Source organism: Alosa sapidissima, chromosome 6, assembly GCF_018492685.1.
Source record: "Alosa sapidissima isolate fAloSap1 chromosome 6, fAloSap1.pri, whole genome shotgun sequence".
In the NCBI taxonomy this organism is placed as follows: domain Eukaryota; kingdom Metazoa; phylum Chordata; class Actinopteri; order Clupeiformes; family Clupeidae; genus Alosa; species Alosa sapidissima.
The window spans coordinates 13,068,836-13,206,335 of NC_055962.1; the positions used below are offsets into that span (position 1 = coordinate 13,068,836).

General features: G+C 44.0%; 6 protein-coding genes across 17 annotated transcripts in view; 5 read left to right on the forward strand and 1 right to left on the reverse strand.

Annotated features, from left to right (window-relative positions):
- Positions 1-7,328: 7,328 nt before the first annotated feature.
- On the forward strand, positions 7,329-89,033 carry cdc42bpb (CDC42 binding protein kinase beta (DMPK-like)). Of its 7 annotated transcripts, XR_006032299.1 has the most exons (38): positions 7,331-8,138; positions 30,454-30,545; positions 37,343-37,426; positions 38,603-38,698; positions 39,911-40,059; positions 42,390-42,483; positions 46,146-46,346; positions 48,074-48,322; positions 49,049-49,286; positions 50,176-50,283; positions 50,936-51,069; positions 53,011-53,253; positions 55,080-55,190; positions 56,156-56,403; positions 56,880-56,985; positions 58,228-58,352; positions 59,321-59,426; positions 60,877-60,951; positions 62,601-62,749; positions 63,142-63,242; positions 63,409-63,494; positions 66,359-66,442; positions 66,913-66,990; positions 67,283-67,388; positions 67,769-67,905; positions 68,935-69,074; positions 69,421-69,502; positions 70,689-70,911; positions 71,227-71,289; positions 71,562-72,158; positions 73,123-73,220; positions 73,328-73,412; positions 74,652-74,772; positions 76,443-76,560; positions 79,321-79,429; positions 84,853-84,923; positions 86,775-87,236; positions 87,462-89,033. XR_006032299.1 is itself a non-coding variant. In XM_042094961.1 (37 exons), the coding sequence occupies exons 1-37, from the start codon at positions 7,964-7,966 to the stop codon at positions 86,901-86,903; spliced, it is 5,322 nt and encodes a 1,773-aa protein (XP_041950895.1). In that variant the 5' UTR covers positions 7,330-7,963; the 3' UTR covers positions 86,904-89,033. The 7 variants fall into 7 exon arrangements, 6 of the variants coding, with proteins under 6 accessions (XP_041950892.1, XP_041950895.1, XP_041950890.1 ...); XM_042094961.1 differs by lacking the exon at positions 60,877-60,951 and adding an exon at positions 77,392-77,586 and having other exon boundaries at positions 7,330-8,138; positions 63,142-63,239; positions 63,415-63,494; positions 86,775-89,033; XM_042094956.1 differs by having other exon boundaries at positions 86,775-89,033.
- A 322-nt stretch (positions 89,034-89,355) lies between these two features.
- LOC121711766 lies at positions 89,356-90,663 on the reverse strand. Its single transcript, XM_042095599.1, has 2 exons — positions 90,558-90,663; positions 89,356-90,397 (listed from the first exon to the last, which is right to left on the reverse strand). The coding sequence occupies exon 2, from the start codon at positions 90,376-90,378 to the stop codon at positions 89,722-89,724; it is 657 nt and encodes a 218-aa protein (XP_041951533.1). The 5' UTR covers positions 90,379-90,397; positions 90,558-90,663; the 3' UTR covers positions 89,356-89,721.
- Positions 90,664-90,909: 246 nt separating this feature from the next.
- Positions 90,910-101,074, forward strand: vipas39 (VPS33B interacting protein, apical-basolateral polarity regulator, spe-39 homolog). Of its 2 annotated transcripts, none has more exons than XM_042095806.1 (19): positions 90,910-91,273; positions 91,698-91,790; positions 91,972-92,077; positions 92,355-92,495; positions 93,037-93,075; positions 93,217-93,281; positions 93,668-93,724; positions 95,187-95,279; positions 95,597-95,630; positions 95,743-95,845; positions 96,144-96,171; positions 96,375-96,448; positions 96,688-96,763; positions 96,981-97,103; positions 97,361-97,402; positions 97,646-97,822; positions 98,401-98,490; positions 99,125-99,226; positions 100,669-101,074. In XM_042095806.1, the coding sequence occupies exons 2-19, from the start codon at positions 91,698-91,700 to the stop codon at positions 100,687-100,689; spliced, it is 1,464 nt and encodes a 487-aa protein (XP_041951740.1). In that variant the 5' UTR covers positions 90,910-91,273; the 3' UTR covers positions 100,690-101,074. The 2 variants fall into 2 exon arrangements, with proteins under 2 accessions (XP_041951740.1, XP_041951739.1); XM_042095805.1 differs by lacking the exon at positions 90,910-91,273 and adding an exon at positions 91,288-91,529.
- A 513-nt stretch (positions 101,075-101,587) lies between these two features.
- gpr132b (G protein-coupled receptor 132b) lies at positions 101,588-106,140 on the forward strand. 2 transcript variants are annotated; one of them, XM_042096448.1, is made up of 3 exons: positions 101,588-101,947; positions 102,873-103,005; positions 104,156-106,140. In XM_042096448.1, exon 3 carries the CDS (start codon positions 104,161-104,163, stop codon positions 105,304-105,306), a length of 1,146 nt encoding a protein of 381 aa, XP_041952382.1. In that variant the 5' UTR covers positions 101,588-101,947; positions 102,873-103,005; positions 104,156-104,160; the 3' UTR covers positions 105,307-106,140. The 2 variants fall into 2 exon arrangements, with proteins under 2 accessions (XP_041952382.1, XP_041952381.1); XM_042096447.1 differs by lacking the exon at positions 102,873-103,005.
- Positions 106,141-121,185: 15,045 nt separating this feature from the next.
- ubxn2a (UBX domain protein 2A) lies at positions 121,186-129,440 on the forward strand. Its single transcript, XM_042096281.1, has 7 exons — positions 121,186-121,321; positions 122,009-122,071; positions 122,527-122,644; positions 123,143-123,252; positions 124,963-125,100; positions 126,744-126,905; positions 128,466-129,440. The coding sequence occupies exons 2-7, from the start codon at positions 122,028-122,030 to the stop codon at positions 128,647-128,649; spliced, it is 756 nt and encodes a 251-aa protein (XP_041952215.1). The 5' UTR covers positions 121,186-121,321; positions 122,009-122,027; the 3' UTR covers positions 128,650-129,440.
- Positions 129,441-130,551: 1,111 nt separating this feature from the next.
- mfsd2b (major facilitator superfamily domain containing 2B) overlaps positions 130,552-137,500 on the forward strand; it is a 23,639-nt gene continuing 16,690 nt past the window's right edge. For 2 of the 4 annotated variants that reach the window (XM_042096261.1, XM_042096262.1), the window contains exon 1: positions 137,412-137,500. This exon is cut by the window's right edge. Coding sequence is in view for 1 of the 4 variants with exons in the window: in XM_042096260.1 (XP_041952194.1) it covers positions 131,247-131,468 (222 nt within the window). In the remaining 3 variants the exon portion in view is untranslated. The other 2 variants (XM_042096260.1, XM_042096263.1) reach the window with 2 other exon arrangements.

Consider the following 137,500-nt stretch of genomic DNA (forward strand, 5'->3'; position numbering starts at 1 on the left):
GCTGACTTGAATCATAGACTGCTCACAATGCATCTCTTTTCCATGGAGGAGAAACCAAGGCAAATAGGTCAAATGTCAAGGTCAACAGTTTCAAAGCACCTCTGGCCCTGCCCCTTATACATACCCATCAACTCCTGCTCCCATTGGCCAGGGCAGTTCTCTGATGTCACAGTGGGTAACCAGAGAGAGGAGATGGATCCATTCATCGGGACACTCCAGGTGATGGATCCACTTTCCACGTTTCCATAAAAAGACTTGACTCCTGCTCTTGGCAGGTGGATTTTTCCAAGGTCTCATTAGCTTGTCTTCTAATGGTGTCCATTTTGACATGCATGCCTGTAAATCATTGAACACAGACCTACTGTGTCCCTTACGCCTGTGTATTGATGACGCTCGTCATGAGCAGTGGAACAGGTGTCCTTTTTACTTAGTTTTGTCTTGCATAGGTCTACATGTTGTTTTACTCTAATACATTGACTGTGAAATATAAGGACTTATACAACTGTGTTTATGTTTTGTCATATGGTTGTCAAAAAATCCTCTGTCCAGTTATCTTATATATTCGAGTGTGTTCACTTAAAGTGTAAATGTCAGGTTAAATTTTTTTTTGGACAAATGAAGACATGAAGCAAGATAGTAGAGTAGTGATTTTTCTTGAAAAATCAACTTTAAATACAATAGAACAATATTTACAGATATTACACGGCTCTTCACAAGGCAAGTAGAACGCTCCATTGGCTTGAATGGGATTTCCCAAAGTTCTACGGTAAAATATTTTCATGTAATTACCGCTGCAAACAATAAGTCCCTTCAGGGCGGAACAAGACCCCTCTGCTGCGTGTCGGGGTCCGGTTCGTCCTGTCGGGACTTATTTTCCCAATAATGACCGGCGTTCTATACATTATCCCTTACTTATTATACGGCTCTTCACAATGCAAGTAGAATGCTCCATTGACTTGAATGGGATTTCCGAAAGTTCTAGCGGTCATTATTTCTTGGGAAAGGACCTCTGAAAACAAGAATGACCGCTGTCAATGGCAACGGAGTTTGTGCTTGGAACTTCATTCAAAAGTGAAAGCAGACGGTTGATCAGCTGTGTTCTAAAGAATGTTTGATTCAAGTTCAGCGTGTGTTGCGAACTATTTGTTTCTCAGCAAAAGCCACGACGAAACGGTAACAAATAAGTGTAAAGAGACATATCATGGAGTTTATTTTTTCGTTTTGGCAAGTAGCCGTATAATAAGCGGGATAATGTAGAACGCCGGTCATCATGGGAAAATAAGTCCCTTCAAGTCCGGTTCGCCCTGTCGGGACTTATTTTCCCCATAATGACCGGCGTTCTATACATTATCCCTTACTTATTTTTATAACTGAATTCATGAACATTCCAGGAAACATTCCAGACACAATGATGACCTCATAAGAGGGAGTCCAGCAAAGTTGGTCAAATAAAACACATGGGATAAGGGATCATACAGTAGGTTTTTTTACACTGATGAGGCCAACTAATGTTAGCTATAGATTAATTTGCTTAATTGATTCTATTTAACTTGTTGAACTGTATATGAAAGCCTATGTGATGGAAAATGACACAACTGCCATTTTGAAGCCATGATACATACTAATAGTGATCCGATCCTACTCACACCCCTAATCAATTTCTCACTGACTGCCATGATTTACTTAAATTTTGTAGCCTATTTGTCTTTACTTTGTCCCTGCCAGTCAGGCTCATTCTTATGAACCACTGGTAATGTCATAGAGGACATTTTTGGCCTTATCAGTGTAAAAGAAAATGCAGTTAAAACCTACTCTCCCCTATGCTCAACTTTGCTGGAGTCCCTCTTATGAGGTCATCCAGGGAAGGATTACTGCACGGGCCTACCGGGCCCAGGCCCAGGGACCCAAGGGGTCAGGGGGCCCTGAAGCCCAAGCTTTTGCATGGAATCATTGCCTCAAGGGGGCCCTTAATACATCTGGGCCCAGGGGCCCAAAAGTTCATAATCCATCCATGAGGTCATCACTGTGTAAATATTGTTCTATTGTAGGCTATTTAAAGTTGATTTTTCAAGAAAAATCACTACTCACTACTATCTCATCCCTTCATTTGTCAAAAATGTTTGATTGTCATAATTATAGTTGTGAGACTGCAACTTCTTCAAACAGCATATTATCAAGGCCCAGTGGGAAGTGGGTAAGAAGTTCAGCTATAATGTGAGAGAGAAATAGAATAAGTAAATGAGAGAGAGAGAGAGAGAGAGAGAGAGAGAGATTATGTTGGCTGTTAACCTTTCTGGAGCATTATGTTGCTGGTAAGCAGATTACAAGGATTGAAAAGGACAGGGGCAGGTCATTCAAAAAGGCTTTTATGATCATCAGATAATAAAAAGCTAAGCACAAGATTCACTGGCCTAGTCACCATGCTATATTCACTGGACTGGTCGCCAGGCTGTGCATGGTTCAGTTGGTGAAACCAAGATATACTTACTGAAGGTCAGACTGTTTTTGCATTCAAAAGACATTTTAACAGTAATTGAAGCAAATGCCACACTCATTTTGAAACACTTATTTGGGGAGTCTGATCCAGTGATATCGCAGACAGAGGGATCTGTGTTCACTGCCTAGGAAATTCATTTGGTCAAAACTCAGTAAGTAGAAAGTCTATGACCTTCACAGCACACATTTTGTTGGAATGTTGGCAAACAAACATTTCACTAAAGTGGTAGATGATGCTAATGGGAATATTGATTTTCAACCTTGACATAACTGTTCCACTGGGATTGTTTTCCATATGCAATACCAGTTTGTGCTGTAGCATTCATACACATCTGAGTATACCAACTCAGCTGTACCAAACTCAAGGTTTAGGTAAAATGGAGTGACCTCACCAACAAGGGTATATCTGTGGTGGAGGGTCTCAACTGATTGATGGGCACATTATAGACAGCTTGCACAGAATAACTCTTTAACACTAAAGGTAATGTAACTCATATTTTTTTCGGGATTTCTTCAGTTTTTACAATACGCGTTGGGGTCAGGAGCCAAAACTGAAGGTTCACTGCTCCCTCTGGTGTGTAAAGCAAGTATTGTGCTGAAATAATTATCCTGAGCATCTCTAAGTGCTTAGAAAATTGTTGTTATTTCTTGAAATAACCTGAGCAAACTCCACTAAACAGTCGATTGCCTGTATGAGCTGTAATGCTTAGTTTATGTTCAAAAGCAAATATTTATGCCAGTCCACGTGCAATGCCATCAGAGTGAAAGGTTCCTAGGTTTTGACAAGATAGTCAAAATGCTATGCATGTTGTCAATATAATGGTTTAATCTGCAAACATCTCTTTTGTAAATGCACAAGGCTACAGTTTTTTGTGTTTGGCATGCATGTTTCAATTTCAACAGTAAACAGTATTATGTGGGAGACTGTAGGAGATGAAACAGGATTTAAATTTACTGCATACTTTTACAGTACTGTTTAGTTTGTTGCCAGACCATTTCATTCATTGCCATAAAGGGTAAACCTTGTGTTTTACAGCAGTGTTATGTACAATATAATTGAAAGATTACAAATGTGAACTGGAACACTTCTGCATGCAATGACTCAAGCAATGAACTAGTGCCTACTTTTGGGGTAATATTCAACAGAGCACCTGAATTTCGACTGTGACATTAGCAATTATGTACACAATCAATTACATGATTTATGTACACAATCAATTACATGATTTGCTGTTTGTACACAATCAATTTGCTGTTTGTACACAATCAATTACATGATTTGTTGTTTGTTTGAAGTAATACGAAATTGGGTTTATGTGCACAAGTGACTAGATGATGTGCAGGTTGAACTTTTGAGAATTTCAACTCTGATCTGAGAAATGTACCAAAGTGCAAACTGTAAAACTGTAATTCTTAAACAATGTGATATTAGGTGTATTATTGTTACATAAATCATCCATTTGACTTGTGAATCATTTTCATTCTGCTTTTGAATTTCTCACATGAAACATTTAAATCCTGCAGGATGTCTTCTCTAGCCCAACAAAAGCCTCCTTCCTTATACCGTTTGAACAGCAACCTGATTTCTTATCACTTGGCAACAGAGGGAATGCCAGCACCTCATTGGAGGAGACGGGGGTGGGTGAGGCATGCCTCATGCCATGCAGCATCTAGCAAAAAAAGGCACAAAGTCCTCCACACACACCCGCCCAACCATCCCACCTCTCCAACCTGTCAATCATTTATTTATGCAAAGGGGGTTCATGCCAGGCCTCCTCCAGAGTAATACTGCTGTCTCCCACCCTTCCTCTCCTCTCAGACTGACACAGGCCAGGCAGCCCAAACATGGAAATTACAGATGAATCAATATATGAATTAATAAAGGAATAATAATAATAATAGTGATAATAAGCTTTATTTGTATAGCACCTTTCATACACAGAATGCAGCTCAAAGTGCTTTACATTTGAAGCATGTAACACAATAATAGTCAGTCAGTCATTATCAATCACTTTTCTTCATTGCTGGGGCCGTTTATGATTCTCTCAGCAACATATCAAAAATATAGAAAATGACATGTCATAAGACTGGCAGCCCTAACCCTCTTACCCCCCACAAGCACGCCATATGGCAACTGTGGCAAGGAAAAACTCCCATATTCCAGGAAGAAACCTTGAGCAGAACCTGACTTAATAGGGGGAGCCCATCTGCTTCTGGCTGGCTGCGCCCTCCAATAGCAGCAGATGTAGAATAATCTGAAAAAGTAGTCTACAGGATAAGATGAGTTAACTAAAAGCTTTCCTGTACAGGTATGTTTTCAGATCTTTTTTAAAAATATTTACTGAACTCGCCTGCTTGATGTACAGAAGCAGGGTGTTCCATAGTTTGGGGGCATAATGGATAAAAGCAGTTTCTCCACTTTGTTTGTGGAGCACTTTGGGTACGATTAAAAGATTAGAATTGGATGATCTAAGTTTCCTTTGTGGTTGATAAGATATTAAAAGCTCAGAGATATATGAAGGTGCTATGCCATTCATCCATGGTAGATGGAATGATATATATCTAGCCTAGAAATCTAGACGCACCCTAGCGGTGGCAAATTAATTTGCTCAGCCTGTACGTCTAGTATCAAACCATAGGGATTTCTGTTGGCTGACGCCGTGGACGTCATCCAATCACAGCGCTCTATTTTGTTAGAGTCTTAAAGTGGGCTTAACAGGATAACGACAGTCCTGCGACGGTGAACAACAAGGAAGGTGGCTATGGCGAACGAAGAGCAGTTGTTTGAATCGGCGTTGGCGTCAACTTTGGAGGAGTTGGACTTGTGCTTTTCTTTGAAAGTTGAGCAACACAATGCACTTAAGTCATTCCTTTCGAAGAAGGATGTTTTGCCGACCGGATACGGATATGGTCGTAGCACTGGCCTATTGCATGCCTAGGCAGTTTGAAAGACAATTCTCTGCCCGTCCCTTAGATTAAGCGAGGTGAATGGTTCGATTCCAGACTATACATTTCAATGATATAGGATGGCCCGCCAGGCTAATATATATCTACAGTATAGATTAATATGGTAGATGGGGTGATTAAGAAAATGTGATCTCTCTCCTTTTAAGCCTTCCTTCCACAGCTTCAGTCCAGACACATAGTCCTCCACAGGGACCAGACATCCCAGCCTCATGAAGAATGAAGGAGCCACTGACACACTTCCTCCTCATACCAGCTGTCTGCTAACCATCCGCAGCCTCCAGACAACGGGGTTGGGTGGGGTGCCATCCCCCATTCCTGTACCACGCGGCCTAATAAATGAATAAATAAAACAGTGTTTCACATTCACCAGCAGAGGTTGCTGTTTTCAAACATTTGGCTTAGATAGATAGAAAGCTAGATAAATAGATTGACAGTCAGATATTTAGTTTATCTGAAAGGAAATCCAGCAGCTTGACACACACATGCACACATGCAGAACACGAAAAACACTCACAACACTGGAAATACAATGTTAGATTCCAGAAAGGGAACTGACACTGTGATGCAGTATGCATAAGTGGAAGTGATGTGATGTTATGAGAGTGGGTACCATGGACTTATAGTACAAAAAGTGAACAGAGCAAAGATGTTACCAGTGCAAGAATAGAATTACTTTGTCTGATATAAAAGGTAAATGCCAAAAGAAATTAGCTGAAACCCTTAATACTAAAAAAACAGAAATACTAAAAATAACAAGCAATAAGATTGAAAGACAAATGAATGTGTGTGCAAGCTTACCACACTGTTTATTACTGGCGGCATTGATGAAGAATGCAGGCATTTTTTTTGTCAGATTATATGAAGGCTTTTATGATTTCCTTATTCTATAGGGCAGTGGTTTTCAAAGTGGGGGCCGCGAGGGAGTGCCAGGGGGCCCTCAGCAAGTTGGAAAGAAAAATGGTTGTTATACAATGCCATTAGAATAATTTGTCACATATCTGAACTTTATATGTCCCATGATAATAACTGGGAATAATTGTAGAGTGATAACTCTCATATAGCAGAAAGCCCCAAATGCAATTTTTACACACTGTATGCTCCATCGCGAAGTGCTTGTGGCTAAAATAATTATTAGGATTAGCTTAATATATTTTTACATTTGCCGTAGTATTGTCGATGGGTTTAATAACACCTTCACTCCTTGGCCAGAACCTAGTGGTATTTGGGGGCCTTGTAGTTTGGGAACCCCTAGGGAACTTGGCTGATTCATCGTAGCATTGGATACCATATGATCTTGAAAGACCACATGTTTCTGTATACAGCTACTACTATACCTCAAGCGGATTAAAATAGTAAAAAGCCATTATTTAATTGTAGAAGCAACTGCAGGCCTAATTACTCTGTTGCTTTGTCTCTATACTGTGAAGAAAATGTTACCAATGTTTCTATGTTATCATTTCAGTCCACTTGAGTGCCTAAATCCATTCCACAGGCTACGGTAACAGAGTTTGTATCATGCTGGAAGTTGTTTAGGTCTAGGGTGGCATATTTTGTTTAGACCTATCAGTTAGTCATAAATCATCACTCAATTTGGGAACTGGTGAGACCTTAGGCTAAAGAAAGCAATGGTCTTTTCATAACAAGTAGGCTAACAGTTGGAGCTTTCAGGACTGGCTTTTCAGATGTAAACGGAATCGGGAATGTAAACAATTACATTCCCAGAGGAGGGCCGAGAATGTGACGAGTGGCGATGAGTGTGTCAGTCCACTGGTGAGGTCAGTGCCAGCTTGCTCCCAGTATCTGTCAATCAAGCGATGACGTCACCAATCCATAGCGTTTCCGGTGTTGGTGGGCGGTGCTCCGTCGTTCCAGGTCTGGGATTCTTTGCAGCGAACGAGACAAGGCTGGACACGATTTCAGCCATATTCGGCTTCAGAGAGAACCACACCGGCTAGTTCAAACTAGCACAGAGGGGTTCACCTACGAAAAAACTGCCACTCCCAAATTTTTCGTGGACTCATTTCCTTAGTTTTAGACTATTTCTAGACTTATCCCTGGCATGCGAAGAGGTTGATGGTCTAGCAGATGAGAGAATGGGCGGCCGGTCAACCTGAGATTCGACGGGGGAAAACGACATCCCGTTTTCTAACGTTAAGTGGAAAGTACAGATTTGTCAGGATTAAAGCAAATGGGACCGACTGGGCCTCGAATCTGAGAGACGGGAGCAAAGTGGCGACGACAGCAACCACGGGCCGAGATTAAATAGTCCACTAACATAAGAAAAATATAATGTTGGGGTTATTTTGCTAGCTAGCTAGCTTTAGGCTAGCTAGCAAGTTGGAGTCTGGAACTTCAGTGCTCCACATCTGCCAAATTACTCTTTATTTTTTGGCTGCGCCGAAGGGGTGCAGGGAAACATTAATCTCCTCTATTACCAACACGGGGAGCATTTTTCGGACGCAGGGAGTGGTAGCCAACGTGCTAGCTAATTGTTAAGAAAATGTCTGCGAAGGTGCGCCTGAAGAAGTTGGAGCAGTTGCTGTTGGATGGTCACCAAAAGAATGCAAGTTCACTCAGCGTCGAAACCCTTCTGGATATTTTAATATGTTTGTACAACGAATGCACCAATTCCCCATTAAAACGGGAGAAGCACGTGACGGAATTCTTGGAATGGGGTAAGTTTATGAACAACTCCAGCTTTTATTTGCCATTATCCTCTGATGACACACTTATTCGCAAGTCATTTCCATCCCTGTGCTAGCCAGTTATCCTCTTATCATGGGAAATCTAGCATAGCCAGTAAGCTAATCGAAGGGAGCTAACTCACGCTCACGCTAGCGTGCGCTGAATAGAGCTGGCATACAACAATTGAGCAAAGCAATCAAGTTAGGTGGTCCACTTGATACTTTATTCAATGTGTTGGCACACATTAACCATTTAATCTCAAACACAAGGCCTGCTTTGGTGAAGTCGAGTGTAATAGATTTTGTGAATGTCCTTTTACTCCAATCAAGATGTTGATTTCTTAGAATGAAGTATTGTTACTGGTAGCCTATGACTGTTATGGCATACGTTGCCGAGTAGCTTTCAAAAACGTGTCCATTGCTGTCCTTGAAACTATTTCCTTGAGAATGCAAGATGCGTGTGTGGTTTAGTCAGTGCAGCGGGATAAGATCACGAACCCTGAGGTTTTGTTTGCCAGGTCAACGTTCAGTTCCCTGTTCCAGCATTAACGTCACTACTTTGCGAGTGTTTCACATATGGGTGTCCGATAAGGTGCAGGAATGTAGACAGATATGTTCATGATGATGATACGTTTTGGGTGATTAAGTGTGCGGAGAATGCATTTGCCCGTCACTCAACCAACAGCCCTAGTGTCCTAGAAGCTTAAATGTTCCCTCTATCTTCAAGTGGTGAGGTGGGGGAAGTGGCCTTGTTTGAATAAGACTACGTCTGAACACATAAATAGATTGTTCTTGTGCTCAAATGGTAAATGATTAACACACGCTTGAGTCTACTTTACACACATCTTTAGTACTGGCGGCACGTAGGAAAGGTTGGATGTTGAAGTGCACTGCTAAAAAAAATAAAAAAGGACAGCCAAGTCCTTTTTCCCCGAAGGCACTCCTTGCCATTCTGGCAACACGGTGGAACGTGGGCAGGACGGGTGGAATGGAATGTCCCAACAACCACATCCCTGTTCTTGAAGTGAGAGGAATTGACAGCTACCCTCTCACTCTAACATTTTCATTTGGTCTCGCCCCTGAGTGTTTTGGCCACACTCACACAACATAATGAGAGGATTCTCTTCCCTGGCTGTTTCTTTGACGTCAGTAATGAGATTACAACCCTGTGTGTCTGCAACCGAAAAGAGCGTCCCTGTCCTCAACGGACCCGTCGTAAGCAGGTGCCGCCTTGTCAAGGCGGTCGGTCTATCCGGCTCTCTCATAACCTGCGTCTTCATTTCGATTACCCCCCCCCCCCACACACACACACACACACACACGATGGATATGACCTGAGGATTGTTTCCCTTATCCTCAGATGAGAAAAATTACAGAGTATGTTGTCAGCTCATTAACTTGTTTTGTTGGTAATTGAATCATGGACATTACATCTTTTTACTAGTAGCATTTGACTGTGTTTATGTTTTTGTTTGCAGTTTTCACTATTATGTTATAGGCACAAAAAGTCAGGGATTTTTGCTTTTGGGTGAAATTTTAGGATGAACCTAAAATCCACTATAACCTTTACAGGTGAACTTAATGTGACCACCTCTAAACTTTTGAATGTGCATGTCGAACAGTTAAATGTTGCAGCACTTTCTGTACTGAAACATTTAAATTTCACCCGGAAGCCAGATATCCTTAACTTTTTGTGAGTAGTGTATGCACAACAACGATGTAACTTATATAACATTGTCAGGCATTGACATAAATTGCTCAATATAACCACACTGTCATTTGGTGAAGGAGATGTAGCCAGACGTGTTGCAAAACTTGTCACCCAAAATGGCTAAGGTGAGAATAATGTGAGAAGATGAGCTTCCCTTATGCCATAAAGATTAGGTCAGAGTGGTGGAGTCTCTTCACAACTGTTCCATCACCATCTGGAGAGGTATCGTTCCTTTTTTCTCACTAATACGTAATGAAGCTGGGAACGGCACACCACCCACATCCGTTAAAGCGATCACAGCAAATGTTATTCTACACTTTCTGAGCTGTGTGAGCGTGTGTATGTGTCAGTCGGTGCTCGTGCGCTATGAAAAAAAAACCCAGCAGTGAATCTCTCCTCATTATCTTTGACAGACATATTGACAGAGTCTCGCTCTCCGGTATTGAATAGTTCAGCAAGTTCAGTCAATCACTCCATGCTTGCATGCCTCTATGTCCTGTAATTACATGGGTTACCCCTGACTCGCAGCAGCTTTTTGAAGACACTGCAGTTTGTGAAACGTCTAAGGTTTCAACAGTTAGGGCTGGTTCATAGTCTACGATCATAGTCGGACACAGTTGACAACACCAGGCTCACACACATATTGAAGAGCCCATCTTGTCGTCTACTCAAGCTATGCGAATGATGTGCCCCCATTGGAAATGCATGATCTGGCATGCACATTGCATTGGAAAACGCATTCTACCTAAGCAGGAACACGCACAACTATACACTAGACTGTGAAACAACCCTAAGTGTTTACTCATTGTTTGAAACATTAGAAAACGAACAAGCAAAATGGGAGGAATCTTATGGGTTGGCATGCTGGCTCTGACAGCTGCCAACTAGGGCTGTCACTTTTGTCGAAAAAATCCTGTTTGATTTTTGAGACATAAGTGTTCATTGAATCAATTGTAAAATCGATTTTTCATGTCTAAAGACGTTTCCATTTTCAACGCCAAATATAGGCCAATCCACAAAAAAATAACAGGCATTAGGACGAACCTAAAGAGGGCGCTTGTAGATGCAAGCCAGCAATATTTCTGATGATTTATTGGCGTGAAGTTTCGTGCACAATGACAGGAGTGCAACATTCTCGAAAAACAATAAGCCGAGTATACTGCCATTACATCAGTGACAAACATTACTGCAGGCTTCAACGTAGCTGTGTTTACGATTAGAAATGTCAAACAAATTTCGCCTACATAAAGCTCGATTGCACAGTTTGCATAGCCTACCGCTTTGTTCTTCTCCATAGTTTGATATACCCAAAAATCCGAAGTACACATCACACCGAAGCCACATCAAACTCCTCAAGTTATTAGGGCCTATCACTAGTCTCTCTCATGTCGCACAGGTTGATCGCGTTGTCCTCCATTTTTGGCAAAACACGAGCAGCACAGTAGCTGATTGAAACAGCTGTTTCTGGTGCGTAAAATTGGTGGGAATTTTCTTTTTAGCTTCCGCAATGCTTTCCGCACTTTTTGAATTCTTTTATATTCTTGTTTGTGAATTTTGTTACATCTATTTTTTTATTTGTTTAATTCGTTTAAAATTAATAGTGTACATATTTGGTTAAAATCGATTCCCTATTTTAGTTTTTGAAACTTGTGTTGTTTGGTCCAATCGATTGGGCAATGTCTGTGTCTGTGTCTGTGTGTGTGTCCACCTCGACATAAGGGTGTGGCAATAGACCTCACAGAAGGGATTAGGCAGGCCCTACGCTGATGACTGGAAAACTTAGGCTCCCGTAAGAAGAGGTGTGTTTCGACTGTGTTACTGACTTGCTACATCTATCCCCCACATGGCGCCCACTCCCCAGCCAGCACACCCCCACCCTCTCTGTCCTCCTCCACCACCACCATCTTCCTGTTCAGATGGCATTGGCTGGAGGCCTTTCTGGTGTTAAAGCTGCACGAGGTCACGTTGTCGATGCTCGAGTAGATTAATTCACTGGCTACACGGAGCTTTAGCCCTCTAGCTCAGCTCAGCTTGGCTCTGTTCTGCTCTGCTCTACTCTACTATGCTGCGCAGTGCAGTGTAGTGTAGTGCATGTCATCAGCCAGGCAAACCACCCAGGCTGTGTGGTGCTTGCCAGGGTCCCCTTCCTTGTCGCTCCCCTTCCTTGTCGCTTGTGCTGACTGTTTGTGTGGTTCACAACAAAGGAAAGCAGCCTAGTGTTATGCTCCCTCTCCTGTGTGTGTGTGTGTAGAAGGAGAGAGCCTGCTGCTATACCAGTTTAAAACATGGTCTAGGTTGTGATTGTTTACCCATCAACAGGACCTTACATGGCCCAGGAGAGAGGGAGAGGTAGATAGAGAGACAGGGGTAGAGGGTAAGAGAGAGAGAGAGAAAGGGAATATGTTCCTGTCTCTATAACCCCACCCTGACCTGTCAAAAAAGGGAAGGAGGAGAGTGTAGATGTAGATGTTGCTAGGGAAGGAAAGAGAGAGAGAGAGAGTGTGTGTGTGTGTGTGTGTGAGAGAGAGAGAGAAAGAGAAAGAGGGATCAGGAGCAAAAGAGTGAGAGAGAGAAGGGGGAGGGAGGAAAGAAGGGAAAGGCTTAGAGAGAGAGAAAGAGAGAGAGTAGGATAGAGGGATGTAGGGAAAAATGGATGTTGCAGAGAAGGAAAAGAAATGCACGCACGATGAGAGAGTGAAGTTGTGAAGGCATGCAGGATGTTGCAAAGGAAGGACGACGCTAAAGAGGCAGTGGGAGCGGGAAGTGCTAGTTGTCTCTCTTTGGTGTGGTGGCGGCGGGGGGGCTTTGGTAAGTAGAACAGCAGCTCTCTGCTCTGCTCTGCCCTCCTCTCCTCTCCGCCAGGCGTGCGCCCTCGGGATCAGAGCTTGTTTATCTGTGCCAGTCTCGCCCACATCAAAGCCCCAGTGCTAGCAAGCCAGCCACCGCTGAGTGGCTCTACTAGGACCCCGACCCCACCAAACCCCCACTCCACGCCCAGCGCCATTCACTGAAGCCCGTCTTTAGAATGTAAAAAAGTCCTGCCACGTGTTTTTTCAAACCGCTCACTGAACCAGCTGATTTACTATTTTACTAATAATAGTAGTGGATCAGTTAATTGGTGAATTCACCCGTGTTTAGTGCACAAGTAGAACCAATACATGGTAGGTCACTCACCTCTGTTTTAACCTCTGTCCCCACCCAAAGTCCATACTTAGCATTCTTGGATTTGCACATAAAATAATGAATCTCGCTCTCCTGCAGTTTTCATGTTTTCATGCATGTGCATCTACACATTACCTCTCTAGCACACACACACACACACTGACTTAACAAAAGGTTTGTTGCTCCTTTATTTGCTCCATCTTGCTTAGCAGAAAAAAAATATGTTGTTTATGTAGTCTAAATACACAGCACAACCATACGCAAACAAGTTGGTGTTCTCTTGGAATTCCCTTCTTTCTCAAACAGCTGGACCAACGTGGGTTTACACACACCACAGTTTGAGCATGTTCTCTAGTGCTACTAGGAAGCTCAAGCAATTTCTGTTTAATTTGTAATGAAACATACCCAAGCTTACATGGGCTTATTATAATGTAGGTCAAGCTTATATTATCTTAGTTATTTATTAATTAATTAATTTATTTAATGTTTATATATTTACTTTTGATACATGGAGTCATTAATTGTATCACAATAACCCCTTTATCGGCCTGAGCTTTGTGTGCTTATGTGTTGAGATCTTATCACATGCTGTTTTAACAGCCTGCTCAAGCCTGTTCCCCGCCCTAAAATAACACGCTGCATATTGCTACCATCCTCATTAACGGAGAGATCCAGGGGAGAGGAGACGCTATTAAAACGTAACTTTTTTGAGAAGGTTGCTTACTCTTCAGAATGCTCTATTGTGCTGTGTGAAAGGAATGCCACCATTGTTCTCTGCATGGCAACAGCACACCACGTACCACATCTGCACAGGAACAGAAAAGCTTGGGGAAGCTCTGGCTTAGCGCAGCGTAGTGTAGCATACAGAGCGTTGTCATGATAACCAAAATTAGGTGTTATTGTAGCGTAGCATACAATAGTGTTGTCACAATAAACAAAATTATGAATTTGATGCGATGCCATGCCATACCTTGATGGCAGTACTGAAACAACACCGCGGCAAAGCTCCATTGTGTTGTGAAAGAATGCCTCCAGTGCAGGGACCAAAATTAGCACCAGCTACCAGCCAGTTGCTGGTGAAATATGAAAAAAGTGGCTGGTAGATTTCAGACATAAAATAATGACTAAACTGTTGAAATAATGACGTCATCATTTTTTTGTCTGTGGCTGATAGAAATTCACATTTGTCAAAAAGTTCATTTTGAACCCCGCTTTCGAGTTTTCTGCAGAAGCACAGTTTCCATGTGGTACATCTGTAGGGAAGCAGAAAGCACAGGCATAGCACAGCATAGCATAGTGTACCAGTATACCAGTAGAATAAACTGATAATTAGAGGGGCTGTTTTGAATTCGACACACCATGTTCACCCAGACATATGTTACGCAGTAGCATATTACTGACTGCTTCAGGCTATAAACATCAGGACTCAGAGAAAAAAATGGATACATCTCTCACACATGGATGGAGTTACTTCTGTTCTCCACAAACCAGAGGTGTGTTTCCCAAAACCATAGTTGCCAACCAACGAAGTTACTAACAGGTTAGCAACTATGGTTTTGGAAAATGCACCCCAGGGCAGTATACAGTTATTCATCTGAACTTTTTTTAATTTTTTTAATTTTTGGGAGCATTTATGAATAGACTTATCGAAAACCAACTGTTGTCTTGTTGTGTGTATTGTCTGCAAAGCTAATCACTGCTAACAGTGATTTTATGTCTTGGTTTTCTTCTCTGTCCATTCTGGAGGTAATGAATGACACTTTCTTCAACATAAATGACTAAAAGTACATACCTACTGTAGATCTGTGTGTTTGTGTGTGTGTTCGAGACTGTGTGTGTGTTCTGTTATAATTTGACAGGTAAATGATGCAGCCAGAATGCTACTTTCCCTTCCTCATCAGTATTGAGGTCTGTTCCTTTCAGTTGCTGACCGAAAATCTGCATATCCTGACAAATACGGCAAAGAATTTGACTGTGATGCTTTTGTATTGCTTGCACTTTATTAGAAAGCGCACAACATGAAATTCTTGAACATGAAGTACAATATATTCATATTGATATTCTAGCCTAATGATCAAACGTTCAAGAGTGCACACTGCACTACTGTCATTGGTAGGCCAGCGGAGTGTTAGTGTCAGCCCATACCCAGAAATGCCCGTTTGGAAATGTTTATATTTGTTTGGTGTGATCCACTTCGGCCACGGTCCAGGGCGAGAGTACATGGAATACTGGTACAACACGCGCTGTTTGCATATGTTTTGTGTAAACAAACTGCACAGTCGGCAAGAGAGAGCGAAAGCGCTCAGTTTTGTTACACGGAATGGGTGAGGAATGCCAGCAATGGACCAGCAGTAGGCTCGCCTCTTTCTCAAGGCCACACCTAAAGACCCACAGCGACACGAGTGTCACAAGCTAATTCAGTGCCCTGGAGATTTCTCTGGAGTGTATTTTTTTTCCCCCTATATCTCCCATAATTTGTTTTTAGGAAAAAAATATGTCCTTGGGCTGCTACGGGTTAAAACGAACCGATAGATCGTTGAGTAGTTGTGCCTTCCCTGAGTTGCTGTGTAACGGTTTACACACTCAGCCTCTCACATTACACGGGAGATGTCTGGCATGCCCCTCCAGTTATCATCCCCCCGCCACACACACTCTCTCTAGCACACTCATGCACACACACACACACACTCCCTCTCTATCACACTCACACACACACTCTCTCTCTTTCTCACACACACGCACACACACAAAAACACACTCTCTCACTGGTGTTTGTGCTCACCGTGTTAATGACGTGAGGCGGGCATCGTGCCCACCCCCACCTCCCAGGATCACGGCATACTCCAAGAACACACACACACACACACACACACACACACACACACACACACTTTCAGGAAGAACATGCACACACAGAGCAGATAGTCAGGACAGGGCTTGTGCTTGGAATGCCTTTTACTAAACGAATGGCTTCTATCAACACCGCTCTGGTGAAATGTGTGATGCTAGCCTGCCTCCATGTCAAAAGTGCCCTGCCTTCCCCTCCAGCCTTTTGTGTGGATATCATGGGCTTTATTTACGAAAATGGCGTTCAGTGTTCTTGGATGTGGACCAAGTTTTATTTTTGTTTTGATTTTTTTGGCCGTCGAGGGAGGACTCATTGTGTTCCGAGGTCCCCTGGGAGTCGGAGTCACCTGACTCACAGCAATGGCACGGCCGGAAAAAAATTCCAGCCATTCCTGCTAATATCCTCCATCCTCCCTCTCCCTCCCTCTCCTCCTTCTCTACAACCCAACCCGATTCACTATCCACCCCTGCAAACCCCCCCCCCCCCCACCTCAACAGCAGGCATGTGTGGGCGGTCCTCTCCTCTCCCCATGGCCACCCCCGTCCTCTCCTCCACTCATAGGCGCTAGGCCGCAGGCATGACACAGATTAGCTGTTTGGGCCTCTGGCGTTCTCCTCGTGGCTTTCCTCACAAGTGCCACCAACACTCTGGTAGCGGGTGTGTGACCATGAGCAATGGCACGGGCTTTGCGCCTGTGAGTGTGGATCTTTGTCGTACCTTGTGCCCCCGTGGCATTGTATGGTTGCGGTCCTGTGGCAGAAATGAAAATCCTTCCTATTTGGGCTGTGCCATATGACCAAACATTTCATAGCACAACAAAGATAATCTCATGACCCAATAGCTATATATATATCACCATATAGCACATTTTATGCAAATTCAATAAACAAATTGCATATGACTAAACTAACTACTAGACTGTTTCCTATTTCATGTGGAATAATGTATACTTCACAAACAGACATGAAGTGTGAAATGTAGGCCTATTTCACCAACCTACCAATGGAAACTGTCCTCATTTATGTTATCATTAAAACAGACTTTTGATAACTGCATATGCAAAAACATAATTATGAAGCACACTAATTAATATCATGATATGACAATATAGTTGAAATTCTTAGCGTGGGGAGGAATTATCGTGATAGTCGATTCTTCTGCCCATGTGCTTATAACTGCACCTAAAGGTGATTGGATGGATACTCTGGGACCACACATACTTAAAAAAAAAATGTCCTGCTCAATGTTTTAGGGTTATTTAAGGTGTGCTCACTTTGACAATGTCAAGTTTATACAGTCTTGTGGTGGTTCTTAGTTAAGTACTGGGTGGACCCCACCACACTTAGGTTTTCTCTTCCCTGTTAAGCCTTTTAAGTGGACTGTAAGCGCCATAGCTGCATATTTGTTATGTTTTTTTTTGTCTGATTCATATCAGTTTAGCCACCTCCACCCCGGAATAAGTTGGAAGTTTGACTAGAAGCCACCTTTTGTGGTTTAAATGTTTGTGTTGCTGCTTGCAACATGTAACCCGGGTCACTCTAAATGGTCAACCACCAAACAACCATGCCCCTGTCTGGCCTAGGGAGTTTTCCAGCTGGCTATCTATATTGTTAGTGTCATTTGGTGGAATGACGAGTGCTCCGAGAATGTGACCTTGACAAGGCCTGTTGAACAGGAGACTATCAATCTGGCCAGAGAGGAATTTCAACACTCAGCCATGTTTCCCCAAGGGTCTGGGTTTGTGTTTCTGTCTTGAATGGTCAGCGTGGCTGACCAGTGAGGGTTATCCATAAATATGGATAAGAGAAAAACATTTTAATAGGAGTATTGATTGAGTAAAGAGCGATTACATTGATGCATTGTTAACCCTCAGCAACTGTATTATTTGCATTTGCAAATAACCAATGTGTGAAAGATGAAGTAGTAACGTCATATCATTGTGTAAGCAACATTTTGATGAACACCTTGTATTATTTTTGCTGAACTAGGCCAGGCTAAAGGCTAAAACACATCATCAAAGCGCCTTCTAGGCCTTTTCTTTCTTTGACTGCCTGTTATGGTGCTTAGTTATTCAGGATTTAACTTAGTCCATGGTGGGCCCAAGTGAAAATAGACTTGACCATCAACACAATTTGTCCTCAGAACCTTAAGAAACAGAGGCTATCTGTCAAATTTCACACCCACCCCCTTCCCTGGAAACGGAATGCATTCATCAGAAGTAATATGTGAACATTCTTTAAACAGATGTGTCAGTCCTAATGCCATTTTCTTATTTCTGCCCACACATTGTTGAAATTGCTGGTTGTAAGACTGAGAGGCATCAAAACGTCACAGATCACCTAAATTAGGCCACTGTGCAATTCTCTACGAAGAACACCACACTCATGTAGAGCACATGAACCTCAGGACAGCAACTTGAACGAGTTCAGGTAATTTCTCAGTAAGACTTTACCATCATGCTCCCCATGCTCCCCAAGACCAGTCCAGTGCATTTTAATGATCATCTTGCTTATTATCATAAAGCTTATACCCACAGTAAAATGTCTCATGTCTGTGTCTCAGGTTTTACTGCTGTTAAGGAACGACTTCATGGTCATGTTCAGACCCAAGGAAGGTTGTGAAATTTCACTTCACGCTAACCGCAAACCACACTTTAACACACAAGACAAGAAACTGAAACTCACAACTCCCAGTTTAAGGAAGTTGTTCAAAATGAAGTTGAGGTTTTTTGTTGTTTTTTTTAGAAGAGGATTTGTTTGGAGCTTGTCTGTGTCAATTGAGACAGCCAAGTGAATATAGAGTTTCCAAATGCTAAAACACACACGTCACACACGCAGATTTGAAATCCCTGCGAGTCTATTTAATGCCTTTGACATTTGCTTCAGCAGGATGCAGCATGTCTGGCTTGTTTACGCAAAGCTGCACAAATAAGCTACTAGATCATGATGTCCTACAGGGCATTTAATATAATGCCGAATATTATATTTTATTATCTAGTAGTAGTTGTAGTTGTAGTAGTGGTGGTGGTGCAATTTCTCTGCCATCTATCTGTCTAATCAATTGCAGTGTCAGACTACAATGTCAATCAATGACACTGTCAGAGTTGTTAGTCAGCAAATTGGTCAGGTCATGGTTCACGATAAGGTAATGGCTCATTATATTAATTATTTAATAGCCATGGTGTCACTGATTATTGAATTAATCACCCCATTAATTAACCAGCATTGCATAATTAGACAGGAGACTGAATGTGGGTCTTCAGGGATTGTGTCATGGAGATTAAGCATTTGACATGCTCTATAGGAGTTATAGGCTTATGAGACCAACAGTCTACTCTGAGATTCAACAGTATTTGTAATAATATAATAAGGATAATTTTTGTGTATATAGTACTTTTCAGGCTGTACGCCAGTGTTTCTCAAACTTTTTCAGACCAAGGACCACTTAACCAATTAAAAAAATACCTCACGGACCACCTAGCTAAAAAAACAACAGTAGACCTACTTCAACTATTGCACAATAGGTCTACTCACTGAACAACCTTGCTTATATTGTCTTTGCACCTTGCTTATTGTGTCAGAAGATTCATACGATTTAAACTGGCGTAGCTTACATAGGCAGTGTGGCAGAACTGTTTGGATTTACATACAAGTTGGATTAATATTGCAAACAACTCCTCTACATTATATTTTAGCACATCTGCTCGCGGACCACTTGGGATAGCTTGCGGACCACCAGTGGTCCCCGGACCACACTTTGAGAAACACTGCTGTAGGCTGTACGAGGATCGGGAGGTCGAGTTTAACTCCAGTTTGTACAATATTCCTGGGAAAGACAACTGTCATGAGTCATGAGTCTCTTATTGGGTTATTACCTGAAGGAGGGGGACAGTGACCCAACCAGGCGTAACCTCCTCCCCCCATTCTCCTTCTATGGTGCCTTTTAACCCTTAAAGGAGTACCGTCACACCGGTGTGACAGGAATGTTGGGAAATTAACATTCTAAAGAATATCTGGGTTCATTGAATTCAACATAGAATTTTAGAACCTTCAATTGAACTTAGAATGTTCAAAAACCTACACCTTTAAGGGTTAATCTGGCTGTGTCTGTCTGCCTGGGACTAGGACATTACGCACGGAATATCATCCTCTTTACCCTCCTGGGATGAGCGACCAAGGCTCCCAGAGGAGGCCCTTTTTTGGAGCCGTCTCTGAGCCATGGTCCAGACAGCTGTGAGCACAGCGCTTACCTGTCTTGACTCCCTTACATGGAAGAGGGATCATCACAAGGTTTCCCTTGGTCTCTGAGAGGGGACTACTGGTGTGATTCATTCATTCACTCATTCATTCACTCATTCACTCACCACCTCGTGGTATGTGGTGCACCTGGTATGTGGTGAGCGTTCTGGTGCATAATGGCAGCCGTGCCACACATTGGTAGTGGCTAGTGAGCTTCCTCCTTCATTGTAAAGTGCTTTGAGTGCCTTGATAAAGTGCAAAGCGTTATGTAAAGGGAAGTTGTTGGTGTTCTGTCAATGAGAGATGAGCGAGCAAGCAAGCCTTAAGCCAAAACACATATTCACAGATTGCCAGAGCGGAACAGAGCTTACCATTCTGGCACACAGGCATCCTACCTAGCAGGGCTGCTAACATCTCACATCCAGGGTGCATGTGCTAAACTCACTTGCATAGGCTTGAAAGAGTGTGAACAGTGAGAAGTTCAGCACAGATTGCCTGATGTAGTGGATAGACAGTGAAGAGGTACAGGTTTCGTGTTGCTTCGTGCACTAGTGCCCACATATGTTTGCCCATGATGTGCCGTGTGTCGCCTGCCTCAGACAACTGTTCAGAGAGCAGCCGCCTCCACAGGGAAGCTTGGGCTGCTGGGAGATGCTGGTTGGTTTGAGTGGAGGTGGAGGAAGGGGTGGGGGTTGTGGATGGACACAGAGAGAGAGAGAGAGAGATGGATGGATGGATGGAGAGAGAGAGAGAGAGATGGAGAGAGAGAGAGAGAGAGAGATGGGCAGGGTGAGGGAGGGAAAGAGAGTAATGGATGGACGGTGGGAGATGCGTGGCAGCTGGTGCAGGATAATAGATTAAACCTGGGCGGGGCTCTAGATGCTTTTAGCTCCTGCTACCAGTCAGCTAGCCACTACAACCCACCCCTCCCCCTTCTACCAGCAGCATAGTATCGCTCTCAAATTCAATTAGTTTTATCGGCATGACTGTATTAGTTATAATATTGCCAAAGCAGTATGATGTGTATGCAATGCACAAAATGAAAAATATAAAGTAAAGAAAATTTGACCTGTAGTATATCTTTTTCTCACTCATATACACATGGTCACACACACACTCTCACTATCCTCCACACAGACACGTACACTTTCCCCAGCATCGCCTCTGCCACTGTCCTAACTGAGCACACACACACACACACACACACACACACACATGGACGCACACACTCAAGGCTCAGCTGCCTGCTAGTCCCAGCCCAGACCTCTGGGTCCCTCATCAATGTTTAATTGGCCACTTCATGCCTGTCAGGCCCATTTGTGAAGTAAGAGGTGGAGGATATTGGTCAGGGTCGCATCAGTCATCAAAGTTATCTTGGAAATAGAAAGTGGCTGTTTGAAGTCATGCTTGAATGCAAGGTTACCTGATTTCTCAGACTAACTTCTTCCTCTGCCAATTTGTCTTGTCGGTTTCAGGTTATCTGATTTCTCGCTTGATATTATTCGTCCCTTTGGGTTTTGTTCATTGGACCTAAGAACAGTCTGCTGAGTGTCATAGATAGGCCTGGTTCCAAATGGGAATTAAATTAGTTTGCAGGTTCCCTGAGCTGATGGTGGTTTATGTGGCTGTGGCAGACAGTAAACTGACTGTGACAAGTGGCGTTCATAGGCCAATTGTTTGTTTGTTTTGACTGTATAGACCACCCGCCTTGCGGCCTTTTCTGCCGATAGGGTGCGTCTAGATTTCTAGGCTAGTGGCGAAGGCTACTAGAGGTGTGTTAGCCTTCAAGATTATTAGGTTATACTTAAAAACAGAAAAAGCCACCAAAGCCACCCAAAATACTGAAAAACTGAAGAGGAGCCCGTCGCCACGCTAGCAACACTGCACCATCATTGATGCCCTGCAAGCATACATATAAATCTAGGCTACATCTGTACAACAAGTCCCTTGGATACATCTGTGGAGCATGTACTGTAAATCTGAGGAGCATCAAAGTTAAAGTGTGCAGGCAGACATTTAATGTGTAATATGTGTAACTGCACGGGCAGTGGAAGGTTTTGTGGCACATTGTCCTTCATCCGCTTATCTGAGCCCTTTGCTCAGTCTTGGATCGTCTGCCGACATCACCTCGGGCTGGCTGTTTCCTTGGCACAGGAAGGAGTGTCGGAGGGTAGGGGCACTCTGCCAACTTCTGCTCTGGGCGTTTTTTTTCCCTGCAGGAGGCTGGCAGCACAGATGCGACCCACTCTTCCTTTGAGAAGACCTTAAAGGACCTCTGGCAGCCTAGAGCTGTGTCTTTGTGTCTTCCCAATTGTGTTGAAAGAAGGCGTTTGAATGTAAATCCCATGAAAACCTTGTGAGCTCCCCAAGACTTGAAGTAGTGATTATGATTAGTGTCCCTCTTCATTTGGTGGCATAATGACCACTGTTCTGGTCACTGAATCGACTGTCCTGTGGTTAAGCTTGGTGTTCTGAATGTTTTATGACCAAAGCTTCCAGGAAAATAGAACACGCCTACGGCTCAGTGAACTACATTCAGTCTTGTCTGTTTGAGCACAGATTTTGGCCAAATAGCTTTTGCCTATAGAGGGGGAGATTCCAGTTGATATTGGCCTCAGGTACTGCTTTGGATCAGAACCTTTAATGGAAGCGTGGGATGATGTGTGGAGTCAAACCTCTCTTGAATTCCAACAATCTCTATCTCCATTTCCCTTTCAGCTGTCATGAAAATAAACTACATGACTAGAAGGATGGAAGGAACAGTTGTGCTTTGCTGTTGCTATTTGGGTATCCTAAAGCCCGGTGATCCCCTCCAAATACTTCGAGGGGGACTGCATTCCTATTTAGAGTAAACCATTAACATGATTGAAAGGCTAGTGTAGAGATATCTCCTACATCCTAAGGAAGGCATGTGTTGATGCTCCAAGTCTTCCACAGCTCCTGGGAAATAATCAACAGATTAATCGACTATGAAAATAATCATTCGTTGCAGCCCTACTCTTGGGTTTGTAAAGGTGAGCCTCCTTTCATCCAACTGTCTGGTCCTCTCTCTCTCTCTTGCTTTCTCTCGCTCTCTCTCACTACTCACTCACTCTCTCGCTCTCTCTCGCTCTCGCTCTCTCACAGCTCTTGTGTTTGTAATGTTGATCGCCCTTTTACCCACTGTCTGGTTCAACCCCCCCCCCCCCCCCCTCTATGAAGTCCTCGCTCCATCACTCACAGTGCTGGCATTCTTCCCTTGCGCTCCGCAAGAAGCTGGACGCCCTGCCAATCACCTACTCACTCCGAGGATTCCCATTCCAAACCCAACAATTGGGGGCTGATGACATTCCCAACCCGCGGCTGATAATTTGTTTGTTTGTTTACGGATAGCCTGCTGCAGGACTTTTCCATGTGCCCTGTCCGCCATGACCAGCATGGTTTTAGTAGAAGGGTGTATTTTTAACCCCACTGTATGTCCCCTGTGCTAGTTATTTTGCTTCTGATTGAAAAGTTCCTTTTCTTAGAGGTAGGGGAACTACAACTGAAGTACGTGAGTGATAAAGATCACATAGCACATAGGAACATAGGACTCATAATTGTCCAAATGAAAAGTAAATGCTCTTGACCCCTGTGTTTTCTTGTTATGTTAAAGTATATTTTTTGCTTTTTGGTCTTTTGACATCAGACAGTACAATAAAGAGAGTGACAAGAAGCAGCAGGGAGAGAGAGAGAGACACGGTGGGATAGGGAAACGCATTGTTCATATGAATTGAAAATGTTGGGATAAACACAATAAAATAAAATTGCACAGCAGCTAGAGGATATTTATAAGGCTGTTCACACTTTTTAGGCAGAAAGTTGTATTTTGACGGACAATCACCTATTTGATTTCCACGAGCTTTGCCTTTGCTTTACTTTGCATCTCGGCATATAAGGGATGTTGCAATAAAGGCATGCTGTGTGAAATGTTAAGCACTGCAAATGGCCCTTGTAATGCTTCCTGCCAAGCTAACTAATAAATAAAAGATTAGTCGCAGGCAGCCCCATTACTGCGGAGTATCGGCAGCCTGAGCGGCCTGCTTACTGCAGCCTTGTTTCCTTTCTGACATTTTTGCCAGATTCGTCTTTCTAAGGCTTTCTGCTCTGCCTTGATCTGTGTGTGGTGAGAAGAAAGAAAGATCCCCGAAAGGGTGTTGGGCTCTTAGTAAGTTTCCATTTAGTTAAAAGCAAGGCCTTTGCATTTGCGGCAGCTGCCCGCTGCTGTGTTGAAAAATGAAATGATCTCCGCCTGGTATGTCAGTGGCGCTTTGTGGGGATGGGTTGTCCCCCATAAACTGTGGGTTTTGGGCATTTTGCTTCTCCGTATTTCAACAGTCCCCTCTAAGAGGCGACTAATGTTGACATGGTACCAGATAGTACTCACTTTTCGTTTACTCATTTTCCCCAGTCTTTATTGGTTCATGTTTCTTTTTTGGGTCTCGTGGTGTGCTGCAGACTGTCAGCAATTTGCCAGGTTAAAAACACAGTTCCGGCCTCTTTGCCTTGGTTTTTGTTCCACTTGCTTGTGGCGGTGACCTAATGGGACCATCGGAACAGTGCGAACAGTGTTGGCCGGAGCGCGAACAACTGGTGGCCTTCTACTAGTGGCGAAGTCGAGACAAAAGGCTTTTTTTCTCATCTCATCCATGGGGAATGATATTCAGCTACTTGTGAATGTATGCCTTTTCCCTATTCAGACTGGGCATTAGGGGCATTTTTTTTTTTTTTCCCCTCTTCAAATGGCGTCTGTGAAACAGCATGGCTTATTCTGCCTGCTGCTATAGTCCCCAAGACACCCCACCCTAGTACCCCACACACTTCAATCTCTGAGCCTGTCCTATCTTAGCGTCCAGCTCCAAGGCCCTGGGAAACGGCTGTCATAGCAACACATTTTCATAACCAAGGCGTTTCAAAGAGAGAAGTGGCAACAGGGACACTCTGGACTGGAGATGAGTGCTTGTGGACAACAACCCGAGAATCAGAGGGGTGGATTTATGGGTTTATGCTTTTTATCAATTAATACTTGTAGCCATTGTGGCACCAACAATGCTACAGCCAGACATTTCCCATTTTAGTTTGCTTAGGAAAAGCAGGATGACCAGTCATGAAAAAATGTTAATTGTTATATGTTGTCAGCTGTTTGTTTATGGATAGCCTGCTGCAGGACTTTTCCATGTGTCCTCTCTGCCATGGCCAGTACAGTTTTAGTAGGAGGGTTTATTTTTAACCTCACTGTTTGGACTTGGACTTTTTTTTTTTCAACTAATCGAAAAATTCCTTTTCTTAGAGGGAGGGGAGTAATAAGTAAGGGATAATGTATAGAACGCCGGTCATTATGGGGAAAATAAGTCCCAAAAGGGCGAACCGGACCCCGACGCACCAGCGGAGGGGTCTTGTTTCGCCCTGAAGGTACTTATTTTCCCATGCTGACCGGCGTTCTATACATTATCCCGCTTATTATACGGCTACTTGCCAAAACGAAAAAATAAACTCCATGATATGTCTCTTTACACTTATTTGTTACCGTTTCGTCGTGGCTTTTGCTGAGAAACAAATAGTTCGCAACACACGCTGAACTTGAATCAAACATTCTTTAGAACAAAGCTGATCAACCGTCTGCTTTCACTTTTGAATGAAGTTCCAAGCACAAACTCCGTTGCCATTGACAGCGGTCGTTCTTGTTTTCAGAGGTCCTTTCCCAAGAAATAATGACCGCTAAAACTTTCGGAAATCCCATTCAAGTCAATGGAGCATTCTACTTGCATTGTGAAGAGCTGTATAATAAGGCTCATTAACTTGAGAAATGTTTATATTTTTAGTATTTCTGTAGACAGAAGTCTACATCCAAGTAAATTAAACCCATTTGGAATGTTGGGATGGGACATTTTATTTGAGTCCAACGATTACTCGTCGATGAAGTTTCTCAAATTATTGAACTGGATTGCTTCTTAATTCATGCCCCTCACTATTAGTGTTAAATATTTCAGTAGTAGCTATTGATTTGAAGATGTCCCTCAATGACATCTGGCCTTCCGCAAATGGCAGCAATACATCTCTTCCAAGACCTTGAGTCAGAACCCTGTGGTTTGTTCAAGGAGGCAGTCCTTCCACAGACACACACACACACACACACACACACACACACAAAAGAAAGAAAACTGCTCTCACAAGCTATTGTGTGGAACTATTTATGTAATTTATGGTTCATATCTGCTACCAATCATTATGACGAATAGCTGCTTGTGTAGGAGGATGGAAGAGGAGTTGGCCTGCTTGCCTAAGATGGTTAGATTCAGTTCAGCTTGCTTATCAGTCATCACTCAGCCTCATCGCCTTGTGCTGCCTGATGTCATCTGTTTAGGAGTAAAGTGGGGTAAGGTCAGAGTTTCCAGCTCTGATCAGTGGAATTGACTCTGGGACTCGGCAGTTCTCTAAAGCAATTTGTGGTTTGTGTTGTAGAATGTCGAGCCTCTGTAGTGACACGAGCCACTTTAATGTTTTTTCCTAATTTTTGTAAGTTGCTTGGGATAAAACCGCCTGCTAAATGAATAAATGTAATGTAAATGTTAGAAGTATGTATGAAATCTTCACTGATCTCCCGATTCGATTATGGTCATCATGTCAGGCGTGTCAGCATGTCAGTTATTCCATGAAACCGTTGAAGTGTTCACTGTGGATGCTTCTTAAGCATTTCGATTCTTGGCCACATTTTGTAATTCATGGACTGCCTACCCTCTGTTACAGTGTGACTAAGTGCATTGTAACATACTGTGTAAAGAACAGTGTACTTAGATACTATGTACATAAAGCTATGCCCAGGGTTTGGGTGCTGTTGCACACTGATAAGTGGCATTTTATATTGTGCTTAATGTAACCATGTAATTAATGGGTGACTTCACTACATAATCAAACTTACCTCGTTTCTTACAACAAGCAGTGGAGTGGAATCAGAAGGCAGACATGCTCACTGTTCCGGGTGACCAAAGGGGCAGTTTTGCCCCGTGAACAGGAGCAGCTGATTCTTCTGTCACTAAGATCTCCACGGTCCAGTTGGCACACCGCAGTTGCGCCAACTGGGCCCCAGCATGGGTGGGCCAGGCCTTTACGGGGAGCTCGGAACCATCTGCCAGAGCAGTGGGCATTCATTCATTCATTCAGCGCCCATCTTGGGTTACTGGAGACTTTGCTTATGAGGGAGTGCTGTTCAGCTCTGTCATAGAGACACATGTCCAAGCTTGAGTTAGTTGTCTAATTAAATGATATGGAACCGCGTCAGAGAGTGAGCCCACGCGATAATGGGCTCAAGTCAGTGGCTATGTGATATGTTAATGACCTAGTGATTTTATGTGAGCTGTAGGCTATGTAATATACGTGATATGGACTGAAGTTAATGCTTAAGTTATAAGGATGATAGTTAATGCACATGTGTGATGGGTTTGAATGTGTACTTGTATGACATGGCCAGGAGGTGTTTGAGGATTCTGTCTAAATACACAATGTGAATTGGTTCCATTCAGAAATCACCGATCACCCAAACGTCATCTGTTGGTTTGTAGGAAATAGTTATTGCATTCAGAGGCTTAATGGAAATGGAAAAAACGTTAATGGAAAACTCATTATCATCCGAAAATAGGCCCGAGGTTGATTTTAGAGCGGAGTTTTCCCTTTAACACTTGATTCATTAAGGTTTTCTATGTTTATGTTGTATAGCCTAGCTGCTTTAAGTCAATGTTATGTATGTTTGACATGCTGTACATGTTTAGATTGCAGTCTTGCCCTGTAGGCCTACCCCCATGTCCCAACTAATAGGATAAAATGTAGGCCTACCCCCATGTCCCAACTCATAGGGTAAAATGTAGGCCTGGCTATTTTTCCTCTCCTTTTTTATGAGCGTTAGTTGGCTTCATGTTAGACCTTTGTTCCAGCCGGCGTGTTAATAGAAAAGATGGTTGATCATTTTCCAGACAAAGCAGACACAGCTGGTGTTCTAATTTCAGGCCCCTTCTAAACACACACACACACACACATGAATCAGTCGAATGATTTTGGCCCCTGTGATGAGAGTTTGTAGTAATTGGGAAGACAAGGCCACGTATGAATCAGAGAAATGCCCATGTAATGCAGGGCTGAGAGGATTACCAGATTACATGCGTTTAAACCTCCCCCCAACACACACACACACACACACACTACAATGCATCTCAGGGGAATAGACTTTGCCTTTGTCTTGAGGGAGATTGGAATTAGAATTGTGTCAGCCTGAGTCTGGGGATAAGATTGAGACCTTAAAGGCGATGGCTGCTGGACCGGCAGGCTTTGATCAGGTGTGATGCTGACCAGAATGCACTGGCACCCAGCGCGAGTGAACGATGCACAGAGACTGCATGTGGTGTTTCTCTAAAAGGTCACCTTGAAATGTTGTTAGGAGAAGCAGAAGAGGGAGACGATCCAGGATTTGTGTGTGTGTGATGGCCTACATGAGAAGCCTATAGTTGGTCCTCTCCCTGGGTGGTCACTCCTTTGCACGGCATGAGCCCCTTGTCCACCCTCATCATCCTCCCTTGGCTACTCCTGTACACACACACACACACACACACACACCAGCCCGTCCCGCATATAACTACAGCTGTACATCACCCATAAACTGCTGTGTACACCACCCATAAACCACCTGTAAACTGCTGCGCACACCACCCAGTACCCGCCATTAGCCCGCTGACCTCCACAGGTGGCCCTGACGTAAAACCAGAGAGATAACTGTAAATACTCTTGTAAACGTTAGCGGTTAACCTTAGCACTGGTTAGCGCTTGGGGCCTGTGCACTGTCATGCTGTCATGTGAGCATCACGGGCCCCCCACCAGGCTACCCTAGCGTGGCCCCCAGCAAAGCAGCGCAGGTTGCTGGCTATAAAGCCTGTCAGACATGATGTAGGCACTGTGCTAAGGGGTGTGTGTGTGTGTGTGTGTGTGTGTGTGTGTGTGTGTGCGCTCCCCCTCCTCTCCCTCAGCACGGTGTCTCTACATGCAGTATAACTCGCCACCCATAAATCACTCTGTTCGTCTCACGCACTCTCTCCTTTCTCTTACCTCTGTTGACTCCATCTCTTACTCTCTCTCTTTCTTCTCGTCTCTCTCTGTCTACCTTCATCTCTCTCCCTCCCTCCATCTCTTTTTCTCTCTCCCCTCTCTCTTCTCTCTCTCTCCATCCATCTCTGTCTCTCTCTTCTCTCTCTCTCTCTCTCTCTCTCTCTCTCCCTCCCCCTTCATCTCTCCATCTCTGTCTCTCCCTCCATCTCTTTCTCCATCTCTCCCCTCTCTTCTCTCTCTCCCTCCATCTCTTTCTCCATCTCGCCCCTCTCTTCTCTCTCTCCCTCCATCTCTCTCTCTCTCTCTCCTTCTCATACTCCCCGCAGTGGAGCAGGTTCGCCGATCTTGTTTAAAGAGCTGGACACCCTCTAGTGATAAACGCTCTCATTCTTTCTTTGTGTGTGTGTGTGTGTGTGTGTGTGTGTGTGTGTGTGTGTGTGTGTGTGTGTGTGTGTGTTTACACACTGGCCCCCCTGAGACAGCATGTCCTCATATGGTGTTGTTCGCAGAACAAGGCTGCGGTCTGGGACCGGTCCAGGACCCCCTGCAGTGCCTCGCAAAGGGGAGGTGGGAGTTGCTTTTGTTGGGCCGGCGGGGCGGCTCGTGCTCCTCGGCCTCGGCTGGCCTGGGAGTGCTGCAGCTTGTGCCCTTCGTAGAGGAGCCCTATCCCCCCCCCCCAAGCAGCAGTTCTGTGCCCTGGACTCTTTCATAGAGGGCATTCTCTGAGTATCTCAATGACTGTACTGAGGCCAAGCTGGAGGCATTAAGCCATAACTCTGTGTGTGTGTGTAGTTGCCGCTTTGTTTTAGTAAATAAAACTGCCAAGTCTGCACTGCTTAAAAAAAATGAAGAAACATACCATCAGACTGTTATCTAGCCTGTCTTAATGTTTCTGTTGGATTATGCTATCAGAACTTTGAGAAGTTCTGTTAAGATCTTTTTCTGAGGTGGAACTGTTGCCATGAATGCATAGATAGAGGTAGTGTAAGCAGGCCAGCAGGAAGAGCACGAGTGTCCTTCATGTTAGGCCTCAGAAAAACAAACTCTCAAGCAGCATGTGAGATTTGTTTACAGATCAGCCATGATAACGGTCTCTCTCTCCCCCTCTCCTTCTCCCCCTTTCCCTCCCTCTCCTTCTCTCTGTCTCTGGTCTCTGTGCCTTTCTTCTGCTTTCTTTCTTTTCCATTATTCCTTCCCTCTCTTTCCTGTTTTCTCTCTCCTGTTCTTTCCATCCTCCAGTGAAGCCGTTCACCACCACAGTGAAGGAGATGCGTCTCCATCGAGACGACTTCGAGATGCTGAAGGTTATTGGACGTGGAGCCTTCGGAGAGGTGAGAAACGCACACACACACACACACACACACCACCTCGCCTGTATCTACCCCAAACAATGACACAGCTCCTGCCTGCTGCCTCATCTTGTTCAAATGGGGGAACTCCCAGAGTTCCATTATCACTGTGAAAACTATCCGCCGTTTTGAATGTCTGCCGAAGTGCGTCAGTCAAACCCAAGGAAAACTTTGGAGGGGGAACCGGCTCCCATCGCAGTTCCCATCAATCCCCCTCTGCCCTCCCCAGGAGCCTTATCCACCACCACAATACACACACACACACACACACACACACACACACACACACACACACACACACTCCTTCTTTCTCTCCCTGCCAGTTGCCCCTGGGCCTGAGCCTCCCCAGCTGACATGGTGCTGTTGTGCAGAGGCAGATCTGGGCGGCTAAGATGGATCATTTGTTTAACTGAGGAATGTGCTGTTCCAGTCCCTTTTACTTATGACCTGCTCAGCCCACACAATCACAATCTCATTCTCTCCCCCCCCCCCCCCCCCCCTTCTCATTCTCTCTTACACTCTTATTCTCTTTCTCTCTCTTTTTCTCTGTCTCACACAGACGCACCAAACACAGACACACACACACATCTCTCTCTCTCTCTCTCTCTCTCTCTCTCTCTCTCTCTCTCTCTCTCTCTGACACATGTACATCACACACCTCCTTTTTCTCCGACATACTCCCTGCACTCTCGCACTATCAGGTTCACCTTGAACTCACTTGCACCCACAGCAAAAGGTTCCCACCACAATTAGAAATGTTTTCTATGCCACACGCCCTCTTGGATGTATTTTTCCAATTAGATTTTGGATTTGCTTTGGCTGTCAGAGTCGAATCTCTCATCCAAACTAACCCTAAAGAGACCCCCCCCACACACACAGACACACACACATACATACACACACACACACACACACATCCTTGTAATGGGCCTTTCCTAGAAAAACCTAGTGTTTTTCCCCCGCGGGCCTTTATATGCTTTCAACGTGATCCCTCTTTAAACTCCAGATGTTAATGGAGAGGCCAAATTATCAAATGTCTGATAATCCCAATTGCAAGGTTAGAGCAACACTCTGGATTGTTCAGCAGTGTTGCTGTGTCATGCAGTGTGTGTGTAGGGACTCTTGACCGTGAGAGCCAAATTCTGTCCAGTACTCTTTCTGTTGTCAGTGTAGTCAGTCCTATCGGAAAGCCACAGACGTTTATCTGGCAGCAGTGTTTCACCGCACATGTCAGATCATCAAAGTGACTTTCCAAAGTCAAGAACACTGTTTACACTAGCTTCTCATTTCCTCTATGTTTGTGTGCTTGTTTGCTTAAAGACACAATATCTCTCTTTTGTTATTGTTTTTACTGTCATTATTATTTTATACTCAAAAACATTGGTTAATATGGAAATGAGCACTCATAACTTTCCTTCAACAAGTCTGAGTTTGGTGAGCCCCATTGAACCTCAGTCTTCAACAGTTTGTGGACAAATTTAAAGTCAGTGAATGAGTGTGAAGGAGAGGACGGGGAGAATATCACACTGAGGTTTTAACATTAGCTAGCGTTAACTTGACCGGCAGATATTTCAGATATTGTAGCTTAGACTCTGAGTCTAAGTAGCTGTGGCTGTCTAAAGTTTAATTGGCTGTGATCGCGGCACAAAATGTATAATCCATAACTCGCAATCAGAACTTTTTTTGGGGGGAGGGGGGGGTGTTAAAGCGGTATATCCTGGTTATTTCTTGCTTTTCAACCGCGGTAAGAAAAAATCCATACAGTCCTAGCCCTACTAGCAGCAGTGTTGGCACCAGCACTGTACCAGTACATAACGACTAGTCGACAGCTATCATGGAAAATGTGTCTACTAGTAAAAATGAGTAATGGTGAAACCCGTGGCTGTGGCTGTTCCTGCATACAGGAAGGAGGTCAGGACGGACAGAGCAGCTTCCAGGAAAGTGCTCAGGAAATGAGCAGCATCTCTGAGGAGCAACCGTGACGAAAATAGTGTCCCATCATCCTCCTCCCTACACACACACACACACACACCCACCATCCCAGACACACACACACACACACACACACACACACACACACACACCAACCATGTTAGACACACACGCACAAACACACACTTACTTCTACCTTCCCAGAGACTCACACACACTTCCCATACAGTACATCACATCCCAAACACACACCATATAGTATACACACACACACACACACACTCCCTCCCTCCCTCACTCCCCTCTATAAAGTAATGCACCATGTAACACATTCCCTGCACCACAGAGAGTGTTTCCCCCTGGCCCTCCTGTACTGTTTGGAGTGATCTGCTGACTTACACATAGAGCTGTTGGTGCTGCTGCTGGTTGTGGTGGTGGTGGTTGTGCTGCTGCTGGTGGTACTGCCGTCCAAAACGGTGTTGACTCATATTTATTTAGCACAGCTTCCGCACAGGGATTGTGTGGTGTGTGTCTGTGTGTCTGTGTGTCTGTGTCTGTGTGTGCTTGTGCTTGTGCTTGTGTCTGTACTTGTGTATTTGTGCGTGTGTTTCTAGACGTGCACATTTGCAAGTTGTTCTTTGACCCCCCCTTTCAGAAGGGTTTGTCCTGTTGCCGGCTTTTGGCGGCCGCCATGTCTCCTCCTCCTCCTCCTCCTCCGTCTACTGGCCTTTTCCTGTGGCGCTAACGTTACAGGATGCGTTTCCAGATAAGTGCACTCTGTGCATTTCCTGTTTATGAGTGATGGCAGCCACCATGTTGTAGAGCTATTGGGGGAAAGGGGCAGAGAGAGGAGGGATTGGGAGGAGGATCAGCAAGGGCTCTTTGGCACCGGCCCTTCCAGAGGTGGAGCGATACAACAGTGCCGCATCCGTCTCTATTGTTAATGTTTTTAAGTCACCCAGGTCGTGGATATAGTATTGTCAGAGTGTTTTGAATGGGATGAATAGGCTAGTGCTTTGAATTGTATTGTGTTTTGTATTAAGTGGTGTATGTGTTTATGACTATTTTATATATATAAATTATATATAGGCCTATTTTCTTTGGCGATGGAGAAATAAGCCCTTAATCATGTAGAGTTAAGGGGGAAACCGGAGTTGTTTTTTTTTAAATGCAACCAGTCACACCACATCCACTGATGCAGAATGAGAGGGAAAGAGTGAGATGGAGGTGAAGGACTGAAGGGCAGAGAGAGAGAGATGTGAGGGAAGAGAGAGAGAGGGATATGTGAGGGGAAAAAAGTTAGGGAAGTGGGAGGGTGTGGGGCTGATGGGTGGAGGAGTGGAACAGTCACCTGCTACTGTACAAAAAGAAGGGGAAAAAAACAGGGAGCAGTGTTCCTTCTGTGACAAGCATCTCCTGACGCCTGGTACTGACCGCCCTGGGATATGAGAGATAATAAAGGGGTGTGTGTGTGTGGGGGGGGGGGGGGAGCAGATAGACAGAGGAAGAGACAGAATGGTGTGTGTGTGGTGGAGGTGTTTGGGAAGATTGTGGGGTTTAATGCCTCACCTGCAGCCAGGCTTACCGAATTCATCAGACCCAGCATCAGATAAAGCAAATGTAACATTGTTAGGTGTGTGTGTGGGGATGGGGTGGGGTTCATGCATCACATTAGCTCCAGCGGTAGTAGTGATGTGGCACAGAGATGAAGGAACAGAAAAAGGGTCTGATCGCTCTAAAAAGGGTCTGATCTCTCTCATTACAGTGTAGATGTCTGTTGCCATGGTGAGTGAAGCACCAGAGGGTTGTTGCTAGCCGGTTCCCTTTCTGAAACGATTAGCGATTAGTCTGCCTCTGTCTCTGCCGCAGGAGCATGACTGGACTAAGCCTACATTTTATGAAGTGATACTAAACTATAAATTGGCCTTAAACCCTGTCATTAGGGCTGCACAAGTGATCCATTTCTACTCAAAACTTAGCAATCACACCTCAATCATAGACAATCTTGGTACATCTATGACTCCTTGTGTGACAGAATCTCACCAATCAGGAGCGCTGTGCTTCTTCTGCACCAGACGTCACATCACTCAGACCAAAGACCAGTCATGACTTGGTAGCTTGAGCTCCACCTGCTTCTCTGGCTTGTGGTTAATTGCATCATTGCATTGCTGCTCATGTGCATGAAGATAATTTCACTGGACTTCACTAGCTCATCCCTCCTCCCCACATCTGTTTGCCATAGTCTCTCTGTAAGCCCTCGGTGCTTACCTCAAATGAATTGCTTCCGGCCCATCCTTGTTTTGCAACACCTTTTGACAGTTGCTGTTTAACATTATTTATACTAGCAGTTACAATGACCTTTTCCCTCTGGTGCGATTCCTGCGTGTTTCTGAATGAGAGGCTCTCAGTCGGGGGCAGCAGATGCACTTTGCTCTTGGACCTGTCAGTGCTGGTGGTGAGAGTGTGGCGCTGGCCTTTCATCTCTGTTAGCCGCTGGCTGCTAGCTCGCACTTTTGCAATCACGGCAGGATTGAGTGAGCGTCTTTGCACGTGTATGTGCTTATCTGTGTGTGGGTGTCTGTTTGTTATATTGCTATATATACATTAGTTTGTGCGTGCTTAGGTCTGTTTAGATGTTTTGTGTATATGTCTGTAGACATGCATTTATTTGTGTGCGTGTGCGTGTGCGTGTGTGTGTGTGTGTGTGTGCGCGTGCGCGTGGGTGGGTGGGTGGGGGGACCTCTTGCTAGTCGCCGCTGTCCATGTATCTCCCGCCTCAAAATCAGGTCAGGCTGACTGTGACTGGCTGGCGAAGTCCGTGTCTAAAAAAGGAGAGGAGGAAAAGAGGACGACACGCGCACACACACACACACACACACACACACAGAGAGGGAGAATTCAGAAGATTCTGGGCTTGGTTTGTTTTTGTAATGAGGTCAGTTATCTGGTGTGGTTAGAAGCCTGCCTGATAAGGGGAGAATGTGTGTTTGTGTCTGTGTGAGCCCTGTTTCAACTTGTTCTAAATGTGTATTTAAGACAGGCTTGACTTGCAATAGCGCCCTTTTGCACTTGTTAGTGTGTGCGTGTGTGTGTATGTGTGTGTGTGTGCGTGCGCGCGCACGCTTGCACATGCCTGTGTGTTTCTGTGTTTTATTTTTACATGCCAGGTGAGCAAGTCATGTCCCTTGCTGGCATAACGTTGTTTGCCGAGACCGCACATAAGGCACCAGCCAGGTGTGTTTGTGTCGTTGTGTGTGGTTCATTGCTTACACTTGTGTGTGTGTGTGTGGTCAAGTAGGGTAAGATGGGGGATGCGGGCCTTTGCTGCTGATGGTTGCTTTGGGTAAACGCACATTATGTGACGTCTGGTGAGCAGAGCAAAGAGCAGGCTGCCCAAAGTGCAGTAGCCAACAGTGCAGCCAACACTGGAGACGCTTCACTGTGCTAAGTCAATAAGCACCGCAACAAGCCAGACGTCTCTCAAACAAAAGCACGCACACTGCTCAAGGGCCCGCTTAGCATTCTACCATATGAGACTATTGCAAAAGCACTCCAGACGTTTTGCCTGCTGGCTAGGCCATTGTGTTTGTGAAATGTTAATGAAATAGTTTGAATAGCTAAACATCCCAGAGCCTCCATTGCTACCCTATATGCCAGATGTTGTAAGACAAAATCAGTCTCAGGGTAAAGTCTACTTGGATGAGGATTTTTTTATTTGATTTTATTTAATATATATTTTTTGTTTTTGCAGCAACCTATTTGAACAGAATGTTTTTTGTGTGTCAAATTTGGAAAAGGAACTACATTTCGTGCGGGTGTTAGTGACTGGTATTATATCCATATTCAGCATAACCATAACAGTTGTAGTAGTCATCATCATTGAGGATCTTAGCAAATGAGGAACTTGTGAAGCGATAGAAGAAGAAGAAACAATAGTCCTCCTCTCCATTCTAGCCATAGTTTCTGGTAACAGGAACATCTATTACTCCTCTTTGCTATAGGGCTTAAGTGGCTTCCTTTTACTTTTTATTGCTGCAGTGATTAACCCAGAGATCACACAAGTTCCTTGTAACCAGACATATAGGGAAGGGAATGTGCTGTCACAATGCAGCCCCCCCACACAAACACACACCCCACCACCCGCCTCGCAATACTTGTCACATGGGTGTGGCTATACAGTCTCATAGGCTATAGGCTACATAGACTGTGTGTGTTTGTGTGCGTGAGAAGCAGCCAGCATTATTCCTGCTGCCCTTATTTCCACTGTCTACTGACTCATTGCTTCCTCAGGTCCCCCTACACACACACACACACACACACGCACACACACACACACACACACACACACACACACACACACACACACACAAACACAGAGCAAATGACTGATATTTTGTGACTAATCCAAGGACTGTTTGTTTTTATAGTCTTCACTAAGGAAAGATTTGATCCATCTCAAGCCTGCTTTGACTCCTTGGGCATCTCCCACTGACTCTTTGAATGACTATTCCAAGTAGTTAAATTTGCATGGTTTTTTTTTGGTCAATTTGGGAAACATTTTAACCATCTCCTTTGCCCTCTTTTGATTTTGTGGAGAGACATCAAAGATTAAAATGATGAATTAGTGAGAGACTTTCCCTCCTGGGGGAAAGGATTCAAAGTAGGGCAAGAGTAAACAAGATCAATAAATAAATGAAAGAATGAATGACTGAATGAATAAGAACCTAGTAGAAACGACATTTCTCAAATGCCTCTAATTAGCTGGATTTGCAGTTGCCTGTTTAAAAATGCATTCTTCAAACCTCCCTCATCACCAGGCCTCGCCAATCCGTTTGCTTGTTTTCCAGGTTGCTGTGGTAAAGATGAAAAACACAGAACGGGTCTACGCTATGAAAATCCTCAACAAGTGGGAGATGCTGAAAAGAGCTGAGGTAAAGACCTGCTGAACTTTCAGACCAGTGTCATTCCTGCACACCTGTCTGCCTCACCTCACCTCTGCCTCCCTCCTATGGTCCGTGTCACTCTTAGACCTATGTCACCCACACACCCGTTGTGTCACTTTAGTACAACCCCCTCAGACCTGTCTCAGTAGGGGTGTGCATACAAATAATTTAAAATATTTAAACAACTGACAGTGGTATTCGGTTAATGTTAATATTCGTGGAGTATTTCTTGAGCAGTTAACTGTTATCTGTGCACACCCCTAGTCTCAGCAGCACATACTGCCTCATAACTGTCTCACCATAGACTCCCACTGACATTGTGTTCCGGTGGCTGAACTGATTAACCAACTAGTTGTTACCCAGGAAGCCTGCCGACTGTATATGTGTATAGCACACAAAGATGTATGTTAATTTAATAAATGTAATGTAAATCAATACCGCCCAGACTAAATGTGAATCTATTTCATTACCAAGACGAGTATACATTCAGTAGGTACCTTGCACTGAGCCTAGTGGCACTCCACTTCTCCATGTTCGCCCAGGTAACCAATAAGCCTCTCTTGCACCCCAAAACCCCTTTACTACCCAAGCCAGTTCTCAGGAGGCTGTAGCTTTCCTCTGCAGGAGGCAAATGGAGTAAAGAGGGGAGGCCATTTTCTCCCCCCTCTTATGCTCGCCTCCCATCTTCTTGACCTACTTTCCGTACAATCACTTCTGACAGTGCCCCTAGGCCTCTCAGTGCTGTGTCAGGCGAGCTTTTGTCAGCCAGGGCTGGTCAGTAATCCCTCAATCCCACTTTGAACATAGCAAGGTCCCCAGATCCTCCTGCGCGTCTTCATAAGACATGCTATATTCTTCTGAAGTGTTGTTGTAGACGAAAAGCAGAGGCAAGTTCATTTAAAAAACCATGCACAGCTTACAAGATTGGTAATATTAGGAAATTATTTCATATTATTTAAAAAATATATTATTTTATAGTAAATACAATGATAAATATTATCAATAATTCAATGAAGGTTGGTTATAGTGCTGTTGTTGAGATTACCCCAGGTCAGAAACTATACATGCTGGGGAAAAACAAGCTAGCAGGATGCAGCCAGTGTGGGGAAATAGACTGTGTCACTCACTTCCTGGTCCCCCAACCCCACCCTTGTTCCCCTGTAGACGGCCTGTTTCCGGGAGGAGAGGGACGTCCTGGTTAACGGAGACTGCCAGTGGATCACCACCCTACACTATGCCTTCCAGGATGACAATTACCTGGTAAGAACAGACACACAGCCAAACACTGCAAACACCCCATTTTGCCTGTTTTTTTTATTATTATTTTTTTAAACAAACCACACATGAAATAATTACAGAAGAATACCAGTACTTTCCTTAAACGAACGTAGGCCGGCCCTGCCAAAATACAAACACTTCTCCATGCCTGATTTTTATATCTTTCGCAAAGACAACATGCAGGAAACAAATGTGCAAGAAATAACAGCGCTTTCCTGTAGAGAACGGACACAGCCAAGCTGCAAGTGCCTCAACATGCCTAGTTTAAGAAGTTAATACATCAGTGATTTTGGCTGTGTCTGCCGGTTGTGATGAAACAAATAGGGTTACTTAAGTTTAAAGCTCAAGCGTTAACAAACATCTGTTGCCATAGCCCATGTACACCACATGCTTATATCCATAGGTTTTCTTTTTGGAGAACACGGTGCCACAGCTTTAACTCTCTCTCTACTCCCCACCCCTAGTGCCTTCTGATGGACAATGGCATGCTACTAATAGGGAAAGTCTGGTGAACACATCCCGTTTATCATAGTAGCCCGCTCTCCCCAACATTATTTCAGTGTAAAGTAATATTACAGTTACACTACTTTCATTTGTACTATGCCCTGCTGAAGGCATGAGCCACTACGCGTGGGTGTTTTTATCAGTCCTGTTAAGACGTCATAAAGATAAAATTTATTTTACGGAAAGGAGTGCCTTTGCTGCCAGATATCTGTGCTCTCCTCTTCCTCAATTGATTCTTTTTTGTACTCTATTGTGCTGATTTCTTTAATTCTTGGAAGACATCTTGTGGTATCCCCAGTTGACTCTTGTGTGACTTGATGCCAAAGACCACCCAAAGCTTTTCGATTTAGAGCACACCAACAACCTTTTTTTTTTTTCAGATTGACCTCTTTCTCACTCCCTAGTGTCTGTTGATGGACTAATACATGCTACTGATGGTACACCCTGGTGAACATGTACTACTGATAGTACACCCTGGGCAACATAGGCGAACATTTGCAAGCGGTTCTCTGTCTGCCTTCGAGTTCTCTGCAAACATTTGCAAACACTCAAACACATACAGTGTGTGAGCTGGACGAAAGGTTACCGTTAAATTGATGTTCCATGGAGCACATCACAATATGAAGCTCAACCAAGCGGTGGTATAATGCCAAACGTTACCTTAATGTTCACCCCTCTCTCCACCCCCAGTACCTGGTCATGGACTACTACGTTGGGGGTGACCTGCTGACCCTGCTGAGTAAGTTTGAGGACCGCCTCCCGGAGGACATGTCCAAGTTCTACGTGGCAGAGATGGTGCTCGCCATCCACTCTATCCACCAGCAGAACTACGTGCACAGGTGAGACACACTGCACCATGGTAACCAGGCTCCTAGTAATACACCTGGCCAATAAGCAGCACAGGTTAGACACAAGGTGCCAGGGTAGGAGGCTACTATTAGCAGGGTTGAAAGTTCTCAGGCCATGTGCGGGAATTCACGCATGATCTTTGACGTTTATGCTGTGAAAATAGTCACAATTACGATAATTCAGGTGTCCTCTAGTAATCTGCCTTTAATCTCCAAGTTCAGGCATTTGTCATTTGATAAAAGGGCCAAAACCTCCATTCAGCATAACATTATTCATTGTGCCTTATCTATGTCTTATCCTTATGGGAAGTCACTTTGGCCTAAGTGTAGAGCTTTACTGTGAGCTGTGTGAACATTTACATTGAGGTGCACTGCCACTGATTGTGTGTGTGTGTGTGTGTGTGATAAAGCAAGAGAGACAGATAAGAAGCACACGTAGGTGTGTTGCCGTAGTCGTCTGGCCATGAGTAAGTATACCCTGGTCAGATGTGTTGACAGATGACTAAGATGTGGCTAAGATGGTCCCAGTAGTGTGGCTGCCTGTAGAAGGGGCCTCTTCCTGGACCCTCTGCCCAGCAGGGAGAGCATGTCCTGGGGAGCCATCCGGCACAGCTGGGCCTCTCTTCCTGCCTGCTATGCATCCAGGAAGCCTGCTCACTGCTGCTTCCCTCGGGTGCCAAAAACCACACACATACACACACTTACATGCGCACACACACTATTCTTGTCTCTCTCTCTCTCTCTATCTGTCTGTCTGTCTGTGTCCTGTACACCTCTCTTGCCATCTATTTCTTAGATTAGATTCTTTAATGTTATTGCACCGCTGAGGACAACACTACAATGAAATTACATAGCACCCCCTGAAATATTAAGAATAAACATACTTAAAAACTATAAACAAATACACTACTCACAAAAAGTCAGGGATATTTGGCTTTCGGGTGAAATTTTAGGATGAACCTAAAATCCACTATAACCTTTACAGGTAAACTTTATGCGACCTTCTCTAAACTTTTGAATGTGCATGTCCAACAATTCAATGTTTCGGTACTTTCAGCACACACACATGCGCACACGCACACGCACACACACACAGGATATCTGATTGAAGAGATCTCCCCAGCAAGTCTCAGCCCCCCAGTGGGCATAAGTCTCTAAACTGTATGTGTAAGCATTTGTCGTTCATTTATTTTCATTTATGCATTATATCCAAAGAGACTTACAGAGACCAATTACAGTGGCAGCAGGGAGTCTAACCTACACCTTTTGTTGCTACTGCTTGCTACTGTTTCTCAGCCAGGACACTACCACCACAGTTCGTAGTTCATTCATAGTCATCCACACATTCATGTAGAGGGCACCCTCCCTATTCCCCTTCAGTGCCCCCTTCTCCTCATGATCAAATAGAGGCCACGGCAGTGGTGTCCGAGGCCATATTATCCCCCTGACTGTCCAGCGTTAAAAACATGTGTTTGGGCCATTCATGTTGGTGAGTCCCACTCCTCATCGCCCATGACCCATCCCTCCCCCCCCCCCACTGTAGGCAGCCTGGGAGAGCAGGAGTGCAACCGAGCGAGAGGGCACTTAATGGGCCGGCTTGCTTGTGTGTGTTTGTGTGTTTGTAGGTGTGAATGGGCCTGATTGTGCGTGTGTGCCTCCTTGCGTGTGTGTGTGTGTATGTGGGTTTGTGTGTGTGTGTGAGAGGAAGCGAGAGAGAGTGAGTGTTTCTGTGTGTGTGAGTGAGTGTTTCTGTGTGTGTGTGTGTGTGAGTGAGTGTTTCTGTGTGTGTGTGTGTGTGTGTGTGTGTGAGTGAGTGTTTCTGTGTGTGTGTGTGTTCCTGTGTGAGTGTGACGGAGCGATGAGTCCTGCCTGCTGTGTTTACTTCGTGCCTGTGGTGCCCAGCGTGGTGCCAACCCTGTGGAACAGAGGCCACTCTGTGTGTGGCCCTTGCAAGGCCAGCCGGGCAGAGCCCTTACCCGCCACTCCGAGACCAGTGACACAGAGACATACAGATCAGAGAGAGAGAGAGAGAGAGAATGATGGAAAAAGGAGAGGGAGAGAGACATAGAGGGAGAGAGAAAGATGGAAAAAGGAGAGACAGAGAGAGCAAGTAAGATGGAAACAGAAAGAGAGAGCGCTTGATAAAAAAAAAGATGTGAGGAAGATTTGCCACGAAAGGTGTTTGTGACTCATTCTATCGAGTGATTTGCTAGAAAGAATCTTGCATTTCATGTTGTGTTTTGGTGCATGTTCTCAACATAGTCTCTCTTTCACTGTATCTTTTTATTTTATTTTATTTCTCTCTTTCTAATGGTTATCAGGGACATCAAGCCAGACAATGTTCTGCTGGACATGAATGGACACATCCGCCTGGCTGACTTCGGTTCCTGTCTTAGAATGATGCCCGATGGCACGGTAAGACCTCTCCCCTCGCCAGGCTATTGTGCGGGGATCACACTGACCAGCGGCAAGCGGCAGGTTTCCTATTATACTCTTTGGTTCGGCAGCGGAACGGTGGCAGCGCTGGCGTAACACTAGCACTAAACAAGCTGAGCGTTGAACTTGGTTCAACTTTCAAAACGCAACGCAAGCGTATTCAGGTGTCAGTTTAGGCACACCGTTTGTGTTACTTAAGAACGAGAGAGAACTTATTATGGTCTGAGCGCTGTGTTACGCTTGCCGCTGGCCTATGTGATCCCTGCCGTAAGGTGGCAATGTAGGGGGCTAACCACATGACCTGTTCCATGCGTTCTGATTGGATGCCCATGAAAATCTACCTACTGATGGTTAATGTACCCCAGGAAAAAGAACTTAAACATTTCTTATTGACATCGCTCAAAAAGTTGTCATGTCAAAAGTTGTATTATCAGCTGAAAACACCAAAAATTAATTAAATAATGAAGATTTGGGATAGTCGTAGGTGAACTGGTAGATCAAGGTACGAACAAGGTACGGTCTAAGGTTCCATACCCATGGTGCGCACAGGCTGATCCAAGAAAACAATGTATGCCTGTACTTGTACATTGCCTGTAATGATATGCTGTGAAGAAGGTGTCTGCTAGGCATAACAAACTCACAGGATGGCATATACTAGAGGCACAATGCCACCCCTACCCTACCCCGCTGCCCAGACACATGGCAAACAATAGCAAAATTCCACCTCCTCTCCTGATGTCGTCAGTGGTCATTGTGATGGCTGATTCTTACGGGTCAAGTTCACATCTGGCTAATGTTTCACCACCAGCCAGGTCCAGCCCAGACGAACCCAGCTGGGTACGACACACTGGGCACTGGAACTGGTTGTAGTTGGTAATGGGAGGGGATCGCGCTGGCTGATTGGGTAATCAGAAAGTGGCGTATGTGTGCTTGTGCCAAGTGGGCACACTGTGACGTTTAAGGGGGGGGGGGGGGGTGGCATTTGGGTGGTAAGTCGACCAAGAGCGCAGATGCCCCGGGAAATCCCAGGCGGACTGCTGACGAGAGCAGACGGCAGTCACGGAATGAGCAGCGCCTGTAATGCGGCCTGGTTCCTCACAAGGCAGGCTGATGCAAGGCTCACACTGCACAGTACTACACACAAAAAAACATACCGTATATGAAAATACAGTTTTTCACACACACACACACACACACACACACACACACACACACACACACACACACACACGCACACACAGGTAGCATATGCTCTGGAAGCCAGCTGGTTTCAGAGATTACACAAGATGTTTGAGCTTGTTAAAATGCCTCTGAGCATATTTACAATAAAATAAAAATAGCCTCAAATACTTTATGTAGTGATGTCAGTGGTGTCATAGTTAGAAAGTTAACAGGATAATGTGTATTTTTAACAGGAGAACGGTTATTTTCACTGCAGTAGCGACAATGGAATTGCTAATAAATGATCTACAAAATCTACAGACTCATATAACTGTCTTTTTTAATTATTTTAGAATTATTTAGATTTTTTTTTTTCAAGAATAGCGTATGCCTGCCACTTCAGTCAGCATTACTGTTTAGACCGAGATCACGGACCCTCCCGTCAGCCAGGGTTGAGTCAGGTTCTTTAGTCCAAAGCGGGGATTAGATCATGTTTATCGGACTGCTCTGTTTGTTTGAGTAGTCCCTGTCACTGACTCAGACTGTCCATGAGTCACTAGTCTGCAGTCTCATCCCAGCACAATGATGTCGTTCCCTTAATGGCTAAAAGTAGCCTCTGTGCAGTGCCTCATGCGAGTTTGTCAATGACTGTGTGAGTGTTTAAGAGGATCCTGTCAAGCATTCGCTGGGCAGTGAAACCCCATGGCAGTCACAAGGAGAGAATGTGTGGTTGGGGAGGGAGGGATGGCAGTCAGTGGGTACGTGTGTGATTCTGCATGTTGCTCTCCTCTCTGTGTGTGTGTGTTTCTCTGTGTGTGTGTGTTCGGCAGAAGGGAGGAAGGTGTGCTTGTGTGTGTTCGTTTGTGTGTTGGGCAGGCAGGAGGGACGTGTGTGTTGGGCAAGAGTAAGGGAGGTGTGTGTGAGTGCATGCACTCTCGTGCTTGTTCGCTCTGTTCAGCACTGCCTTGGTTAGTAGCGTGACTTACATAATACTGGGGCTGGTGACAAGTCTTCAAGCAATTCTAGACAGCGAAATGGGACCTGACCGGTCCACTGGCCAAGCAGCACACAGTGCGAGCACTTACACACACACTCACACCTACACACACTCACACCTACACACACTCACACCTACACACTCTCACACAGACACGCATTCAGTCTCTCCATATCTCTCTCAAGACATAAACACACCATTAAGACACGGCACATTTTGACGTCATGTGGAGGAGCGGTACTATGGTCAGCTCATCTCAGCTCTGCCCCAGTGACCTACACCTGACAGGGCCTTAACAAGCTATATAGTCAGACACACATCTACACACAGATGGTGTGGACATACTAGCGGTCCTGTCATCTTGATGTAGACTCTGTTGTCACTCAGCCCCATCAGACCAAAAGCTGTAGTAAGTGATTTGGAGGTCACTGTGCTCTCTTAAGTCTGTAGAGGTTTTGAGTAGATCATTGATGGAACCATTCAGCAGTTGTGCATAGAACTGCATAGAACTGCATAGAACTGCATAGAGGTTCTGTTTAAACCAAGTAGAGAAATGTACAAAGATTGATGTACAGTACAGACATATTCTAAATGATGTTTCAAATGGTACAGATGGTTGTGTTTAGATCCTGTACAAAACCATACAGCTCTAACTGCTCTGTAATCAGCTGTTCTCTCCCAGCGCATCGCTGTTCCCAGTCTCTGCGCTGGAAGTCTAAATCTGAACGAGCTCGACTAGCTCAGGGGCAAGCTGCATTCAGGCTAATTTATGGGTCTGGGTTAATGTTCTGTTCTTTCATGCTAATTTTATTGCCTGAGCTGTGGGACGCGTCTTCATCCAGTTTCCAGTCTCCCTCCTCAGCGCACGGAGGAATTAATAATAACCTCAGGTTAAGAAGACGCCGATATGAGAGAGCGAGTCTTTGTGCTATTTTTTCCTTTGAAGCTATTGACAGAGTGTGTTCTTTTTTGCATGCAGTGTGTTTAGAATTCCCCAGAGGTCTCCCCCTTTTCCCCCGCCTCTGAGGCTAAAGGCTTTGTGAACCGTTTTAATGTTCTATCTCAGAATGGAGGGGGGGGGCTGAAAGTGTGTTCTCTCATTAACACCATGCCACATCCTCAGCTTTGGATGTTGTATGTATTTATGGGTATGTCTGTCTGTGAGTGTTGCTCCTGCCATCTGCATGCAATTGCCATTTTGGTGAGCCATGAAATTTATGTCCGACATTTTTGGAATGGGCGCATGCGTAGTGTGAGCCATTCAATTTATGTCCGTCATTGTGGGAATCGGGGCATGCGGGGACAGATCTAGGCCTCGGCCTCAGGGCTGACATCTCGAACTTTACTCTCGAAACACCACAGCCTGTTTTTGTGAGCTTTAAATGTGAAAACGGCGTGGTGAAAACTGCCTGAGAGAAGCGACTGCTAAGAACATTCGCTGGTCAACGCCATAATTCTATTGGTCCCTTTGCCCGTTTCCCAGGTCCAGTCGTCGGTTGCCGTGGGAACCCCGGACTACATCTCTCCGGAGATCCTGCAGGCAATGGAGGACGGAATGGGGAAGTATGGGCCAGAGTGCGACTGGTGGTCCCTGGGCGTCTGCATGTACGAGATGCTCTACGGAGAGACCCCCTTCTACGCAGAGTCACTTGTGGAGACCTACGGCAAGATCATGAACCACGAGGTGAGAGCAGTTAGCCATCTGGTGTCATCATTTACTACTTTCTTTCTTTCTTTCTTTCTTTCTGATCTCTGTCTGTCTGTCTGTCTGTCTGTCTGTGGAACCCTTGCCAAATCAGGCTCATTTGGATGTTGTGGTCTAGGCTACATTCATTTAGCATATTTTATTTGCATGAAGGCAACAAACTGAATCTCATTCATGACATATTCAGGCTTGAAATGTAGACTGGAACTGTTGGGCACAATTACCTTATTCCTGTTCTCAGAAGCATCCACACTCCACCTCCTCTCCTCTCCTCTCCCCACCTCTCCTCTCTCCTCTCCCCACCTCTCTTCCCCTCACCTCTCCTCTCCCTCTCTCTTCCCCTCACCTCTCCTCTCTCCTCTCCACACCTCTCCTCTCCTCTTCTCATCTCCCCACCCTGTACCCTGTCATCCCCCACCCTTGTCGCTGCCCTGCTGTTAACCGGCTCTGTAACCCAGAAAATAGGGTAGAGAGTATGCAGCAGTCAAGGGTGGTGTGTGTGGAGGCTTTTGAGAGAGGTGTGTGTGTGTGTGTGTGTAGAGGAGGGGTTAGGGATTTGTATGGAATTTGCATGAGTGTGGAGCGCCGCCGACACATCAAAGAGGCATCCCAGTGGCGTCCTCTGCACCGCTAAGGCAAGGAGGGGCCGTGTCTGTGTATGTGCGCGTGCTTGTGTCTGTGCGTGCGTGTGTGTATGTCTGTGTGCGTGTGTGTGTCTGTGTGTGCGTGCATGTGTCTGCCTGGGTGACTTAGGTTGAGGATATAACCACTCCACGGCCAATTGATTCCACACACACACTGCTTTTTCTCCTTACAGTAGACCCCTTAGTGATGCAGCGCAGATGATATTTCAAGGCTGGTCTACATTTACGAGAAAGAAGGAATATATCTCGGGGCTATCCACAGTGTCTAGGGGCCTGTGTTGCTGCCAGATTTTCAAAACAGACCTTCAGATATTGATCATGACTTGGATGGAGGTCTTGTTGTTATATGGCTCACAGATGATTTGTTTGTGTGTGTTGGCCCCCCACCTCAGCAGTAGGAAAACACAGTTTAATTATGTTTATTGAAAATCATTCTAAAACCAGAGAAAAGCAGTTCTGTCGAGCTTTAAGATATTGCTGACTGTCTCCAGATCCAATCCAGCGTGATTAATACAAGATGGAACGTGGTTCAGTCTGCGTAGGAACGTCACATGGAAATCGTTTCATGTAAAGCTACGCTAGAGAAAAGCCACCGACGTCTCAGTCCTTCAGAACGAGGACAGAAATTGGATTTATTTCACACCCCATCATCTCCTCCTTACTTGTTTGGGTCTCACTCTGTCTGCGTGTGTGTGTGTGTGCCTGTGCTGTGTTTAGGAAATGTGATTCATAGAAGCTGGCCCTTATTTCCATTTTTCGGGAAAAACAAACACAGAGACATATCATGTTTGATGAAAGCTGCTAAAAATCCTTGTCCGTTGTGAAAGTAAAAATGATTACAAATTAAATATCTGATAGCTCTCCCTATCACCCTTCTAGATCCTTCATTATCTTTCTGTCTGTCTGTCTGTCTGTCTGTCCGTCTGTCTCTCTCCCTCTCGCTCTCTGTCTCTGGGAGATTGGCTAAAACTCATTTTAAATATGATTAAAAATGTTAATTCTGACACTACTTGATCCCCATTCTCACCCGTCTGGAACCTTCTGTCTCTCTCTGGTCTGTAGGAGCGTTTCCAGTTCCCCTCCCACATCACGGACGTGTCGGAGGACGCCAAGGACCTGATCCAGCGGCTCATCTGCAGTCGAGAGCGCCGCCTGGGCCAGAACGGCATCGAGGAATTCCGTCGGCACCCCTTCTTCGCTGGCATAGACTGGGAGAACATCCGCAACACCGAGGCGCCGTACATCCCCGATGTCAGCTCGCCCTCCGACACATCCAACTTCGACGTAGACGACGACGTCCTGAAAAACCCTGTAAGTTCACGGGTCACCTCTTGTCCCGCCCTGCTTGCTTTGGGGATGTCGGGGATGGTCGGTCAGATGAGAATGATGAAAGAATTCATAACTAGAACATAAAGATAGTGTAATAACTCTTTTCACAGAGATAATGATTTACAGCAATAGTTTTTTTTTTAATCGGTAAACAAACAAACAAATAGTGTTTATTTATTTTTATATAGTTTATTAGCTCATGCACTCCTTAACTGTCAAACATATCCCTTCACCAATGAATTCAATTAATTTCAGTGGAAACTCTTTAGCAGAGCCCAGAACCTGAACCCCATGACCCATTTACCATATTTTTGGTTGCCCCTTAAAGAAAAACTCCTACTTCTGTTTCTCAAGGTCCCCGAGTACTGTCAGTACGATAAAATTGACAGTGCTCTGTGTCCTCGAGAAACGGAGATCTATGTGAAAAATTGCCGGAATTCTCCTTTAATCTACAAGTTGAACTATAGGAACTAATATCATAAATAATTAATTATTTAATAATGTAAGTAATTTTGAGCTTTAGCATCTTCAGGCTAATTTCAGTAGCTATATATGCCTGCAGTGATTGGTGTTTTAAAGCTCTCTCTCTCTCTCTCTCTCTCTCTCTCTCTCTCTCTCTCTCTCTCTCTCTCTCTCTCTCTCTCTCTCTCTCTCTCTCTCTCTCTCTCTCTCTCTCTCTCTCTCTCTCTCTTTCTCTCTCTCTCGTAGGACATTGCACCGCCCATGTCCCACACGGGCTTCACCGGTCAGCACCTGCCCTTCGTGGGCTTCACCTACACCACAGACAGCTGCTTCTCGGACTGCGGCACGGTGCGCCTGTCTGCGCTGCCCGGTACAGGGGGCTCGGCGACAGTGGAGGCGGACGGTGGCCTGCAGGTGGAGGCCTTCGAAAGGAGGATCCGCAGCCTGGAGAAGGAGAACCAGGAGCTGAACCGCAAGCTGCAGGGTAGGAACCCAAACACACAGAACACACACATAAACACATACATGCATGCTTACACACACACGCATGCACATAACAGGGGAGGGACAGAAACACACTCACACATACCGGTACATGCATACACATACATCAACAGGGTAGGGACAGAAATGCACATAAACATACACACACTCACACACACTCACACACACAGTGTCTGTGTCTGTCTGTCTACGGGTGTACACAGATTTTAGCACAACCAGCTGTTGGCTCTCTGAAAACATGGCCTTCAGACACAAAGCAAACCTAACCCCCAGTCTGCATAGATTGTTCAGCCTTTGAGTTTGTACTTTTACCTCTGCCTGTCTCAAGCAGTGTCTTTTTAGTTACTTTTTTTTCATGATCCACACCTACCTTTCTCTGGGTTCAATGTTTAATGAGGGATTTTATACATCACAGATGTGCACACACACACACACACACACACACACACACAGGATCATCCCCCCTCAGTCTCTGGTGACTCACACTAGCGTGTCCTTGTCATCTGGTGTGGGAAATTCTGTCTAACTTCTTTATTTCCTGCGCTTTCTCAGAATAGGAAATAGGATTATTTGTCAAGGTTATCTGGAGGCTAACAATAGTGTCTAGACATCCAAGTTTCAACCAGACCTTTTCATATTGATCATGACATGGATGGAGGACTTGATCAATATCAGTCAACATTGGTCATACACAATTTTCATGTGTGTGTGTGTTTGTGTGTGTTGGCCACTTATCTCTGCAGTAGGGCCTTGGTCACTTGTGGCACACACTGTAGTACTCACTTCACCTCGCGTGTTGGGTTTTCTAACCAACATCCTGGTTCCGTCTGCTCTCTCTCTCTCTCTCTCTCTCTCTCTCTCTCTCTCAGAATCAGCACAGGCTGGCGGGTCAGGTCGCGGGACCAGCACCTTGGGCCGAGACAAGGAGATCAAGAAGCTCAACGAGGAGATTGACCGTCTGAAGAAGAAACTAGCCGGTGAGGTGGCACACACACACACACACACTTCTGGGTTCCATTAAGGACTGAGTCCATGAACTGTAACGGTCACATGAACCGTTATATCTACACCAGTCAGCAGACTCCACAGATGTGGTTTATGATTAATTTAATAGAATTGAACTTTCATGAGTTACTCTGCCCTTTCATGTTAGAGGACAGTGTCTGAAGGCCAGCATGGCCTATAATTAGTCTCCATTTTAGACTCAATCATGTTTGCTTTGGCATGAAATAGTTTCCAGACATTTGTTCTAGTGTAAAGTGCAACCAGCACGCAGAAAAGCAAATCAGATATGGGTCATAGCATCAGTGCCTTTCATGTAAAGGACTGATTACAACAGCTAGTATGCCTCAAAGTAACCACAGCTAATTTTTAGGCTTTTTGATGAGTTTTAATCATGTAGCAGGTGCTAAATGTGATAATAATTGTTATATTTTGAAATTAACAACCAGTTATCAGAAAAGAGAAAATATTAGGACGGAAAAGATGTGGTGTTCTTGCAGGTTCTTAGAAAGTAACTAGGCTTCTGCAAACACCCAATGGCACATACATGAATGAATAAATAGATGGATGGATGGATGGATGAATTGATGAATTTTACGCTCACTGTAGTGGTTGTCTTTTCTTCAGACTCTGACAGGCTGGAGCACCAGCTGGAGGAGGCGGTGACCCTGCGCCAGGACTACGAGAGCTCCTCCACCAAGCTCAAGGCCCTGGACAAGCAGGTCAAGGCCCTGCGGCAGGAGAAGGAGGAGATCCACAAGGTACGATGCTGGCCCTCGTGGCCCAGAAAAGTGGCTGTCTGCTGGGCAGCGGGCTTGGGCCAGTGCCCCCTGGGCTCCATGGTTGGTCAAAGTGAAGCCACTAATGACGCCATGTAAAGTGTGGAGATTTGATTCCGTCCCTGTTAAAGACGGTGGACATGGATATCCTTGAGGTCTGTGACTCAAAGTGTGAATGAGTAGGAGAGGCTTTGTTTCTTTCCTGGCAAGAAACACATGATCACAAAGAAGACTTGCATCACATGAATAATGCTCTTTGTAATCCCTGGGTAATGACACTACAAATATAACCCAGCAGATCAGTAGTCCCATATCTGTCCATGAGACATTTGTCATTCTGAATAGTCAGCCAGCAAACAAACCCTTTATGTAGTGTCTGATAGTGTCCGTGAACAGGAAGTGTGTGTGTGTAAGTAAGGATACGGGCTGTGGACATAGGGCGGATAGTAAATATGTTTTTGAGGAGGACGTTCAGCTCATACATTGCAGTGTCATTGTGAGTCTTTGATGCCTGCTGAGAAGCCATTACTAGGCATTATGTGGACGGAGTAGCCATTAGCAGCACTGTTTGACGCAAATGGCTTGATGACCGCTGTGCAGCTGCCGAACCCACACACAAACCCACACACACAAAGGTTCACATACATCCATGTTCTAACACACACACTTATACACGCTCTCTGTCGTGCTCTGTCTCAAACACATACACACACAGTGATTTGGTTTGAGTAACCAGTCCCACCAAACACATCCCCTCTCAGCTTTGCCCCACCCCCCTCTTAACTCAATATCCTTGGGCTGTACTTGATTATGTGGACTTCATAAACACTAGGCCTCCTCTCTCCTGATGAATGTCATCATTCTGTTACTCAGGCCAGGGTCAAACCCCTCTACTGTGCCTTCCCCTAATCTGATTCAGCCTGGCATTCTGTCCCCACTGTGTTGGAGCCGCATAGATGTCCAGAAAAGGAATGTTGGCGGAATGGCAGTGCTAAAGATAGACTGGTCACTATCTGTCTTATTGGGATAAATATTCAGTTATTTGTTTATTTGTTTGTTTCTTGTTTGTTTCTCTGGTTTGTCCAGAAGAGGACTGTTGACTACATGGCTGCGCTAGAGGAGGATACATGTAGAGTGTTGTTTTGTTGGTTGATTGATTAGTTGGTTGGTTAGTTAATTGGTTACTTGGTTAGTTGTTGTAGTGCTTTTAGACAGACAGTATAGAATGCCTGAGGAATGGCTGGACTGATTTGGTGCATAAGCGAAAATAGATTCCAGCAAATGAAGAAATGAGTGTGCTGCATGTGGATAGCCACGGTCCTCTAGTTTATTTCCTCCAATGGACCCTTTCAACAATAAAAACAAAAACAATGCTTGAACGTTCTATTTGGGCCCCAATCTACTTCCTCTGCATTAAGATAACATATGGAATGTTAAAAAGGAAGTCTTGTGGGGCCAGCTATGATGCTGATAATGGAACTCTCTTGAAAGGGTCCAATACCGGTCAGCCATAATGGTCTTGTGTTTTTCTACAGAAACCTCTAGCATTTCTCGCTGCCTCTGTCTGTCCCTCGTTCACATCTGTCATTTTTGTTGTCTTCCTCTATACTCTCTTTCTCTCTCACTCTCTCTGCGCTATGACCTCCTTCTGTTTCTTTATCTCTGTCAAAACTATCTATATCTTTCTGGTGCGCTCTCCCTCTCTCTCTCTCTTGTTCTCTTGTGATTGACATGTAGGCTATGTGCATATTCTACCTCTTCCTTCATTCTTCCTTCTCCCTGTCTCTCTTCTCCTGCTTATAGGTGCATACAAGCCCGTTAATATTTTGTGTGCTTTCTTTCTCTCTCTTTCTATATCTCCCCCTCCATCTCTTTCTTCCTTGCTCTCTCCCTCCACCCCCCCCTTTCTTCCTGTCCTCCCAGCAACTGGTGGAGTCTCTGGAGCGCCTGAAGTCCCAGACGAAGGAGCTGAAGGACGCGCACCAGCAGCGCAAGCTGGCCATGCAGGAGTTCTCCGATCTGAACGAGCGCATGGCCGAGCTGCGCTCGCAGAAGCAGCGGCTCTCGCGCCAGCTCCGCGACAAGGAGGAGGAGATGGACGTGGTCATGCAGAAGCTGGACACCATGCGCCAGGACATCCGCAAGACCGACAAGGCCCGCAAGGAGGTGAGGGGCGGGGGGAACCTGTGTGTGTCTGTGTCTGTGTCTGTGTCTGTGTGTGTGTGCTCTGGTGTGTCATTGTGAAAATGACACTGCATGGTAGATAATGCTCAGAGGGTGGGAGGAGGCCTTTGGTGTGTGTGTGTGCATGCACTGGTGTGTCATTGTGAAAATGAAAGTGTGTGTGTGAGAGGGTGTTAAAACTGATCTGCTTCATGATGGTGACAAAGAGGGCGGTGTGGGTGTGTTTCTGTGTTGTAATGGAAATCAAATTGACAGGTGTGAGACAATGCTTGCAGGGAGGTGTGTGCTGATAAGTCAAAAGATGTTGAGGCTCATTATGGAAACTACCTGACTGGCTGTCTGTGTTTGTTAGAGAGAAGCTGGAGAATCCTTTGTTGACTCTGGCATTCCTGTCACCATAGTAACCTTTCTCTTGGCACGTGTTGGCTTTATTACCGCCACCCGTCAGAATCATTACCCACAATGCCATTGGCCACCCATGGTCACGGCAACACTTGTCTATCCACTACACACACACACACACCACATATTTCCCCTATGACTGTTAGGGTGTGCGGTATGGAGACAGCCATAGGGAGTTGGCATGCCTTGCTGAGCGCTTGCTTAGCCACAGCTTGAATGGGGCCTGAGTCTCCACGGCTGACAGCAGGAATGTGTTCCCTGGGGACAGCCACACCTCCCGCCCACACCCCCCACCCTCTGGAGGCCTGGAGCTAACAGGGGACAGATGGACAGCACTGACCCCCCCCCCCCCCCCGACTGCTGGGGCTGGTGGCTGGGGTGAACGCACCAGCGCATTGGGCCCTTTTGTTGAGCAGCGAAGCCCAACCTGCTTCTGGAACGTTCTGTAGCAGCTCCATTACAACTCATGAGCAGGCTGTCCGGTACACACATACTGATGTAGATCCACTGTGTCCTGGTATTTATGTCTAACAGAATACAGGCAATCCCATGGATTGAAAAGGTGGAGGGTGTGTGTGTATATGCATGTGTGTATGCATGTGTGTGTGCATAAGTTGCTGTGTGTGTGTGTGTGTTGGGTGGGGGAGGCCATTCCTGGGTGTGAGCTTACTCAGTGTTTAGTCTGCAGTCAGGCACGCTCGGCTGGCTGAATGACGGACGTTAGCTCCCTTTTTAAAGTGCTCCGTGGCCTCCATGGGATCAATACCCAGCAGACAGGGCAGAGGCCCTCGGACGGGTCAGGTTTCCACACCCAGCCCATCGGCGCGGCGACCAGCAGGACTTGTGTGTCAGCACATGTTAGAGGAAGTGTGTGCACGCATGCATATGATGATGATGGTGATTAGGACAAAGCATATGTTTACATTTCGGTGTGTGTGTATGCCTGCAGGCTTATGTGTGAAGCCTGCAATGGCTGGCTGTGTGTGTGTTTGTGTGTGAGAATGGCCAAAGGTGTGCTTATAGATAGATAGATAGATAGATAGATAGATAGATAGATAGATAGATAGATACATACTTTATTGATCCTCACGGGGAAATTCAAGAGTTCATGTGAGTTATGTGAGTTCAACCTCCTGTAGGCATGAGTGACAAAGAGGATGACTGCATTTGTGTTTGTGTGTGAGAGAGATGGTAGTATTGTGTGTGTGTGAGAGAGAGAGGGGATAAGTGTGTCTGTGAGGGTAATTGTGTGTGTGAGGGTGTGTGTGTGTGTGTGTGTGTGTGTGTGAGTAATTGTGTGTGTGTGTCTGTGTGTGAGGGTAATTGTGTGTGTGTCTGTGTGTGAGGGTAATTGTGTGTGTGTGTGGGTAATTGCATGCGCTAATCTCTGTGCTCTCTCCCATTAGCTGGAGGGTCAGCTGGAGGATGCCAAGGCGGACGCCTCCAAGGAGCGCAAGCTGCGTGAGCACAGCGAGGTCTACTCCAAACAGCTGGAGAGTGAGCTGGAGAGCCTAAAGGTCAGAGGTCACGCTTGGTGGACCCCCCTTCCTACTCTGGTCATCGGTCATCATCTGTCCTCTCATCTTACCTCTCCTTGCCTCCCACTCCATTATATTGGCTTTGTACTGGTCATCTGTATTCATAATTATCTCTACACGCATAGGCTATTGGTCATCTACATTCATAATTATCTTAACACAAATAGGCTAATGGTCATCTAGGCATCAATTATGACTAGAGACTAGCCTATACTACATAGACCTATTTCTTTATAGCGCGTTCACTCACAATGTGACTTATTTTCAGATAAGACAAAATAACACACAAAAAGGATTTGTACGTCCCACTAGCCCTAGCCCCAAACTTTACTCCATTCTTCTCCCTTTGCTCCTGTTAGTCATCAGTTTTGACTACTTATTCTCACCGTCCTCCTGTCTTCCTTTACACACACACACACACACACACACACACACACACACACACACACACACACGACTGCTCCAGACTCCGGCGGGATGTCCTATGTGTATTTTTAGCCCCTGCGCTCTGCCTGTTTTGATACGTGTTGTTGCCGTTGGCATGGCACAGGGAGAACAGCTGGCCCAGACACCTCCATCCTCCCCACCCCCCACAGAACCCCTCTCTACCCCCCCCCCCCCCCTTCTATGAATAATAGTAGTAATAGTATCAAGCACAGTATTCATGTTAAGATCATAATAATTGTAGTAGTAGTAGTAGTAGTAGCAGTAGCAGCTTTAATTGTAGCAGTAGTATTTGTTTTTGGTGGTGGTGGTAGTAGTGGTAGCAGCAATGGTGGTAGTAGTAGCAGTAGTATGACTTAGTGTGACCAGAGAGCACCACCATGCTGCTCTCCACAGCCCCCTAAATCCTTGAATTGACAGGCTGCTACTTTTGCATAAGAAATAGCCATGAAGTCCTAAGTTCATCAAGTCACCCCCCACTACTTGCTGTCTTCCCCCAGATGAAGCAGGGCACTGGCCGTGCCTCCGGCCTGAGCGCGGACGCGCAACAGGAGCTGTCCAAGCTGAAGTCGGAGCTGGACAAGAAGGTGCTGTTCTACGAGGAGGAGCTGGTCCGGCGCGAGGCCTCGCACACCAGCGAGATGAAGAACCTGCGCAAGGAGCTGCACGACTCCGAGGGACAGCAGCTGTCGCTGCACAAGGAGCTGCTCATGCTCAAGGACAAGCTGGAGAAGGCCAAGCGCGAGAGGTACGCACACACACACACACACACACACACACACACACACGGATGCACATATATGTACACATACACACATATATATGCACATACACATGAATACACATGCATACAGCCCTAAACATATACACACATGTTTCTGGCTTGGTGCACTTGACAGTAGAACTTGGAAGAAGCCTATGAACAAACACAGGTGATGTTTTGTTATTGTTCTGCATATTTAGGGTGGTTATGCCAAATTGAAAGCACAAGTTGGTTGCCACCCAAGTAGACAGGCCTCATAGTCTGTTGTGAATGTCAGGAAAAGTGGTGGAGATCTTAACATGCCTATGGGTCCACCAGATTTCCGTTCAGGCCAAAACACAGGAGTAGAGTTACAGGAGTAGTGTTTTTTTGGGGGTCAGTCTGGCCTCCATGTACCACAGACGTTCTTTAGAAACGTTCCCCTCATGTCCCCCCTCTCTCTCTCTACACCTGCTGTTCAGGCAAACCGAGATGGACGAGACTGTGGGCGCGCTGAAGGTGAAGGGCGAGCGCGACCGCAACCTGCTGACCGAGGAGAACCGCAAGCTGACGTCCGAGAACGACAGGGTGAGTTACCCCCCCAGAGTGCCGGCCGGTTGTTTTAGGAACCACAGGCACACGGAGACTGACCCTCTCTCATTGTGTGTGTGTGTGGGTTCTACATATGTGTGAGAATTTATACCTCTGTGTGTGTGAATTTTCTGCATGTGTGGATTTTACATGTATATGAGCGTCTGTTCATGCTGTGTGTGTGTGTGTGTGTGTGTCTTTGTGGCTGCCTGTTTGTGGTTTTGTATGTACTGAGTGAGAGTGTGTCCAGAGGCGGACAGAGTACACAGCTTCATTACTTGAGTAAATGTACAGATACCCTTTGCTAAATTTTACTCAAGTACAAGTAAAAGTACAACAGTCAGATGTCTACTTAAAGGAGAATTCCGGTGTGATATTGACCTAAAGTGTGCTGAAACATGATACCGAGTGTGAACGTATGTCTCATAGCCCATCTCGGCTTGTCCCCTGCACTCCAAAATCTGGCGCTAGTGCTTCGGCATCGGGCTAGCCATGCAAATAAATCACTGTTTTACACTACCAATGAAGTGTGCATCTCCACACTTCATTGGTAGACTTCCGAGGACCCTGACATTTATTTCCGTTGTTTATTATACATTCCGTGGAAATGCATGGATTGCAGTTGCTGCTACTGGAAGAAACTGGAATCCATGCATTTCCACTGAATTATTTTTGGAATCTGATCCCTTATCATACCTGTTCATTCTTACTTGTCGCTCGACTTATCGTGACTAAATTCAAGATGGCTGCAAACGCTAAACTTCGTGAAGATACTGTCTGCATAAATTGTCTTGTAAGTAAACTACCAGTGCTTTTTCAAAGTTCTCAATGTCTCGTTTTAAATGTCAGGGCCCTCGGAAGTCTACCAATGAAGTGTGGAGATGCATTGAGCCTCGTAAATGGTGTAAAACAGTGATTTATTTGCATGGCTAGCCCGATCTCGAAGCTAGGGTTAGTACTCCGTTACTGTCCGGCTCTGAGTGTCTATGTATGTTCATGTACCTGTGGTTTCTACTTGTGGTTTTTACCTGAGCGTTTCTTCAAGCTGTGTGTGTGTGTGTGTGTCTGTGGCTGCCTGTCTTTGGCTGTGTGTGTGTGTGAGCGAGAGAGAGAGAATGGTTTCTGTGTGTACTACTTTCGTTTGTGCACTACTTATGTATCTCTCTTGTGTGTGTGTGTTCCTTGTGCACACGTGTTTGTGTGTCTTTACATGGTGTGTGTGTGTATTCTCCCCTGCAGCTGTGCACGTTTGTGGACAAGCTGACTACCCAGAACCGTCAGCTGGAGGATGAGCTGCAGGACCTGGCCTCCAAGAAGGAGAGTGTTGCTCACTGGGAAGCTCAGATTGCTGAGATCATCCAGTGGTGAGAGGACTCCCACAACTCACACACTCTTTGACACACGCGCGCACACACACACACTCACATTAAAGTGTACACACACACACTCACACACACACTCGCATTAAAGTGTACACACACACACACTCACACACATTAAAGTGTACACACACACACTCACACACATTAAAGTGTACACACACACACACACACACTCACATTAAAGTATACACACACACACTCACATTAAAGTGTACACACACACACACACTAGGCCTCTTTGTTAAGAAGCATCTCCAACAAACAGCCACGCCGTATTATCATGACAGTATTTCCCCTGGCAGTCATACTTCCATACAGTTCAGTTCATCTCACTACTCTTGTGGCGATAAGAAAACCTTAAAACCAGTAACGCAACATGTATTACTACACAAAGCATTATGCCCCTGCTGCCCTTCCCACAGCAACAACAGTGTGGTCCACGCGTAATAACACTGTGTGTCCACCACAGCTCTGGCTGTAGCTAACTGTGCTCTTGGCACCAGCGTAGCTTTGACTCAGGGCTGGACCCTCGGTGCACCCCACCCAGTATATTGTCTATGGCACATTTAATGCTGAATACCACATGTCCAAGGCAGGAAGAGGTGGCCCCGTGCAACATACCACACCCCAGCCCCTCTGTGTGTGTGTGTGTGTGTGTGTGTGTGTCTCGTCCCCCCTCCTCTTCTTTTTTTATTGCTGAGTCGGCCGCTCCCAAACGCACTGGCTATCACATTCCACACTCTCAGGAACAACCTGTCACTCCAGGGTACTTACCGTGTGCTGGGTGCCTCGGATCCTGTGAGCTAGGATGTGACTGTGAAATATATATATATATATATATATATATATATATATATATATATATATATATATTATTTTTTTGGTCCTCAACTGAAAGACAAGACTGATTGTGGTGTGTGTGTGTGTGTGTGTGTACTGTGTACCCAAAGGGTGAGTGATGAGAAGGACGCTCGTGGCTACCTGCAGGCCTTGGCCTCCAAGATGACCGAGGAGCTGGAGTCTCTACGCAGCTCCAGCCTCGGATCCCGACCTCTGGTGAGACCCCTTCACCTGCAAACACACACACACTCCTCCCTCCTCACCTTCAAACACACACACACACACCTACCTCCATGTCCCTCCATAACCTGCCCTCTCTCCCTCAGAAGAGGCCTGTACCTTCAGTTTGTGGTCTGTCTGTTTTTCTGTCAAATCAGTTTTCTGTCTTCTCTAGTAAGCACCACAACAGCGGTTACTTTAGTGTTGAACCACCAACAGTGTCAACATCCCATACGTATATTTGCCTTCTCTCCTAAATGAAAAACACTGTGTGTGCATGTTACAGAGCCTTTCACAGATGTTACAGAGGGCAGCGTGCCCTCCCACCTACTGGCGTCTCAGCACTTGTGGTGTGACTGCTGAGCTTGTGCTGCTTGTGTTTGTTTGTGGACACGGACCCTCTGACCTGCTTACATGTGCAGATAAAGGCCAAACGATAAAGGCCCCCCCCCCCCATTCTCACACACTTGCACATATTCATACACATGAATCACACATAAACATGAACACACACACACACACACACACACACATACACATACACACACACACATATATATATATGTGTGTGTGTGTATGTACATGTGTATGTACATATACACATAACTTTACACATAACTTTACACATCCGTATGTGCGCAGACACACTTTCACAAAGACATGCGCGTGCACACACACACACAGACAGACAGACAGACAGACAGACTCATCCGCTGCAGCACACCGACGGCCACGTCGTGGCCACTGATGTAATTAAGAGCGCATTAAGTACGTTCCGCCTGCCGCCCCTAAAATAGCTGACCTATTGAAAGCTGATTGAGGAGGAGTGACATTGGCATCGGCCGAGGTGAGCAAGGAGGTCACTTTTGATTTGATATCCTGCCCGTGAAATCGGGATTAGGCCGGAGACAAGAGCCAGAGAGAGAGAGAGAGAGAGCGAGAGAGAGAGACTGTCCAGTTATCTGACGGTAGGGAAAGAAAGAGAGAGGTTCAGAAAGAGTGTGAAGAGCTCAGGACTTCAGGATTAATGTTACACATATACCTTGATGAATTAAAAAATGATGATCCAAGTGATTGCAGATGTAAGCAAAATATTCTCTTGAAAGTTTTGTTCGCCCATAAACATGTATTTTTTATATTTTTAACTGTCTTGGACTGCAGTTATCTATAATCTATTTCATGCAAAGTGCTTGACATGCATAACACAGGATTCTAGTTCTATGGTGAAGTGAGAAGTAGAACAGTTATCTGCAACCTGTGTTTAGGGTGTATAACGCAGGATTGTACCTGAATGAGGGTTAGAGTGTTTGAAACCAGACGTGTCTGAAATTGGATAATGGTACTTTATACCAGACAAAATGGGAGTGCCAGCGTCCTTGCTAAGCGTGATAAGTGTGTGTGGTACGTACATGTGTGTGAAGTGCTGCTCTCTCCACTGCTGCCTCAGCCTGCGTCTGGAGGCACCACTCCCACCCCCAGTCCTACCCAGAAGCCCTTGGTCGTCCTCAGGGGCACCAAGCGGGTAAGTGCCGCCTGGCGACCTCCAATCAGGGCCTCTGCGCCATGGGCGGGACATCAGAAGGGGGTTTTCACAGCGATTGGCTCATCATCTTGTCATTCATCTTTGCCCACTCTTCCTGATCATTGCCATATTAATTTGGTGTTAAATGTTACTTCTGTTTGGTGTTAAATGTTACTACTCCTAAATGTTAGGTCTGTGAGGACCTTTACTCAAAAAAAAAAAAAAGAAGAAGAAGCTAGGCTTTATCCATATCTGGGAAACTGAGGCATTAAATGTTGAGTCACACTTTGTGAAATTTCTTGGAAGGTGGCAAAGATTTATGAACACAAAAAGGAATGTCTCGGTTTGTCCCATTGCTAATCACAAGTCTCTTGTTGAGGAGAGATGGATTTTGATGGTTTTGCATGACTGGCTGCTTCTTGATCAGTGTTGGGTAAGGACACTGCAGCAGTTTTTACTGAGTCCATACCAACTCCTAAGCGAAGGCTCATTCATCCCACAAAACAGGATGGTCATGTCATCCAGATAAATACACCGCATATAGCCCTAAAAGAGTACTTTTAAGAAATAAGTTGCTTATAAGGAAGTTAGAGGAGTTTCTCTGGCTTTTTCCGCAGCCCTGTTATCCTGCCATGTCACATCTTGCTTGTGAAATGCCACACCTAGCCACGATTCATTAGCTTTTTTACCTCTGGGGTATATCTTCACTATGAGAGAGGACGAGCCCTATAGGAACTGTCTCCTTTCCTGTAATCCGAGGCGGAGTAAATCTGTCAGTAAAGCTGAGTCCACTGCTTCATCATTTCCTGGACATGGGGATGTGATGTCATGCTATCCGGTACAGCCTGCATGCGTAATGTCACTCCCTCTCCTCTCCTCTCTCCCTCACCCCCTCTCGCCCTCTGTAATTTTCTCTCACCTTTCTCTTGTTTCTACTCTCTCTCTCTCTCCCTCTCCCTCTCCCTCTCCCTCTCTCTCTCTCTCCCTCTCTCTCTCTCTCCCTCTCTCTCTCTCTCTCTCTCTCTCTCTCTCTCTCTCTCTCTCTGTTCTCTCTGGTTTTTACGACCTCTCTCTCCATCCATCCACCCCCTTAGCTAATTGCATTATCCTCACAGCTCTCAAAGCAATGCTGAAGACTAACCCCCGGAATGCAAAGTCATTGTTAGAGCACGAGCACCTCCAACCAATTGTCTGTGCATCATGGTTGACATGTGTCACTGTAAGCTTGACCTGTGTACAGTGTCACCTGTAGATGTGTGTGGTCCTGCGCACATAAAGATGTAATGGGTGCATTGATGTTTCAGATAAGTCAGTGTAACTGTCTTCATGTGAAATGAAACCTCTATCTTAAATATTGGTTGCTGGTATAATTTTTATGATGCTAATTGTCATTCAGTCCGAACCACAGCTATAATCTACAAATAGTTGCCTGGAGCAGATGGCTTGTAAGGTGCAAATAGCAGATTCTATTTTCAACTAATGAGACTTGCCGTTGTCAACCATTGAGCATCTCTATGGTGGTCTCTGCGGAGATGTTGAGAGCATCTCTGCCTGACCCATTACTCCCCGTTGAGCATCTCTGGTGGTCTCTGCGGAGATGTTGAGGGTATCTCTGCCTGACCCATAACTCCCCGTTGTTATTGGCGCAGGACCCCTTGTGGAAGGTGCGTCGCAGTCAGAAGCTGGACATGTCGGCCCGTCTGGAGCTGCAGTCGGCGCTGGACGCAGAGATCCGGGCCAAGCAGCTGGTCCAGGAGGAGCTCCGCAAAGTCAAGGCGTCCAACATCGCCCTGGAGAGGTCAGGAGGCGACCCACAAACAGTCGAAATTTAAATTTCAGATTTTTAAACTAACAAAAGCCTCAAGATCAAATTCCCAACAAAAATACAATATCATTTTCTTACAAAACTACAAAAGTAGATGTCCTTAAGGGAAAAAAAAAACATTTCAGCAATCAAGTTGATCCTGTCCTGACTGGTAGCACAAGAGTGCTAATAACAATCCTCAGGTTCACATACTAATAAGAACTGTATGTATAGATTGCACTCTGCTTTGCTCTAGGCTAAATGAATATGTGTAAATGGTAAAATGTCTGTTCTATTCTCCTTGATTCCGTTTTTATACTACAAGACATGCAGGATAGTCTGAGAAAGGTCTCTGGTGACCTTTAAACCTTTGTCTTGTCTCACAGCAAGCAGAAGGAGCTGGAGGCCAAGACCAAGGAAATGGAGGAGCAGTTGGACAACCTGAAAAAAGACTTGGAGGAGAGCCGCTCACGCTCCGACAAAGGTGCGTGCAACAACTGGAAGAATTACATTACCTCGTTTTTTTTTTTTTTTTTGTCTGGTTCTTTTCACTTGTTGGATATAGAGTGTCTACTCCAGTATCAATACATTAGCTTTACATGAAACTGCTTCTTTGGGCCAAATCTATATGTAATACTCCTATACACCATGACTCTTAGGCTTAAAGCTGCCTGACTTCCAGGACTCCATCTTTGAGTACTTCAACACTTCCCCTCTGGCCCATGACTTGACCTTCAGGGTAAGCGTGCCTCTCTCCTCCTTAGCTTCTCATATCTCATTCAGAGCTAACCAGCTTTGTTTAATACGGGAATCCATTGCTCACACTTAAAGCAGCTATGCCAAGGCTGACATCTTCACAACTATTTAGTCAGACAAGAGAGAGCCAATGCCACAGGGAAAAAACCCATTCGATAATATAAGGTCATTAGCAATCTTTTGCGAGCATCGTGAACCTTACAGTCAGCTCTGAATACAGAGAATGCGTGCTCATTGACACTGAGTGTCAGCAATACTAATCCATCTGCAGTTAATGCTGTATACAAAAACAAATACCCTCTCAAATAATGAACTTTCAGTGTGTGTCAGGGATCAAAATACAAGAGGTTAAGTCCAAAAGGTCCCTGAGGCCTGTACAGTCAGAGCCATAGACAAAGCAAGTGCCAAATCAAAGAATGGAGGCTGAACGTCTCCGATGTATCAAACTGCATGAGGTTAAGCCCCAAAGGTCCCTACAGCCAGAGCAATATACAAATCAGTGCCCGCTCAGAGAAGAATGCTTGCTCCATGTCATAGAGGGATCAAACTGCACAAGGATAAGCCCGCAAGGTCACTGATCCTCTCTCCGTCACCTTACTGCCACTGAGACTTCAAAGCCATCAGACTGGATGGGAGTGACGAGAGCCTTCCTGCCCTCCCCGTCCGAATAAATCTGGCTCGGGTTACCCCCCAGCCTCTTGGTAACACGATATCGCGGGCTTAGTCACAGCCAGGATCTGTGGGTAATAACCTCGGATTGAATTGAATCCCCTCCGGCAACAAGGGAGAGGAATGACACTCGACCGTGACCTAATAAGGTGTTTACCTCTTGTTGAACTATAGTGAACAGGTGAAAAGGCTGGAGGAGGAGTTAAAGTTTGGTGAAGTCTGAAGCTGATGTCAATCTGCCGAAAGTCTCCTTAGATGTTTTGAGACTTTGATTGACCCTCTTTTTCTTCTGTTAGAGTTGTAGAAGCAAAAATAGGGTTTGAAGAACTTTAGAATCAGGGAGCTTGAGAGCCAAAAAAGGGGAAAACATTTGAGAAAGTGTGATGCTTATTTATTTTTGTCCTCCCATCTGTCATCCAAAAAAAGGATTCAGTCTCGTCCTCATCTGCATCCTCTCTGCTAGCATTTTGGGAAGAAGTAAGTTCTGCTGTTCCAAGAGTCCCCTTCCCTGACTCTCTCCCTTTAACCCTGAAAGAGGCTGGTCTAAGCAGACAAAAAGGCCCGCCAGATGACTCCCTTGCAGTTTCCCTCAAAGTTCATCCTTGCTCTCATTTTTCCTTGGCTTTTTTTTTTTCCAGATGTAGCCTCAAGGCCAAATAAACAGACCTGCCGTGTCTGATTTTATTTAGCCCCAAAATTGGCAATTTTGAACCTTAGTTGCTTTACGGTAGCTGCTCCAAAATAGACACAGTGCTTTTTTTACATCAAAGATATTGCAGTATTTGATTGTTCACTTCCACTCTTGAGGGACCCTTCTTAAGCTCCCTGAACCTTTTTGTCTGCTGGCTGCCTTTTTCGTTTTTAATACACCCTATCCTCTCCTGATTCCTGCACCGCTAATGGTATGTGCTCAAGAGTTAGTGTAGGCCCCTCGTACCATCCGCTAGAGTCGTGCTCTCAGGATTAGCATACAATTAACTGCCAGCTCTGCCTTGCTAACCCCCCACGACAAAAAAAAAAAGGCTAACGTCAATCATGTCATGCCTTAATCGTCTAGACCAGCGACGCACCAAGTCATGCTAGCTTTTAGAGATTAGCTGGAAAGCACTTGTCGCTAATGACTAATTAATTGAGAGAGCTATGCAGTCAGTCAATGAATTAGGGATTATGAAAAACCGACAGAGTCGATCAGAATATTGATGACCTCGACTGCTAAACCAGAAAGTGGCTCAGCGATGAATATGCAGCAGGCGCTCCAACAGAGATGATTAGCATAGTTTGACATTTCACAGTTCGGTCATGAAAATGCCTTTTGGATTTAACGTCCAAAAAATATTCTTTATGTGTGCTAACTTACCATACTTTTTTCCCCTTTTCTGATTGAAAAGTGATGGTAGGTTCCATCACAGGGGATGTGTACCAATTATTACTTATAATCAGTAGGGTTGAAGCCAAAGCAACTTTGCCTCCTACTAAAAAGCACTTCTGATTCAGCTGCAAGAAAGCTGCTATAAGATGCTTTATTTAAAAAAATGAACGCGTTTGTTTCATTGGCTTCAAGTGATCATAAGAGTCATAATCAGAGTCTCTATATTGAATGAATGAATGAATGAATTAATGTATTAATGAATGGATAAATGGATGATTGAATGGATATTAGCTGACTGCTGGAATGTGTTTCAAAGATGCAGGGGATAAAGAAATACAGTCGTTTTCACAAGATTAGTAAAAGATTTTCAGCTGATGTGTGTTCATGTATTGGCAACATCTTGTACATTAATGAGAGATCCGACTCTGAAAGTTGTAAACTGGGTTCGATTTGATTTTGGTAAGTATATTGCAGTAGAATTTCAAGCTCACCAACAGACCCCAATTTCTTTCTCCTACATCTGACGTGTGTGAAGTGTGTGTTTAAACGTGTGTGTGATTGTCAGAGTGTCATATGGTTTCATGTTGGTTTCTAGCGCCATCTGCTGGTATGTAGTCAAACTTGATGCACCACACCTTGGAGACATTGTGTGGTTGGTGCTAGCTGAAGGATTATTGGTAACAACCTTGATCCATCTATCCATCCATCCATCCATCCACCCACCCACACACACTCTCAGCCAGCGCTCAATCAGTCTGTGTTCCTGTGCTGTGCTGGTTTCATACTCTTTCCCCTAACCCTCCCTCCAGACCAGCTCAGTCAGCGAGGTCGACGCCACACCCCAGAAGTCGGACGTTCCCTCCTCCTCCCCTTCGGTCTCCTCGGAGCAGGAAGTGAGTGTCCGCCATCAACCTTCCTGCCCTCCATTCAATACTTCCTGTTTCTCCCCCAACCTCCCCCCTCTCCCCCATCGTGCTATTTCCACATCACATTCTTTGGGTTCCAAGGATGGCTTTGGGAAGTGTCAACTCACTTAGCGGTTGTATACTGTACATCCCTGCTCCAGAGTAGAAATGTGGCCTGCTTCCTGGGGATGAATGAAAGCTTGCACAATCACATCTTCAATAGAGAGGAGAACATACCTTAGAACCAAATCACATCCTCCCCTTAAGGGTCTAGAACGCAAGACAAGCTTTCACAATATTTACTACTCCCAGTGAATTGAACCTAACCCAGAGCCATACTTGTTTTCACGCAGTTAATGATTTGATGTTTTGATCACTGACCGGACATGTTGCGTTCGGTGTGTGTTTTTTTTTTTTTTTTCCTAATTCGTGCTAAAAATCAGGTGTGTCCCTTTCAGGAGCCTCCCAAGCTCCCGGCCGCCACCCCCCCTGCTCCGTCTCCTGCTTATCAGTCCTCTCTGCTGACCACACCAAAGGTATGACCACACACCACATACAGAATCAAGTTGGTGTTGTACTGTAATTATAGTACATGTTCAATATTTAATATATCTTGATTTGATCAGGATTTCTTGTACTGTTGCCATGTGTTACATTTGTCTGTTGCACTGCAAATAAATGTGTTCTGTTGTCAGACTGTGTAATATTCGGACATGTTGTTAGCATGTTTTGTTGTTAGCGCACTATAAATGTGTGATGTATTGGTTTGTTGTCTGTTAGCATGTGTGCTACTGCTAACCCACCGAGCTGTGTCTTCCATCTCCTCAGCCCAAAGCTCACCAGCTGAGCATCAAGACCTTCTCCAGCCCCACCCAGTGTACCCACTGCACCTCCCTGATGGTGGGCCTGATCCGACAGGGCTACGCCTGTGAGGGTGAGTACCGCGGCTGAGTTTCTGGCTACAGCTAATCTGCTTTAATATACAGTGAAAGTTGACTGGTATTTAGCAGACACTTTTATCCAAAGCGACACAGCCTCGCAATGGCGGATTCGGGAAACAAAGGGTTGGCTAATTGTTAGGCAGTGATGTTGCTGCTGCTCCACCATGACATATAAGCTACAGAGAGGAAACAAATTGAGAGATTGCCTGAAAGAGCCAGATTTGTAACTCCTCTCTATAGCTGCAGCTTAGGTGTAGATATTCTGGAGATATATATATATATATACCTGTGTGTGTGTGTGTGTGTGTGTGTGTGTGTATATATAACCCATCACCAATTCACCATATAATGCATCCATCTCTCTGTTCTGCAGTGTGCTCCTTCATCTGCCATGTGTCGTGTAAGGATAACGCCCCGCTGGTCTGCCCCATACCCCCAGAGCAGGCCAAGAGGCCCCTGGGCATCGATGTCCAGAGGGGCATTGGAACAGCCTACAAGGGCTTCGTCAGGGTAAGAGAGACATCACGTTGGCAGGAAGAAAATGTCATTGCACTCCTAAAATAGGCTTTCCTTCATGTATCTTTTATCTTAGTGTATAATTGATTAGTTAATCTTAGTTTGGTGGTGTGTTTTTGCGGTTCTTATATTGTAAAACCTAATTTTAAAAGTAATTTTTCCTCTTGGTTGTCTAGGCAGTGGAATAGAAGTATAACTCTATGTTCTGGTTGAAGCCAGTTGGATTGTGTTTCTGATTCCTGATGCAGATTCCTTAAGTGATGTAGATGGAAAGAGAACCGTGTGTATAGTAGAACCACACATCATGGAAAGAGAACCATGTGTATAGTAGAACCACACATCATGGTTATTGACGTGGTTATTGATTCTAGCCCTTGTTGCAGAAAACCAGTCTGGTTTTCTGGTCTTCTCAGCTGGGCCCGTCCACTGAGGAAAAGTGCTATCGATTGGTCACTGAACCTTGCCATATGACACCAAAGTGAAATTGAGTGTTGAAGGACAGTAACTACACCTCAAGGTCATATCAGGGCACTCAAAATGATACTGGTCGAGTATGATTCACTGTCTTAGGGTCAACAGGTAGAGCAAAGGTCATGGGTTTAATTGAGGAACTCTCCTTCTAAGAGAGAGAGAACTTCGACTTTTACAACCTGATAAACCTGTACTGAAATTTACAAAGGACATGTTTGCTAATGGACGTGTTCGCTAGATAAGTACATGCTAACCTGACCTGATGGTCTATACTGTAAAGGATAATCTATACTGAAAAGGTCTGATCATCTATACTGAGAACGACTGAAGGCAATCATGTTTGCCAAATGATTCAGTTGCAGTGTCCACACATGTGAATAAGAGAGTGCACCTCTTTTGCGTAGGACTCTGGACCGTTTGTCAGATGATGGAGTCTTGTGTGTGTGTGTGTGTGTCTGTTTAATTTAAGTGGGTGTGTTGACGCTGTGTGTGTGTGTGTGTGTGTGTGTGTGTGTGTGTGTGTGGGTGCGGGTGTGTGTTTGTGTTCCCCAGATCCCCAAACCCACTGGAGTGAAGAAGGGTTGGCAGCGGGCCTACGCTGTGGTGTGTGATTGCAAGCTCTTCCTGTACGAGGTGCCCGAGGGGAAGTCCACCCAGCCCGGCGTGATGGCCAGCCAGGTCCTCGACCTGAGGTCAGCTCAGGACATGGCACACTCGCGCTCACTCACTCCACACACGCACACATGCTCACAATTACACACTCACCCACCCACCACATACACACACTCACAGTCACACTTTCTAACACACTTACTAACATACTCAATCTGACACACACGCACAGTGCAGCCACACTCATACTTTCATTCACACTCCGTCACACACAAACCCGCACACAATGCACATTGTACAAATGCAGCTGTTGTTTAGTCTAATATGTTTGGTGACTTGGAAAACACCATAGTGGGAATCCACGTGCCAAGTCTTGGTCTCAGTCACTGTGTGCTAATTGTTTTTGTGTCTGTCTTTGTTTACCAGAGATGAGGAGTTCTCTGTGAGCTCAGTCCTGGCCTCTGATGTGATTCATGCCACACGCAAAGATGTCCCCTGCATATTTCGGGTAAGCTCTCAAGCATTTCCTGTCTCGACAGAGCTCGTCTGTGACTACCAAGACCTCACATGATCTAAAAATGGCAATCTCTCTCGCTCTCTCCCTCCCCTCTCTCTCTCTTCCTTTCTTCCCTCTCATTCCCCCCCCCATCTCTCTTACCCATTCTCTCTATCTCTATCTTTTTGCCCTCTGTTTCCTGTTTTCCCTCCTTTCACATCCTTTCATTCCCTCCCTCCCTTCCTTTCGCTCCCCCTTTCTCCCCATCCCTTCCCCCACTTCTTCTCCCTTTTGTCCCCCTTTCGTCCCCTTCTCTCCCCCTCGTCTCATTCCCTCTCTCTTCCCCTCGTCTCATTCTCTCTCTCTTCCCCTCGTCTCATTCTCTCTCTCTTCCCCTCGTCTCATTCCCTCTCTCTCCCCCTCGTCTCATTCCCTCTCTTCCCCTCGCTCACCTTGTCACCTTCTCTCCCCCTTTCCTCCTGCTCCTCATCTCATTCACTCACTCTGGCTTCATACATGTCTCCTTCTCTCCCTTCCTTTGCTCTCCCTCTAACCCCCCTTCTCTCTCTCTCTCTCTCTCTCTCTCTCTCTCTCTCTCTCTCTCTCTCTCTCTCTCTCTCTCTCTCTCTCTCTCTCTCTCTCTCTCAATCTGTCTATATATATCTTTCCCTCTGCTTCCTGTTTCCCTCCTTTCACATTCTTCATTCCTTACCTCCCTCCCTTTTGTTCATTATATTTCTCTCTTCTCCCTCCCTCCATTTCTTCCACTCTCCGTCATCACCTTTACTCCCTTCCCTCCTTTTTTTCTCCTTCTACCCCTTTTTCCTCCTCCTCCTCCTCCCCCTCTCTGTCCTTCACTCCTTCACTCTGTATTCCTCTCACTTCTCTCTCTACCCCCTCCCTCCACCTATCTACCTCACCATCTTTCACTCCTTTCCCACCTTCAATCTGTACCATCTCTCCTCTCCCTGCCTCCCTCCTCCTAACCCCCCCTCCACTCACTCTCCTCTCCTCTCCCTACCTCCCTCCTCTCCTCTCCTCTCCCTACCTCCCTCCTCTCCTTCACCCACCCATCATTATTTCTCCTCTCCCTCCCTCTCTAACTTTCTCCCTCCATCTCTTCCTCCTCTCTCCTCCTCTTCCTCCCTCTCCTCCTCTTCCTCCTCTCTTCCTCCTCCCTCCTCCCCCCCTCCTCCAGGTGACGTCGTCTCTGCTGAGTTCCCCGGCGGGGGTGCGGGCCGTGTCGCTGCTGGTGCTGGCTGAGAGCGAGGCGGAGAAGAGGAAGTGGGTGGGCATCCTGGAGGGCCTGCAGAGCATCCTGGCCAAGAACCGCCTGCGCAACCGCGTGGTACACGAGCTGCTCGAGGCCTACGACAGCAACCTGCCCGCCATCAAGACCATGCTTTCCGCCGCCGTTGTCGGTACGCATCGACCGCACCACGTTGTTTATGTCACGGAGCGACTTTCAACATAGAACAACAATAAACATTAAAAGGAACTGTCAGCATAGCAGCATTACTGTGAGGGGCGTATGAGTAGAAGGTGTTTATACTTGCTTTTATATTTGAGCAGCTCTAGCGACTGCACAGCACAGCGTGTTGTTTATTTAGTGTACTTTGCAGACACTGATAGATGTGTTTATGTCTGTAGGTGAAGTAGGGTTGTAATAATGATGTTTGTGCGCGCGCAAATGAAAGAGTGTCTCCCCTCACCTCTCACCTCTCTTTCTTCCTCAGATCGAGAGCGCATCGCCCTGGGCACAGAGGAAGGCCTGGTTGTGGTGGAGGTGACCAGAGATGGTGTGTACATCATGTTTGTGCCCTTGCTAATGCCTCATAAGCTTTCATATATCTGTACATGTTCTTGGTTACTAAACACTAAAACATATATAAAAACATATATAAAACTTGTCTATAGTAAGTACGAAGGCTAACTCTCTAACCCCTCCTCTTCTCCAATTTTTCTTCCCTTTCCTCCTCCTCTTCTTCCTCTGTTTCTCCCTCCTTTTCCTCTTTCTACTCCTCCGTCATTTTCTCCTCCTCGCAATCCTCCTCTTCCTCCTGGTCTGCAGTGATCGTGCGCGCGGCCGACTGTAAGAGGGTCCAGCAGATCGAGCTCATCCCCAAAGAGAAGATGTTGGCCCTCCTGTGCGGCCGCAACCGCCACGTGCACCTGCACCCGTGGGGGGCGCTGGAGGGCACCGAGGGCACCTTCGACATCAAGCTGACCGAGACCAAGGGGTGCCAGGCGCTGGTGACCGGCACTCTCCGCCCCGGCGGCCCCGCCTGCCTGCTGGCGGCGGTCAAGCGCCAGGTGCTGTGCTACGAGATCACGCGCGCCAAGCCGCACCACCGCAAGCTGTGGGAGGTGCAGGCGCCCGGCACCGTCCAGTGGCTGGGCATGGTGCGCGAGCGGCTGTGCGTGGGCTACCCGTCGGGCTTCGCGCTGCTGGCGCTGCAGGGCGAGTCGTCGCCCGTGAGCCTGGTGAGCCCCGGCGACCCGTCGCTGGCCTTCCTGGCGCAGCAGCCGCTGGACGCGCTCCACGCCATGGAGGTGGGCGCCAACGAACTGCTGCTCTGCTTCAGCCAGCTGGGCATCTACGTGGACGCGCAGGGCCGGCGCTCGCGCACACAGGAGCTCATGTGGCCCGCCACACCACTAGCCTGCAGTAAGTACACGCACACACACACACACACACACACACACACACACACACACACACACACACACACACACACAGACAAGCACTTACGCAGACTGTTTACACTTGTACACTAGCCTGCAGTGTGTGCACTCTTGCACACACACTAATTTACACACAACCTACTTACACACAGGAGGAGTTTATGTCACCCGCCACACACAGGCACCCACACATGCAGTACACACCACACACACACACACACTCACACTCACACTCACACATGAACAAATACACATACTGTATGTCTATGTAGCGATACATGTTTTGTACCTGTGTGTTATAGTACTCAAGTGTGTGTGTGTGTGTGTGTTTTGTGCAACGGTTAGTGGGGAGGTCCTGTCCATTGTTTTAATTTGCCCAGGTGAAGCATGAAGAGACCCGTGTTGGTCTTCACCGGTGAAGAACGAGGAAAGATGGAGGGATGTGAAGAAAGGCAGAATGGAGGAAAGATGGAAGGATGTGAAGAAAGGCAGAGTGGAGAGAAAGAATAGTGAGAGAGGGGCACAGTCAGGAAGTAGCGAGAGCTCAAAGAATGAACATGCACTTCCAGAGCCGGCTTCCCATACAAGAATTAAGCCTAGTCCTAGTCCCAGACTAAACGCTTTTTCTCATTGGAGATGGCCACTAAAGTTCTGTTTTAGTCCAGGGCTAAACTTAATCCATGTACTGAGGACACTGGCCCATAGTGTTCAAAGTGCTTTATTCTTAGAAGATGCACACAAGAATGTAAAATGCCAGGTTGAGATGTGTGCTATGCCTTGTAATTGAAGTGACAGATTTCATTCTGTGACTATCAGTCGTGTGTGTGTGTGTGCGTGTGTGTGTGTGTGCGTGTGTGTGTGTGTGTGTGTGTGTCTCTCTGTGCGCCCTGCTGAGAACCAGAATGGTTTTTGTGCGGTTCCCCGACTGCCTGTTCTCCCTGTTCCAGGTTCCAACTCCACCTACCTGACCGTGTACAGTGACTACGGAGTGGACGTGTTTGATGTCCACACCATGGAGTGGGTCCAGACCATCTCCCTGAGGAAGGTGAGCGTCAGCCGACAACGTCTGCAATCATATTGTGTCATTATTGTCATCATTTGTGTGTGTGTGGGTCTACTGATGGGTATACTGACGGTGGTGTCTCTCTCTAGATCCGACCTCTGAATGTGGAGGGCAGTCTGAACCTGCTTGGCACTGAGCAACCACACCTCATCTACTTCAGCAACAACTCACCAGGTACAGTACACACACACACACACACACACACACACACACACACACACACACACACACACACTCACATGCACACACATACTCCGACACCAGTTACAGTACACACATGCACACACATACTCCGACACCATTCGCATGCTTGCATTGCTCACTTGTACTCCCGTCATACATACATGCCATATTCACATAGCACACATATCCTGGCATTATACAGCGTTTTAGTGGAAAAGGAAGTCCCTGATCAGCCACAGTAACACACTCCTCAGTAGTGTTGTACTCTCTATACCAGAAGCACACCAGCTGCACACATGTGGTCTTAATGGGCATAATCCGTCTCAGTTCTATTGCCTGTTAGTATTCTCATCCAGTCCATATTTAAGCCAACATCCCCAATGCACAAGTCCAGCCAACCCAGCCAGCCTTCCCTTTTAATTGTGTCCTACTCAAGTCCCAACTCTGCCATTAGTAAGCACTCAAGACGGCCTCTCCTCTCCTCTCCACCCCACCCACCCCACTTCACTATGGCTGCAGTGTAGTCTGGTCCAGATCTCTGGTTTGGCCCTTCAGACACACACGGCTACCAGCCAGTTGCCAGTAGCCTCTCTCTCTCTCTCTCTCTCTCTCTCTCTCTCTCTCCCTCTCCCTCTCCCTCTCCCTCTCCCTCTCCCTCTCCTGACTGGCGGCTGGCTGGCTGTTTTCGCTGGCTGGCTGTTTGTCTCTCCTCCTCCTCCTCCTCCTCATCCTTACCCAACACATTTCCTCTTGGCCGATGGCCCTGCAGATAAAGGTGCCTCTGTTTGGTTTAAACCCAAATGACCTCATTCATCAACTGTGTGTGTTTGTGGTGTGTGTGCGTAGCCAAGAAGGGTCTAGGAGTGTGCGTACACACAGACACAAACACACAAAACACACAAGTGACACCTACACACCCACACAGACATACACATACTCACACAGAATGAGTTGAATTAGACCACTGTACATTCTGGACTGATCTTTAATTTTCCCTTGTGTTTCCTGCTCTCTTTCCTGCTCGTCTCCCTTTCTCTGTCTTTCCTTACTCCTCTCTTACTCTTTCTCTTTTTCTCTGTTCCTTCCCACTGTTGCTCCTCTCCTTTCTTCTGTGCCTCTCACCATATCTCTCTTTCTTCCACTCACTTTTCTCTCTCTGCCTTTTCCACTCTCTCATTCCCACTCGTCCTCCTCCTCATCCCTCCATCTCTTTCCCCTCCCGGGGCGCAGAGGGCTGTGAGTTGTCCATCCCTGAGACGTCGGAGAACAGCAAGAAGCTGATGGTGCGCACGCGCAGCAAGAGGAAGTTCCTCTTCAAGGTGCCCGAGGAGGAGCGGCTACAGCAGAGGAGGTGAGAGGGCGTCGCCGCGGCAACACCACGCCTCCCGGAGGGTCACAAAGCAACACAGTGTAGTTCTTTGCGAAATTGAGTTACTAAAACAAGTTTTTATTATTAATTCACATTGACCATACCCAACAACAGAGAATGAGGGACGTGTTCTAGACCAATGTCCAGCGCTAACGAGACAGCTGCTGCCCTGCTGGCATCCATGTTCTTCCCAAAAAGACTACAAACCCCAGCGTTCGCGCTAGCAACTAATTCGTAGCTGTTGTACGGGTGGGCGTACGAGATTTACGAGAGAAATGGAAAATGCCATTATTCCTTTGTTTTCATGTTGTGTCAGTTCTATTTACATTGTAAGTGCAGTCTCCGCAGGCAGATAGAAAAATATAAAAGTTTGCTTAGGATACGTCAAGCAATAAGCGCTTTCAGATATAACCACCGGAGTATATGCGGAGGTTTGTCAAACGGAGGTCCTACCCTTCGGATGATTCAGATATGATGCTAACCTGCGGACCTTATACTGACCTTATACGGACGTATGTGTGAACGACATACACGCACATTACAGAATCTCCGTGTGTTTGTCGAGTGAGGGGTGGGGGCTTGTAGAGTTCACAAGATGCGAGATATGACACAGAATATATACGGCCGCTGCCTGTCACAGCTGCTTTTTGTTTACAAAGTGTAGCCTATGCATTATGTAGGCTAAAGAAGAGAAATCTATTGTGCGTAGGCTAATACTTAAAGTAGTTTAGTCACGTAAGTGCGCACTTGAAATTGACCTACAGTATTTGTATGTGTGCTTCGAATAAACACATTTATCTGTTTTCAACGTTGTACCAGAATCTGGTTTGCGTTGGAGAGAGAGAGCATGCACAAACTTTATGGTAGGCTACCAGCCAATTCAATAGGCTAACTCAAGACTTCAAGGCCATCATACAACGTTTTTAAGCAACAACTTTTTCATAGTTTATTTTTTTCCAAAAGCATCCCCTCCCCATGTGTCTATTGCATTTACGTAAGGAGCTTGGAACAAAGTTGGGTTTTCTTCGTTTTCATTTTCTCTAGGCATATATGCTCAACAAATATCAGCTAGCTCAGCAGGCCATGAGAAGGCTATCAATGAAAACCATGTTGGCTAACAATTTATTACACATTTACATAATGTCTGGAGGAAATACTAGGGGGGGAGTAGTAGAACAACCGGCTAAATTCGGACTTCCATATGACCGGTTATGTCGTTCAGATATACGGCCCCACTGTTTAACATCGGCAGAACCTCCGGTCTTACACGTATGTCTGAAAGCGCTTACTGTCTACCACCACATTAAAGTCAATACAACGCAGCTTCGGCCGAAAATAGAAAAACATATTTCTGAATAGAGTTGTCATAGGGACGCCCATTGTTCACTGGAGAATACCGTACATAGGCAAAAACAGTGCTTGTAGTACCTCCAAAATAATTGGAATAAAAAAATAACTTTTGACCATGCTTTAGCTATTTATAGGGCTCTGCTTGAAAGGAGCTAACTCCAAGGACCGTTCCACTGGGCTCACAACCATCTGGTGTTCTATGTGGAAGATAAGATCCTTGACCACTGGCACCTCCACCTCCTAATAGCAGTTTTAATTGGTCTGTTGTTACACAATTGTGTTTGTTTTGCTTTGTATTTCAGAGAGATGCTCCGAGACCCCGAGCTGAGGTCCAAGATGATCTCCAACCCGACCAACTTCAACCACGTGGCGCACATGGGACCAGGGGACGGCATGCAGGCCCTCATGGACCTGCCTCTGGTAATGGATTCCTCTTATTCCTATTCCCTGTTGAGAAACTGGCACCAGCCAGGTGCTGTTGCTTTGAGCCATAATGGCCACTTCAAATGACAACCCCCAAGCAAGAGCCAAAATGGCTGACAGCTGCACCCCTCTGAAAAATGATGCACTCAGCTGGGTTGTAATGGTATACACATAGACCTCCACCCTCACCTCCTTTGAACCTTCTCAGCATGACTTTCCTCCTTTTTTTGGATGCCATTTTCCCACTCCCTTTGATTATTACCCTTCTCCCACCTCTCCTGCAAGACACACAGACCTTCTTTCCTCACACTCTCCTCCCACAATCTCTCCTTTTCTCCTCTTCAACCCCTTTCTCTTCTTCATTTCCCTTTCCCTCCACCTTCCGTCTCTTCCTCCTCCTTTTTCTCTTTCTCTCTTCTTTCTCTTCCTCCTTTTCTTTATCTCCCCCTCTTTCTCTCTGCCCCCTCTTCTTTTTCTCTTCTTCCTTTCTCTCTCTCTTCCTTTTCTCCTTCCCTTCTCTCTGCCCTCTCTTCCTTTTCTCCTTCCCTTCTCTCTGCCCTCTTTCCTATTGTACACCATATTTCTCTCCCCCTCTTCCTCTCTGTGCCTCTACCTCTTTTTTGCTCTTCCCTTTTTCTCTCCTTTCTCACTCCTCCTCCTCCTCCTCTCTGTGCCTCTACCCTCTCCTACACTCCTTTTCTTCTCTGCCCCCCCCCCCCGCCCCCCACACACACTTTCCACTCTCCGTCCGTCCGGCTCTTCGCCTCTCTCTCTCTCTCTCTCTCTCTCTCTCTCTCTCTCTCTCTCTCTCTCTCTCTGGGGCTGCAGCAGCCGAGTGAGTCTCCCTCCCCCTCCTCCTCCCGCCACCACGCCCTGATCTCCCCGCCGACCAACTTTGAGCACGTCTACCACCTGAGCTGTGCCTCGGCCGGGCTCTACCTGCAGAAGGAGCCGTCCTCGCAGACGAGCCTGCCGCAACTCTCCTCCTCTTCCTCCTCTCCCTCCACCTCCTCCCTGGGAAGGGTAGGCCCGCATACCCTCCACCCCAAAGCGCCCCACTTTTGAACCCTCAAACCTCAACAACTCCCCTCCCCTCAATGGGGCCCTCAGATACAACGCCTCAACAGCACAACTGGGCTCTGATGACCATTATTTCCAAAACTAAATATCTTCAGTGAATGGACAAAACGATAACTGATATGTCCTCGATCAAACAGCTAAATGATTAGTCGAGAAAATCAATCAACAGATTAATTCGACTTTGAAAATAATCGTTAGTTGCAGCCCAAGCTGCTTTGTATCTGAAAGGGCCTCTACACTACTGCCTATAGGCCTACCTCTTTACTTCCCTTTCTATCTGTCACTTTTTCCCCATCAGTCTCAAGTCTCTTCTATCCCTCCTTCCCACCAGTCCCACCCTCTTTGTCATACCGTTACAGCTTTCCCTATGTGTGTGGGTTGTCGGTAGGTAATCTGTGTCTCCCCCCAGAGTGTTTGGTTATTGCTGCTCAGCTTATGCTCTGTGTTAAGCAATCATACACCTCCCATGGACGCAGCGTGTCTCGGTTTAAATTGTCTGTTTGTGCCCATAGATTAACAATTACGACAGGTGGACTTCATGAGTCTAATAATGGGAGTGTTTATACTTCTTGGATAATCTGACCACAACTGGACAGCACTAAATACAGTACAAGTATAAGCGACCACCAAGACACAATGTGATTTGATCACTCAAACCATTTGAGGTGGTCTGGTCCACTTTTGACCACATATCTTTTGAAACATGTAACACTAATATGTACTGATGCATCTCCAATAACGCTAATGAATATGCCGTAGACAGTAATGAAATCTAAACGCAAGCTTGGCAGTAACATCTCTGACTATACACCTTGGATACATGTGTAAACCTTGATGTGTCTCGACTGTCCATTTGAGATCAAATCGCCACAGGCGCATTTTAAACAAGAGTATGAACATGCTCTCAGTCTTTCTGATTCTTCTATAGAGCAGGGTTCCCACTGGTCATGGAATATCATGGAAGTCTATTCCAGACATGGAAAGTCAGGGAATTTTAGCTTTTTTGGGGCTAAGTCTTGGACTATCAGGGAATTTTGTTGTGGCAGTTTAAAATGGCCTGTACTTGCCAACATACATTAATACAAATATATTTTCATGCAGAATTGGTATATATCTGGTTATTACTGCTTGCTTGAGTAGATGTGGTTAGCTCAACTTTATTCATCTCCTGCTCTAAACAAAGTAAAAGATTCTTGAACGCTATGTGACTGCTCTGAAATATTTGGTCTATATATTATACCATTCATTATATTGTAGGTCATGGAAATTCATTTTTTTGTCAAGGAAAAGTCATGGAATTTTACATTTCACTTAAAGTGGGAACCATGAAACAGATTTCTCTATCATGTGTGGTAGCATAGCTCCAATGCATCGGTGCTGGGGAGGACCAGGTGGGTTTCAGCCAGCTTTAGGGGGATCCAGCACAACCCTGCCAAATCTGCAGCGCTGTCCAGTCAACAAGAGAGAGCAGCAAGAGTAAATGTCCAGTCATGTGTTGTTACATCCTCTGTGGGCCAATTTGCTATTTGTTTGTCTATATGTCTATGTTTATGTTGTCTTTCAGATGTTTGTAAATAGCTTGAGTTGTACTGTACGGATCACACTGTGCTGCTGTGTGTGTGTGTGTGTCTGTGTCTCACTTACTATACTGTTGCGTATATCTGTGTATCGGTACAGAGTGTGATGCACTCTTCCCAGGACGACGCAGCCAAGGATAAGCCCCGTCCACTCTCCACCATCTCCCGACAGCAGAGGAGCAAGACCCACATCACACGCACCGCTTCTGGTGAGACAAACACGCGCACACACACCCACATACAGACACACACAGACATTCAAGTGTACACATGTCAGGGCTTAAATTTCACTGCGGGATTGCGGGTATTGCGCATAATTTGTTCAAGTCCCGCAACTCTAGCCATCATAATGCGAGAAATTCCCGCATACACTTTTACAGCCTGTCTGATGACGTTAATATAGCCAATCATTAAGTGGCGTGAATGCGGTGCTATTGACCGGACTGATCAACTACCGAGTTGAATTGAACATAGCCTCATGCAGACGCACACACACACGGAGAGAGAGAGAGAGAGAACCACTTTGCGCTTACGCAAATAGGCTACGCTACCATGGCAAACTTTTACATCTGGAAAGAGCTCCTTGGTAACTATCCTGCTAGCTCAGGTCACGTCAACACTTGATCCCAGAAAGATTGTCTTCGACATGTTAGTTTTTTGAACATTTATTGTATCTAATGACATAGAAAACATAATGATTTGCATACACATACCGCACTATGCACAACTTTGATTTACTAGCGACTATAGCCTAAAACCGTCAGGTTGAAGGGGGGCTAATTACACCATAAAAATACTCTCACGTATTTTCTTAAAGTGACAGGCACTCAATTACACCTACTCATCAGCAATGTGCACTCAATTGGACCTACAGTGGGTCCCAGTTAAAAATTGACACTTCATTCACGATCATGGTGAATGGTGAAATGTAAGTACAACTGCAGCCGCTTGGGGGCAGCATAGTCCGCTGTGGAGTTCCACGGTCGAACCAGACGGCGCATTCGACAGCAAGGGCTGTGATTGGCCGAGTTTTCAGTGCGTTTCTCTGTGTTTTTAGCAGCCCCTGCAACATGCTAGTCCACTGTAGCCTAAGCCTTGTACATAATGTTAAACATAGTTTTGGATTCAGTGGCAAGATTTCTTGATTGTACAGTGTCTGTCTCTCAGTAATGTTTTAAAATGAGAGCTTCGTCAGCTGGCAGTAGGCTACTTTGTCGGTAGTCATGAGAAGTTGGCTTGCTAACAGAACATAAATATGCTGCCCAGAAACCTTGTGAATAGTTCTGATTTTTTTACTACACTAACGAGGTTGAAATATAGACTTTGCCTACAGCATCTCCTTAACAGTAATGTTAACAAAATGACAGCATTCATATGACAAAGAAAAACGAATTCGGTCACTCAAGACTGTGCCACAGCAACCAGTGTAGGCTACAGTCCTACCCAATAGGCCTACTCGAAGCAGATAGCGTTGTCTGACGGTCGAGTGGGTTAATGCACGTATTTCCAGAACAGGTCTGCAACTTTCAGGTAGTTCTGAGTTCGAATCTAGGCAGGAGCAGAGCCATATAAAGGCCTAGGCCTATTGTTATAATTTTTTGCAAGGTGTTGCTCCTGGCAATACTTGTTTATAATACGTTTGGTGATTAATTGATAGCTGTTTTTGGGACACGTTAAACGTTCTTTATAATGAGCGCATCCGGGGAGTAAAACGACTGTTACGCGCTGTTACAACTGTAGGCTACAATGATTGCAATACAAAAATATGCGCGTGTTAGTTTAGTTAGTTTTGTGATGTTTTGCACTTTTGCCTCATGTGTTTTCAGGTTTGAGAGCTTTTTTGGCAAGATTGACCTTGGTTAGACTCTGCATATGTTATTTCTCCGTATGGAAAATAAAGTCAATTTTCGACACACGTCTGTTATTAGTTCAATAACAAGTGTTGCTTGTTAAAACATGTGACTAGTGAAACTCAAATGATTTTAGAAATATTTAGCCAAAGCCAAAAAGAGAAGGAGAGACGCCGGTGCAGCTCAGATGTCTTCTTAATTTTCTTTATTCTTTAGTAAAAGGTGCAGAACATTATTAAACTTTGACTAACGTTTCGATGTTCGTTAGTCAAAAACATCGACACATCGAAATGTTAGTCAAAGTTTAATAATGTTCTGCAGCTTTTACTGAAGAATAAAGAAAATTAAGAAGACATCTGAGCTGCACCGGCGTCTCTCCTCTCTAAAATATCTGTCCTGGCCTGGTTGCAACGGATTGTGGCCAAACGACAGAAGCGCGGAGAACCCTCCTTTGTCTTCCAAAAAGTGTTACTTTGTGCCCCGCGCTCCCCCACTGCTTGTGAAAGAAGGGGATGGGGGAGGGGGGCTTAACGTGAAAAAGCTTAATGTCACAAAACGGCAACGAGTCGTTTTAGGCTACAGGCCTTCATAATGGTAGGCTACAGGAAGTGGGGGGAGGGTATGGGATGACCAGAGCCGTCATCTATCGTCTTTCCAGGCACACAGCTCGTTATAAAGCCTATCGACTGCCTTAACAGATAGGCTTTGCTCTTGGGTTTGGCCTTACAGCGAACTCAATGCTCTTGTTGCTTGCAGTTTGTTAAATAAAGCGATGCAGATTACATGATTTATTTCTGATTAATTGCGTCTTTTGATGTATTTTGCAACATTTGCTTGTTAGGCTGGGCTACTGTCAATGTCCTGTACAGGTCAATGTTCAACAATTGCTGGTGTAGGCCTAGGCTATTAATCAATTAGGGACTGTTCGTTATTTATTTAATTAAGGGGCTACCGGAGGAGTTTTGGGAGCGTTAGTCAAAAAAGACGTGACCCTCCCTCGCCAGCAAGAATTTTTTCTATGACCCTCCAAAGTGATTGAGAAAAAACGCATGATCCTCCCCAGTCCCAACAATGTATTGATGCCTTAGGCTACTGGGTCAATTTGGGAGCTTGCATGCTACGACTCCTTCCTTGAAATGCCTTGAAAAGGCTGTCGTTTGCACAATTTCACAAATAATCACCGGGACCGAAACAAACCTGTCAACTTTTCCCGGGTTTATCGCGTATTTTAACTTTTTCCTCGCTGTCTTAGGAGGAGCTGCAGGGCCGTCGCAAGGGGATGCGAGGCCCTGTGCGAACTTGACAGATGCAAGGCCCTTTTCACTTACGTGCATGAAATCATGCGATGGCTTACTTTACACATAGCCAAGGCTACCGTCGGTGTATTTTAATAGTACCCTAGTCTAATAAGCTACACCAGCTTGCCTTTAAGAGGGGAAATTCAATTGTATAGCCTATAACATTAGCTGAGTCACAAATTTGGCCATATGGTGTTTATCATAGGCTACATCACGAAACCAAATAGTGTAACAAAGGCGAACACTTTAACAGGGGGAATTCATTGGGCATGAATCATTGTGCTGAACGGTATTTGTCAATGTGCAGAAACACACACGACATTCAAACTATTGATAAGATGTACTGGTCTGTATCTATAGGCTAACATTGGACAAATAAATGACACTGACTCGCCATATCCTGACTCAGGAAAAAAAACATTTTCTTGCTTTGCCGCAAACTCAGCAATGAAATCATAGGCCAGTTTGCAGGTAGCCTAACGTCTTTTTCATAGAAGGGAGAGCCCAGTCTCTCCTGTGACATGGAGGTGCGTAAATAGTTTTTAATAGCCTGTTCAACTTCGAAAAGCTTCGTTCACCCGATGCCAGTCACTGATCGCAATTTCAAAGTTCGGAAAGCTTCATCTTTTTAAGTTTTAAGTGCAGTGGCCCATATCTGCCCCCTTTGGAATTATATCTCGAGCCTATTATAAGGTCCAGTGCGTTATGTCCTGGGATTCGGATGTGCTCAAAAAGAAAAGAAAAAACACTTTTTATAGATGGTTATGAGGAGCAATGTGAGAGAGAAATTTGATGATCATTGATCGTTGTTTTGGGACGTTAAGCCTTTTCCATAGGCGTCAGTGAAGGAGATTGAAGAATGACCATTTTTTTTATACGAAAATATTTCTTAACTACAAAAACTCAGTGTCTAAAAACTCAGTGTCATTCAGACTCAACCCTCTTGTTGTTTTATTATCTTTTTCGTTGTCGTTTGAACGTTGGCAAGCAGGCATGTTGCGGTTGCAATTTAAGTGAAATTTCTACAGTAGGCCTACAACATGCTGTTAGGCTGGGCTACTGTCAATGTACTTGTACAGGTAAATGTTCAACAATTGCTGGTGTACAGGTTATATAATCAATTAGCTAAATCATTTGTCCAGCTGTTTAAACATTTTTTCGTGCTACATTCAAACGCAAAAGGTGCTTTGATATATTTTTCGTTTGAACGTCGGCAAGCAGTCATGCTTTGGTTGCAATGAATGAGGATAATTGCTTTTTTTTTGCATTATTTTGAATATGACTCGCTCCAGTCTCAACAGCACGTACTTTTTCCACACGCTTAGTTCTAACACACATAGGCCTATCCCCTCTCGCTTTCTCTCTCTCCATCCCTGCACACGGTGCTTTCTTAAAGGAGCTGCACCATTTTACAACAATTGCATCTACTTTTTCATATAGAATGTTTTGTCAAGTGTAAGCTTAAACTACCGTGATCAATTTAAGTTCCCGTGCCCCCGCTGCATCATGGAAGCAGTAAGTCAGTCGCATCAAAAATAGTAGTGGCACCCAAGTGACACCTTGTGGTTGTTTGTGTCAACTGCAGTTTGTGCCATTTCTGCTGAGAAAATGGGGATCGTGATTCATGAAGGAACCCGTCCAAACTTAACGGGGACCCACTGTACACACCACATTAAAGATATGCCTAAGTGTTATAGGTTAAACGTCAATATGAGGCATTCAAATTACTAAATATGTTTAGCTACTAGTAATTACTAGTAAAATGCTATACTTTAAAAAAAATGCATTATTAAATAAATACACTCTATATGAATTCAAAAATATATGATAGAAACATATCACATAAGCTATCATTTTCAGTGTGTGTTTGTGTGTGTGGAGAGAGTCAAGCAGAATCTAGGATGTCCACTGTTGTGAATGATCCCACTACAGTATATATTACTGATGACGTCAGGGTGGTGGGGGCCCCAAAATCAAACACTTTTTTAAAAAAAGTATCGAAGTATTGAAATCGCAATTCTTGACTTGGTATCAGAATCGACCCCCCCCCCCCCCCCAAATTGTGTAAATCCCCCCCTACATGAATAACCTAAGGGGGGAATTCCCCCCCATTTTGAAAAATGAATTTTAAGCCCTGCATGTAGAGTGTTCAGAACTCAAGCCTTATAAGACCGCTTCGGCTAAGACATACACACATTCACTCGCACCACACCACACTCCACACACACACACACACACACACACACACCACACCACACACTCTCACACCACACACGCTCACATGCACCACACACACTGCCTTTGGTGAGACGCTCAGCACACGCACATCCACATTCTCAAACCTTGAGACCTAAAAGACTGCATTTGAGAATATATTTAAGGTGTAAGTGTGGCTATATGATTTGTTTGTGTGTGTGCGCGCGCACATTTGAGAATATATCAAACGTGTATATATGTGTGTGTGTTTTTGTGATTGCTCTGCAGGAGGAGGTGACTTTGTAGGCGCTGGCTCGTCCCGTAATATATCTGACCCAGACGCTGACTTTGATAGAGAGGTGAGTGTGTAATTCTCCCCAGTCCCACTGGGTGGCACTGTCTCAGCCAGTGTTTGTATATACGCCCTCAAAACACCCACTCCCTCGTTTGAGAGCATTGTTGCATGGAGTCATTTAGCAGATACTTTTATCTAAGGCAACTGAATAATTGCCTGTCTGAATATTCATTCCTAATGTGTAACAAACCCATGACCAGCAACAGGAACTCTGATAGGACAAACAGAGCTCAGAGAGGTTTGGGCAGAGGAGAGATTTTGTCCCACTTCTAAGAGTGAGAGCCAGTACACGGAGTGGCCTAGTCATGTCAGTGGGCCCCAAGTGATCCAGCAGGAGCAGGGATCAGTTTTAAATGCCCTAGAAGTGACAAGTTGTTTTTTTTTTTTTTTTCCTTCTCATCTCCTCCTGAAGCCTTTTTTGCGTCTGCTCTAACTTTTCCTCCTATTCTGTCCCCTTCCCCATATAGTTTCTCTCTGTCTGTGTGTCTGTATGTTGCTCTTCTTTTTTCTGTCCATCATTGTCGTTCCCTGGCTCCCATTCTTCTTCATCCCCTCTTTCTCTCCCCCTCTCATGTTTTCTTTCGCATTTTCTGTCTGTCTCTCTTATCATTCTCTTCTTCTCCTTGGCGCTCTCTCTCTCACATACTTCTCTTGGTCTCCCTTTTGCGATTTCATATTTGAATTTTCAAATTCGGTTGCTTTATTGCCATGACTGTTAACAATATTGCCAAAGAAATGTGACGTCTATACAATGCAACAAAGTATAGAACATAAGGAAAATAAAAATATTTGCCGTGGAGTGCTGTAGGTATTAAGGTGAGACACGGCAGGTGAAAACATCGTTTTTTCATGCACTGGTCAATTTCGAGATTTTGAGCTAGTATGTTACCTTAGCATGTATTCTATCACACTACTACAACAAAAAAGTCCGATTTACACATTTAGGTGTTTATTTCATTATATTGTGTATACTCGCGCCTGTATATTTCTCCTAAATTCAGCAAAAGTTAGCATTCTAACCTTGCATGCACTCCCGCGACCGTGGTCCAAAACATAACATGTGTACTACCGTTGGAAAGCTCTGTTTTTCCTGTATCACGCTATGTGATCCATATATGGACACTTCCTTTGTATCAGTAACCAATCGCGAAAGTTCAAAGGCGAGTCTAGGCTGAGAACGGAATCTCATTGGCTGTCTTTCAAGGCTGTTTTCTCAAAATGAGTTTCCGCTCACACTCTGAGCTCAAAAACTCCACTTCAGAAGCACGTACATACACCAAACTTTCTAGACTTATGCCTAACTATATGTCGAAGATTTCTACAGAGGGGTTTGTTGATATATTATTCCTAGCCTGACTTACATGACATTTTATGCCTAAAAACATGGAAAAAAGCGATTTTTTTAGGGCTAGTGACATAATTTTCTGATTTACAGGATAACAAAAGTAGATATTCATAAATCCCTCTGTAAATGTTTTCCCATCTAATATCTGAACACAATGAAAACATAATTTTGAACTTGGCTGTATCCAATGCTCAGGTTTCGTGCCTTAAAATGTATGCAAATTAGCGCATATTTAATTAGATAATGCCTAATTTGCATATGTAAACATTAAATTACAGCAAACTTGTAATACATTTTTTTCTCATATTAATGTAAGTAATCAACTGGGGAAGTTTCATAGTGATATGTGCTTGTTAAAAATGTTACCCTATTCACCTGTAGTGTCTCGCCTTAAGATAGGGGGCACTGTGGTGCAAACTGCTGCAGTGTCCATACCACGGTCAGGTCCAAGGCTAAAAAAGAAAATACATTCATGTGAATGATGAAGACTCTCTCTCTCTCTCTCGACAGCCTGACTCGGACTCCACCAAACACTCCACCCCTTCCAACTCCTCGAACCCCAGCAGCCCCCCGAGCCCCAACTCACCCCACCGCAGTCAGCTCACCCTTGACGGGCTCGACCACGCCCTGGATGGCTGAGGATCTCTGGCCCACACACACTCACAGAAACACGCAATCACTCACACACACACACACACGCAGTCACACGCTCAAACCTATCCCATGCAACTAGGAACATTACAAGTGCCAAGAGCAGACTCAGACTCCCACACTACCACAAAACTATAAAACAAAAAAGAAAACACACACTCAAACATGCATTGTTTTATTTTATTTTTATTTTTATTTGTTTGAGGACCTCACCACCACATCAGCAAGGCTGAAAGAAAAACGACAAAACATAGAAAACCAAGTCCTGTCTGTCACTTGGATCCAATGATATTAATGCTGGTGGTTGGGCTTGAGTGCAGGGTGGGTATATATGTGTAATGATATATTTTACCGTGCTGCAAACTTAAGGCAGCCATTTTGGAATTGTCAGCAGAAAAAAAAGACTGTCCTTCATTTGAGGAGCAGGTTGTATTTTAGCCTACAGGGTCAAATAACTGATGTTAGACTTTTAAAAGAGAAAATAATTCCATGCCATTTTCCTGTGACATTTTGTTTTTCTTTTTTTCTTTTTTTTTTTTTATTTAGTAAAATTGCAAATATTTAGAGAAATACTGCAGAGAGCTGTATATGCATCAGGATGTTGAGGTTGGCGACTCCCAGAGAGAGAAGTCCTGGTCTGTCCCTACCACTGCCTGATCACAGCAACAGCTCAAAGAAAACAGAAAAAAAGAGGGCGAGATGGGGAATGAGAGACTTGAGTTTGTTTTTAAACTTTTCTCCTGCGGCGGTGAACTTCTCCGATGGTGAGGAAAGGAGAGAGTGGTCCGTCACGGAACTACGGAAGCCGAGCCTGCATCAGCGGTTCTGGAATCTGTTTCAGGATCTTTCTTCCGTATATCTGGACTCTGGAGTGAAAGCAGTACAGAAGAGAATGAACAGCTAAATGATCGATGTTTACCAGACTCTGGGAGTCTGTGGCGTTCATTCACCAGACTGGAGGTTTTTAGCCAAACCCAGTGGGCACTTTTATTGCATTTTTGTTCTCTCTCAATTATACAGTTTCACACAGCCTTTGTAACATTCATGTTTTAACCTTAGGTAAATTTGCCACAATATATCAAGCCGCATCATGTGAATAAGAGGGAAAAAATGGGGGTAAAAGAAATTAAAGAAAAAAAGACTTTTAAAAAAAAAAGTCGGACTTAATAGATGATGCAACTTGTTTTAAGAAAAAAAAAAAGAATAAAGAGAGAATGGAACACACACACACACAAAACCCATAGGATTAAACTGCTACACTCTTCAGCTGCTGCTGCTGCTTAAATCTATGTGCTACATTTAAGGCTGGTGCGACCCCCCCCCCCCCCCCCCCCACACACACACACACACACACACACACACACCGCCCCGCCCAACCCTACCCTCTCAGAACCTGCTCACTACCAACTTTGTTGAGCTCCATGAACTTCACATGGCGTCCAATAATGTAGAGGCAACATGGGATGGACTCTCACCTCTATACGTATATATATATATATATATATGAATATACACTTAACCCACTACACAAACCACCCACCCTTACCTACATTGTCTGATGTTCACTTTGCTTTTGAATTTAAGAAGAGAAAAAAAATGACAATATTTCTAATATGTTGGGTTTCTTCTTTTTTTTTTTTTTAATCACACACACACACACCCACATTCACGTTATTGTGTGCCTTCACGGCCCTACCACGTTACAAACAGACTGCAAACAGACTGTCCCCTTAAGCATTTCAAGTTGTCTTTGTATGACGTATGATGATGGCAATGTTTTTCAGTTGAGTTATCGTTCATTCCCCCTCTCCTCCCCAGACTTTCAGAAACACTGTATGAAACTTGCACATGTTTTAGTCCAAGGAAATTCTCTTGATTGTTTTTTTTTTTGTGTGTGTATTGGCGTTTGTGTGAGTGTGTGTGTGAGTGTGAGTGAGTGTACTTAATGCCCTACCCTACTCAACCCAGCTGCTCTTACCCAAGAGAACAGGACTGACTTCCTCCGTACACTACTGCTTTTTTTTCCTTTAAAAAAAAAAAATCACAAGTTGGAATCTTTGTAATTATTGAATTGTTAGCCTCATAAATTTGAACAAACAATAAAGAGTATCTGTTGTGCTTCTGGTGTGTGGGCTGACTTACTGCTGGTTTATGACCTTGCATGACCTTGTCTCAGCACAGCTGTTGCCCACATTTGGAGGTGTTGCCACTTACTTTTTAGTGCAAATAAGTATAAAGTATAAGTAACACACTGTTCCCTCACTGTGTGTGAACCACTTAATATTTTATGACCTGATTTCTACCAGCCCACCTATAACCAGCCCTGGACAGGAACCTGCTCATCTGTCTAACCTCTGACGACTACCCTTAACAATTTGGATTACACCCATAAATACGTATCGTCATGTGTGTAATACAATGGATAAAAGACTGCAATGGGTAATTTTCAAATGCATGTCTTTATTGGGAAAGGTATAAAGGCATTAAGATGGGAAGGCAGCCTTTATTGGGGGGGAAAAAATAGTTAGTATTAACCCGACTGGGCCTGGATGGCGGATCCCTGATGGGGCAGCAGGCCACTCAAAGAGAAGGCCAGCGCTCGCCATCAGGACCTTGGCCATGGTGTCACCTCATCCATGGTGGCCACTTTACGGGGCAGCAGATCGTCAGAGCGGTCCGCGCTCGCCGTCAGGGCCAGGTTGTCCTCCATGGTGGCCTAGTAATGGGGCAGCAGATCTCCAGAAGGGTCCGCGCCTGCAGTACACTCGCCATCCGGACCGGGGCTATTTAGGGCACTGGCGCCCTTTTATGTTCGTTTTTTGATCCTGCGATGCTGACCAACAGTCTTCCTCGCAGGTGGAGTGGACGGAGGCTTGGGATCCTTGTTCCTCATGGTCATATCGCAAGGGGCGTCCGGGCTGATGACGGTCGGAAGGCCAGAAGGCGTGGGCAGTCTGTGGCTTGCCTCAGTGGCCAGGATGTACCTCACCGACTTCCTCTTAAGGAACGGGCGCTTGAGATTGCTCTTTGTCACGGTCAAATCGTCAATCTCTTCCATGTCAAGGTCGTCAGGGCTGATGCGGCTTGCTGACCACTTGTGGAAGTTCCTCACAGGTGGAGTGGATGGAGGCTTAGGATTCCTGTTCAGGGTCATATCGTAAATCTCGTCCGTGTCATGGTCGTCAGGGATGATGTGGATTGTCTCCGGGTCCCTCAGGGGAGGGAGGATGGTCATCATGTTTGGACTTTTAGGTTTGTTTCGCTGGATAGGCACCAGTGGTCCAGGCTTTCTATTCAGCAGGGGGCACTTGATGGGCTCAGGGGAATGGACTACTGGCCAGCGGATGGTCTTACTCTTTTCCTCAATTACAACCATCCCGGGCATGGAGGACGGGCATGGTCGTCTTTCCCGGCGTGGCAACATCTTGGGCCTAGTTGCCTGGCCATAAGGTGGCTTACTCATATCAGCAAGGTGCCAAAGTCTGTATAGAGTGTATAGAGCATTTATGTTATCTTATGTAGTACTCCATAAGTCGTCGTCCCCCCCCACCACCATTATTGGGGACATACTCAGAGCATATTCATTTTTAAGAGGTTACCTTGCTCTAGTAATGTGGTTATTTTTTGGACATGAAGACTTACCCTTTTTGTGAAGACTTAATGGAGTTCTTGATGGTCTTTGAAAATAAAAAATAAAAAACTCTAGGCCTTAGCCTAGCACCGTTAGGGAAAAATGTGTTCACTCTCAGTCAGATTAACCTATTTATACCGCTACCCCTTTTGTGACGTAATAGAATGTACGGCGCCATTACGTCATTTTCAAAGAACGGTCGCGTGTTTGTGTTGATAATCCGAGAAAATAATTTTGGCCTAGGCCTACCACTTTTAGATAGCCTATTAGTATATATATGAGCGATTATGTGAAATTGAAATAATAAAGTGATATCCACTGTGTAGAGCTGCACATGTTTAAATGAACGGAAGAATGAAAACTATAGGCCTCACATCACCTAAAATAGCTGGGTTGAATGTAATCTCCTTTATTCCCCCTATTTTCAGAATCATCATATAGCCTAGGCCTACATTTGTTTCTCCAATTGGATTTGTGTAGGCACAAATATCATTCACGAGAGAATGGGACAACATTCCCGAGTAGTCTTTTTATACGTTTTTTAAGAAACTGTACTTTCCTCTATCGACTCTCCTCTTGAGAACAAGCAGAGACCGTTGATAAACTAAAGTAGCCTATCATTGGAACAAGGTAGTGGTGGAAAAAGGGACTACATCTCCCAGCAACCCCTACGCAGCTATGTTGTGTTGGGTTCGTCCCTGTCTCTGACCGTAAAAGATTTCGAAAGGTAACGAGATTGCTTGCAAACATTTGATTTTAGGCTGTAATTGCTTTTGTGTGGTAGTCACCAGTTGTTGTTAGTACCAACTGCCAATTGAATCCATCCTTAACGTTTGGAGATTCCAACAATTCAGCCAGGTTTTGTGGTGATTGGTAGTAAAGTCTCAGCTAGCAAGCTAATGCACGTCAGCATAGCAAAGGAGCAGGTTAGCAGTCAGAACAGCTTCATCACGTTAATAAATTACCGTTGGGTTGACTGCATGGTAAGAAATTGATCTTTTGTTTAAAGAGCAGTAATGTGATTGGTAAAATATGGATCTCGGTATTTTGTTATTGAAGGTATGAGCAGCTGTCACCATGTTCCTGTATGTGTTCATTAGCTTGTAATTATGTGTCAAATCTGAGTTGGCTACATAATAATGACGTTTTAGATGAGCAGAGGCAAACCAGATGAAGACGACTACTGGAACAGTTCGAAATTCAAAGCATTTACATTTGATGATGAAGATGATGACTTTACGAAGGTAAACATCGTAGCGTAAATTACATTTCATTCAAAAGGGGTGGGAACATGTATGTTGCATATATCCGTGATGATGTAGGCTAACTTTGTGGAACTGCGCTAACTTATTTGTATTCTTGGAACATTGGACTTCATGCTGTTGCCGGTCATGTGATAAGGCTACTTGTTATTTTTGGTCACAGCTAAAGGAGTCCAAAAAGGCTGTGAATAGCATCCGCCTGCTAGATGAAGATGATGATGACGATGATGATGTAGAAAAGGTTAGCTGGAGCGGAGAACCTATTGGAAGTACGTCACCATTGTGAGCCATCCACAGTTGTTTGGTTGTCATTCTGTGTAAAACCATTACATTTTGAAAGTAGATATTAACACTGCTTTTTAGTCTGTTGTATACAGATATTGTTTGTATGCTTGCTGTAAACATCTGAATGATTATTCCTGTCTGTGACTCATTGTATACTATGCGTACCATAGAGGCAAAGCAAAGAGAGCTCTAAAACATGCAATATGCTTGGTCTTTATAGTTTTTTGTTGATGGGTTTCTTTGCGTGGTTATGACTTTCAGGCATATCATGGTCCGTCAAAGAGACAGCATCCAGCATCCGTTCCACAGGGGAGGTGCGGGACCAAGGATTCCCAAAGATCGACACAGCCCCTTCGCTTCCAAAACAGGGCTCTAGCTACTCCCTGAGCTCATTATTCAAAGGTAGTGTGAGCTGTCTGTACCAGGCATGGAGTCAACCTGGGTCCGTGTAACGCTTTGCAGTGCTATGTTCTCTTTGCAGAATTCACATGAAAAAATATAAAAATAGGCTTAAAAATCCGTTACCCATTCTTTAGGACGGCACAGTAAATGGGTTATTGTTGCTTATTTTGATTTTCAATTGAGCACAGTTACGGTTTTCTGTTAAGAAGATTTTTCTGATTTTTTTTCTTTTTTGCCCGTTTTTTATTTGGATCAGATGGATGGAACAAATAGAACAAAGCACTGCAAAGCGTTACACGGACCCGGTCAACCTGATGAGAGGGACTTAAGATGTTTTCATTTTTTGTCCTGTTGTTGTTGATAGCTGCTTGTATTTGAAATTGGCATTTTATTGGTGCTCTATTGGTGAAAAGCTTAAATGCAGTATTGCATGTAGCCGTTTTCTCTATCTACACTTTTATGCTTATCTTTATTTTTTGGTTGGAAGAAATCTTTTTATCAGAACCTGATGTAATTTTTCCTTGGTATATCTTGTCTTCAGCAAAGAGCCGGACTGCTGGATTCTCATCGTTCTCAGAATGTGAGTCTTATGTCCTTTTGTCCCTATGAGCTTGCTTGAACAAGGATAGTCCACAGTGACTTTTTTAAAAGTTGCAAGGCATGGTTAATAACTACAATAACACGATGTGTATTGTATGATGTATGTGTTATTTCATCCCAGCTGTCTCTGATACATCCACAAGGGTCTATGCCCCAGAGCTAAGAAAGCCCAAGGCAGAGTATAAGGTATGTAAAACAAGACTTATATGATAAATAAGGTGGTGTTTACTGTAGCTACAGTTACAGTTGAATTCATTTGAATATGATCTCTAAACTGCTTTATGGTCACAAATAAATACTCAAATGGACCAAGGTTAAGGGTAATACCTGGTGTATGGATTTACCCTTGACCCCCAGTATGGAGGAAGAACATATTGTAATGGGGTCTGTCCATCTGTGTGCGTCTGCTATTGGTCCTATGTACTTATGTACCTATGTACAGCTCAGAAAGCAGATGGTGGAATGTACTTTCACATTAGTTCAAATGACCTAATAGGGGCAGGAGTTTGAATTGACCTGATTGCTCTTGTTTTGTGCTGTTGACGGATTTCCTGTTCTTGTTGTGCTCACAGGACTATGTCAGTGACTGGAACCCCGAGGAGACTGTGCGGAGGATGCAGCGAGGGAAGGTAAGGCCCATCAAAAAACAGCCTCTGTCCACTCCGACACCATTACTCTAGCTTAGCGGAATTCACTGGAAGTGAGTTAGACCATTTAGTAGGGGTGGGCGATATATATCGTCTGCGATAATATCGTGATTGTTGTTTTAACGATGTGCAAATTTAAATTATCGAGTATTTAAATTAGGCCTACTTATGGGGAAAACACACTCGAAAACACACATTGAAACCCCATACATTCACTAAATCCAGGAGGTGTAGCCTATGCAGAGAAACCCCTGGCTGCAGCAAGTGCAGCAAGTGTCACATGATCACTACTAGTGGGTCCACATTGTCACACACACGCCTAATGTTTATTTTGTGCAGCGAGAGGTAGGCTAGGCTACTTGGGATTTTGTGCGGCTACTTCTGTTCAAGTAGGCCTAGCATTGATGAGTCACATTTTTCCCTATATGGTATTATATGGAGAGAAAACATTAGCCTTTGAGTATTTCAATAGTCAGTTGTAAACAAAGAACTCTTCTCACGTAGGCCTAACCTAACCCTTTTGTAAATGGACTGAAGTTCGCTCTAATATCGATTATGCTACCCGTTAGCATCTCTATGGGATTTCTCATATACATTAGCCATAAGCTAACACATTTTCTATTTTTTCTATTCTGTAACTTGGAATGTTAGCCTACATGACTTCTCTTAAATAAAACCTCGAAGGAAATGACTGAGATGTACTCTGTTGGTCTGCTTAGTTTTACAGTAAATCCTAAGTAAAGGTTTTTGAAGGGAACTTCAGCTTCAGACTTTCTCTTGGGAAACGGTTAGGGCTATTCATCTTCTCTAATGTAGCTGGCTAGACCATGTCATTGCCACACACACAAGTGGGGGCAGAATTGGAAATGTGTCATAGAGTGACATTGCATTGGTTGATTTGGTTAAAAAGTCACAGGTTAGGTTATTTGTTATTATTGTATTGATGCTATTCATAAATAATGAGCTGTAAAGTAACTCAAACTTTTACAAATTTCTTTTAAAGGATATCGACTAATTATCGTTATCGTCAAAATCACAAAAAATATCGAGATATTATTTTTTGTCCATATCGCCCACCCCTACCATTTAGCCTACAGCTCTCTTTTAGCTGTAGGCTAACTGGTCTAACCCACCTTCAGTCAAAAGCACATAAAAAAAAAAACAATCAGATGCTCTGTCCATATAGAACATCCTTCTAGAATATTCTTTTTTAAGCGGGTAATTTATCCTCACAAGTTTGTATGTCATTGTTTCATAGTTAGCCGAGAAAATAATGTAACGAGAAGATCAAGTGAGCAGTTGCTGACAGTGATATTAAGCAAGTTTTGAAAAAGTCATTCTATTGCTTCTGTGGGAGACAAAGATGGAGGTGGATTTTTGTCGGCACGAGAGAGGTCTAGAAAGAAGCTGAAAGTAATGTGGAAATGTTGTATCTCTCTTTCAGGTCTACTCACTCGAGAGATTCCGTTCCCTCCAGGACAAAATGCTGCTGCTTGATGAGGCTGTGAGCGCCCATGATGGCAACGTTATAACAGCCGTATGTCATCCCACTCATTTACAGAATTGGGAAAAAGAGCTACACACTTGTGGGATGTCTGATAGGGCATCTGCCGGTTCCTGTGTCGCGCAAGCCATTGAAAAAAATGGGTTTCAGAGCGCAGTGGCGCCGTTGATGTATCCTATGTCTAAGGCACTTTATGCATATTTTGTCCAGTGATCATCACCTCACAATGATCCTTGGTGTGCATCACTTTTCGATTAATTCCTCTCATTTACATAATTTCATGTCAGTTATCAGTCTGTGTGCGATGTGGTGCTTGTGTATTTTTCCTCACGTAGTGTTTGCTTTTACAGGTCTTAATATTCTTGAAACGGTCATTAAGTAAAGGTCAGTTCTTTGAAGCTTGTTATCACTGGTTTGCACACCCACCTTTCTTGATCGCAGGCATACAATCTTGAAGTGTCGTAAGTAACCAGCAGATTTGCTGCTACCTTTACAGAGATTCTCTTCCGTGAGTTAACGGACAGGGAGATAGCGTTGAGGCACTACGTGCACTACCTGAAAGAGATGGGCGAGCAACGACTGCTGGTTGATCTACTCAAGTAGGTCATTTCATTGCTGTGATTAATGCTAATTAATAGATTAATAATTACTGATAAAAACATCTGTTACTAATAATTGACATGTGTTGTACAAGGATGCACTCTGTGTTGTTATGAACAGGTTATAACATTAGTTTGGATGCATTTACAATTAATTGGACCAAAAATATGATGTTTTATCCCTAGATGTGGTTTTGTTAATATCAGATATTCAGTTGTTAAATGAGGATGGAAATATTCAATGTTTAATGTGGTCAAGAAAACTAATGTCCTGGTCTGGTGTCTGCTCTTCTTCAAGGTCCCTTGGCAGAACAGAGGACATGGCTGTAAGTTCTCACCAGTCATATCTCGCTTTAATCACATTACAGTTATAGGCTGTCTATGTTTTTACATTTCGATTTTAGCATGCTTCTCCCACTTCAGGGTTTAAATTCACAAGAAAACACTTTATCACTTTATGTGATTTTTACTTTTGTATTTATTGATTTGTGTTGTAGTTTCACTTACTGTGTTTATGGTTTGTCCCCAGCTTATGCAATACAAGGAACACCTCAACATCAAAGATGAGAACCGGAGGAGAGACTTCCTGAAAAACTGCCTTAGGTAAGGCTACTGAGAACATGCTGTCTCACCTTCTCTTTATAGTCAAGTCATACTAACCTGACCCATAGTCTCTCAGACACTGTACATACATTCAAAGGTTTTCACAACAGTGGAGATTTCCGTGTGTGTGTGTGTGTGTTTGTGTGTGGTGATTGGCGTCCATACCTTTAATGTATCTTGGTAGTGTGACAATGCTGCTTACTCTCCCTTCTAACTTTTTTTATTCCCTCTGTGAACAGTCTTCCTTTCTCTCCAGACGATTCCACTCATGTACAAGACCACTACACTCTCCTGGAGAGGCAGATCATTATAGAGGTGAGATATGATCCCTTCATGTCACAGGATGCCGGTTTTCATTCCTGATCATGAAAAAGGATGCTCTGAATGTAGTCATATAGGTTTGCTAGCAACTTAGTTGGAAATTCATGGCAATGCTGGATTTGCCTAGGAGGGTTAACAATAGTTGAAGTAGTTAACAATAATGGTTTGACACTTCATATGTGACATACTTAATTTGTTTTTTTTCCCTCAGGCAAATGACAAAAAGGGAGATTCTGATATATTTAGGAAGTACCCCAGAAAAGCCTCCATTTTGAATATGCCCATCATTACCACATTGTACTATTCCTGTTTTTATCACTACGGAGAATCGGAGGTAAGTCACATTACATAAACAAACACCCGCAAAATCCAGACACACATACAGCTTTACTGTATTTCATTACATCTATTCAATCTACTACATTTATATTACCACTAGGGGGAGTTCTTGCTCCTGAACTCACTTCCTGGCTTCCTTTGTCCCAAACATGTCTGTTTTTGTGCCATATTTCTACTGTGGAACATGTGGCATTGCTATGACCTCGAGACCACCGGCATACAGTAACAATACTTCCCCTGTTTCATTCCTAGGGCACCTACAGCAGTCCAGCCAACATTAGGAAGACATTCAGGGTAACGTGTCAACATACCAGTCCCTTACATAATTTACACCTTCACATATGTGTGTTCATATTGCTCCATATAATATTAAATAGGTTCAATGTAGGTTTGCGTTGCCCCAGTAAGATAATGAAGACTGTCCCACTTCTTCCCTCATTTAAGCACTATAATATGTAGGTCTATGTGTATGTGTACTCAAGTGGTATCAGATTGTGAAAGTAGTCTGTGTAGTAATTCTGCATTGATGTCTTCCAGATCTCTGACAAGCAGTACATCCTAACTGCACTTGGTGCCCGGGCAAAACTTAAGTCGTGGCTCGACGTTGACAGTTTGTTTAACTCCAAAAACTGGCTCGGCTACACCAAGAAAAGGTCTCCCATCGGCTTTCACAGAGTGGTGGACATCTTACACAAGAACAATGCGCCAGTACAGGTACCTTAGCCAACATGCCGCTAGGCTAGCATCACTCCATCTGCCCTATGCTCTGTATTCATATCTCACACTACAAACACCAATATCAGAGCTAAAGCTAATCTGAAGCCATAGCTAACCATTCATGCCATTACCACAAAATGTACTCTTACTGCCCTGGGGCCGGTTGTGTTGCACCAACAGGGCTTATGTCTGTCTGCAGCGAAGTCATTCTGAGTCCATTCTAAAGATTAGTTTTATTGACAAAGATCACCTCAGCAGTCAGGTGGACCAGGCTTGTTAAACACCAGCTGGTGCAACCTGGTCATGATTTTCAACAGTACCCCAGTACTGGCAATGAAATTTATGCCATGAAGTTATTGAGAGTTGATAGTAAGCGTATTTAGAGTTTTGTTTGTTAATGAATTTTAGTGTGACTACTTGGATGAAGTGGGACGATAACACGGCTGTAATTAAAATTAGGAGGCTCCGTCGTCTCATGCTGAGTGTCAATGTGAGTGTGAGACTCTCGCGTCTGTGAGTGTGAGACTCTCGCGTCTGTGTTTTCAGACATCAGCGTGTCTCTCTGTGTGTCATAGGTCCTGCAGGAGTATCTGTGTCTGGTCGATGACACCGAGCAGAAGATCAGCCTCGCTCAGAAGTACAAGTGCCACAACGTCATCATCAACGTATGTCCAGCCGCAGAATCTTTTTATTTTCGCCTAATAGAAAATGCTTGCCATGCTGCACTATTTATAACAGTCAGACAAACATAACAGCACACAGGTGTTAATGCACACACTGTGTGGTGATAGTTGATGGTGTTTTAGTTTCTCTGGCCTGCTTAATTGTTTCAGTAGTTCAGTGTTTCCCACAGAATTTAATTCCATTTGTGGTGGTTGGTTTGCAGAATTAACTTGAAACAGTTTTTAACAAATTAGCACAGCGTGGTTATGATGCTATCCAGATTTAAGCACAATTTAGTACAACCTGGAAAATCATTGTGTGATGGTCAATGTTGATATTGTGGTGGGCCGCCACAAATAAGTCAATGTATGGGAAACACTGGTAGTTCACAGCAGTGTGTGCACATGTGGCCCTAATTTAATAGAGTTGGATAGTTAGTCATCTTGTCCTCTATTTCTTGATGCATTAGTTATCTTAAAGCAGTCCACTGAAGAAAAACGCTAAGTGCTATTGTATTCCTTAACGTTTTTCTATTATTTTACGTACTTGAGACCTGTATTGCTTTACTTAAAAAATATTAGAAATAGGTGAAATTATGCTTGTGTCTGTGTGTGTGTGTGTCTGTCTTTCCCACAGACGTATAAGGATCTGAAGGACCGTCAGCAGCTGATTGCGTACAGGGGGAAGGTGGAGAGAGGCTCTCCAGAAGACCGCCTCATCGAGGAGCTCCTCAACTCGGTAAGGAGGAGAGGAAGGGCTCTGGGACGGGAGGATGGGAGGACTGAAAGAGGGGAAACGGGAGGATAAGAGAAAGAGGGAAGTGAATGTAGGGCTGGAATGAGAAGAGAGTTCTGAAGGTAGAGGAGGGAAGGGGTCGGATATGAGATGGTCCAGACAAGACAGAAGAACGTGGACAGGAGCAGGTGAAGTTAGTTTAGCTTAGTGTAACAATGTAGGAATGGGCCATGTAGACTTAAAGCCAACTGCCCACTGGTGACGACAATCGCGTCTATGGATTTGATTAGAACACTTTTCTAAACTTTGCCGTCGACATGCATCAGACGCCGCCAATGGGCTTTGCTCTGTTAAAAATAATGGAGTTCTAGAATTCACAATATTTCATGGTATTTTTGCCGATAACCATATACTGTGAGTGACGATATGAAAATAGTACTATTCACCACTATTCTCAGTCACAAGTCATGTCCGCTGTCTTTCCCACAGACGTATAAGCTCATAGTCTTCAGGGCCGTGCAAACACAAAAAACTATCGTCAGCAGTTGACTCCTCTTCCTTGTCCATGTGCTCCTTGTTGGTGCTCCTTGTTGGTGCCCTCCACCCAATCCCAATCCTCCCCCACCTTTTTTATGCAGCCCTTGCCACTTAATCTACTAAACCCCTCTTCTACTGCACTTTTTACCCCCCCCCCCCATTAATGCACAAATAGGCTGACACCAGACATAATTTCACTGCATTTCTTACTTCCAGTAACTATATGCATGTGACAATAAACTTCCTTGTATCCTTGTATCCTTGTATGTTATCAACTATATCATTAATATCACGATTTGACTTTCTCATCATGGGAAGGTATATCAATATGGCCCGTCTCTAGTGATGAGGCGCACTGAAACCAAGATGCACGGCCGGGGATGTATTGGAAACAATGGAATCTAATGTAATCGAACGGCACGGCACTCATGTCAAGGCGTGTGGAGGCCGTGAGACTGTTTAATGTACTCCTCACCATTCAGGCCCACTGTCTCTGTCATAAAGTTCCCACAGTCTACTCTGGGGAAGAGAAAGTCAATTGGTCAGTCGGTTAAATAAGTTGCTAAAAATAAACTGGATCAAGTGAGGACAGTCTGCTAAACTAAGTGGTGGTGAATAGCCACAAAACTGCAGTGGTCTCCTTGGTTTACATCTGTTATTACATGCAGTGCAATATTTACAATGTTGGATCATATTCAGGAAGTGAGGATTTGGTTAATATAATGAGTATTTGTATTGTTCTAGTAGAACTATGTGTTTTATCACCACCTTGGATAAAAGCATCCATCTACCATGACTACTATGAATAATTGACTTCAAACTGAATGAGAAGAGGGTTGAAATGTTTGTATTGTACCACTGTATAATGTGTTAGTTATTTATTTATTTATTTATTTATTTTTCTTCAGCAAATTCGGTGGAAAAACTGAGGCCCTTGGGGGAAGTCCTGAGACACTAGTGTGCAGAGGGTTCATTTCAAAAAGACTGCATCTAGAATTCCCTCTTGCAGGGGAAGCCAAGGCAGTGACCAATTCCAGTGAGCGCGTGCAAATTGAGTTCAGCCTTTATGTCCATGCTGTGTATGAGCCAAATGCTTTATTTTTTGTATTTATTTTCATTTTGAACATTTTCTGATGTTTATTTGTTTGGCTGCTTCTATCATGTGTAATCAGCATGGCTTCTGGCCAATCTGCAGTGTGAGCAGGAGGTGCTAACTGTTGTCATTCCTCACAATCAAACCCTTTTTCCCTCTTCCTGGTCTGTCTGCTTTTTTTTTTACTGTATATAAATAAAAAACAATAATGATTCAGTGGACAATGGTGAGTTGGTCCTTGCTCTCTGCACTCGCCGTATTCACTAGAACTGTGGTTAATCATTACCAAGGAGGAGAGAGGTGGAATATTCATGAAGCATAGTCAACTGAAATATGCAAATAACATTTTACACCTGGACCGATAGGAAGCAATGAGCTGTCTGTATCTTTTGTTGGGAGTCGGCAATATAGATTGCAGTCCAAGCCTCAGCCATGCTTCCATAGCTGGGAATGGGATCATTTTGGGAGAATCATAATAGTAATGCATTTTTGAGTACGCTCTACCTACATTTACTATAATTAATCTCTGAAGTCATAGTCCTCCACCCTGCCTTTTGTATGAAGAGGCACAAAAGGAAAACATGGCATTTGTGTTGCCTTTATCTGTTATATTGTGAGTGAACAACCTCTTTTTGTAAATCAAATGTAAATTTAAATGTTTCTGTACCATTTGATTCCAAATGTCCCTCAATGTTGCCTTTGATCAAAGAAAGAGTTATCTTCAAAGTAGCCCTAGCTTGATAATTCTAGTAACCTTAATCATTAACACCCTGTCTTAAGTTCACATAATGGTCTATGGCACCCGAAAATACCACGATACATTATGGATCTAAATTATTCACAGAATCACTGGCGTAGGCTACAAGAAATAATGGGCGTGCACACTTGCACTCTGTTCATTCATCTCTCCGGTTAGAATGCTTCTGTCCCCCTGACACTTCGACCACGTGACAGCGGTGAAAGTCATTTACAATCTCTGTGCTCTATGAAATTATTCGCCGTACAGTACGCGTGGAGGAAGCATGGACAGTCACAACAACCAGAATGAACGGATATCTCACAAGGACATAGATTAGCTGAGGGTTTTTTTTTTGGTGAGTAACCTGCATTCTTTACACTCTGATAACGTCTCTGTACTTCTCTACTTAAACTTGTGTGCGCTGATTTTCTCTGGTGATTGGATTTCAGTAGCCTTTTAGCTATATTGTTGTTATGCTACTTCATCTCATATTATTACAGGCTACTACATTGTACATTACACGTTCTTTTATGAATGTTTCTGGATGAAACATGGGTTAGATAGGATGGTTAGTTTGCTTTGCGGTTTTGCGATAATGGTGACTGCACTTGGTCAGAGCATGTAAGCGTAGTAGGCTACACAAAAACATCTTCAAAGTAGGCTACTACAGCTCAACATTTCACTCTTTGTAAATGTTATTGAAAATCTCACAGACTGGAATGACAGACTGGTCGCATTGTTTTGGAAGTGACTGAAATATTGGGAAAACAATAAATAATTCATATTTAAACAACAAAGCTAGCTGCAGCCTCCTACCGTGTCTGATGTGGGGATAGTCATCGCAATCATCTATAAATTCCTCAGTGTAAAGATGTTTTTAATTTTTAAATAACAGTTCATAAAATAATATAGGATAACAATGTATATAAAATAACAGTGTATAAAATAATATAGGCCTATAATATACTGTGTATGAAATAGTTAATTTAGTTGAAAACATTCAATTAAATTAGGTAGGCGTACTTAAGGTATTTAGTTCAAGTTAGGCTATATATTATACTACTATATTATACCATAGCCTATATATTATACTACTTTGAACTAGGGGGAGCGCAGAGTGTTTAGCCCACAGAGAAGCCCTTTGGGGTTGCCTGGAGCGGCAAGAGCAGTGGTGTGAAAATGGGTCTTGAGCGGGTATCGTCATTGACCCAAATGAGAGGCGACAAGTTGTGAAAAGGTTTTTATTTGATCTGAAAGTCATCTTGTCTCGGTTATCACAGCCAGTGTGCGTCTGTGTCCGGAAGGAGGACACGGCAGACAATGAAGACAATAGCACCCCTTGAAGCATGAGTGGTTTGGACTCCTTGTGTGTGCCTGTAACGACATTTACCCAGTCATCCAGTGCTTGATAAGGTTTGGCTCGGTTCCCTTATCACATGTTCTACAACGCCGTGTGTGACACGAAATTAGAGAGCGGGGCAGTCGCATCCCATTTGCTAAGAATCTGACAAAACCCGTCACAAGTAGCCCACAGCAACAGACTAATTTCTTGAACCGGCGTCTTGGTCACCCAAGTGCAATGGGCAAATGGATGAATCAGTGTTGTTTCTTCACCCATGACAAATCTGCTTCAGGGGTCAAGTTTTTTTTTCTTGCCCTGCACACGTCATTATGCTCAGATTGCTAAACGGTGTGGTTGTTTTTCCCTTCGCCTTGCTCCTTGCTTTGCCCTGACTCTTAGGGGATGGGTGCTGAATATTTCAGGAGATGTCTAGTTGAACTACAGGGCTGGGGGGGGGGGTCACTGTGGCTTCTGAGTAGGAGGGATGTTTCTTTTGCAACCACTAAACGGGACTGTCCTGGGTTGACACTATATGAATCACACCCCGTCTTGGAACTGACTTAATTTGTTAATTTGCAAAGAGAGGAGAGAGGGAACTCTAAAAAGTCCAGTGCGTAACTGCTGTAGTAGAGTGAGTAAAGGGGTATCAGAAGAAAGTACCTAAACATTTTGTGGCTTAACACAAACGGTAAAAAAACCACACACACTAAGTGCTGAGCTAAAAGAGGAAGTGGTTTGGTTAAACTGCCTCAGTAAGTCAAACTGGGTAGGCCTACTCTTCACATGAATGTAACAACACCATGATTTGCCACACAACAGGACAGAATATGCAGAGTTGAGAGAATCACATGGCTGTTCAGCATGATTACTCATTGTTACAGCAAGACCATGCCATTTAGCTGACCTTACTATTTCAGCACAGGTGCTTTTTGGGAATCTGATCACCATCACCTTGCTGTTTTATGCTTTTACTTTACCAGTCGTGCAAGTAGCACATGACCTTGCCGTACCCGCTCCAGGCCATCCATCACAACCTTGATTACTTTCTGTATCCCTGGTTGAAGCTTTTTTTTATTATTAGAAATAGACATACTTTGAACCATAATAAATGCCAATATCACTTTTCATTATTATTTGTATTCATATGCCTCCATGTGGTCGTATTTTTTTATCTATTCTCTTTCTCTCTCTCTCTCTCTCTCTCTCTCTTGTCCTGGATAGGTATCATGCATTTGTCCACAGTGACCCAGGATGTGACGGCCGGCTTCAATGAGAGTGCCGGGCCGTTGTGCAAGGCGCCATACTCCCAGGATCGCATCCCCCTGGTGGCGCTCTACAGCGCGGTCCTGGTGGTGGGCCTGCCGGCCAACCTGGCCACCGTCTACCTCACCTTCCTGCAGGTGCGCCGCAAGAACGTGCTGGGCATCTACCTGCTGAGCCTGTCGCTGTGCGACCTCACCTACCTGCTGACGCTGCCGCTGTGGACTGTGTACGTCAACAGCGGTCACCAGTGGCCCTTCAGCTCGCTGGCGTGCAAGGTGACCGGCTACGTCTTCTTCAACAACATGTACATCAGCATCTTCCTGCTCTGCTGCATCTCAGCTGACCGCTACGTGGCCGTGGTCTATGCCGTGGAGTCCCGGGGCCTGCGACGGCAACGGCTGGCGGCAGCTGTGTGCGTGGCCGTGTGGCTGGTTGTGGCACTGGGCCACATGCCCGTCTTCACCATGCGCGAGGGCGATGCAGGCAGAGGCGAGCACCACTGCTTCGAGCCGGGCCAGAGCACGGCCAGCGTCACAGGCTTCAACTTTGCCCGCTTTGGCGTGGGCTTTGCCGCGCCGCTCGCCGTGCTCGCCGGCACCAACCGCGCCATCCTGGTCAACGTGCAGGCCAGCACGGGCCTGCACCAATGCCAGAAGGAGAAGGTGCGCTACCTGGCGGTCGCCGTGGTGCTCCTCTTCCTGGTTTGCTTTGGGCCGTACCACATCATCCTGCTGATGCGCGCCATCACCTACCACTTCCCGTATCAGGAGACGTGTCACTTTGAGAACCGTGTCTACACACCCTACACCATCTCGCTGGGCCTGTCCACCGTCAACAGCGCCGTCAACCCCATCCTCTACGTGCTGTCCAGCGACAACATCCGCCGCGAGATCGCCCGTGGCCTGGCCAGCCTGCGCGACCGCACCGTCTTCCGACAGCGCTCCACCGACAGCTGCCAGCACAAGATGAACTCCTCGGACGCGGTCATCATCGCCGCCCAAGATGGCGCCAGCAAGCCCTGCACTCCACCGCTCGGCCACTGTGGCTCAGAGCGAACATTCAGCGCGACCCTGAAGACAGACCAAAAGGGGATGAGCCGACAGATTTAACAGCCTTGCTGAATCACGGTGTTGATGCTATGAAAAAGACCCTTACTGTATGGCTGACTGTTATGGAAAAGATTAATTTCATGACTGGCTGTTAAGGCTTACCAAAATCAGGGTGACGGAACTCTTTACGATCACTCTGTTGTTTCAAATACACAATCAGGGGGCTGTTTTTCATTGCCTCAAGCCAAAATGCATCTTTTCTATGTTTGGACTTAATGTTTTTTTTACCCCTCTCATCTAGACAAGGTCCAGTTCACAGTTATTGTGTTGAGTGGCTTTTCAGGGGTTCTTGCTAAGAGGCTAAATATGCTAATAGGCCTTCATTGCCTAAAATCAAAAGCGCACATTTTGTGTCACGTCTGTTTTTGTTCACACGATGAAGGAAATGCAAAACAGTTGTAGAGAAAACTGCCTGTATTGAAATGTAATTGTAATAAGCACAATTTGTTCTCAACATACCATGATATGAAAAGGCAATAAAGGGATTATGTGCATTAATTGGGTTATTCTGCAACATATGTAGCCTAAATAATGCACAGTGAGCAGATGCTACAGTATGTGCATTAATGGACAATTACTTGTATTAGTAGACCAAATGACTAATACTGAATATTTTGTAATAGGTTTGTATATTTGTCATTTTATATCTTTTTGTATATTATGATATTATTGTTGATATTGTGTTATAGTGTGTGGATAGGTGAAACAAGTTTTTCAGATGCATGCTCGCATAGCTTTTTATACCTCACACCGTTAGCTGTCACCAGGTAGGTTTTACAAAAACAAACTGCACCAGCAATTGAAGTTAAATATGTTGTTTGTTTTTTGTAATAAAGTTACTGTGTTAAATAATATCACGGTTGTCCTGGCATGTGTGTCAATCCAAGCTTCCATCTGACATATCTAGTTTCACACACATACATCATTCTCTACAATATCACACTGAGGCATCTTTGACAATTACAGCAAGGTTTTGTCCACTGAGGGGTCCGTGTGTGACTACTATAAGGTTAGTACAGACAGGGCCAAGGTGCACATTATACATTCAGTCCAAAACTAGCAGTAGATAGATGTGCCTGCAGGTGTGAAGTTGAATAGAGGAGGGTGAAGGTGTCTGATTATTCTGTGTTCAACACAGTAACAGTAACCATTAAATAGTGTAGAATTTAGTGCAAGGGCACTTTGTAGTTTCACCATAGCCACAGGAGCTATGATCACTGCAAGGTATGTGTGTGTGTGTGTGAGTGTTTTAGATGACCCCACCAACCAGCCTTATAGTATCCAACTTGAGTGTTGAAGAATTGACTAGGAGTGAACCTGAAATAAACTGATTTATTTATTTCTGATTTATTACTGATAGCTACAAGATGTACAGTATATTCTAAAGGATCAAGTTTTTGTTTGTCCACCAGAGCCGTGTTTTTCAACCTTTTTTGTGCCACGGCACACTTTTGACACTAACATCCTGTGTGAAGAAAAAATAAACATAACATAGCCTAAAATTTCAAATAATACACAGATATGGCCTTATTATGGCTTCTATGCAAGACCTGCTCAATAAAACATTTGTTTCATTTGTAGGTGACTATAGACCCTTTCAAAAATAAAAACAAAAACAATGAATGAACGTTCTATTTGGTTCCCAATGTACTTCCTCTGCATTAAGATAACATGTGGAATGTTAAAACGGAAGCCTTGTGGGGCCAACTATGATGCTGATAATGGAACTCTCTTGAAAGGCCTATATCTAATTTAATTGATGTTATGAACTGGATATGTGATGATTCTGTGAATACTGGATATGGGGCCCCCGTTGTACAATGCCTGCATACCACAAATAGTGCAATCATACAATCAATGAGAGTATGTGGTTATAAATTCTTTGATGCAACAGTTGCTTTTCTGGACCAGTGAGTGACATTTGGGTAATTTTCTGCGGCACACCTGATGATCTCTCACGGCACACTAGTGTGCCCCGGCACAGTGGTTGAAAAACACTGCACCAGAGCATTAATCCATAAACCTTCTACTGACAATAACTGTAAACATTGAAAAAAGTGTGCTCAGTCAAGGGCCAAAGCCACTGGAAGGACATAGGATGTTCTGGCACCAAGAACAACAGATTGCCATAGACTCGGGCTTCACCGAAGTGCATAACACCATGCTGTCAGTTTTATATAGTCATGTTGAATTTTCAGAACAGGAGTGTTCCCTCAGAACTCCATCACGTGAGTTCATGTGCTCTCCCTGTGGGAGTGTTTCAGTTCTCTCAGTGCAGCGATCTGGTACGCTTATGTTCCTCTTTTTAATGTAGGCCTACTTCTCAAAATCAAAATAATATAACCAAGATTACTATGGGCACAGCAATTTTAAAGGTAATTTCTTCAAAAAATGTTGGCCTCAGTCCAGGGCCTCGCGTCTTATGGGCCTTGCACCTACATGGCCAAAGATGACATTGAGCGTTTATTCCTCATTAACACCTATTGTAAACCCAAAGCTTAATGTAGCTTCAAAGGACTAATGTCTGACTTATCTGGTTAAAACGTGTCATAGCTTAGTCAAGGGTGCAATTGTTTTGGTTTGAATAGGTCTAATAATTGATGATTGTTTGGATTGTTTGTTTGATTATTGAATGATCACAAGTTAACAGTATTTAGTAGCTAGTTAAGTACCCTAGTTCAACTTAAGAGCACTGATCAAATGCTAGGAGAGGAAGGGCGGAGAGAGAAGGCAGAGCGTAATTTCTCAATTTATAGGCTATTTGCTTTTAGAATCCTATTCTGCAACTTCCAGTAAGCGATGGTGCAAAAGGGGATTGTTGTGCAAGTCAAGACTGTGTTCTCAGGCTTACCTTCTGAGATCATACTGAGATCATATCACCTTTGCACATCCTTTCTCTGTCAGATATGTGCGACGGAAAAAAATATATTTTTGCCATAACGAGAATAAACTCGACATGTCGACATTAAACTCAAACTTTCAAGAATAAAATAGAAATATCATGTCGACTTTAATCTCGACATTTCGCCTTTATTCTCGACATTTAAAACTAGTTAGCCTATAGTTGTTGCTAAACCCAATTCTGAAGTACAATTTCACCAAATCATCTTGGCAAGTGCAACACAAGGCATTTTGTTGAGTCTTCGGCCAAGCCAACTGATTGAGTCTGAGACTGATTTTCAGGATTCAGTGGCACCCACTTTGAAGCGGAACTAGCAATGGCCGGTTAACATTTTCTGGGGGCGCCACTGACAAGCAACGCCTACAATATCAGTCCCCGCAGACTGTTTTTATAATTAGCAATATAATCTGCAATATTGCGAGAGTGAAAACTAATGGCATGATGTCCCTGAAGCCCTTTTGAGGTGTGAAATATGCTCTATGCACGCACATTAGGTCTTCCTACAACCCTGGGGGCTAAGCCCCCCTTGTCTTTCAACCAGTGACGTCCCTGGCGTTCAGTGCAATGATTCATGCGATTTTGTGATGAAACGAAACGACTTATGGCCAAATATTTATGTGACTCTTATTGCACAATTTCCCCTCTTAAAGACCAGCTGGTGTAGCCTATCAGCCTATTAAACATGCACCGACAGTAGGCTACGTGTAAAGTAGGCTATTGCATGATTTCATGCACCTAAGTGACAAGGGCCTCGCATCCGTCAAGTTCGCACAGGGCCTTGCCCCACCCCCCTTCACCATCATGTGTGAGTAGATACTGTCGATCACCATAGCTGCTGTGAAAATACAGCACTCAGAAATAGCATACAGGAAGCACAGTTATCAGGGGCGTAGCACTACTATCTAATCACACATTGAATTAATCTAACAACTCTTATATGTAGGCCTACTGTATAACAGAAAATAATCTTATTACCCAAGACTTCACTGAATTTCTGTTTTATTTGAAGAATGTTTAAAAGCTAGAACATGAAATGAATGAAAACACTTTTGGCTGAGAGAACAGCTATCTATACAAATTGAACACTTTTGGCTGAGAGAACAGCTATCTATACAAATTGAACACTTTTGACTGAGAGAACAGCTATCTATACAAATTGAACACTTTTGGCTGAAGAGAACAGCTATCTATCAAGGAGCATATTAAAGAAAAATGCCACATTAACAAAATGCTTCATTTCAATGAAAGAAAAAAAACATTTTCATTAAAAAAACAGACTTCCACAAAGTGCTAAACACTGAAATTTACACTCCAGTTAGTGCCCACTGACGGGTCTTTTTGGTGGCAAAATCCTTGATGAGGTCCTTAAAGTCCAGTTTTCTTGCCAACTGACTTTCAATGGAGAGAAGGGCAAGGCTGTTCAATCTATCCTGACTCATTGTTGATCTCACTGAAACTGAGTGTGATGCGTTTCACAAGTTAGCTTTGCTACTAATTTGACAGCCTTTCCTCATGAACCTATATAACATTGAGCCTACTAAGTTAAGCTAGCTCATAATAATTTTCGAATTAGTAGGCTATTGAAATGTTGTGGTAGGCTATAAATCAGGCATCATGTTATTTCTAATTTTGTGTTAATGCTGTTTTAGCACTGATAATCGCGGATTCGCGGTGGTATTGAAGTGTTTTGTAACCTTCAGGAGTTCATTTCATTTGTAGACTATTGCTTTCAATAGTCTTGGTGCTACGCCCCTGGCCCTGACGTCTACAGTGATAAAGTGTTTTGAGAAGCTTGTGAAAAACATTATCTGCTCATCCCTCCCTGCCTCCTTCGACCCCCTCCAATTTGCTTACAGAGCCAACAGGTCTACAGAGGATGCCATCTCAAACCTCATGCACACCACCTTAACTCACCTGGAGGAGGGGAATGGGAATTATGTGAGGATGCTGTTCATTGACTTTAGTTCAGCATTCAACACGATAGTACCTCTCACCTTGGTCACAAAGATGAAGGCCTTAGGACTGAACACCACCCTGTGTCACTGGATATTTGACTTCCTCACCAACCGTTCACAAGTGGTTAGAGTGGGGGGTCTGACATCTGACTCATTAACCATCAGCACTGGTGCTCCTCAAGGCTGTGTTTTGAGTCCACTGCTGTACAACATCTACACACATGACTGCAAAGCCAACAGTAGTCATACATCCATCATCAAGTTTGCAGATGAAACAGTGATCTTGGGCCTGATTAGTAACAGCAATGAACAGCTCTACTTGGATCAGGTTGATGAGGTGGCACAGTGGTGTCATTCTGAAGGACTTTTCTCATCCTAACAATGGATTATTCCTACCGCTGAAATCAAGAAGACGCCTATGTAGTCACAAAGCCAGAACTGAGAGACTCAGGAGAAGTTTTTATCCCCAGGCCATCCTATACTGACTTTGCACACATTCACTCCTCAGCACTCTCAAACATTTCCCAACTCTAAATTCACACTATACTGAATTTGCACTCATTCACTCCTCAGCACTCATGACCCCCCCCCCCCCCCACACACACACACATTTTTACATCCCTCTTATAACTCTTATAGTTATTTCATCACACGTCAAAACACACACACACACACATCTGACTTTCTCCAACTTTTGCACATCTCCATAGAACTTTTTATTTATTATTTTTGCCTAGCCTTTCCTGTTGGTCTCACCGCAGCATCAAGACTGAAACACAGTACTTAGAAACAGCAATAGTCCCCAATAATGTGTGTAAAATATACAGCAGTAAGTGAAGGCTAATTCAGTTCTAACACTGACTTCTCTCAGAACAGTGTGTGGACGAAGCAGTCAAATCAAACAAATAATACAACATTTAACACTATATGGACAGAGATAAGCATATAATCACTGTAAACACTTTACCAGTAACCCTATTTTAGTACTACAGCTTTCATGCTGTAGAAATGTATGTGACATCTATAAACACAACAAAGACATCTTTTTTATTAAATGCATTATAAAATGTATAATATTATTATTACAATTATTCACAGTTCATATAGGAAATCATTCAATACATCCCACCACATTTGATGACCCATATGGCGACCAATGTGAATTTGTGTGCGGAACTTTCTCTTTGCATTTATTTCAGTTAATGACGATAATGTGCATGATGCCCTAGTACTGTATTGACAAACTACTGTATGAAACCCATGATCCATCTGATAATGTGTTAAGTACCTCGCTCGTCTTGATCAGAGGAACCACAAACATGCAGCTCGACTAACCCACTGAAGTAGGCATTTACTTATAGATAGCGGTACAGGAAATTGGTCATTGGACAGGAAAGATGTGTCACTTCCAGAATAACCACAATGTGTGTCATTCCAGCCATACATGTGTGGGGCCTGCTACTGACCTGCAGTTGAACTGTGCCAGCTTGCCATCCATTATATTCACATTTATTAATTTTGCAGCCAAGCAACATCCAACATTGTGCAGATAAAGCGTTTCCATCACTTCACCAATGGGTACAAATGAACTATCATATCAATACTTCATACTGTTGTTAGCACCTTTCATTCCTGTGAACACTGTCAAGATTGTTACCTCAGCCACTGGGACTAGTTCACTTAAAGGTGCAGTAGGCTACTTGATGATAATCCACTTGAACCCGCCACAGAAACCCCCTGAACCATTACATTTCAGCAGGAGCTAAGTTGCCAGCGTCAGCATAATGCACAGGGCACAGGGAAGTCCCGTTTAGTCCTTCCTGTTTTGTGCCTGGGAAAATGATATGAATCATGTTTCTGGGAAAGGAGATGCATGAACATATGTTCCCACTCCATCTCTTACTAAGATTGTAAGTTACAACGTCTCATGCTTAATCACCCACTATGTGGTTACTTTTTTAGACTTGATTTAGATTTAGTGTTTTTTAGTATAATTTGTATTTTAGTATATTCTTTATCTTCTACTGTCCTTATTACTAGTTGTGTTTTTTTATATTATATACTTTTAGTTACTTTTCTGCTGTTAGTGAATGTTGTGTGTGATGTCTGATATCTGTATGCTACTGAGACCTTGAATTTCCCCTTGGGGATCAATAAAGTATTTATCTATCTATCTATCACTTTTAAAGGGACCATATGTAAGATTGTGGCCAAAACTGGTACTGCAATCACTTTCAAATTACTGTAGAGCGGTGTATGCCCTCCCCCTCCCCCCTGACTCGAGGTTGCCAACCCACATGCCGAAAGACTACTGATTTTGTGATTAGTAGATAGGTGGAGGGTGGCGAATCAGGCCAAAACAGAACATGACATGAAAAAACACAACATCAACATCAGTTGAGGGCTGCACTTTTCAGTGATATAAGTATTTGAAATGAACATGATTTCTTAATGTCTAGTGACATATCAGGGCCATTTTATCAGAGGGGCATCAGAGGGGGGTTTCATGATCTCCTATCACCCTTCAACCATTCATTTGGTGAATGCAGTATTTCCTTTTATTTGGTTGGTTTCACTTATTCTAGGTTGGATTCATGCATTGCGTCGAGTTTACACAGACATATTCAAAGTTTACCGGCAGACAGCTGATGTATATGGATGATGTTGTTATCTAATGAGGGTACTATGAATACAGTATTGATGAATGAAATTACGGTATGCAAAAAATGAGTTGCTGTGTCATCATACCAATTGTAAGTAATTTTAAACTTTATCTTTTTAAATGTGTTTTATTCTATTTTACATTATGTAACTGTATTCATGGAGTCTTGCACACATGTCTATGTATCTTCAAGGCATATTGATGCTGCCTTCCCTGCTCTAACCTGTAAAGCACTTTGGGTCAACTGTTGTTTGTTTAAATGTGATATATAAATAAAATGACTTGACTTGACTTGACTATTCCCAGATTGATGTTTGAACTCAGCAAACAATGAACATTGCCCTCCCTTCCACGTTTCTGAAGCAAGGTGTTGATTGACGATAATATCAATGTGAGCCTTTATTTTTGACGGTGTATGAGGTTTTGGATGAAGAGCTGTGAAGCAAATAGCTAAATTTGAATGTGAAGTTTCAAACTGAATTTGAATGTGAAGTTCCAAACTGAATTTGAATGTGAAGTTCCAAACTGAATTTGAATGTGAAGTTCCAAACTGAATTTGAATGTGAAGTTTCACATTGAATTTGAATGTGAAGTTTCAAGATTGACAGCATCTTTGATGTACTGTAGTTTGTAAAATAAAGTAAATTAAGTGTAGGGCAGTTCCACGCAAAACTGTCACATCCATAACGGCAACTAAATACCATGGCATTGTGTTAGCGTTATGGATGTGACAGTTTTGCGCGGAATTGCCCTGTAACAACACCACCACCACCAACAACAACAACACCAACCACCATCAACAAAAACTCCTCTAAATGATCGGAAATGCCTACGCGTCCACAAATACACACACATGACTTTGTGACCTCTTTGTTGTAGGGCAGTATGCGATTAATTTAAAACCAACTGAGTGTGCCGTGCCGGAGGGAGGAAATAGCTCCAGGTCTCCTCTGCACTAAGGCAGTGGTCAGCAGCGGGCAGAGGAGAATAAGTAACTCCCGGCAACAGCGGAGTGAGTCACTCTGTACTTCAGAGGAGCCCCTGTGGAGAGGGACAGAGCAGAAGTGGACGATCAGGGGTGACCGGGGCAAAGGATGGGGTGGGGGATAAACTCTGATGGCGGTCAGCCCGTGTGGAGAGTGGGTTTGTGGGCAGGAGAGTGCGATGCGAGGGTAGTGAGAAGTTAGTCTGTTACCACATGGAAGTACTGTGGAAGAATTTATTTTATTAGGCATAGTTGCATTGGTTTAATAAACATCCACACTTCATACTGATACTTTTTTGAAGATTTATTTCCTCTGTCTCTGATAGAGAAAGAGGAAATAAATGGGGCAGCCGTGGCCTACTGGTTAGCACTTCGGACCTGTAACCGGAGGGTTGCCGGTTCGAACCTTGACCAGTAGGCATGGCTGAAGTGCCCTTGAGCAAGGCACCTAACCCCTCACTGCTCCCCTAGCGCCGCTGTTGATGCAGGCAGCTCACTGCGCCGGATTAGTGTGTGCTTTGCCTCACTATGTACTCTACTGTACACTGTGTGCTGTATGTGTTTCACTAATTCACGGATTGGGATAAATGCAGAGACCAAATTTCCCTCACGGGATCAAAAGAGTATATATACTCTATATATATATATATATATATATGATAAACTGTAAATGTGAATAGTCAAAAAACACAGTGACGTTAGCGCCATAAACCAAATGCAGAGTCCAACTTGAAAAGTTATGAGTCCGTAGGCCTAACTGGTTTAGCAATAGCGCTGTTGGCGCTCTTCCCATAATTCCCTGGTTAAGACCCATATTCAAACAAACTCTTAATACAAAAAAGGAATATTCTTCAATTGGTACATGAGACAATATCTCATTTTTAAAGCACAAACTTGAAATCATTTTTAAACAAAGACTAAAAACAAGAATTCAACTCAAATAATATAATAGCCTACTCTGTCAACACATTAACACTGTAATGTCTTTGTATTGTCCTGTCTCTGAGACAGTTAGGCCTACAAGCCAGTTGAATTGGAAAGCAATTTTGTGAAACCACGTAAATTGAAGAATTTAGTAAAGAGTCGATGGGTATTGCAACCTTAAAGAAACAGTAAAGACATTTTTGAAGAAGGAAGGTAATAATAATAATAATATACCAAGGTCCTTTCAGCGAAACTGGAAAAAATAGGGACAGGCAAGAGAAGAAGATAATGTGGAGGGGTAGAGCGAATCTTAAACAAAGAAACACGACCACACAGAGCGAACTGTTCCTAGATCTTTTTTACTAGACAGATCGAGACTAGACAAGACACCACCCCACCCCTACAGGCACGAAATACAACAATGCCTGGGCGAACAAACAAAAAAGAAATCTAAACTCAACTGCTAAATGAGACAGTGCTCAGCAATAAAAAGAATGTAAAGTTGAACAGTGTTTTGAGAGATAAAAAGTGACTAGTTTCTTTATCCGATATTGCACATAACAAATAATTTCCCTTTGCCATTTCTTGAGCTTGTTGACACAGAGATATATGACATTTGTTGAGTGAAGGAAATGTGAAGAGGCTGAGGTCTAAAAAAACAACTGGAGGTGCTTTATTTCTATCTTTCAATGCTGCAATGATGCTTTCAAAGGTATAACCTATCCCACTGAGGTGCAGTGTAGGTCCTGTTATGCAGCCTATTTCATCTTAAACATTTGATCCAGTTCTCTATACTGTTATTCTGACTAGAAATTGCCATGTATATATCTTCCTACTGGTACACAAAGGCACACATGAGAGATGTGACATTCACCTTTAAAGGAAAAAAATATATAACAAATTTATTTAAAAATAATTCTTGTGATACCCCTATGCAAGCCATACCAAGACTACATTAAGCTCACAAATAGTGTCGGCATTTTTACCACTGTCCCATGGAGAGGGTGTGGATAATCAGTGGAGACCCAGATTTAAATTGCCATAGATAATACTTTTGAACATCAGATAGCCTCGCCCTTGGGTAAGAGCATCTACAGTTCAGTGTGGAATATTTGTACCACAGTATCACAGCGTGCTTTTATTCAAGTTACTGTCTGAAATATTGCAGCCTTTGATTTCTTCCCAATTTCTTCAGTAAAAAAAAACATGCCTGGTGTCTACTTGAATGGCAGACTATTCCCATCACCTGCCAGTCACTGATCCTTAGTGACTGTCATTTCATGCATCAGAAATGAGCCCCCACCCCCCCATTCATATAATTAATTCAGAGGAGATTTTGAAAACCTCCTGCTGTGAATAAATAGCATGTTATCTCTTATGGCATGAAAAGAAGACGCTGGCTAATCATGCCACCCACTGAGATGGCATTGTCAATGTTTTCAAGGTTCCTTGCTGTGAGTTATTTTCTTTAATTAGAATTTAAATTTAAATTTTACAAACTGTACAATATGTATAGTTAGTGCAATATGCTGTATTGTGTGTGTGTGTGTGTGTGTGTGTGTGTGTGTGTGTGTGTGTGTGTGTGTGTGTGAGCATGAGCATGTGTGTGTGTGTGTGTGTGTGTGTCTATGCATATGTGTGTGTGCGCGCCTGCCTGTGTCTGTGTGTGTCTATGTGAACTTGGGCATTTTATGCATGTGTGCATCTGTGTGCATTTAAGTGTGCTCGTTTTTATGGTGCTTGTTTTCTATTTCTGTCTCCCCTGGCCACACAGAGAGCAGGACTCTGAGAGACTCTGACGGCTTATTAAATTAAATTATTCTGCTCTGGCATCTGAGTAGCCAGCTAGCACAACCTTTTTCGGCCCATCGAACTGATTCCTGCAAGACGACCTCAGAACATCCTTCATGAATAAACACTATGCCTCAAAAACCTTGTTTGCTGGAACGAGAGGGAAAGAGAGAGAGAGAGAGAGAGAGAGAGAGAGAGAAATGAAAGCTTGTTATCTGGAACATATGAAATAAATGAAAACACACACAATTTTAACAGGTTCACCTTGAAGTGAAAACCTGAGCTCATCTGATGCTGATCTGAATGGAAAAAGACAAAGCATAGCTGCACAGCACAGCTCACTGCTGATTTGAGATCTCCACAGTGATAACTAGCCAGAGTATGAAACTCAACTGTTCCTGAGACACCCAACTGGAGACAGAACAGGAAACCGCACCAAGTGACAGTTGATATGATCTTTTGAGTATAAAACAAAGACTGCCGAAAAAGACAAAGAGGCTGAAGCATCTGTTCGGAGCCAACACTTTAATTTCCCTTAACAGTCAGAGAGGTCATCTGGTATGTCTGCCCTTTCCTATCTCTACCCCGCCCCCTTGCCCCCTCCCAACTGAATAATTAATTAAGTCAGTTCTGATGACCTGCCTGGCCTCTTAATAGGCCACCAATGAATCATTAAGTGCCAACACCTGGCAACAGCCAATGAAGACCCCACCCCCACCTGCTCTCCACCCAATCAAAGTCACACGCCCGCCCCACCAATCAGATCCCCACAAAGCCACCCCCGTCCCCTGTCCTGTCCGAGACCTGTCCTGGTGTCTGTCCGCTGTTGTTGTGATAGCTAGCTGCCAGACTGCAGCGCAGCGGTCCTGTCTGGACGTCCTAATGGCGGCACTGTCTGACGTCTGACAGCTGACCAGCGTTCCTTCGCAGCTGGTGGCCATTTACACATCATCCACCTGACTTCACAGTGGATGCCCTCGACCAATCAGGGGGTTTCTCTCCGGGCAGTGCGTAGCGACAGGAGGAAGAAAAGGGCGTGTTGTTTTTTTGAATGTTTTTCTGCGAGTTGGCTCTGTTTTGACATTCTGTTCTGGCGAATTTTCAGTATGGAATCACTTGGGGACCTTTACTGTTGTAAATGTGTTTATGTATAATTTATCTATTTAGCTGGCAAATTTAGTCTGTGTCTTCATGTCTGATAAGACGTGCCAACCTGCAAGTTGCACAGACTAATATTTATATAGGGACCTTATTAATCAAACTCTCATAAATGATCTGCAAAATGACTTGCAGGGGTGTTCAGAACTGAAAAAGGTATTATTTTTTTTTAATCAGTGCACTTTAAAAACAAACATTTATCTGTCAATTTCTTGAGGAAATAGGCATATTCATTGGTGTCACATGAAATGCCATTTTGCATTTCAGTCAACACGACTCATTTCTATTTAAAGTAAGTGGCTTGTGGCCACGCACATGCTTGACTTCATCCAAACATTCAAAGTCAGGCCCTAACCATGCCTTAATAAGTAAATGGCTGGAGGAAAATAAATCTTAATTTAGAGAGGTTGTTGCTGTTCTAAAACTTTAGAGCTTATTCCACATGAAACACTTTTTAACCATCAAAAGACTGTTAACAATCAGATGTATCCTACAGTGCTGCCAACTGTTCCTTAATCAACAGCGAACTGTCGCCTTTTATTTTCTGCATTAATTTATTTTCCCTTTTCAATCGTTATCTCTTATTTTTTTTTCTTTCTGTCCATCCTCAAGTTCTTTTCTCTCACTCATCATCATTTGTTCTTTTGTTCTATTTTTCCAGCTTTTTCTCTCCCGATTGTCTGCTTTTGAACTTATCATGAAAAGTGTAAATTATTAATGCATAAACAAGTAATCTCCCACTGTCTCTGGCCTCGACAAACACAGTCCTTCGCTCTCTCTCCTCTCTCTTTCTCTTTCTCTCTGTCATACACACACAGGCACACACAGACATGCACGCATGCACACACGCACGCACACGCACACACACACACACACACATGCATACAGACACACACACACACACACACACTGTCCCTCCACACTCCCTATTTTTCTCTTGTGCATCAGCCTCCAGTCTGTTAAGATAACTCAGAAGCAGTGGTGGACATTACTTGAGTACATTTACTCAATTACTGTACTTAAGTCGCTTTTTCATGTATCTGTACTTTACTTCAGTATTTCAATTTTATTAAACTTTTTACTTTTACTCCAGTACATTTTGAGGCCAAATATCTTACTTTTTACTCCACTACATTTTGTGACAGCTGAAGTACAGCTGAAGTTCCTTTTGGAAAAAAGACTGTCCAAATACATGTGTTACATGTATATTTTCTATTAAGCGAGCTAGGCTTTAAATAATGGTGTTGCCTAACCTATGTTATTATCCACTATTTACTGTACCTTGTTGACCCCTTTTCACAATATTTATGTTAGCATAACTAGCCTCTTGACGCCATCGAGCAAATGATAGACAATGATAGACAATCTGACACTATCAAACACAAAAGGAAACATCTTGATTTGGTCTGAAATTGTAAAGCATTCAACAAAGAAAAATGTGGTTACTTTGAAATATGTAAGATAAGATATCACATTAGCTTGTTTTTAGTTCTTTCTACATACAACAATTATTAGCTGATTTTGTCCTTGAATGGAGGAGAAAGGCTTAATGAATGCCTACTGTATGTCTGTGCCGAATCATTTCAACAATAGTAAATGCAACTGTATTAGTCATAACACATTTCAAGACTTTTACTTTCGATACTTAAGTACATTTGAAGGCAAGTACTTTTGTACTTCCACTCAAGTGGAAATGTAAAAGGAGGACTTTTACTTTTACTGGAGTAACATTTGACCATGTGTATCTCTACTTTCACTCAAGTACAGGATTTGTGTACTTCGTCCACCACTGCTCAGAAGGGATCTGTGTGATCAGGAGCATCTTCAATAAAGGCGTTATTCACATTTGAGTATGACAGCAACACTCATTCCTAGCACAGCATGGAGTCTTTCCAATGTTTCTGCACTTGCACTATGCTATATTTCTTTGCTCTTACAGTCAAAACCAGCCTGTCTGTTTTTTTTGCAATAATCTAATGGTTCCCTCGGCAGGTGAAACATGTTATTTTTTTGGCCCTCTGCTGACTGATAGGCTTAATTCTGCTTTACAGTGATGCTCACAGTGCAATGTGATATTATGACATGTGAATAGCAGAGACATTATAGGGTCCCAATATTTGAATATTTCTTACTGTTCACTCCCATGTAGAATTAATAAATATTGTTCTGAGGTATTTTTAAATAGGTAGGTACTATAGGGCTAGAATATGATTATGCAAAATTAGATCTTATACGATTCAAAATATTTAACACATATGTTCATGAAAATAATGGTCCTTGTTCTTGGTATGTTGTGAAAGTTCTGCAGAAGACTTTTATCAGCCTTCTTCATTTCTTTGAAAGTTTGATAGTGTCTGTACTTCAGCATTTCACTTCCAATTTCTAAATAATGCCCTGTTTGCCAGCCCATGATAACTAAACATGGTGAAGCTGCTTCAATCTGCTGTGTGGTTCTGCTCTGGATCCAACTTAAAAAAAAATGTGTGAAAGTTTCAAATCTAGACTTAAGTCCAAACTGTTCTCAGATGCTTTCTGCTAACTGATCAAATGCTCGTCCTGTTAATCAGTGACTGTCTTGTAATTATAACACTTTGAGTCTTTTATTTTTTTTTCAATCATTCTATGTTGTACATTACTTTTTGAACTATTTGTAAACAGGTGCCCTTTTATTTACTATCCTTCTTTGATTTTGTTTATGTAAATCACATTGAATTACTACCTGTGTATGGAATGCACTGTATAAACACACTTTGCCTTGTGTGTCAGCATACTGGGCAAGCCTGTAAGCTATGCTGTAATATTCTCTCTGCATAAGAGTAGCATTTATTGCATTAATTTTGGTGTGTTTCTTTGTTATTCTCTAAAACAAAAACAAAACATGTTGAGCATAATAGACACCTAGACTATTTGAGTACCGTGTAGCTGACTGGCCCAGTCAGGGCATTGGAACAGAGCCGTATTACAGTAAATAGATCTATATGGCTCTGCATTGGAAGGCTTGTTGCTGCCCCCTAGTGGAGAAATATGTTCCCAATGAACTGTTTATTAACCGATTATTGAGTGTGCAGTGCAGCGGAATAGACTGGAATGTTCATTTCATGCTCTGACACACAGGTTACACCAGGCTCTAAAAGATTAATAGTTATCTAAACGTGTCCTCTTAATAAGTGATCTATGATCCAGCTTAGCTCAACTGAAACTAGCCAACCATGTAAAACTTGTTGCTGGAATTGGTCTCCTTGATTCCTACCAGGTCTAGGTCAACTGCAATGAAATGTGTAGCTTTTAAAATAGGCTTTTAACTATGTTCTTTTCTCATATTTCACCCTGAAAAGTGCAGGCTTACAGCCTATGTGAGTTTATATCAAACACATGCAACATTTCCTTATGATTGCTACAAATTAATACAAAAAATATACCTTGCCCAGGGACAAGGAGATGTGCATGTGCTAACTTGCACCTCTAATTTCCACACACATTTCGGGCCCTTCTGCTTACCATAGTTGGCGAGACGGTGCACCTACGTCATACAGATTGACGTACCGCGTCCGCGCCAGCAGCTGTGATGAAAAAACAGGCCAGTACCAGAAACTTCATGAGCTTAACAGCTGAGTGATTTGCGAGAAAAAACCTGTCAGGTAAAGTTGTTGCTGTTTAAATTATAATAAAATGTCTTTCTTGAAGAAGCGTACCAGGGTGGGAGATAATAGCCTAGACCTTCTCACAAAGTGGGCGGTAGTGTGCTAGCCTCCAAACTAGCATTAGCTAACATTAGCGAAAATATTTCCAGCTGCGCTTGCGTGGTCCTGTAAACGCACCTTATGTAATTTTGTCGCACCGTAATTTTGTTCATTTTGGGTTATAATTATCACGAATTTGCTGGTTTTACAGTTGTGTTTTGATATAATGGTTTTTAGTGGCCTTCCCTCCTGTTCGTGTTATGGGTAATGACATTAACAGTAGCGAAATAATTTATTATATTGGATGTTTTGCTGGTGGCCCATCATCAACTCAGATCTATTTCGAGTAGTGCTAGCCTATAGGTCTAACGTTTCTTAACATTTCAAGAATAGGTCATCCTTTTTTTTTTTTGGCACTGTTTTCCTAGGGAAAAAACAACAAGTATGTTTAGACCTTTTTCTTGTTCCTAAATTGTTACTATTTCAATAAGTTTACATGGTTGAAAATTAGGTATATTTTGAGATGTTGCATTTAGTAACTTATGGCAGTAGCCTACTTGCTACAGACCTGCCTTTTACCACCTGATGCTGGCTTAAGGCTAATTGACAGTGACGTTTGACATATTCCCATGTTTTTTTCCCCAGATGGACAGTAGAAAACATAATGAAAGACATTGATACGATAGAAGGGGTCAAAGATGACTTGTGGTAAGTTTGACAATAGTTCTAATTGGTGGGCATATAATTAATAGGAGGCATGCTAATTAGGCAGATATTTAAATGTAGAGCTGTTGGCAGTTTAGTAAAAAAATAAATATTATTTTCGATCCACATTTGTGGTTTGTGGGGGTTCTTGAATACTTGGGATCACTGGGAACCTTGTTACTAGTAACTTGATGTATAGCTTGCTTGAGCTACTGGACATATATGACCAACCCTTCTTTGTCTAGTATTTTCCTCTGAATGGTGGTATTTATTGTTACCTAATTGTTATTCTTACTGATTGTCTCCGCTGCATTGTAGCTTGGATGTTATTCCTCATTTGTAAGTCGCTCTGGATAAAAGTGTGAACAAATGTAAATGTTGGCCTAATTATCTAGCAAAAGTGCAGTCAGTGGTCCAGTGTTTTGACCGAGGCGTATAATAACTCTTTCCTCCATCAGGTGTGAAGGGGCAGAGAATGAGGAAGATGAGGAGCACCCCGTGAGGCACAGCTTCTCGGTGGAGGACCTTCTGGACGAGGTGGAGAAGATCAGCAGCGCTGCCTCGGGGAACCAGAAGGTCCTGTCAGCCACACTGCTGGCCTCACGTCATTTACTTACATATAAGTCATTTGGAACATTTGGTGGAACTGGGAAATGTAGTCAGATCCACTGTTTAGATTTAGATTATGTGTCGGGGCCATTAAAGGACAAATCCACTGAGTTTTCCACACATAGATCTCCGTTTCTCAGGGTCGAGGGCAGCTACAGCACTACACTCTGGGGGCATGTCCGTGAGCTCCCATATTTCTTTTTTTTTCCCGTACCAACAGTACCCGGTGATCTATGTGAAAACGAGGGGGCAGTGAGCAAAAATGAACCAAAGCTAATTTAATAACCAAATAAGACAAAATAAGATAGATAAGCTAATAAAAATAAGATCCAAAGAGAAACCATGGTTGGGTCAATGGTCCCACACACAACACCATTGATTTAGTTAGTTTAGTTATTAAGTGACAGTATATACAGTAGCCTAGCTACTCAGATATATTGGTTTCCTCTGCTACTCTGCCTGCAGGTTGAAATAGTGGTGAGGCTGTGGAAAGATGGCTTCACTCTTAATGACGAGGAGCTCCGCAGTTACACTTCAGAGGAGAACCAGGAGTTCCTGGAGGCCATCAAGAGAGGGTAATTGGCATGTTATAAGATGAATTTGGAGTATCCATCATTTAAAGTGCAATTTAGGCAAATACTATGCATGTTCAGCACAGAAATGTTCAGGACCAATACAGTTGGATCAGTATAACTGTTGGAGACTTGATGTTTGGAGAATGAAACCATCAGAAGTTAACTAATTCATTTTTCATTCAGATAAGATTGTTATTGAATGATCTTATAGCACAAGCTTTTAATTTAATAAGAATCTGGGGCCGGTTCCCCGATAACGCTCACTCTTAGCGCGCTAAGAAGACTCAAAAGATATATCTTACCAAAGTTGATTATGTTCCTAAGTGTGTTCCCCGAAGTGTCCCTTAGGAAGCTTCTTAACACGCTGCCTCTTACATTCGACGTTACAAAGGCGCTGTCCCAAGTGAAGGTGCTGAATTAGTTGGCATCGATTGCTCAGGAATAGATTTTCCACTTCACGCGAAGGTGCATGACGGCGTTAAGAAAGACAACACGTTCTATGCAAATAAAACATTCCTCAAATTATTCCAGTAACTTTTATTTTAACATAGTTTAAGTTATCAGTAAAATATAAACTATTAATTAAATTATCAAATTGTCAGTAACATGTTCACACGATATGTTGTGACAGGTAGACTAACCGGGTAGGCCTAACCCTCGCTAATCATCCACCCTCCTTATCCCGTTGTACCACTTGTGCTGCTTCTTGACATGGATTTAACAACTTCTAAAAATCATGTAATGCACTTTTATATTAATGGTAAGGTACCTTACAATTAGAATTGATTGGCAAGCAGCTGCAGTTACTTCTGTTTAATGCGGTATTGATTGCCATTGGTTTTCAATAAAAAGCAACCTATCTACAATGAACAGAAAGAGAGTTAGATACAGAATATGGTGGGGAAGCAACGTAAAAAAAGGGCACCAAGCTTCTAGTCAGAGGAACTTGAAGTTTTGCTGGACGAGGTGAGCTTGCACAAGGTGACACAGCTTTCGGAATAACTTGTGCAACAGCCACAAAAAAGAGCTATGGACACCACCATGCTTACCCATATATAGATCTTAGCCATTTAGAGGCAAATTCTCTGCCAGTTTTAATTATCAAAAGTGGTTGCCAATTTGAACGCTTTAACGACATTATGAAATAGCCTATTAGTGCTGATACTAAATAAAGTAAACTTCATAAATAGTCCTGTATCCATTGCAAACATATTTTATTATTAGTCTTAAAATGTCCATAACATAAAATCATCGTTGAGCCACAACATTGTCAACATACTGTACCATAGTTTAATGCGCTGCGCTGATTTCTAAAGACTACTGCACAGTGGCGGCTTGAGCTCAAACAACGCTAAGAAAGAGCTTACGAATGGTCCAGACCAACCTTACGAACGTGTGACTTACAGAAGATATACTTAGCGTACGAACGTGTTGGGAATCGTGCCATAACGTTAAGAGAGAGGTTAAGGAATAGGTTAACAACTACTTAGCGATAAGAACATTTTGAGGAACTGGCCCCTGTTTAGTACCTAGGATGCCAATACTTCTCATGTTGTAAATCTCCACAATGTTTGTTCTGAGTACCCAGAGATGACGTCTCAAGTCTACCAGGTAGATAGTAGTGTATTAGTTGGTAACACAAACACACACATACACACACACACACACACGTAGTAGCATATCCTTCATAACAAACATAATGTTTTGAAGGGAGCTGCCTCTGGAGCTGGAGAGCCGAGCAGAGGAGGAGGAGTTGGAGGTGAACGTCGAGGACATGAAAGATGATATGTACGTCCCCAGGAAAAAGATCTTCCACCCATTCTCAGGGAGGGGGTACAGACTGGGAAGGTAAGGGTCACATTATCATTCATTTTATTTAATCATTTAGTTTATTTTTTATTTGTTTCTGAGTTTCTGAAACTGGTTTTGATTTGGGTCAAGCACCACTACTGTTTGATAACCACAGTGCAGTAGGCAGTTTTACCCTCTAATACAGGGGTGTCAAACATAAGGCCCGGGGGCCAGATCAGGCCCACCAGTAGGTTCCATACGGCCCCCAAGAAGTTTTGGGTGGGAAGGGAAAATTAGAAAGAAAAGATATTCACATCCACAATTTATAATAAGCAATTTCTGTGATAAATTGATTAAACCTAGCACTTCAAAATCATCCTCAGGAAGGAAGAGGCCAAAAAACTGACATGGAAATTGGGTGTTTCAAGAGAGAAAGAGCAGGATATGATGAGTAAATGATTTGTACTTGTTTGCTCATGAGTGGGTGTAGTAAAGGAGTATAATCAAACAACACTCTGATACCAATGTAGAGAAATGAAAATGACCACGACAATGACGGCCCCCGTGAGGTCTTATTCCAACAAATCCGGCCCACTGCCTGATATGAGTTTGACACCCCTGCTCTAATAGGTCAGTCACAGTTGCTAAAATGTTTCCCAAAAATATATATACTTCTATCCCTAAGAATCCCACTTACATGCCCACGAAATGTGTAAAAGTTTTATCCTTGAGCAGGATCAAATTATTGTTTAGCAGATGTCAGTTTTTGCCGTTTTCTTCTCAGCTGCCACATGTTGTTTTTGTCATGCAGGCTGACTCATACTTTGCCAGCCTCCTCCACAATAATGAGGAGTCAACCAAATGAATCACTCCGTTAGCTTATGCGATACAAGCTCCAGCACTGACAGAAGAGAGTGGCTAAAGCTCATCAAACTGGACAGTACATACTGAAATATACAGAAACCTGAATATTGAAGTTGCTCCTTTTCCCCATAAATGTTCTTTTCAGACCCCTGTGATAGAACAGTCTTTATGGAACCCGTATAGTCACAAAGTCATGAAGTAGTGAACCTGTATGTTCTAGTAAATATGTCACCAATACGATATTTTGATATTCTATATTTTATCCCACCCCTGGGGTAGACTGGTAGAATATATCACAATAAAACATATTGGTTCATATTGTTCCAGAGGAAGCCACTAGGTGTCTCCTAAACTCTATGATTGTGAGATGCCTCGGAAAATTATTATTGAATATTTATTAGACATAGTATATCATATGATTTTTTTTATATAGGTGTACATTGGCATGCCTATGTGCATTTAATCTGAGGTTATGTATGTCATCAAATCATAGCTATTGTATGTCGTGTTTATCTAATATAAGCTTGTAACTTACATAGAAGATAAAATTATTTTACATAAAATTGCCATGTGCAGTTGCTATATGGATTTAAAAATTTCCATGTTTCAGTTTAAGCGTAAAGAGGATTTTCTCAATTTAGAGTCACAACAAATGAATCTGTGTGCATGCTTCTGTGATCCTCGATATACCATGAATAACCTACTTCTCTGTACAGAACACAAAATACATAGATTACCGCATCACTGATGCAGTCAGATGTTTCATACATAAACACACATATTTGATTGCCCTTGACCTTCTCATTGACCTTGATGTTCCATGTGTGTCCTGTCAGTGTGGCACCGAGGGTGGTGGCCAGATCCCGGTCAGTGCACGAGGACGCCAGCGACCCTCCGCTGCCCGTTGTGGAGCTAAAGGACGACCAGCCGGTCACCTCGCTGCAGATCTGGCTGGCTGACGGGCGGCGCCTGGTCCAGAGGTTCAACCTCTCTCACCGGTACGTGCTTTAAGTATCTTCCGGTAACTTAGAATAAAAAAGGAAAAGAATAGCACAACACAGCTCACTTAATGAACGGCGACCAGTCTATTGATGAGCTGACGTTAGTCAGACCTTCATCACAGTAGCTTTCGTAGGTGTCTTCCTACCTACATTTTTTGCCACCATCACCTGCGTGCATGCCTTAAAGGAGTTGCTCTCAAATGGCCCAGTTACGGTAGTAAGGTTTAAAATTGTAGTCATATTTGTAATTGTATGGTGTAATATGGGGGAAAAGAAGAATATGTTGATGAGGAAAACAAGACAAAAGTCACAGCTGTATAAAGGCCCATTCACACCAAAAACGATAACGATAACGATAACTATAAATAAATATCGTTCTCGTTAATATGAATGACGACGTTCACACATAAACTATAACGATAATGACATGAAGAACGATATCGTTGGGGATCACTTTCAGAGCGATTTTCACAACGATAAAATGCTAATAGCCAATCAGAACCCATCAAATTTTAGCCCTCACATTTATTAACACAATGAGAGTCTTTGTTTATCGTTGTTCAGTGTGAACGCTTTTATCGTTATGGTTATAGTTATAGTTATCGTTATCGTTCTTGGTGTGAATGGGCCTTAAGACCCTTTCAACAATAAAAACAAAAACAATGCTTGAACGTTCTATTTGGGCCCCAATCTACTTCCTCTGCATTAAGATAACATATGGAATGTTAAAACGGAAGTCTTGTGGGGCCAATTATGATGCTGATAATGGAACTCTCTTGAAAGGGTCCATAAGAATACTCTCATCATACTCTCATCAGAGAACAGCTATTCCAGTTTGTGGTGGGGGGATGGGGGCAATGCAGCTATGACTTTGATCTCCTTCATTCTCTTTGACCCTGTTATACTGTGTGTGTCGACCCTGTCAGCGTCTTATCCACTGACATGAGAACTCAAAGGACCCTCCTCTGCCCATGTCCATGTTTTGTCCTAATGGACGTTGCGCTACTGGTGGTGAGCCTCTTGTACTGAATTCCATCTCTTCTTCTCTTCTCAGAAGTACAGTAGTCCATATGGTGGAGAATTATGTAACCCAACGCAGTAATACATCGCAGCATATATTATACATCAGGCTCGGCGAGAACCGTGGCGCTATATAGGCCGAGGTGCCGTGCTGAAGCTGGCTTAAGAGCTATTGCGTAATGATCATGCAGCATTTATATAACGGTGTAATCTGAGAGGGTGGCTTACTGACACAAAACACAAGAGAATTATCTTCTACCAACTGCAGATGTTATTGTTGTGCCTTTGGAGGAGCGTGCGTTACAAAAAAGTTCTGTGGCTTTGTAGTCTTCAATATCATAAAGAGAGTCTGGAAGTTCTTGTGTGCAAAGAAGTGTCTGTGTGACTGTGTGTGTGGTTATTCGATGTGTAAATTCTTCCAAAGTCACTTTGAACAGTGGCATCAAAACAAAGTTGATAATGATGTCCAAAACATACCCCAAAATAGTGGTGAAATCCTGCATAATGCCGCTTCTAACAAGCCCCTGGTGTCCACAGGATCAGCGACGTGCAGGACTTTGTGGGCCAGACCCAGGCGACGGAGGCGCCCTTCATCCTGACCACGTCTCTGCCCTTCAGGGAGCTGACGGAGGGAGGCCTCAGCCTGGCCGAGGCTGACCTGAGTAACGCCGTCATCGTGCAGAGGCCCCTCAACACACACGCCCCCTTCGGACATTCCTGACTTCAAGGCAACCAGAGCCCTCCCTCACCTGCACACACACACACACACACACACACACATATGCACATGTGCACACACACACAGGCACCCCTAACTAGCCCTCCCCCCACTCTTGCACCCCGCACATCCCTGCCTCCCTAGATAAAGGGATGACGCACAGAGACTCCAAAATCACTTGACTCTTTTACTCTCTCTCTCTTTCTCTCTCTTTGTCTGTTCTATTCATTATTCGTCATGGACTTGCTGTTCACGGGAACAAACACAAACACAAACACACAAGGAAAAATCCAGGCCATACCTTCTACCACCAACGCCAGCGTCCATTCTACTAGTGCTTTTGCCCTGTCTTGATTCACGCCATCCCCTGCCTAACCTTAAATGCTACACAAGGACTCGACTCAAGTCGGAAGACTGTAAAGTGCAGGTCATCGACAGGGCTTCCCTTGATGTGGTGCAGCGTTTGCACCTCGCCACGGCTTTGTATATCACTGTGTACAGAACCTTAATGTGAAACAGATACAGTCAGCTCTGGGCATGGTGGCTGAGCCTGCTTCAGTCACACAGCAAGGAATGTTGTATCTTTAAGTAAGCGTCCAGTCTGCAATGCGAGACTAGTTATGTATATCAAAGCAAAGCGAATGGAAATATGTGAAATTATGCTGTTATCTTGGAATGTGTTTGATTGTTCAGTTGCTTGCTGAAAGAAAGAATTCATGCACTTTTTTGCGTTCTTCTGGAGATACATGGATGACCAATGCCTGCAATAATAAAGAAATATTAAACAAAATCAATTGCTGTATGAACTTTATGACATGCCTCGAGTGCATTACATTTTGTGTCAAATTACCAAAAGGTCCTTACAAAACTCAATATGCGCTCCGTGTCTTGACACAGTGTAGCGTGGGTTCATTAAATAACCATATGCACGCGGCACATTTTATATCTTGCTGCAGAGGCAACGAACACCATTAAGTATCTTCAATATTTTAAACTTTTGGGGACATATTCGGTCGTTCAAACGCTTGAGAAGCTCTCGAGAGTTGATGAATGCCCGTGCCGAAATAGCTTCATGTCTCCGAGTAGACTGAATAAGCCGTTTATCACTTTATAGTTAGAAAAGACAGGGAATACAATCCACCCCACATAGCTCACCAGCGGTGGCTTGCTATGGCTTTATGCCATTTTGAACATGTTCCTAGACACACAGAACACATTTCCTTGGCCTCACGGTTAATAAGATATGGCACGAATGGAATTGTCCCTTCCCAGATGTTCCCGCCGGTCTCTTTGAAAACGTGAGCCTAACGAACGTGCTCCACCCGCGTATGTTGCAGTTCATTTTCACGCATTATTTACCAATAGCCTAGCCTACTAGAGGTACGCGCAATGCGAGCCATATGGCTATTGCCGCCTTTCAGATGCCTGGTTATTCTGAAATAATAACGGCGATTTGCCCAGGTGAGATACTGAGACCCGGTGCTGGTTTGTGGGGAGGACGTACAGTGTTTCGTGTTGTTTTGTGACTGGTTGTTTTCTTCATCATTATATATCAATATGAAATTCAATTTAACTTTATGTACTTTATAAAGTGATAAACGATTTAGTTGTAGGACCAATCTTTAATGCATGGGTACGCGCACTGAATTTACTCTTGAGGGGTTGTCTAAATAAAAAAGACTTTGGTCATTTCAATGTTTTCTTAGACAAGTCTGTAAAAAACCCTGAAAAATCGCAGGAATAGGTAGGCTACATACTTTCGTGTGTGCAGTGTGAGCTTTGTAGTCAGGTAAATGTTCCCATGTCCCTTTTGTGGGTTCCGCCGATGTTCCTCTAGGAGGAGCACTTCCCCCCTTTCTGTGTAAATAAAAAAATCAATTGGATGTGCACCGTCAGCCTCCGCAGTCTCCTTTTGCTCTTCTGGAATGAGCCCGCAGCGCGCCGACTGACAAACTCCCAGTTCGCTGGCACTGAGCCTCTCCCATCACCCAGGTTAGTGCCCCGTGTGCGCCACATTACGCACGGCGTTTTTCAGCTTATCACGCGAAATTGACAATAAATAAAAGTAAATATATCATAGTGTAGAATATTTTGCTTGCAAATGTCTATGCGTATTTTAGGAAAAATATGATGTCTGCGTTAAACAGATAAGCATTACTATAAACACAAAATGTCTCAATATTGTTGGTGTTTTTGCCATTATTGCAGATGTCTGGTAGATCTTTTGACATTGTGCTCTTTTGACCTTGTGCATGACATTTCAATGAGATTTACCCTTAACTCTAAGCGATGCATCCTTCTAGTGTTTGCGAGTGTGGTAAGCTGCAAACTAAAAGCATCACTGTAATAGCCTCTGCGATCTGCTAGAGGAGGAGGGAGAGGGTTTGTGGCAGATGTTTGAGAGTGACAGAAGTGTGTGTGTGTGTTTGTGTGTGTCTGTGTATCTCTCTCTTTCTCTTTCTCTCTCTCCCTCTCTGTCTCTCTCTCCGCCTCTTTCTCTCTGTCTGTGTGTGTGCATGTGTTTATCTGTGTGTATGTGTGTGTGACTCTGCCCTCCCCTTTCCCTGGCTCCAGGCCAGAGCCCTGAGGGCAGCATGTGAATGGAGGTGGAGAAGTCTGCTTCTGTCGTTGCTGGTGCTGGTCCTGCTGCTGCCGCTGCCGTGGCTGAGAAAGAGGGCAGAGTCACCACCGCCGCTGTCCGCCTGCCTCCCGTCACTCTCAGAGCCATGGCCAAGGGAGAGAGAGCAGCCGCCGAGGGCTCACCGGCCGACAAGCTCGTTGTGAAGCACCCCAAGCCCATCTTTGCCAAAGTCACACAACAGGTAAGTGTCCAGCCGCCCGGTCCAGTCACTGTGCCCGAGTGAGTGATAGATGTTTTTTTTTTTGGTGTGTAATGGTGAAGATTTTGTCACTGTTGGAGATGGCATTGGTGAATAGATGTTGTTGGAAGGCGCACTTCTGGATAGATTTCTGTTAGTCGTAAATGTGAATATGATCAAATCATCTTCATGATGATTTATTTGAAAACTGAACATAAACTTTAGAGGAGTATTTTTGTGAGACAAAGACAGCTTTGGAAAATAAACCCAAGAAGAATCCTGTCCAAGATAAAGAGGACAAAGCTCAACCACAGGTATGCTGCAGTATATGTGTGAGATGAGAGCCTGTCTGCTTGTGGCACGGCAGATGGAAGTTTGCCTATGAAAATATGTGGAACGGTATGTTTTAATGAATAAATGGAATGCCTTCTTACTGATGCCTCTCCACTGGGACTCCCCAGGGGCTTTCGATACTGAACAATGACATTCACTGAGGTGTATCGGTAAAAAGAATAAACAAGTTTAACCTGAACAGGGCAAGGGTGGAGTGTGTGTGATTAAAAAGATGTGCTGGATTTGCCTTCCTGGAATTCAATACTGTGTGACTGTAGGTGACTTAAATGTTGTGAGAGATTGAACCTCGTAGGTTAAGTCTATTTTGAGTCAGGGGTTGTCATCGGTAGAATTGAGATGGCGGGTCGAAACTCAATTAACCCTTGTGACATTTGTGAGGTGTGGGATTTGAAAGAAGATGTCAGTGACATTCAGAAGATTAGCTCTTGCTGATTGAATTCACATGTGTCATCATCAATAGTCTGACCCCAGACAGATGATTTCAGTGGGAATGGTCAGGAATGGGTAGTGTGAATGATTTGTTAAAGGTTCAGCTGTGGTTGTCTGATGTGTCAGATTATAATGAAGATGGGAGAATCACAGTCTGCATCCCACCTGCCACTCCGCCTCATGGCATTAATCATTATGAAGAGATCAAAGAGTCTTTGTCTGCTCTCATGTGTGTGTGTGTTTTGTATTTTGTGTGTGAGTGTGTGTGTTTAGCTGCAGATAAAACTCCTGAACTGATGAAATACACACACACACACACACACACACACACACACACACACACACACACACACACTCAATGAGAAATAAAAAAATGTGAGCAGACACGTGATTGCAACAGTGATGAAATACATATTTGTCTTTCTGAATACATCTCATCAAAAAATCTCATCCCTGCACTGGGACTGTCAGCCATAAGTCCCATCAGGGCGCCTTGAGAAAACAAGAGGAGCTCAGCTTTTAGAGGAATACATTGCCAGTGTGTGTGTGTGTGTGTGCATGTGTGTGTGTGTGTGTGTGTGTGTGTGTGTGTGTGTGTGTGTGTGTGTGTGTGTGTATGTATGTGTGTATGTCAATTATGCATGGAGAGAGCATTAATGGCCCAGCTGTCATTGTGTGTCCTCTCCTGTTCCCCTGAACCCCTTGGTTCTCATGAGGGTAGAGGTGTTTCAGATGAGTATCGCCACCACGGTAATGTCTACTGGTGACATAGTGCTTTTTTCAGTGATAATAAACCAGATGTTTGGTAGCAAAGATTCTAGAGCACTATGCTCCGCTCTAGAATCTTTGCTTGGTAGAATCTTTGCTTGGTAGTATGAGATGAGAGGCAATGGAGGTGCTTGCTGTAGATGACATAAGCTGTTGCTAAGGGTGCCAGCCTCCATTGGGGGTGCGGTGGGTTTGCACAAATCGGAAAAATGAGGACACCCCAAACCACTGAAATACCATTGCTTAATGAAGAGAGTGTATGTGTTTGCTTATAGGACACTCACAACACAATATATACTGTATATATTAGTAGAATCAAAGTGGGTGCTTTAGTGGAAATGAAATAGTGATTAGTGATGGTATTTGTTTGTAATGTTAATGAGATGGTGCACATTTCAGTGATGAAGCAGTGGACGTTAATGGTAATTAAATAGTGGTTTATGTAATGTTTAGAGTAATATATGATGAATGCAGTAAAGGTTATGTAATGGATATTTGTAATGTTTCAATACTAATGAGGTGGCAGACATTTCAATAGTATTGAGGTAGTGAATGTTTTGGTAGTGGGCCTAATTGAGGATTTGACGTAATAGAGTGGTAGAGGCTTCAGTACTTCAGATAATGCAATGGATATTTGTAATGTTTCTAACATTAATGAAATGGTGGACATATTTAAATAGTGGATGATTTAGCCTGTGTAGTAATTAAATAGCTGATATCATATTATGATAAGCTGGTAGATGCTGCAGCAGTGATGACATAAAGGATATTTGTAATATTCCTAATGGTGTTTATTCCTAATAGTATTTACCATTAAGAGGTGGAGGGCCCAGTGAGTGAGGATAGGGGCACATGTCAGCCAGTGTTAGGGAGGCTGACCAGGAGGCTGACCAGGAGGGATGAGTTGATGGCTGTTTCTGGGGCATGGTGGTGATGGTGATGGACGTATTAGTTATAATAAGGAAGCGTGTGTCTATTTCAGGGTTGTTTTCTCTCCGAGTGTGAAAGCTAAACGGCTTTTGGGAGATTTCTGTCCAGTCGGCCCCCTGTGTGAGCTGCTGTGGTTTTCCAGTCGCTGCTCTGGTATGATGCCTGGTGAGCCGCGCTGGTGCGTGTTGGCACGACCACGTTGGCACGGATTTTAATCTCTTAAGACTCCATTAGACCTCTGTTTCATAATCTGTTTCAGTGTATGTCGGACTAAGTGGAAACATCTGTTAATGCAAGTGCTGCTTTCTTTTATTTCTGCACCTATTCACAACACATACAGTTTAAGCCTTGTCATTAATAGCGTAAAATGTTCATTGTTATTCAAATGTTCAGTTTATGATCTTGACTGGGGTGCTTTTCAGTGGAAACATTATAGCATGAATGCATTTACATAACAGTGCTGGATGAAGTCATTCTGTCACATCAAATCAAAAAACAGCAAGGACAAATCCCGCTTATGATAAACCCTTAAACTGCTTATCATTTTTATCTAACCAGATTTATCCTCCAGCCTGTGTGCGCACATAGCAATCTGTTGAGAGAGACAATGGCAAAGTTCAAGTTAAAGCACTCAGCAGAGTTCAATTCAAAGTATCACTGCAAAGATGCTGATGTGGACCTCAATGTATTCACATGCTTGCTGTTTTGGATTTCATCGGAATTCCCACATTTACAGAGTCAGGATGCTTGTTTTGTGTCCATTTCAAATGGAATGGAACTTGCATACCATCTCATAAACCACCATCATGCTTGTCCCCACTGGTCACCATGTAGCAAAGGGGACTCAATGATGGCTGCCCAGACACCAGAGGATATCCTGTTTATGTCTCCTGTGATAAGAGTCTAGTAAACACTTATCTGGTGCGAAAGGAAGTGCACTCCTTGTTCTTGAATTGCACTGATACAGGCATGCCTGTGTAATCTGCCAAGTACTGCAGAAGTGCTATGGGACAGTTCAGAGAGACTTGGCTCTATTTAGCATCTCTTACATCACTCTGGGGCAGACAATTGCAATACCTTAGTATCAGCCTGTACCATTTCAAAACAATGCTGATGTCATTTTGACAGGTTTCCATGGCATCTCAGGTTTCCATGGCAAAGGTAGTAGAAAACACAAATAACCGATAGATATTAACTTCTGCATAAGGTCATTAGCAAAGCTTGTAGAGACCTGCACAGTGTGGTGTCACTCTAGAATATGGTTATTACTTGCCACTTGAAAGTAATGAAGGCAATAGGAAGAGTCCAAAATTGTAATGTCACCAAAATCAGAGTAATGTTAGAATATCCAAACACCTCATATCATCATCAGAGGCATTTGTTTTCAGTGAACCATCTTTAGACAATAATGCCAAACAACAAATGAAATGGTCTTTCACTGATGTTTCTCATCTCTCAAATCTTAGTTTGTACATGCTGTATCTACAGCAAACAAAGAATTCCCAGTGAGTGCACCTGTGTGAGTGAAGCATTGAGGCAAAAACAACAGAATCATTCCAACAGTCCAGAGACTCAGGCAAGGCGGCCATGGAGCTTGGACAGCCCTTTCAGCTTCCCCATGAAAGCAGTGTCCTATTTATCCTCGGCCAGAGAATCATTATAGCACTCAAGAGTGGTGAGGAAGTACAACCTGACTTGGGTGTGCAACACTCTCTCTCTCTCTCTCTCTCTCTCTTTCTCTTCCTTTTGTTCACCATCTTTTCTCATTTGCTCTCTTTTGCCATCTTTTACTCTCTTGCCCTCTCTCCCTTTTTCTCTCTCTCTTTTTTATCTCTTTCTCTCTGTCTTTCTTTGTCTGACTCCGTTTCTTGGTCTTTGAACTGGCAGTGAAAAAGGCAATCCCCGCATTTGAAATGATTACATGGAAAACCTCCTGGTAATTGTAAATGTGAAAGCCATTCATTTTTTTTTACAGCTGGATAAGGAGGGAAAGAAAAAAGAAAAAAGAAAGGAGGAAATGAAAAAAGAAAAAAGAAAGTCAACCAGTTAATTACAGTTTCTTTTGAAGAATGGGATGGAGCAGTACACTCTGGCCTTAGTGGTGGTTAGCTGTGGAGTTCTGAGGGCCGTGATTGACAAGCCCTGAGGGTGGGAGAGGAAGAGGAGGGAAGAGGATGGGGAAAGAGAAAGGCTAGAACCTCTCAATGCAAATGAAGGAGAGCATGTGCTTATTTATTGGGAGATGAAGGGAGGTTTAGCATGCCTGTGTGTGTGTGTGTGTGTGTGTGTGTGTGTGTGTGTGTGTGTGTGGTATGTGTGTTTGTGTGTGTGTGTGTGTGTGTGTGTGTGTGTGTGTGTGTGTGTGTTCTGTGTGTGTGTGTGTGTGTGTGTGTGTGTGTGTGTGTGTGTGTGTGTGTGTGTGTGTGTGTGTGTGTGTGTTGTTATAGTGCACGTCTGTCTCTGTCTGAGGAAAGGCGTTCTGTGGCCTCTAATAAGTAGAAGGGACTCCTTAGGGGTGGTTACGGTGTCCTTTAATGTGTAGTGACTACCCCCACCCCTCATAGAAACACTTTCTCTTGTCCTCTTGTGTTTACACATATGCACACTTGCACACACGCACACTCTCTCTTTCTCTCACACACACACACACACACATCAAAAACACATCCAAATGTACTTTCTTCCCAGATGTAAGTTTGACACCTCTTTAATGTATGACGTGTTTATATTATTGAAAACATCACCCAGAACATGCACTTTATTTATAAAAGCATGTAAGATGGCACATAGAGCATAGCTGACTGGAGCTGAGAATGGGAATCCTAGAAAGCCCCAACTCTCTCTCTCTCCACCCAGGATTATTTCTGTGGTGGGTGAGGCCAACATTTGGGTGTGTGTGGGTGTATATTTGGCAGGTGTCTCTCTCTGTGTGTGTGTGTGTGTGTGTGTGTGTGTGTGTGTGTGTGTGTGTGTGTGCGTGTGTGTGTATGTGTGTAGCAGTGTCTCCTTGATAACCATAGCCTAAACCCAGTGCAGCCAGAGGCTTCTCTCCCCCCCCCCCCCTTCTCTCTGATCCTCTAGTCTATCTTACACATTAACAACCCCACTGCCCACCCCACCCCACCCCACCAGGAGACCAGCCCATTTCAGTCTGGCCGTGGGGCAGGGGAAGGGGGTCTGATGATAAGCCATTGCCATCGATGTGGTCACTCATTTGAAGGGGCGGGGGTTCGTCTTAAGTGGGCGGGGAGTGGGATTGTTGGTGGGTTAACGGCAAGTTTCACAAAGCACAAAGACAGATGATGTTCATATCATCTTAAGAACACCCACGGGCTATCATTAACATGCCTGGGGAGTTCTCGAAGGATGCCTGTGAAGTAGCGGCCTTTGATGTAACCCCGGTGATTTATTGTCGCCGAGTTAACGGAGCCGGCGGGAGCTGTGGCGTCTCGGCAAACGGTTCGCCAAACCCCTCGTCTTCATCTTTGAGTCGTTTGTGGTTTTGAGCGACTGTGCAGAGGTCTCCCCCAAGCTTGATCTTAAAGGCCAAAGTG

Coding starts and splice junctions, on each gene's coding strand:
- gpr132b (XM_042096448.1), top strand. CDS start 104,161: ATGCATTTGTCCACAGTGACCCAGGATGTGACGGCCGGCTTCAATGAG.
- vipas39 (XM_042095805.1), top strand. CDS start 91,446: ATGCACGTCAGCATAGCAAAGGAGCAGGTTAGCAGTCAGAACAGCTTC. Junction 96,764..96,980: donor AGAGGCAGATCATTATAGAG/GTGAGATATGAT, acceptor TTTTTCCCTCAG/GCAAATGACAAAAAGGGAGA. Junction 99,227..100,668: donor TCGAGGAGCTCCTCAACTCG/GTAAGGAGGAGA, acceptor ATTTTTCTTCAG/CAAATTCGGTGGAAAAACTG.
- LOC121711766 (XM_042095599.1), bottom strand. CDS start 90,378: ATGAGTAAGCCACCTTATGGCCAGGCAACTAGGCCCAAGATGTTGCCA.
- cdc42bpb (XM_042094961.1), top strand. CDS start 7,964: ATGTCTGCGAAGGTGCGCCTGAAGAAGTTGGAGCAGTTGCTGTTGGAT. Junction 49,287..50,175: donor GCTGAACCGCAAGCTGCAGG/GTAGGAACCCAA, acceptor TCTCTCTCTCAG/AATCAGCACAGGCTGGCGGG. Junction 73,413..74,651: donor CTTCAGCAACAACTCACCAG/GTACAGTACACA, acceptor CCCGGGGCGCAG/AGGGCTGTGAGTTGTCCATC.
- ubxn2a (XM_042096281.1), top strand. CDS start 122,028: ATGAAAGACATTGATACGATAGAAGGGGTCAAAGATGACTTGTG. Junction 122,072..122,526: donor GGGGTCAAAGATGACTTGTG/GTAAGTTTGACA, acceptor TTCCTCCATCAG/GTGTGAAGGGGCAGAGAATG. Junction 125,101..126,743: donor AGGGGGTACAGACTGGGAAG/GTAAGGGTCACA, acceptor GTGTCCTGTCAG/TGTGGCACCGAGGGTGGTGG.